This window comes from Gopherus flavomarginatus, chromosome 6 (assembly GCF_025201925.1).
Source record: "Gopherus flavomarginatus isolate rGopFla2 chromosome 6, rGopFla2.mat.asm, whole genome shotgun sequence".
Lineage (NCBI taxonomy): Eukaryota > Metazoa > Chordata > Testudines > Testudinidae > Gopherus > Gopherus flavomarginatus.
Genome location: NC_066622.1, coordinates 11,208,042 through 11,352,220, shown reverse-complemented (window position 1 = coordinate 11,352,220; position 144,179 = coordinate 11,208,042). Strand labels below are relative to the sequence as shown.

The following is a 144,179-nucleotide window of genomic DNA, read 5'->3' as shown; positions in this document are numbered from 1 at the left end:
ACATCCAGTCCCTCAGGGACCATTGCCAGCTGGCACAGGTTAGCATTGCCTAAGCTGCTGTAATCAGGACCAGGGCTGGTGCACAGCCACGCTGAGACTCGGGGATTCATGTAGTCTTTCCCCTCCTCCCTCAGCTGCACCAATCAGAAATTTGGCTGAGCAGAGAACCTGGCCCACTGCTTGTTTTCTCTTGCTTTACTTATTCTGCTGCTGGCAGGAAGTTTGCTCAGCTCCAGCCTCTTCTCTCTGATGGAGGGACTGGGATTGCTGTACCTGCTGTAAATTTTGTCTGCTTGATGTCAGGCTGCTGCTACCGCACGCTCGCTTTGCCTGCCCCTATCTCTGCCTTCCAGACAGCGGTGCAGGGTGCTCTCTAGAGCAGGTTTGCTTTAGGCTCCTTGGAGGCCTGATCCTTCACCTCTGCACCAGCAATAGACTACTCCACTCTGTACTTGCTGTTCTGTAAGGGACCAGGGGAAGGAATGCTCTCTTTTTCCAGCGGCACTTGATAACAAGCCCAAGGAGAGGCAGGAGGCAGGGGAGGAGCAGGAAAGGCTGGAGCACTCATGATGAGGGGCTTCTAGCTTCCCCAAACCAGCCAGAGCACTGCACCACTCACCAGAAAATAAGCTGAGCACCCCAGGAGTGCAGGAGAAAAGCTTGGGGCTGGCATGTTGCTGCCTGCAGCAACAGACATGGCAGCTGCTTCAGTGGCTGGCTACTTTAAGGGCCACCGCCAGGGCAGGGAGGGAAGGTGGGCATTCTTCCAGGAGCAGCCTGCCTGAGGCTTTACCCACAGCAGCAGAATCACTTTTGCAGTCTGGGATCTAAGGTGATGCAGCTTCTCTTCTTCTTTCCCCAACCCATCTTTTCACACCTTACAAATCAGCCCATTACCTAGGAGCATCCCCCAAATAGAAATAGAGAGAAATGTGCTATGAACAAGAAAAAAAAAAAAGGCATTTTGCAGCAGGTTCCTGGGTGCAGAGTGATTAGTAGCAATTACATTCCAGCTCCCTCGCATCCTTCAATTAAGCCTCTTGGTTCCACATGAAAAATCTGCTTGATTAAAAATTGCCCACACACCATTTACAGCATACTAGTTGGGCGTGCAGTGCTCTTTTCAATTCATTCAACTCCTCTCCCCCCTGAATGGGAGCAAGCACCCCTGTTAAATAAGGATAAGCTGTTGCCCAGTATTGAAATACACCTGTGGGCCATGAGCAACATTTACTCCTAGGCAGGGGACAAATGAGGGGCTAAAAATATCAGGGGACTTGTGACGAGATGTAAAGATGATTGGGCATGTAAGAGGTGCCTGTCTGTCACATGACTCGTGTGGGTGGGATATAAAAGGAAAGGAGAAGCTACCAGAGGGAAGGGGTCATGGCCTCTCTTCTCCCAGCTGGCTGAAGCACGGAAGGCCTTGGGTGGTTTGAGCTGATTTGTTCTGGTTCTGAGCTTTGTTCTTGGAAATGAAGCAAGCCCCAAGGAAAGGGATGTCAAGTGACTTATATCCTTCCCCAGTCGGTGAATCTGCACACTAGCGTGCAGTGTTCTTTCATGCTCCCAGCACGAACAGGCTCCAGCCACTTGAGATGCTAAAATGTCACTCTCAGTGGATTGACCAGCTTTTCCTTGTCTCTCTCCTTTCTTTCATGCTTTGATCAGCAGTGAAATAGCTTACCAGGGTGACACTTCAGTCAGCTTCAGGCATCTGAGTTAACACCTTTTGGACAGAAGCAAACACCTCTCAGAGGTGTCGTTTCAGGCTCTCTACAAACTCAGTGCTTGTCTGTATTAGAAAAATTGCCCCAGTTGAACTAAAATGATTTTAAAGTGGTCTAGTTAAACTGATGTAAGCCCCTAATAGAGAGAAAAACTAGTTTAATCTCTGCTCAAATCATTTTAGCTTGTGTCAGGAAAGGGCCTCTCATCTGGGTATGATTATCAGTTTAACGGCTGCAATTAGTTTCTTGTTGAATGATCTGATAGTTTTTCCATTGGCCAGAGCCAGTAGCTGATGTGTATTTGGTGTAGAGCATCATGGGATGAAATCTAGAATGGATGTATTAGGTCAGGGGTTCTCAAACTGAGGGTCGTGACCCCTCAGGGGGTTGCAAGGTTATTGCGTGGGGGGGTCACGAGCTGTCAGCCTCTGCCCCCAAGCCCCACTTCACCTCCAGCATTTATAATAGTGTTAAATGTTTTTTAAAAAGTGTTTTTAATTTATAAGGGGGGGTCGCACGCAGAAGTTTGCTGTGTGAAAGGGGTCACCAGGGAGAACCAGTGTATTAGGGTAACCCTCATCTTTTCTATGCATGTGTTCTACACTATATGTCTGAAGGGACTGGTAATGGGTAGGAGATGAAGTCACTGAGCCCCATTCGCTTGTGACTGAAAGCTCCCACGGGAGGCAGTTTCCAGGCCTGAGCTAATGATCAGCTGTTATACCCCCAAACCCACCCCAGATAGCACTGGAGATGGGCGAATAAGCAGATCAAACCAATATAGCAGCCTCTGTGGCACTGTGCACACATGGAGGCTATCTTGAGCCCCAGTGGGCCAGATAAATCCTTGGACTTCGGTGCACTTACCCAAGGGCTGAATCTGGCTCTCTAGCATTTGTAGCTTGGGCTATTAACTCAGGTCTCTGAACTAAACAGTTGTGCCCTTCCCAGCTTCCTGCCGGGTTCTGCTTGTAAGGGTTCGGCAGCCAACCAAACTGGAGCCAGGGTGGCAGGAATCTGAAACATCTCCCACCCCACTTGCCACCTCCCCCCATGCTGACTGTGCAGAGTTAGGCTCTTTGTCGGGCAGGCAGTGAAAAGACTGAAAGCAAGAGCTGTGTTCGGGAAGAATGTGCATTAAGCTCTGCACACGGGGGCCTGATATGTTGCAGTGGGGAATAATGGGAATGAATAATGCACTGAAGATGGAGCTACTGAAGCTGGGACAGGCTGAACAAAGTAGCAGAATGATGCTTAGTAAGGGGCCTCTATAGGGGTGGGGGAGTTCCTTAACTTACACCTGTGCTTTATCCACCCAGATGCCTTCCACAAGCCCTCAGCTTGTGGCAATAAGCCATGCTGGCCACCAGAACTGAAAAGGAACTGCCCAGCTGTTCTGCGGCTTTGTTTTAAGGAATCAGATGGCATGGTAAGTTCTACCGCTCGACCACCTGTAGCCACCTGCAATTCAATAGCTGAATTTGAGCACTCGGCAGTGAGTCTAGCCACAGAGAGAGTGACTCGTCACCAGCTCGGATTAATGATTGTGTGTTTAGTTAATTATTGTTGCTATATTTGTTAAGCACTGTTGATGGGCTTGGTGCTGGACGAGACTCAAAAGGAAGACAATCGCTGCTCAGGGTAACCAAGCAAGGCAGTGCCAGGCGACTATGCTTGTGTGCTGTGGGGAATGCCAACCCCAAGCATTTAACATCAGGAGTCAGCCTCCAAAATCATGACATAAAAAAAAAAAACCCAGCACATCTTTGAGGCTCATTTTATTTGCCTGCTGGGTTCTGACTCTTTAAGATACACTTGGGTCAGGAATTTAAGCTTTCCTCTTCCCCCATGGGTTCTAGAAACTTACTTCTTGTTTAAATGAAAGTTCGGAGTCTTACCTAATCACATGAATGCAGGAGCTGGGGCTTTTAACAAAGTCAAATGTTGTTTGATTTGCAATAAAATCCTGACAGCTGGTAACACAAGTATCCTGTGAGCTTATGACAATGCTAGCGAGAACCACCGTTTGTTTGGAAATTAAGAACATTGCCTCCCCAACTCAGTTTCCTTAGCACAGCTGTGTAAGATCCTGTGGTTACTCTGACGGCATCCAAATCACTATTGCCAGAAATTGTCAGCGGGGGCTCAGTGCTTACAATTGGGGACAGTTTCTCAAAAGAGCGCTGCTCCCGTTTGGGCACCAGAATAAGTGGTCACATTTTCAAGAGAGCCCTTGTGAAAATCTGGCCCCAGTTGTGAGTGCTGGGCATTTAGAAATCCATCCCTTCCTGCTTTCAAATACAGCAATGTGAGTTCCGCAGAAGTCAGTGGGAGTTTGTCGTACGTATGTAAGGGCAGAACTCAGGGCTAAACTAGCAAAATAGTTTATTCTAGCACAGTAGAAATGGTCAAAAAACCCTGTATGGGGACAGGCAAGTTTAGTGCCTCTTTGATATGCAGTGGAAGCATTCACTGAAAGAAACATTTGTCAAGAAATGCCTGTATTTCTGCACAGCAGCCTTCGCTGGGTTGATGTGATCCAGCCAGCTAATGTTTATATTAGTGTCTTTGCTAGAGGAACAGATAGCAGTGTTCCCAATGGACAAGAAGCACTTTACGCTCTCACCTAGACCCATCTTTATGTGGCTGGGGTATGGCATGCATCACTTCCCTATGGTAGGCCCCATTTCCTAATGTTTGCTGTGCTTAGGTGGGAGTGTGCTTGAATACTAACTACTCAAGGTCAATGGGAGTGTTTTCACTGACTTTGCCAGTCTTTGGATCAGGTTTGCTGTGAAGATCTACGCTGCAATCCGAGGTGTAACTGCAGTATGTGTAGACATACCTGAGCTACCTTTGATCTATCTAGCTCGAATAACAGTCGCAGTGAAGCAGCGGCAGGTTGGGCAGTACATGCTCATCCAGGACCCCCTGTGTGTAATAGACCCCACATACTAGCCCCTGCTGCTGTGACTTTGCTGCTGCTGCTGCTATTGGAGATAACTAGATCAGAGCTCGCTCACGTGTGTCTACATGTGCTGCAGTCACACTTCTGACACATCTCTGGGTACGTCTATGCTGCTGTGTAAGCCCATGCTTGAGCCTGGGCTCAAGCCTAGCCCTCCTCGTGTCTACACTGCAGTTGTGCTTGGAGGCGCCGACTTTCTAATCTGCCAGGGGGTGCTTGACCTCCATTCTGCTCCAGACCTCGCTTCCACTGCACTCCTTTCCCCAAGGCCCCACCCCAACCCTGCCTCTTCTCACCCCAGATGTCCTGATTTTATAGGGACAGTCCCAATATTTGGAGCTTTTTCTTATATAGGCTCCTATTACCTGCCACCCCTTGTTCCAATTTTTCACACTTGCTATCTGGGCAGCCTAGCCTTTTCCCACTCCGTTCCACCCCCATCTTGCCTCTTCCAGCCCCTGCTGCAGCCCCACCCCACCTCTTCCCAAACCGTTCTGCCCCCTCCTCTGAGCGCCCTGCCCTTGATCCTCCCCCTCCCCCCAGCGGTAGGCGGGAGCTGCTGGAGGGAAGGGGAGGCACTGACTGGCACCAGTGGGCAGGAGGCCCTGGGGGGAGAAAGAGGAGCTGATCGGGGGAGGCGCTGCCAGTGGGTGCTCAGCACCCACCATTTTTTTCCCGTGGGTGCTCCAGCCCCAGAACACTCCCAGAATGGGCAGGAGGCCCTGGGGGTGGGGAGAGAGGGAGGAGCTGATTAGGGGAGCACCCACCATTTTTTTCCTGTGGGTGCTCCAGCCCCAGAGCACTTCCAGAGTCGCCACACCTGGTTGTGCTAACCCAGAGTCCCAGGACCCTGCAGGGCTGGAGGATCATATCTTGAGTTAAGCCAAGGGTCCAAGCCCTATTGCTTTGCAGTGTAGATGCAGCCCCACTAGACTTGGGTCCCGGGAGTCAGCTGGGGTCAGCAGCTCAGGTCAGCATTAACCCATTCTCTTCTGATCACGGATCTGCAAGCACACTATCAGAGAGCCTCCTGGGTTTGCAATGGAGAGCAAACGGATCAAATCTTTTGCAAAGCAAGCTGCTTCCAACTTCCTGTAACGGTGGGCAGTAAAAGTTTCCCACAGTGCACCACAACCCTAGGGATACAGCAGCCACATTTGGCGGGGGTTAAGGGGGGGCACTAGGGATTCTGGGATGTGGCTACTTTGACTCGGGTGTGCGCACTGTAGTGTGGATGCCAGAGCCCTAATTTCGAGCATGGGTAAGAGAAGGGTTACAATACAATGTAGATGCTCAAGACCAGGGTTCCCTAACATGGGTCAGCTAACTCGAGTCCCACTAACCCTGGGCTTACATTCCAGTGTAGCGTACTCCAACAGTTCAGAGACATCTTACTCAGTTGGTAAGAAGGGCCCTATTCTGCGCGCTTTATTCAGGCAAAACACCCACTGACCATGAGGGGTTAAGAGATGAGGCAAACCTTCCAATCTGGATGCATTTTGTACGCTGTTGGGCACCTCCCTGCCCCCATGCAACGTGCACCCACCTCTCCATTGTATTGGGTCGTAAGCACCAGTGACAGCCTGACCCAACTCCTGTTCACTCAGGTGAATGGAAAATCTCCTGCTGACGGGAAGCGTAATCCCGACACAGCCCTTCCGGGGTTTGTTTCATTGCCATGGTGCTTTACAGATTCTGGGCCAGGCACTGCAGAGGGGCACAGGGATGCAGTGGCTCATCAATTCTCCCACTGCAGAGGCAACAGAGGGCTGGTTGTGTGCTGCCCATCACCATTCCCAGTGTGACCTCGGCGTATGAAGGTCCTGAGGGCAGGACCAATTGTGGGAAGGGGAGTGGCTGAAGCACTCTGTGCTCTGGCAATTCCCAAATGTACTGCAGTCTGTAGGCAGCAGGGGGAAACTACGGTCTGCTAGAGCAGCCAGTGGGGCTGCTCTAATTTAAGTAGAGGCTGGAGTGACAAATCTAGGAGGGACAAAAGTGATTTCAAGATGCCTCTTCCCTCCCATTCCCTGGGTTGTGCCTTCAGAGAAGCACAGCACAGAACCTGTTCCCAACCGTAATGTGAGGCAGGTATACAAGGATTAGTGAACTTGTCCAGAAGGACAAACTGAGCCACCCAGGGTTAGTCTAAGGTCAGAACAGTGTCAGAGCTGGAATTAATCCCCTGCAGCTTCTGGGTCCTAGTCATGTGCTCAGCCCACTAGGCCATGCTCTTTTTCCTCTTTGCGTTTTTTTTCTTGGTTGGACTTCGTTTAGCCAGAGGCTTGATTTTACTGAGAGGCTTCCACAGTGCTATGTAATTTATGGCTCTGCAGCCCTTTTTATGGGGAGGACTGTTTGAATGACTTTTCTTTAGAGATCTTTTAAAATCCTGTACCCACGCTATTCCTTCTCAGCAAAGGATGGTTTGACCGGGTTTCCTGATACACTAACTGGGAATGTTCACATCGAAATCCTTAGCTGAACTATGTTGTAGAATTCAGGCTCAAGAAGTGCAGGTCTGCCATGGATAATGGATTCTTTTAAGAATAATTTTTCACACCTAAATAATGTTTTCCATCATGTTACATCCATTAGCTATAGCTTGGCAGTTGCATCCATCAGAATATGCTATTTCAGAGAAATAAATGAGTGTATTTTTCTCTTTAAGAACCAAGGCAAAATATCTAGCCAGTGAACAGCTGAGCAGGCTTATATAGATAGACGCTGTATAAAATATTACCCTAATATTTAGTTAAATTGGACAATGAACATACAGTACCTATTAGACAGTTGCTTTCTTTGAAATAACCCTGTAGCCTAAGACCTAACTGTATTCCAAGTTGCTCCACATTAAATTCACTTCTAAAAAATACAGGTAACTTTTGAACAGTGTTAAAGGATTTTGTGACTCTTCCAAAACCACCCTTGTTAGTGTGACGTTCCCCTCTGGTCGGGGGGCAGGTTATATGGGCTTGTGGTGCCCGAGCACCAGGAATATTCAAGGCCGAGGGCTGTGCTCCACCAATATTTGGAGCTGGGTTTCTCCCCTGGCCCTGCCTGGAGCGGGCCCTGCCCCCTCCTCTGCCTTGGAGCTTCTCTGCCTGAAAAAAAGCAGCCGGTGCCTCTCTCCCTTGCTTGTGCTGCCGGCTGCCTGCCGCTGCTTCTGCCTAAGGCCACAGAGAGCAGCGGCCAGCAGACTGTTGGAGCATCTCAGGAGGGGGAGGTGGAGAGAGGAGTGGGGAGGAGGCGCACACATGCTTGGGAGCCCTCTCTCCTGTCCCCCGGCACCCAGCTGGAGGAGACGCCAAGGGGACTTCCAGCCAGGAAATAGATATCTGGAGTGGACCTCACTCACCTGAGCAGCTGCTAGGGCTTTGAGGAGGTGAGCCACCCCCTCCCCCCCGCAGCCCCCACTCCTGCCCAGTGCTGGGCAAGGGGCAGCCCCATCCCCAGTGAGGCTAGGGTGAGGGGCAGCAGGCTGCAGCAGAGGAGGTCACATGTGATGGCAACCACCACCGCCCGGTACCCATCACAGGGGAGACGAGTGGGCTTTCTGGACCTGAGAGAGGCCCTAGGAGCATGTGCAGTGACCATGGTGCAGAGTGAGTGTTCTGCTGCGAGGGGAGGAGAAGAGGAGGGGAAGGAGGAGGGGTCCCTCCTCTGAAGCTTGCTGTTGCCGGGGCGGGAGGGCTGGTCCTCTCTAGCCCTAGCCCTGGGGCAGCCTGTCTGCATCCCAAGTTCCTTATCCCCAGCCCTGCCCCACCCCAGAGCCTGCACCCCCAGGCACCCCAACACTGAGCACCCTCCTGCTCTCATCCCCAGCCCCATCCCAGAGCCCTCACCTGAGGGGAAAAACATGCAACTTAAATTTGGTGGTCAGTTTGGAGTGTCATTGTGTTTAGCATAAAACTTGATTATTTTACACTCTTTAAAGTATAGAACTAGTCATATACAGGTGTTACGAAGTGGAAATGTTCTTAATGTTTTCTCTGAATACTGTGTGGATACCTCAGTTTCCCCAATGCATTTCTCAAAGATCTAGATGGTGGGATAAGGGGTGTAATTACTGTAGAGCCCTAGAGGGCCAGTGTGATGCCGTCTGCACAGAGAATGGCCGAAACCCTGTCTCCGGGCAACTGATGGCCTGCAAGGTGCCAACTGAAGGTGTTGGAGAACAAAGAGATCAGGTGGCCTCCTAATGCCTGGAAAAGAGACAAAGGCCAGAGGAGGGAGTGTCAGTGCCTGTGCGGACTTCCGGGAAGTGCATGGTGTGGAAGGGGATGCTGGGATGCTTTGGAACTACTCCATACAAAGCCAGTCAGGACTCTGGGGGAGCCTCCTGTCTCTGAGCATACTGTCTCCAGGGCAAGAAGCGTACACCTTCCTGGGTCTGACCTTGGAGCATTCAGCATACCCTTCCACACCGTGCGCTTCCCACAGCGAGTCTGCCCAGGCAGGCTCTGGAGCAACCAGAGGTCCCTGCACCCCATCTCTGCAGTCAGACGTGACTCTCAGCCAGCCGGTAAAACAGAAGGTTTATTAGAAGACAGGATCACAGTCTAAAACAGAGCTTGTAGGTACAGAAAACAGGACCCCTCACTCATGGCCATCTTGCGGGGTGGGGAGCCCAGACCCAAGTTCTGGGCCTCACCCCATTTCCTCAGCCAGCTCCAAACTGACACTCTCTCCTCTGGCCTTTGTGTCTCTTCTGGACAAGGAGGCCACCTGATCTCTTTGTCTCCAACACCTTCAGTTGGCACCTTGCAGGAGAAACTGAGGCACCCACACGGTATTCAGAGAAAATATTAAGAACATTCCCACTTTGTCACAACAGGTGCAACAAAATATAATACCATATATTGAAGGAGGCAAGTGCTGCTTCTGACTTTCCACTTTTAATTGACCCTTGTAATCTTGTGGTGGCGACACATTCCAGCTTCATTTTATATTACGTAAGAACATAAGAATGGCCGTACCGGGTCAGACCAAAGGTCCATCTAGCCCAGTATCTGTCTACCGACAGTGGCCAATACCAGGTGCCCCAGAGGGAGTGAAGCTAACAGGCAATGATCAAGTGATCTCTCTCCTGCCATCCATCTCCATCCTCTGATGAACAGAGGCTAGGGACACCATTCTTTACCCTTCCTGGCTAATAGCCATTTATGGACTTAGCCACCATGAATTTGTCCAGTTCCCTTTTAAACATTGTTATAGTCCCGGCCTTCACAACCTCCTCAGGCAAGGAGTTCCACAAGTTGACTGTGCGCTGTGTGAAGAAGAACTTCCTTTTATTTGTTTTAAACGTGCTACCTATTAATTTCATTTGGTGACCCCTAGTTCTTGTATTATGGGAATAAGTAAATAATTTTTCCTTATCCACTTTCTCCACATCACTCATGATTTTATATACCTCTATCATATCCCCCCTTAGTCTCCTCTTTTCCAAGCTGAAAAGGCCTAGCCTCTTTAATCTTTCCTCATATGGGACCCCCTCCAAACCCCTAATCATTTTAGTTGCCCTTTTTTGAACCTTTTCTAGTGCTAGAATATCTTTTTTGAGGTGAGGAGACCACATCTGTACATAGTATTCGAGATGTGGGCGTACCGTGGATTTATATAAGGGCAATAATATATTCTCAGTCTTATTCTCTATCCCCTTTTTAATGATTCCTAACATCCTGTTTGCTTTTTTGACTGTCTCTGCACACTGCATGGACATCTTCAGAGAACTATCCACGATGACGCCAAGATCTTTTTCCTGACTCGTAGCTAAATTAGCCCCCATCATATTGTGTGTATAGTTGGGGTTATTTTTTCCAATGTGCATTACTTTACATTTATCCACATTACATTTCATTTGCCATTTTGTTGCCCAACCACTTAGTTTTGTGAGATCTTTTTGAAGTTCTTCACAATCTGCTTTGGTCTTAACTATCTTGAGTAGTTTAGTATCATCTGCAGACTTTGCCACCTCACTGTTTACCCCTTTCTCCAGATCATTTATGAATAAATTGAAAAGGATTGGTCCTAGGACTGATCCTTGGGGAACACCACTAGTTACCCCTTTTTATTCTGAGAACTTACCATTAATTCCTACCCTTTGTTCCCTGTCTTTTAACCAGTTCTCAATCCATGAAAGGACCTTCCCTTTTATCCCATGACAGCTTAATTTACGTAAGAGCCTTTGGTGAAGGATCTTGTCAAAGGCTTCCTGGAAATCTAACTACACTATGTCCACTGGATCCCCCTTGTCCACATGTTTGTTGACCCTTACCTGTCCTGGTCAGGTGGTCGATAATAGATCCCTAATGTTATATTTTTATTAGAGCATGAAATTTCTATCCATAGCGATTCTATGGAACATGTGAATTCGCTTAAGATTTTTATTTCATTTGAATCTACATTTTCTTTCACATATAGTGCCACTCCTCCCCCTGCACGATCTGTTCTGTCCTTCCAATATATTTTGTACCCCGGAATGATTGTATCCCATTGATTGCTCTCAGTCCACCAGGTTTCTGTGATGCCTATTATATCAATATCCTCCTTTATCACAAGGCACTCTAGTTCACCCATCTTATTATTTAGACTTCTAGCATTTGTGTACAAGCACTTCAAAAACTTGTCCCTGTTTATTTGTCTGCCCTTTTCTGATGTGTCAGATTCTTTTTTATGTGACTGTTTATCATCTGATCTAGCCCTTACATTATCCTCTTCCCTCCTCTGTTCCTGACTATAACCTGGAGATTCCCTATCATCAGACTCCCCTAAGAGAAGTCTGTGCCCGATCCACATGCTCCTCTGCAGCAGTCGGCTTTCCCCCATCTCCTAGTTTAAAAACTGCTCTACAACCTTTTTAATGTTTAGTGCCAGCAGTCTGGTTCCACTTTGGTTTAGGTGGAGCCCATCTCTCCTGTATAGGCTCCCCCCATCCCAAAAGTTTCCCCAGTTCCTGAAGAACATAAACCCCTCCTCCCTACACCATCGTCTCATCCACGCATTGAGACTCTGAAGCTCTGCCTGCCTACCTGGCCCTGTGCGTGGAACTGGAGCATTTCTGAGAATTCCACCATAGAGGTCCTGGATTTCAGTGTCTTCCCTAGCAACCTAAATTTGGCTTCCAGGACATCTCTCCTACCCTTCTCTATGTCATTGGTACATACATGTACCACGACCACCGGCTCCTCCCCAGCACTACACGTAAGTCTGTCTAGCTGCCTCTAGAGATCCGCAACCTTTGCACCAGGCAGGCAAGTCACCATACGGTTCTCCCGGTCATCACAAACCCAGCTATCTATGTTTCTAATGATCAAATCTCCCATTACTAACACCTGCCTTTACCTAGCAACTGGATTTCCCTCCCCCAGAGAGGTAACCTAAGTGTGAGAGGCAACCCCAGCACCATCTGGAAGGAGGGTCCCAACTATGGGAAGGTTTCCCTCTGCTCCCATTGACTGGGCCTTTCTTCCTCCTCAACAGCACAGAGGCTGTCTGAGCGGAGGTGGGACAATTCTACAGTGTCCCGGAAAGCCTCATCGACATACCTCTCTGCCTCTCTTAGCTCCTCCAGTTCTGCCACCTTGGCCTCCAAAGTCCGTCCATGGTCTCTGAGGGCCAGGAGCTCCTTGCACTGACTGCACACATACACCACCCGCCCACAAGGCAGGTAATCATACATTAACTCAGTGCAATAAACTGGATAGCCCCCACTCTGCTGCTGGGCTTCTGCCTGCATTGTCTCCTAGTTAATGAAAGGGTGATTTAAAGAAAGGGGTTTTGGAATATGGTCTGGATTATAGGTTTTAAGGGGACTACAGGGGAGCAGGTAGGACCGACAAGGGATCCCCCCCACTTCCAAACTCCCTTGCCGCAAGCTCCCTGGTCACTTGTGCGCGGCTTTATAAAGCCCTGGCCTGAGTTAATGCCCCGCCCACTGATTAAGGCTCAGCCAATTACCAGAGGCTTCAACCTTTCAAACCTTCCTTTGAAGCTCACGGCCTCCAATTGCCAGCCACAGCACACGGTCCTTCAAACAACCAACCAAACAAACAGACTGACAAACACAAGCTCAGCACACAGCACACAGCAAGTAACCCCCAAACGCAAACACACACACACTACAGACAGTCACTTACCCCACAGATGCTGTATTTGCTCCTCCTTCACCTGGAGAACTCCCTTGCAAAACTCCCTGTTAGCAGCCCCTGTTCGCAAGCTTACAGGATAGGAGCGGGGGGGCACCACCATTCTGGGCACCACCAAAAATTATACAAACCTGCCGCCTATGCCTCTTGTGTTATCTGGACCAGTGACCTGCTCGGCCTCTCCAATCCTTGACTCTGGGAGCCAGCCTTACCCTGCTCTGCTGTGAGAACCCTCACTCCTGGGCTGGTCACGCACAGCCTCTGGCATGTCAGCTGCTCCCAGCTACTTGCAAGTGAATGACACAAGCCAATACCTCCGGTCCCAGACACAAACCTAGGAACCTCCGTCTTGCAGTGTCCAGTTATACCTGCTGGATGCTGCAAGCTCATTGAGTTCGTCAATTTAAGAAAGAAACTGATATGTACCAGGCTTGTTCTCCCAAGAAGAGTCTCTGACACACTGCGAACCAAACGCACTGCTTCAGGTAGAATAAACAAACACATTTATTAACTGTAAATGTAGATTTAAAGTGATTATAAATTAAAGCATAACAAGTCAGAGTGGTTCCCAAAATCAAATAAAATGTAAGCACGCAGTCTAATCTCTCAACCCTATTAGACCGGGCAGCAACTAGATTAAGCAGTTTGTCTCACCCCACTGGACATTGCAGTCCTTAATATACAGGTTTGGTCCTTAAACGTGGGCAATCTCCTATGCTGGAGTCTTGTGCCTGTAGAACACAAGTCCAGGCATGTCTGGGGGGCATTGCTGAGTCTCTCCAAGCAAGGAAGGCTGAGCAATTCCGCTGGTGGGGCCTCATGCCGGTGAGTCATTGCATTGTAGCTCCCTTGCTGGACAATGGCTGTTAATGGGCTGTTTGACACCCCACTCGGGCATTGTTACTTTTCTTGCTGTTGCCTCTGGGGAGCTAATATCTGGCTGAGTCCCCAGCTTACAGCATACTGTAGTGACAACCATACAACACAATTCTCATAACTTCATATGCATTAATGATACACATATGTGGATAGAGAAATGACTTTCAGCAGATTATAACCTTTCCCTGCATACATATAAAGCATGGCTTGTAAGGTAGGATCACGATGATATGAAAATGAAGAATATGGGGGTTACAATAGATGGTCACAGTTAGGTGTATAGCGTCTCTCCACAGTAAACGCTCCTCTCAGTGATCTCTGTATGGATGGTGTCTGCTTTGCACTTGCAGTTGTTTCTTTAGCTTTTTTACAGCATTTTAATTAATTATCCTAAATTCTTATTTTTTCATTATGTTTTAACTGTTTTCACCTTGCAGCTACAGGACTGGGAATCCTGATAGTGTAATTCAGACAGAAAAGTGACCAAAATCCACCGTCCAATATGCATGCACAATTCTTATGGTTTTCAATAGGGGGTGAATAGACAATCCAGCAGTGTTCCTCCAGCATCATTTCTGCATTGCACTGGGAGAAGACTGTTGTGATCTGGAGGAATTAGCAAAGGTTGGTTGAGCTGTTGTGATCCCAGCTCTCTGGAGCAAGTCACCTGAAACCTGTCTCAATCTCTCCATCTGTTAAAATGGTGATCATGCAACTTAACCTACACCTCATAGGAGTGTTGTGAAGATTAGCAAGTAGTTTTCACAGCGTTTTGAGCATGTAAAGCAATATTGAGGTTGTCTACACTTAAAATGCTATACTGGTAACTGTAGCACTTCTATGTAGGCACCATATACACCAATGGGAGGGAGTTTCCCATTGGTGTAAGTAATCCATCTCCCCAAGAGGCGGTAGCTAGGTCGACAGAAGAATTCTTCCATCTTAGTGCTGTCTGCACAGGGATTTAGGGCATTTTAACTATGCCATTTAGGGGTGTGGATTTTTCACCCTCCTGAACTATGTAGTTATGCCAATCTAATCTTCTAGTGTAGACTAGACCTACATGGTATTCTTACTGATCTAGTGCCCACTGAAGTCATTGGGAGTTGGATTGGCCCTTTACATACCAAGATGAGCCATGCCTTAATACTACCTAGACTGAAGGGATAGAGGAGAGTCCTTTAGATTTACAGTGTTATGTGTGAGAGCAGAATGGGGCCCAGTTTGTGTTTTAAGAGCACAGGTGGCTCTAGGTATTTTGCCGCCCCAAGCACGGCAGACGGGCTGCCTTCGGCGGCTTGACTGCGGGAGGTCCTCGGTCCCGTGGATTCGGCGGCAGCCTGCAGGAGGTCCGCCGAAGCCACAGGACCAGCGGACCCTCCGCAGGCATGCTGCCGAAGGCAACCTGCCTGCCGCCCCCCGTGGCTTGCCGCCCCAGGCACGCGCTTGGCGTGCTGGTGCCTGGAGCCGCCCCTGTTTAAGAGGTAGGCATACTCAGGTTTGTCTTTAGGCCTGATGAATGTGAACCCATTCCACACGAGAGAACAGGATGCTGATCATGTTGCTTAATGTCCTGTTGGAAGGCACTCAAGTGTTAGGGTGATGAGCATGATACAGGAACCTACTGTGATAGACCCAGGCCAGTTGGGAACAGCAGAGTAGTAGAAGGGAGATATACTGGCCACTGGATAAGCAGTTTTCTGTTCTCTGAGTGACCAGAGCAGGGGCTGCTCCAGGCTAATGAGAACACCTGACTCCATTTAATCTGCTAAGAGTCAAGTGAGGCTGTTAAGCACCTGACTCTAATTAAGGCACCTCTGATGCTATAAAAGGGCTCACTCCAGTCAGGCCAAGGGGGAGCCAGAGGAGAGGAAGTGTGTGTGAGAGGAACTGGGAGCAAGAGGTGCACAAGAAGCTGAGAGTGAGTAGGCAAACTGCTGGAGGACTGAGAAGTACAAGTGTTATCAGACATCAGGAGGAAGGTCCGGTGGTGAGGATAAAGAAGGTGTTGGGAGGAGGCCATCAGGAAGTAACCCAGGGAGTTGTAGCAGTCATGCAGCTGTACCAGGAGGCACTCTAGACAGCTGCAGTCCGCAGGGCCCTGGGCTGGAACCTGGAGTAGAGGATGGGCCTGGGTTCCTCCCAAACCTCCCAACTCCTGATCAAACACAGGAGGAATTGACCTGGACTGTGGCTTCTACCAGAGGGGAAGGTCTCTGGGCTGTTTCTCAACCCACAGGGCGAATCTGTGAAGTGAGCAAATCTGCCAATAAGCGCAGGACCCACCAAGGCAGAGGAGGAACTTTGTCACACTACATAGATTAGAACCTAGCTATAGCATTTCCTATTTCCCATAAAATGCCTAAACCATCACCATTTTTGCAACATAACTAAACAGCTTGTCCAGTGGTTGGTACTAAGTGAACAACGAGGAATGAAGTCTCTTTCATCCTTTGTTTGGCAAATGCTGTTGAAAAGGATTCCCTTACCCAGTTTGTTATTCTCCACTGCTCCGCAATAAAACACAAAGAAAAAAACCCAAGCCATAACATTTGGAATTCCAAGAGGAACATAATTTTCTATTGCTCGAGGACTGATGTTCAGGTGAGGCTATTGGGAAATGGATGTATTGGAGGGCAAGAAAAACGAGGGTTGATAAAGACTTGCAAGCAGCAGAGAATTCTGTGCCTGTTAAAGACTTTCAGTGAACTAATTGCAGGATATTGAAAACGTCTGATTTTCAACCAGAAGAACAATCAAAGGGAAGATCCAGGACTTCAGCTATGTAGTGAGACCCCATGCTGTAATAACACAAGTGCTAATCTCAGGAGCTTTAAGGAGCACAAGAGGAAACAATGTATGTGGGGCAGAGAGAGTAGAAGCTGTTTAAAGAGACAGTAAGGCCCTGTCGACCCTGGTGGCAACATGCATGGTATGCATAGCTACACACCGCAGTGAAAAGCAGGCTGCATCCACACACTGCAGTGTGTAGCTGTACATGGCAGTGAAAGGCTTTGACAGGAAGAAGGCATTGCGGTATGGCCAGAACCTTTCCCCGCTGCCTGCCCCTGCCAGAGCCTTTCCCCACAGTGGGAGCCTTTCACTGAGGCAGGGAAAGGTTCCGGCAGTGGAGGACCACACTGCTAAAAACAGCTGTGTAGATGCGGGAGGCGCTTCTTGTAGAGAGCCATGTGGGGTACCTACCCGAGGGCCTCAGGCAGGTTTTTACTCACCTAAGCTGTGCCTCTCCATCTACATTGCTATTCATACTGTGTTAGGGGAGTGCGCAGCATCATATGCTACATGCTGCTAGAAGTGTAGACATAGCCTGAGAGAGAGAAACAACTAAACACTCTTCACATTTCACATCTAGGGCATTTCATGTACATTAACACAGGATCACAGAACTAGGAGATGGAAAAGACCATCGAGGGCCAGACCCTGCTCCGAATGGCAAATTCCCATTGACTTCGATGGCAGCAGGATCGTGCCCTTAGATTTTATGCATCCTTATGGGGATAGACTGTTTTATGGATTATAGTTACCAAAACTTTTAATGAGAAAAATTAGTACAATGAGCTAATGAACAGATTGAATCCAGGATATTCTCTCTTTGCAATCTTTTCCTTGACATCACCAGTGATTATCTGCAATGAACACATTACAGCTCAGCGCAGCATTCTCAATCAACCGGCAAGTGAAAGCCAGAACATTATAAATTCACCATCATAAACTTTACTGCAAGGTTTAAACAGAAATATTGTCAGAATAGGTACCTAGCATCTGAACATCTTTATGCATCTCGCAGGAACTTCTTGGGTGAAGCTGGGAAAATAAATTAATAAGGATCTATACCATATGCATCCGCAGAGAATGACAGTACATCTAACACTTCTTTTCACCAGAAGAGACATCTTACAATTACCTTATGTGACCCTGTCAGTTTCCTGCACTGGAGAGCTACAACGAGGTTATTAAGCAAATATGATTAATGAATAAAAGAACCTCTGGCATGCTGGAAATGAGGTTTAGAGGCCTGCAAGGTGGTGGGAGAATTCTCCAGCATGCGCTTTGGGAAACGTGTCAGGTTTTTGCAGTAATATGATTTACGTGCTGCATAATGGGCCAAATTCATCCCAGGTGTCCCTTCGTTTATGTCACTGGAAGGACACCTGGGATGAGTTTGGCCCATTATGGTGTACGTATTTATTCCATAGTCTTGAAAATGCTTATCATTGCAGTACTGTCCAGCAGCTGAGCTGGGATGGAGGTGGGTATGCCATACCCTCACTCCCACTGGTGCTGTTGGGAAAAGGAGTGCGGGATTGAATAAAGGACTAGAAAGCTGGGTGGGATTTCTAGGTTCTTATACTGCACTTATCACTGTAGTATCTGAGCACTGCCACAGTATTTGTGAACATGCAGTATTATATTTTATCTTGCCATGTGGCTTTTATCTTTATGGAAGCTCTGCAGACCAGTCTCGTACAAGGCCACGGGCCTCATCCATACCCTTGTTGGCCATGCCATTGCTACTATCCTCTGCTGTGGATAACAAAAAGCTGCCTACTCACAGGACAGGAAGAGTGGGAAGAATTAGAAGCACCTCTTTGTTGTTTTCCTTGTGTAGGAAGCCAGATTTAGAGCAGCTGGGGATAGATAAGTTAGATCTTGTATGGAATATGTATATGCCTTGTGCTCTGTAAACTCGCAGTGCTTCTCTCCCTTCTTAGTCATAGCTACAGGGGACAAAATCTTCAGAATCACAGTGGAAAGAGTAAGAGGACGAAGGAGGAGGAACCGGGTAAAGGACCTACAGCAGGAACTTGAATTGATTGGTTTCTGTTTCTTTGTGTACTTATTCTATATCCTTGACATGGCAACAGCTGCCGCCTCCTCTTACTTCCCCTCCACTAGCCTACAGTTGGTTGGTTGGTACGGAGGGATTTCCTGTGTCTGCTGGAGGATGAATAGGGCATTAAATGAGGGTATCTGTGTGTGTCTGATGGGCACTCCCATATATGCTTGAAAGAGAGAACATTTTAAGAGGTCCACTTTTGCTTAACACAACTACCAGGAGTGCCACATTTCTGTAAAAGGACTTCTGCCTTGGAACATGAGTTGGAAGGACTCTGTGGAACATCAAAAGGTAATGACTGAGTTCTTACACCGAGAGGAACCTCTTCCAGCAGAACTTGTACAATGAAAGCACTAAATTAGACATGTTCTTTTCTGCCAGGTAGACTTGACTGTGATAGATGCTAGAATGAGAAAGCTAAACATCTCCTTATGAGCCACAAAAAGGACTTTACTTGCATCAGACTCTATCATGAACTCTCTCTACCTACTATTGATGACCTAGAAAAAGCTATCTTCTGTGTAGAGTGACCAGATAGTAACTGTGGGAAAAAATGGAATGGAGGTAGGGGGTAATAGTTGCCTATATAAGAAAGTCCCCAAAAATGGGACTGTCCCTTTAAAAACAGGACATCTGGTCACCCTATCTTCTTTGAGGATGTTGTGCAGGATGGGTTTGTGAACAAAGATAGTTGATAGTCACCTCTCTTTACACTGGATGGCGAAGATATTCATGGACCTCCTATCAAATGGAGATGTAAATTTGCAAATTTAAGAGCAAACACTCAGACACTTTCTGGACCATCCCAATTAAGTCTCCAGGAATTTCTGCAGATGCCAGTTTGAGACCTTTTCTTATAGACCATCTTTATGTAGGAGGTAAAGGTACCAAGTAGGATTCAGTAAATATGGGCTCTCTTAGCAAGAAAAGAAAGGTGAGAGAGTTCTTTACATACTCTAAAGAAAACACAAGAATTTAATCTTTACTTTAGAAGCTTTAGAAACAACTTTCTACCTCCACAATATTACATGGTGTGAAAAAGCTATAGCTTAAGGCCTAGAATGGTGGATATAGCTCTGTTACACACTGCTGAGTGACATAAACTTTGCCAAAATAAGTTGTTGTGCAGTAGTGGCCTTAGTCTATCAATTCTTCTTTGATACTAGTATATATAGCTACTCGTAGCTGCCGTACTTTCTTTGACACATCAGAGAGAGAGATGGAATATTCAGATAAGGCCTAAATATTTACACTGCTCATAAATTTGGGTTCACTCTTAGAAGTGAGCTAGTCCGTGAAATTACTTTCTCTATATGTTGCCAGTTTTTGTTTTCTGCTATTGTCCATCACCTTCCTTTGCAGTTTTGAGTAGTATCTTAATTATCTGCTGATCATTAGGAATCCAACTATCTAGAGTAACTGGATGGAAATCATTAATCTCAACCAGGCCTTTATAAAATCATGTCGCCACACTAATTCTCTACACTTATCAAACCCCGCTATGGTGTGAAAAATTGATATTTCTACTCTGGCGTTTCAACATCTGGCCTGTGCTCCATTCTGTGTTTTACCGTCCATCAGGGTTCAAACTGAGATGCTGAGCTAGGAAATGCTGCTTGGTTCTGAGCCCTCAAAATGAAATAGCTGCCACCCGGACCCTTGAGCACCAAGCATAACAGGTGGATTAGCTGCTCTCTATTAGCTGATTAACCTTGAACAACTTGAAGTAAGTGGCCTGAATCCTGAGATTCTTACTCAGCTTTTATACAGGCAAACCCCTTGAACCAAGTGAAAACAGAATCAGGACCTCTGGTTTCTGCATCAGTGTATACAATTTTCCTGTTAGCTGTGATCTCATTCTGTCTCACAGATGTAGGCTAATCAGGGTTGGGCTTGGTTAGTACTTAGACTGCAGATGTCTAAGGAAAGCAGAGATGCTGCAAGAAATGTTTCCACAGGTAATGTGCTCTCTTCTAATTCACTAATGCCTCAGTACTGGGCTTGTGGGCAACATTTCTGGAGAAATCATCTAATGCCTGCATCTCAGGCAAGAGGGAAGGGTAGGGAAGGGTTTCAGACCAAGCAGGATGAGCAAGCATCTCAAAGAGGCAATTAAGAGAAAGCAGAAAGCCTACAAGAAATGGAAGATGGGAAGGATCAGCAAGGAAAGCTACCTCTTGGAGGTGAGCAAGTGTAGAGAGAACGTGAGAACTGCTAAAAGCCAAGCAGAGTTGGACCTTGCAAAAGGAATTAAAACCAATAGTAAAAGATTCACATAAATAAGAAGAAAATAAGGAACAAAGAAGAAGTGGGACCACTAAGCACTGAGGATGGGGTGGAGATTAAAGGTTATCTAGGCATGGCCCAAAACCTAAACAAATACTTGGCCTCAGTTTTTAATGAGGCTAACAAAGAGTTTAGGGGTAATGACAGGGTGGCTAATAGGAATGAGGATATGGAGGCAGAAATTACCATCTCCAAAGTGGAAATCAAACTCAAACAGCTTAATGGGACTAAACTGGGGGTGGGGGGAGCAGAGAAACAGATAATCTCCACCCAAGAATATTAAAAGAACTGGTGCATGAAATTGCAAGCCCAATAGCAAGGATTTTTAATGAATCTGTAAACTCAGGGGTCATACCCTGTGACTGGAGATAGGCTAATATAGTACCTATTTTTAAGAAAGGGAAAAAATATGGTCTGGGAAATGACAGGTCTGTTACTGTGACCTCAATTGTACGTAAGGTCTTGGAACAAATGTTGAAAGAGAAAGTAGTTAAGGAGATAGAGGTGAATGGTCATTGGGATAAACTACATCATGGTTTATAAAAAGGTAGATTGTGCCAGACCAACCTGATCTCCTTTGAGAAGATCACTGATTTTTCAGACAAAAAAAATGCAGATCTGATCTACCTGGATTTCAGTAAAGCATTTGATACAGTTCCACATGTGAAATCATTAGTCAAACTGAAGAAATTGGGGATTAATATGAGAACTGAAAATGGATTAAGGAACTGGTTGAAGGGGAGACTACAAGGGGTCAAACAGAAAGCTGAACTGTCAGGCTGGAGGGAGGTTACTAGTGGACTTCCTGAGGGATCGGTCTTGGGACCAATCTTACTTGATGTTTTTGTTACTGACCTTGGCACAAAAAGTGGGAGCATGTGAATAACATTTGCGGATGATACAAAGTTAGGAGGTATTACCACTATAGAAGAGGGCCAGAATATCATAGAAGAAAATCTGGAGGTCCTTGTAAACTAGAGTAATAAAAATGAGATGAAAGTGCAAGGTCATGCGTTTAGGGACTAAAAACAAAAAATTTTGCTATAAGCTGGGGACTTATCAGTTGGAAGTGACAGAGGAGGAGAGAGACCTGGGTGTATTGGTTGATCACAGGATGACTGAGTCGCCAATGTGATGCAGCCATGAAAAAGGCTAATGCAGTCCTAGGATGCATCAGGCGAGCTATTTCCAGTAGAGACAGGGAAGCATTAGTATCATTATACAAGATACTGGGAGACTTCATCTGGAATACTGTGTGCAATTCTGGTCTCCCTTGTTTAAAAAAGATGAATTCAAACTGGAACAGGTGCTTGTTTAGCCTAACCAAAGGAAGGCTGAGGGGAGATATGATTGTTTTCTATAAATACATCAGAGGGATAAATACAGGGAGGGAGAGGAGTTATTTTAGTTAAGTGCCAATGTGGAGACAAGAACAAATGGCTATAAACTGCCCATCAACAAATGTAGGCTTGAAAACTAGGCAAAGGTTTCTAACCATCAGTGGAGTGAAGGTCTGGGGCAGCCTTCCAAGGGAGCAGTGGTGGCAAAACACCTAACTGGCTTCAAGGCTGAGCTTTCTAAGTTTATGGAGGGGATGTTATGATGAGACTGCCTACAATGGCACGTAGCTGCTCTGAGTCTGCTAGCAGCAAATATCTCCAATGGCCAGTGATGGGACAGTAGAGGAGGGAGGGCTCTGTTCTGTCTCTCTCTCTTGTGTGTCCTGCTCCTTGCACATTGTGTGTCTCACCCAGAGATAAAAACAGCTCCACCAATCCAAGCCCTAGCCACTGCCTTTCAAACCCCTTGAGCCACGTGGTTCAGCTTCTACTCAAACTTTTTCATGTGCATGTGTTTTGGGTGCTGCTATTATTGTATTGTTTCAGCCACTTCTTTACATTTATCCTGAATGAAAGGCAGTGGTTCTGCCCAACCCATCATGTGCATAATCAGCCCATGCTTGTGCACTTCAGCCTCCCACTGAAGACAGAGGGAGCTGAGGTGGCACAAGGAACTCAGTGTGGGATGCTGGGGAGTAGAATTCTGAATGCAGGCGATGTGCAGTGTTACTTACTACAAGTGTTTGCATGTGTCAGCACAGGAAATATCGCCATGCAGTCTGTCCAGGCTAACCCTCTGTTGTATTTTTATTGAGCCTGAATTCTGGATGTTTATTGGCACAAGGTGATTTAATGGAGATAAATTTGAGGTGGGAATTCCTTTTTAATTAAATTTTTAATAATTTAACAAGCATCTTGGAGGACGACCACCAAGGTAAATATATATGGAGACCCAGGGACTTGTTGAACTATTAAAGAAATCAATATAAATCAGGAAGTAACCTTGACCGGGTATCTTTCTTATCACCTCTGAGATGCTACCTGCCTTTGTCTAACAACAATCTCAGTTAATTAGGTAATTAATCTAATTACTAATTAGGTGGAATTGCTATTGCTAATTAGGCCAGTTCTTTCTCTTTTGGCTAACCCTCCACCTTATCCTGTGATTGAAACCAGACAGTGACAGAATTCATCGCTCTTTGCTGCTTTAACCAAAACCACCTGGAAACACATTTCCACTCAGGCTTTCTTTGAATGAAAGCAGGGCGGCCAGTTGGAAAGTAGAAAGGGAGGCTCTCAGCACCAGATTAATTGTTAGCTCTGAATGCTGCAACCTGTTAGTTTTTAATTCATCCTCTTGGCATGAGATTAATTTCAGCTCTGAATGCAGCAATCTGTTATGTCTGAATTGATCCTAAGGAAACATTTTACTCATAGCCTAGAGAAAAAATCCACTAACTTTTTTGTCTGGACAAGTTTAACTAAATCATGACTTCAGCCCCTGAAGTAGATTGCTCTTCTAAAGAGGAACGTATTATTGCCTGATTGTGACTATCCAGTCAGCTGTGTGGAAGAGCTGTGTGTAGCTGCACCGCCGCAGAAGCAGACCAGAGACTGGACCATGACTCAGAGTCAGACTTCCTCTCCTGTTCCCCCAGCTAGTTTACCCCTTTCTGTTGAGTGTTTTTCCTCCTTCCTGTGCCCCTGGCTGGGGATTAAGAGCTACAGCAGCAGGGCTTTTAGTCCTCCCACTTTCCACCCATCTCCACGCCTGCCATTTCCAATTGCTTGTGGCAGGGAGTACCAGGCCAGGGGCTCCTGCTTTCCCCATCTCAGTTGGAGTCACTCCCAGTCTGAGCAGGGCTGGTGGGGGGCAGTAAGTGCTGTGATGTTCTAGTGTTTTCAAAATTAGCCTCTCTGTAATTTGTGTCTGAAAATGAGGATGGGATTTGTGAACCCAATGTGCACGTTTAAGGAAAACTTCTATCCACCAAAGAAAATTAATAGAAATAAAGTCTAAAGTAAAGATTTTTTTCAGGAACTCTTTATCTCTCGGGGTCTTGGAAAAGATGCTTCACTCTGTCCATTAATTGTCTTTCTTTTCTGCCTCGTGATTGCTGCGGGACTCCATGACTCTTAGGTTATCCTCCGCCCATGCATGTTGGCCACCTCTGACTCTGTTGCCATGGTCGTGCTATGATCCCAGGGCCTGCAGAATCACTGTGGATGGCTCAGCAGAGACAGTTATCCCTTCAGGATATGAGGCAGGCAGCTACCCTGTCCTGGATAGACAGATTTTAAAAGGTGCCTATTTGAGACTCTAGGATGCCTTTGACATGAGTTTCAAACCCAAACAAACTAGCAGCTGTCCCCACAACAGACAATAAAATTTGCCCACCAAGGAATTCCCCACCTCCCACACAAATCTGAGTCCCCATCAAACCCCACTCTCTTCAAAGGCCCAGATAAATAGAGAAGTGCTTCCCCAAAATGCCTTGAAGGCCAACAAAGCTGGGCTATTTCAGATCAAAGCCGTGAACTGATTCCAAAGCTGAGGGCCCCTCATGGGGAATGCTTTGCCACCAGCCATCTCTTTTAACTCACAGGCCATCTGGTTCCAGTGCCTTCACTGATCACTGTTGTGGTACACAGTAATTGTTATTGTGCTAGAGGAAGTTAGATATTACACCCCAGAAATCAGCATTACATGCCACAGAATCAACAGAGCTGGCCGCAGGAACAGGTTTTAAAACACTTTGGAGCCTGGTTGTGGTTCACAGAAGGCAAAATCCCTGCTCCTGCCAGGGTCCACCTGCAGGATCAGGACCACAGTCAGCAGCTGAATCTTATGGTGTTTTTTGTATATTATCTTTTCTCTTCTCTTTTTATTTTTTTTTTAACCAAAGGGTTGTAAAACAACCCCCTAAGCTTACTTGATGATTTTCCTCTGTAAAAAATACTTTTGTTTTGTTTTTGGGGAGGGAGAGTGGAGAGGGGTCTGCTGGGAGCAAATTCTCACAGCATTTTCATTTCGAACCTCCACACTGAGGTGTTTATTACTCCGTCATGAAAATTCACATTGAGCTGAAACCTGGCAAATGTTCTTTGGCTTGGAGCTAAGAGTTCACTACTAAAACTGTTTAAATGAAGTTAATTTTAAAACACACACATGTCCCTTGGAATGGGACTCAGAAACAGTGGGCCAGAGCCTCAGCTAGCATAAATAGCAAATGGTGTAGATCAAACATTATGGAACTCCACCCACTCAGACCAGCTGAGGCAGGGCTGGCTCCAGGCCCCAGCACGCCAAGCGCGTGCTTGGGGCGGCATGCCGCGGGGGGCGCTCTGCCGGTTGCCGGGAGGGCGGCAGGCGGCTCCGGTGGACCTCCAGCAGGCATGCCTGCAGAGGGTCCGGTGATGCCTGCAGAGGGTCTGCTGGTCCTGCGGCTTTGGTGGAGCATCCGTGGGCAAGCCTGCGGGAGGTCCACTGGAGCCGTGGCACCAGCAGACCCTCTGCAGCCACGTCTGCGGGAGATCCACCGGAGCCGCGGGACCGGCGAGCAGCAGAGCGCCCCCCGTGGCGTGCCGCTGTGCTTGGGGCAGTGAAATGGCTAGAGTCGGCACTGAGCTGAGGATCCGCATGCTGGGAAAGGGGGTCAGAGGGAAAAAATGACTCCCTGAAAACATTAAGTCCTATCCAGCTTAATTCACTTCAAATGCTACTGATATTAATGATGGCAGGTGTACAGAGCCCATCCAGCTGTCCTTTCCCAAGGCTGGGCTTTTATTATATCCCAGAGCAAGATGGGTATACAGCACCTGTAACAAAGATTTGAAATCTCTGCATCATCCCATGCAACAGGCTTGTTCTTCAGCTTTGGTGTAATGTTGCTGCAGCTACTGAACTAAATGCAGCTACTCCCGGTCTCAGGCGGGTCCACAGTATTTCTTATAGGTGATACAATCCAAATTTACTCTGAATTACCTTTCAAGCTGATTTGATTATTATTATTATTATTATTTTGCTGGTACTAAGGCCAAACTTTTCAAACTTGGGGACCTAAAGGTAGGCAACTCAGTCCAAATAAAAGGGGCCTGATTTTCACAGTTGTGCATGTCCACAACCCTGAAAATCAAGGTTATGTAGCTGCTTCCAGTTGGACCTTAGGTTCCTCGCTTTAAGCTTCCAATGTGAAAACCGTTAACCTAAGTTTTTATACAGGATGAATGGCTTTTTTGTATGTGTGTGTCTTAAAGCATCTGGCCTGGCATAATTAATAGTTATAGTGTCCTGCACAGCCAGGCAAAATACTTGGCTTTGAATATTGGTCTTGGTCTCTTGGTGCCTGCATTAGTATAGGCTGAAAGTGCTACAAAGTCAGTGTACTCAGCCCCTGGGGGAGGAAAATACCTTAGAGCTTGTCGACCTCAGGGTTCTCTGTGTGTGGGCGTGAGGGGGAGAGAGAAGAGGAGTACATGACACTCAGACCTGGTCTATACTTAAAACTTACACCAGCATAGCTATGTTGGTTACGGGTGTGAAAAATCCAACCCCCCTGCTCGCATAGCTGTGCCAACAAAACCCCCAGGATAAACATAGCAGTGACAACAGAAGAGGGCTTCTTTTGGCATAGGTGTTGCTATTTGGGGAAGTGGTATTCCTGTACTGGCAGAGCTTCTTCTGTCAGCATATGCTCAATCTACACCAGGGGGCTATGCTAATAGCAGTGCAAGCATAGGCTCTGTAGTGTAGACGTAGCCTCAGGAAAATTAATCCAAATTAACTAAAAGTGTAAATTTAAAGTCTGATACTTAAGCCACATTAAACTCTTATTCTGAATTAAAGTGGCTTCAATTTGATTTAACTGAATTCAGCTAAATCAATATAAGGCTACTTTGGAACTGAAGGCCAGGTCTACACTAGGAAATTGGATCAGTATGATTGCATTGATCAGGGGTGTGAAAAATCCACACCCATCAGCAATGCAGTTAAACCAACCTAACACCCGGTGTAGATAGTGCTGGTGCCATCTAGTAGCACTGAGACCACTTAGGGTATGGCTACACTTGAAACTTCAAAGAGCTGCCGCGTGCGAGTGTGGTCGCAGAGCCAGTGCTGGGAGAGAGCTCTCCCAGTGCTGCACGTACTCCACATCCTGATGGGGTTTAGCTTGCAGCGCTGGGAGCCGCGCTCCCAGCGCTGGGGCACTGTTTACACTGGCGCTTTACAGCGCTGTATCTTGCAGCGCTCGGGGGGGGGGGGAGTTCACACCCCTGAGCTAGAAAGTTGCAGCGCTGTAAAGTGCCAGTGTAGCCAAGGCCTTAGAGAGAGAGTTAATGAGTCTGCTCTAACAGCAAGCTGGCTTTTAGCTCATGTAGTAGATCAGTGGCTCTCAAACTTTTTCACATAGCAAGCCTCTGAGTGTGACCCTCCCCCTTATAAATTAAAAACACTTTTTTATATATTTAACACTGTAAATGCTGGAGGCAAAGCGGGGTTTGGGGTGAAGGCTGATAGCTTGCGATCCCCCGTGTAATAACCTCGCAACCTACTGAGGGGTCCCGACCTCCAGTTTGAGAACTCCTACAGTACAGGCTCATGCACTAAGTTCCAGAGGTCCCAGGTTCAATCTTGCCTGCCAATGACTGGGGTCTGTCAGCGTTACACTGAGACACCTGCCACCTCTCGGGGAGGTGGAGTACCAACACTGATGGCGCGAAGGTTGTGTCTTCATAGAAGTGCTACAGCAGAGCAGCTGCAGCATTTTAAGTGTAGACAAGCCCAAAATAAACTACGTTGCATTGAGGCCATTTAATTCTGAATAAGAGCATCCACACAGGGGTTTAATGAATGCACTAAACTTAATTTGGATTACTTTTCCTGAGTGTCCCCATGTAGACAAGCCCTATTGTTTCGGATGCAGCAGTGAAGTGCCTCCTTTCATCTGGGGCAGCAGAAACCTTATCTGCAAAGATTATGTGCTCAAATCCTAGTGCCAGGAGAAACTTCACTTTGGACTTTCAGAGCCCTGCCTGGGGCACTCCTATTAAAGTCAATAGGAGTTCCATGCATGCGGTTCCATTGCTCTTGTTTCCAGGGCAGCAGGAACTGAATGTACTGCAGGGGACGGGCATTAGACCTGGTCTACACTTAGGGTTCACACCCCTGGGCAGCATAGTTACCCATCCTACCCCCAGTGTAGATGGGGTTAGGTCAGCAGAAGAATACTTCCCTCAACCTAGCTATCACCACTCAAGGGGTGGATGACCTATATCCATGGAAAAACCCCTTCTGTCAACGCAGGAATTGTTCATGCTGTTGTGCTACAGTGGCACAGCTGCAGTAACGCCTCAGCCTTTGGTTAGAGAGAGATGTCTTATGTTACACAGCGGTAGCTCCTTGGGCCAATGATTAAGGCTTAACTTTCTTCAGCCTGAAAGATTGCGCCATTGAAATGGGACTTAACAGGGTTGCCAACTCAACAACAGACATATTAAGGACAGCTGTAGTGCCAACTCCAAGCATTAAAAAATTGTGAGTTTGGCTTAAATTATTAGATTTTCTTTTTAAATCTGAGGTTCTTTTTATTTGCTATTTGGTTATTGAGCTTGGGTTCACGTTTTCAAGCTCCGCAGCCATGAGGGCTAGCAACTTATTTTATTTTATTTTTAAAATTAGGGTTGCCAGTTTTGATTGGACATATTCCCGGAGGTTTCATCACATGACAGAATCGTTAATTAAAGATTCATCTTTAATTCCTGGAGACTCCAGGACAATCCTGGACAGTTGGCAACCATAGCTCAGATTCTCACCTAGTAATAAGATTCCAAGAGCTGAGGTTTTAAGAACACCAAATACCCTGAGACTCATGATAAAATAACGAGCATTGGCAATGCCAGGGCAGGTTGTAAGACTTCGAGTGCAAGGTGTTAAATGTAAATGAACAGTGGTAGGATCCAGCCAGTTCCTATTTATCCCCACCCCTCTTGAATGACACTGCCCTCCCTGCCTTAACTTTAAAATTTAAAGCCCTCTAAAATTTGCAAAAATACATACAAGACTCAAAACAACTCTTTGCAGTTTGGTTTTAGGCTCATGCACAAGCATTGCTCTGGCTATGACCTGATCTGATGCTACTTTTTCAGGGGATTGTTTCATATGCCTATTAGTCACAGGACACTAATGTTGACTGGGTCTGGCAACGCGCAGTTTGATTCCAAGAAAGCCAGACCCCTACCTCCACCACAGAGCTTTTCTAGAACTGCACACAAATGGAATCTTTTGGTAAGAATCTGAAACCCATGGATAAGGCTTTTTCACTTCCACTTCTGGTCATAGCTAGAAATCTTGTGAGCACGTCAGTCCTTACGAGCTCAAGCTTGCACACACAGGAAGTTTTGATAGTTCAGATAAGCATCCGTCATTTTGGTTGCTTTTCCGAACTTAACCTGAACCCCAGCGCTTGATGACACAGACCTTTGCAAAGACAGATTCCCCGTTTAGTTTGATCTCCATTTTCAAGGGGGTTTCTGGCTCTCCGTTAGAAAGCTGAGAGCAAATCCTGCTGGCTTCAGTGCCACTGCTGCTAAGAGTAGAACAAGCAGGATTCGACCTCTGATAAGAAGGCCACATCATTGGTATTGTCTGATTGTGCTATAAAAGGGTATTTGCTGTTCATGCACCACAAGTCTGTAGCCAAGGCTGTAGATTCTAGATTTGCATTTATTAGCTCAGACAACCCTGCAAATAATTACTCCATCCTGAAAACATCCTTACTGACCCCATTGAAATCCTGACTACAGGATTGGCTCCGTGTCACTAGCACATCAACCTGTTAGCAGCATTTTGTACTGTGAACCTGGAGGTTTCGTGGGAATACTTCAGAACCCTTACATGAGACTTAGCTAGTGTGCATTCAGTTCTGTCTGCACTAGTGCTGTCAATTTGTTTCCACCAAACATATTTTGCTCAGCTGGTTGAATTGCAATGTTGGGTCCCTGAGGGCTCCATCATGCTCCCCTGCTTTTCAATGTTTTAATATGATATTTATTGTTTTCCAGCATTTTGCTGCTAGGTATCATTGCTATGCAGATGTTAGATCTATTTATCATTTTCCATTTATCCTGTTGCGGTAATCTCTTCAGTGCCTTAGAGTCTTTCTATATTGCAAACTTGTATATTCAACAAATTGTTTAGAGCTGGTAGACAAAGGTGCTTTTTTGTGAGTTGCCAGTGTCTGGTGAGAGGGGGGAGATTCTGAGCTGTTGGGTTTTTCTATGGATAACAATCAATAAGACCCATTAGAAAGACAACTACATACATCACTAAACTTTGACCTATGCTCCCCAGAGCGGTCCCAAGATGCCTATTCATTCGCTAGTGACATCTAGATTATACTGTTGCAAAAAACCTCTTTGGTAGGGAAGGGATTAGAGATTTAAATTGCACGGACATCAGCCTCTGCAGAATACAGCAAGCGGGATGCTTTACCAGTGTCCCTTGTTTTAGCTGGCTCTCTCTTCAGTTCTACTCAGGTGAGATTCATATTTGACTCTGCCACACAAAGTATTTCAAGCATCTTTTTACCTATTGAGATTTTTTTTCTACTCCATTCTCTGTCTGTCAGTGGCTTGTAGATTCATGGCACTGACTGGCTTGCATGTTACACCTCATCTTTCAGATCCCTTTTACACCGTGTTGTGCTTGCTGTAGGGTGTTTCTGATGGAAAGTTTTTGGCTCATGAATTTAAGTTATTGATAGCTGATTTGATCATTTGCTGATTTGATGCTAATTAGCTATTTTATTTATTGTTCCTAAAGAATCATGAAAGATAATCTAGAAATAGATTATTAAAAACTATTTTGTTTTTCTGGAAGACTTCAAATTAAGAAACAGAATTTAAAAAGAAGCCAAAAAACTTTGGGGCATTTCAATATGCAAACTGTTTTTGTATCTAGGTACACATCACCATGAGCAGCAAAGAGTCCCGTGGCACCTTATAGACTAACAGACGTATTGGGAGCATGAGCTTTCGTGCATCCGACGAAGTGGGTATTCACCCACGAAGCTCATGCTCCAATACGTCTGTTAGTCTATAAGGTGCCACAGGACTCTTTGCTGCTTTTACAGATCCAGACTAACACGGCTACCCTTCTGATACTTATCACCATGAAGTCTCTCTTCCCTGCCCCCTAATCCCTGTGCCTTGACACATAAATTGCAAATATCTATCAGGAGGAGCATCCCCTGAATCCCATTCACTAGGACTAAGTCTGAGAAATGTATTCAGTGAGGGAAAAGAAGGCTAGAGTTATAAAATAACATATATTGTTCCCCCTTTCTGATTAGAGTGGCTAGTCAAAGTTCAGGGCCCGGGGATGTTCCATTTGGGAGCAGAAATTGATGGAGTCTGGTATTTTGTTTGATGCAATCTTGTTTATTTACAAAGAATGTACAAAGTCCTGCTTCTCTGAATACAGGAGGAAGCAAGAACAAAAGGCTGAGTTTCTTAACTTATAGCCCCAAGTCTTTTTAGCCAACAGACCCAAAGATCTGTCTAGCTTTTTCTAGGGTCACACTGTGTTCAGTGGCTACTGCTTGGCTTTTTGCCTCTGCTTCCCTCTGTTCTGTCTATTCTCGATTTCTGTGTGTTCTCCCCAGGGCTGGCTTTAGGCCCATTCCACCAATTCCCCTGAATCGGGCCCCGCGCCTAAGAGGGACCCGCGCCCAGTGAGAATCTCTTCCCTGGATAGAGGCGCCTTTTTAATTTTTACTTACCTGGCGGTGCTCTGGGTCTTTGGCAGCACTTCTGAGGTGGGTCCTTTGCTTGTTCTGGGTCTTCGGCGGCACTTCGGCTGCGGGTCCTTCAGTGCCGCCAAAGATCTGGAGCGAGTGAAGGACCCGCCGCCGAAGTGCCGCACCGCCGAATATTCGGAGCACCACCCGGTGAAGCCCCATGTGGTTTTTTTACGTGTTTTTTTTTTTTTGGTCTTCCATGCCGGGGCCCCGTCAAAACTGTTCGAATTGGGCCCCGCACTTCCTAAAGCCAGCCCTGGTTCTACCTACACACACATAGGCACGGGAATTTTGGGAGCAGGGGGTGCTGCAGCACCCTGGGCTCCCAGATGCCACCCGTGCACCCAGGGCTCTGCTGCCACCTAGTGCCTGGGGCTTTACTCCCAGCCTCAGCTCTGGGGGAGGGGGGTACGGACAGGGGCAAGGAGGCTGGCTTTCAGCACCCCCACTACTAAAAGTGTTTCAGCACCACAGTAGACATATACACACACATTGCTCAGCAACATCGCCCACTCACTACACATTCTGGGCTGGTTCACAATCTGCTTTTGTCTTAGGTGAGGGGCTTCTGATTAACTCATCCTGACAGTTACATTAACTGAATTATGTGTTCACACCCAATCTCGGTGAGGTTTTTGATCAGTGCAGTCACCACTACCTCTCAGCATAACAAAATTTGGCCAGGTCTTCTACACTACAAATTTACATCGGTATAACTATATTGCTTGGGGTGTGAAAAATCCATGCGACTGCCTCTCATGGAGGTGGATTAACTATGCTGAAGGGAGACGCGCTGTCATTGGTGTAGTAATATTAAAGCGCTACAGTGATGCGGGGCAACTGAAGCACTGTATGTGTGGAAAAGCCCTGGACAAAAGAGGGGGCAGAGAGAGCAATTCAAAACTCCAGCCCTTCCTACAAGTTAGAGAGACTCAGGAGCACTTTTGTCATTCATGATGAATTTCTCAGTCTGTTCTTCTTTCTTTGCCACTCACTCTCTTCTTTTATATTGTAACTGTCTCCATTTTTTATTTCTTTAACTCCTCTTCCCTCCTCTGACAACTCCCTCCTCACAAATTGCCATCGTTTCTATGAATGCTTCCTCAACTATTTCCTGCTTCTCTCCTCAAGAGTTCTTGTGATTGTCACTACAGTTTCTTCAGGCCCCCTGCCCCAGCCCTGAGCCCCATCCCACACCTCAAACCCCTCATCACCAGCCCCACGCCAGAACCCACACCCCCAGCTGGAGCCCTCACCCTCCCGCATGCCAACCCTCAACCCATGGCCCCAGCCCTGAGCCCGTACCCTGTCCTGCACCTCAAAACCCTGCCCCAGCACAGTGAAAATGAGTGAGTGAGTGAGGGTGGGGGAGAACGAGCGATGGAGGGAGGGAGGGATGGAGTGAGTGGGGGTACAGTCTCAGAGAAGGGGCGAGGCCTCAGGGAAGGGACAGGGCAAGGGTGTTCAGTTTTCTGCAGTCAGAAAGTTGGCAACCCTATCAGATCCTCAAAGGTGTTTAGGCATCAATCTCAATGGGAGTCAGGCTTTGTCTACACTACACAGCTTTTAGTGACATGGCTGCGTCACCACAGCCATGCCGCTAAAACTTGTGCAGTGTAGCCACTGTATGTTGGCTCTCCTACCGACAAAAAATTTCCACCCCCAATGCGCGGCTTTTTGGTTGTTGGCAGGAGAGCACTCCTGCTGACAACATGCTGTTCGCACTGGCACTTGTCGGGGAAAAACCTTTGTCTTTCGGGGGAGGGGGAAGGGTTTGACACCTCTGAAAGACAAAAGTTTTGACGTTCAGTTGCCTGTGTAGACATAGCCTTGGACTCATGAATACCTTTGAGGATCTGGGCTCACGTGCCTAACTCATTGAAATCAACACCTGACAGTCAGTGTGGTTTAGTGCTATTTTTTAAGAGTATGTGACCATAAAAGAAGGTGAGGTCAGTTAGACAAATTTAACACATACTTTCTGTTCTGGTATTTTCTCTTGTGGTGGAGGCTCTGAGGCTTCTGAGCATGTCTTCCTCATGGCCCCGGCCAAGGGAGTGATCACACGGCTACAGTATATGATGTTGGTCTGTGTGAGGTCCACAGGCTGTTACCAAACCATCCTCTTTTTTTCTAGAGGCGTGGCTGGGATCATTTAGTGCACTGGATGAGGTATTCCACATATTGTGATAGACATGTGTAGGACCCAGCGATCTTGAAAGTAAACCCCCAAACTCACCAAGAAATCTGTTATGTACAACCAGGCACTCAGATACCACAGGATATGGTCCAAGGTTAAAGTCCAGAATATGCACCTTCACACACTCAAAACTGCCTTCCCCAAACAAGGATACTCTGCTAAGTTATGTAACGTGCCACCCAAATACCCCGAGAGAACCTGCTCGCCATCCTGAAAGAAATCTTTCCCTAGCCCCCTCTTCTGGCCTTCAAACAACCCCCAATCTCTCCAGGCTCATCATCAGAAGCCCGCTTCCCACAGACAAGGACACACCAATTCAAAGTGGCACCAGACGCTGCCAGAACAACAGATGCAAAACCTGCAGAAATATCTTCACTGCTACAATGATCAACACCCTCCACAACATAGCTTTGAAGATCCATGGGTCCTACACATGCCTATCACAACATGTGGTGTACCTTATCAAATGCAATAAATCCCCCAATAACAACTAGGTGGATGAAACCTGATAATCACTACTATCTCAAAGGAACTCTCACAGGAAAATATAAAAGACAAAAACACTGTATCACCTGTGGGTGAACACTTTTCACAACGTGATATCCAACCTATCAGTCCTTATCCTCAAAGGAAACCTGCACAACACTTTCAAAAGACAAGCCTGGGAGCTTAAATTCATAACTTTGCTAGACACTAAAAGTCCTAGTCTTAATAAAGACACTGGATTTATGGCTTATTACAACAGTTCGTAACCCACTGAGTCCCGCCCCACCCTTCCTTTTTGTCTTTTGACTACAGGGATGCTAATGGGCCACTTCACTTTGAATGGTCTCTTATGGGATAACTACTTATGCTAAACTATCTGTTCAACCTTGTATTTAGCTGTGACACTCTGATTACCTTTCCCAGATGTGAGGAAGAGCTCTGGGGAGCTCAACAGCTTGTCTTTCTCACCAACAGAAGCTTGTCCAAAAAAATATATTACCTCACCCACCTTGTCTCTGCTGTAGTATAGACATATCTTAATACAGACCCCCCCAAGTTCTGAGTTTGTTCCCAAATCCAGTGTAACAAATTCTTTACTAAAATAAACCCACCACCAATAAACTTTTTACAAGTGGTTAGGAATCCGGCTGTTGTGCACAACAAATCTATTCTCAGAAATTGCACATATCTGACGTAAAATTAAAAAAAATGCATATTTACCACATTGGTGGCTATTAAGCTTGAGTTAATATTTTTTATATTTGGCATCAAATCCTATACACAAATACTGACTTTGTCCCCTTATGATTCACACCAGTTTATTATTAAAACAGTTTATACTGACAGACTAGGTGCAGGAAAATGATCTCAGGATCTCTGCTCCCTGGGTTGGGGAAATCCACCCACATTGCAGAAGCAATTAACTGGGCGCTGAGTTGGAGGGTGCAAGTTGTTTGTGTGCTCACAGAGCATCCCTTGCCAGCTGCTCCATGGAGAAGCCTGGACAGTAGACTTGGACCATATCCCACTTTCTCAGCTGAAGCAAAGAAGCCAGAGCAGCTGTAGTTGCTTGCTACTGGGGATGAGAGTTCATTCAATCAGGAGTTAAGTGGCTGCAGGCAGAGGGATTGGGAAGGCAGAGTTAGATGCGTTGCTTAGATTTCTCTAGGGGGGATTCTTATATATTGGGGGGTTGGGAGGAGATGCCCTTGCTAGCATTCATCTCTCACATGGTCAACATGACCTTTGTGAACAAAAGTGCACAGAAAGTGGTTATAATTTGTTAAACCTATCTGCTCATTTGGCATTTCTAATGTGCTCATCACCTGGGTATCTAGGTTCTTCATCCAGTGATTGCCATAGAACAAAGATGGATCACTACTAACTGCAAACTGCTGGATCTTCCAAGATTAAGATGATAATTTATGATTTGCATATATTTATATATATTTTGCATGTAAGTATATCAATATTTTAGTAGCACTTTCTCCCCCCACACATGACCCAAGAAATGTCCTAATCCAGGGGTGGGCAAACTATGGCCCACGGGCTGGATCCGGCCCTCCAGCCATTTTAATCCAGCCCTCAAGCTGCGGGGAGTGGGGTCTAGGGCTTGCCCCACTCCAGTGCTCTAGCCGGGGAGCAGGGTTAGGGGGCTGTTCTACATGGCTCCCAGAAGCAGTGGCAAGGTCCCCCTCCAGTTCCTATGTGTAGGGCCAGCCAGGGGGCTCCACTCTGCATGCTGCCTGGACCCAAGTGCTGCCCCCACAGCTCCCATTAACTGGGAACTGCGGCCAATGGGAGCTGCAGGGGCGGCACCTGCAGACCGGGTAGTGCTCAGAACCGCCTGGCTGCAGCTCTGCATAGAAGCCGGAGGGGGGATATGGCTGCTGCTTCCAGGGGGCGCTTGAGGTAAGTGCCACCTGGAGCCTGTACCCCTGAGCCTATTCCTGTGCCCCAAACACCTGCCTCAGCCCTGATCCCCCTCCTGCCCTCTGAACCCCTCAATCCCAGCCTGGAGAACCCTCCTACACCCCAAACTTCTCATCCTCAGCTCCACCCCAGAGCCCGCACCCCCAGCTGGCTCCCTCACCCCCTCACTCTCTTGCCCCAGCCCAGAGCCCCCTCTCACACCCTAAACTCCTCATTTCTGGCCCCACCCTGGAGCCCCCACCCCCAACCAGAGCCCTCACCCCCTTCTGCACCCCAATCCCAATTTCGCGAGCATTCATGGCCTGCCATACCATTTCTATTCCCAGATGTGCCCCTTGGGCCAAAAAGTTTGCCCACCCCTGACCTAATCAGTGCTTTATTATTTACCAGGAATGCAAAGATCTGGCGTATCGTACAACTATTTAGTGGACACTGGTTTGGACATGAAGCCAGGCATGAGGGTGGACGGCCAGGAAAGCAGAAACAGTTAGGATCACTGGGAAGGGAGCAGTCAATGGAGTGGCTGTCTGAATATGAATGGCACACGTTTAACAATAACAACTGCAGTTGTGCCCAGAGGGCCCTGGATGTGTGCAATAGGGAAGTGGCAAGCTGGCTAGTTGGGGAAGAAGGGTATAAAGACAGATCGGGGGAGGGAGAACAAGCTACAGAGGAGTCTTTCAAAGAAATGATAGTAACATGGTGGAGGGCTGCAACTGTTTGATCTCAGAGCTGTTCCTAATGCTTGGCTTTAATTACACAACAGAGGGACAGGTTAGAAATTCAGAGTGGGTATGTCCCAAATTTTAGGGTCTGTCAGTGACTGCTGGGCAAAGCCGCTCTAGATCTAACTGGCATTGTTTGGTTTTGAAATAGGTGCCACAGATTTCACATGGGAGCTAAGCAACCTATCGCTTTAGCTCTTAACATCGGTAGTGCTGGAGTTCATAAAAAGAAGATGCTAAGTGACTTGTCCAAGGCCACACAGTGAGTCAATAACAGAACCTGGACTACAATACAGGTCTCCTCATGCTCAGTCCTGTGCTCTAGCCACTGTTGCATTTCAGTGAATTCGGAGGCAGGATCTAGTGCTGCACTAGTGCTGACTATAGTCGCAGTCTTACTCTCCGCACCTGGTTCCTGTCTCTCACTCTCTGTGTTAGAGGGTCTGTGTGGGTCTGCAGGAAATAGTGTCCTGTAAGATGTGGCAACATCAAGCTTCCTGCTGAAGAGTAACTATACTAGACAACCACTAGACTATGCTGCTTCTCAGTGAACGCTTGCAGCCTTTCCATCTAGTCTAGGAAGCTAGAATCTACTAATTGCCACTTGAAAAGAATTTAATAAACTGGGAATAATTACCTTCTGTTGTATATACATGATTAAATGAAGTCACACTATGGTTAGGTTGCCAAACTTTCAACGTGTAACTATGAAAACATTATTTGCTAAGAAAGGAAGGTTTCCAGGGCAATTTACATAACGGATGTTGTAGGTTTTAGAAAGAAAACAATTTTCACTAAGAAAAAAAAAAAACTTTTTCAGGAGATAAATTGCTTCCTATGATGTGCCATGGCTCCTTAGTACCGCTCAACAATAACTTATTCTTTGTTTGCAGAGACTGTCCTTTAGTATAGTACAGGCACTCTGAGTTAAATCTTTAGCAAAAAACTCAAGCCAACATGAGATTTTTCTGGTATTTCAGAATGTGACAGTCAAATTCTGCTCCAATCAACAATTGAATCAAAGTTCTGAAGCTTTTCAATTCAGTGTATTCATTTCTGATTATCCACTGATGTTCCTCAAAGTACTCAATCACACACACAAAACCTTTGGTATAATAGTGTTCTGGTTGCAGTCACCCTTGGCCCAGATTCACTGAAATCAATGGAAGTTAGGTGTCTAAGGGTACGTCCACACTACAGCTTAAAATCGATATTAGTAAAATCGATTTTATAAAACAGGGTTTATAAAATCGATTTTACGCGTCCACACTAGGGCACATTACTTCGGTGGTGTGCGTCCATGGTCCCAGGCTACCATCGATTTCCGGAGCGGTGCACTCTGGGTAGCTCAGTAAAAGAATGGGACCAATAATTTTGATTTCCGTCCACACTAACCCTAAATCGATTTAGTAATATCGATTTTAGGGTTACTCCTTTCGTTTAGCTGGAGTACAGAAATGGATTTTAAGACCCCTTAAAATCGATTTTAAGTGCCTTGTAGTGTGGACGGTTACAGCGTTAAATCGATTTAACGCTGTTTAAATCGATTTAACACTCTAGTGTGGACCTGGCCTTAGGGTTTGTCTACACTTGAAATGCTACAGCAGCACAGAGGCAGAGCTTCAGCTGCGCTGCATAGTACTTTAGTGTAGACAGTACAGAACCCTTCCAATCAGCGTAGGTAATCCACCTCCCTGAAAGGTGGTAGCTAGGTTGACAGAATTCTTCCATTGACCTAGCGCTGACAACACCGAGAGTTAGGTCAGCTTACTACGTCACTCAGTGAGGATTTTGCACAGCCCTGAACGCCGTAGATGGGTTGACCTAACTTTTTAGTGTAGGTCAGGGCTCTATATCTTTGAGGATCTGGACCATTGCGATTACTAGCACTACAGACCTATGGTGCTCAGGGGTGTGAAAAATCTACACCTGAGTGACATCCCCATGTAGAGAGCGCTATGTTGACAGGAGAGTTTCTCCTACCAACATAGCTACCGCGTCTGGGGAAAGTGGGTTAACTACGGCCAGGGCCAGCTCTAGGATTTTTGCCGCCCCAAGCAAAAAAAATTTTGGCCGCCCCTCCTTTTTTTTTCATGCCCCCCGGCCCCTCCCCAACTCCACCCCTTCTGAACCCCTTCCCCAAATCCCCAGTCCCACCTTCTCCCCAGGGCGTGCAGCATTTCCCTCCCCATTGCTTCCTGGGGGCCCCCATGACATCCCACCCTAGCTCACCTCTGCTCTGCCTGCTCCCCCCGGTGTGCCGCCGCTCAGTTTCTCCCCACTCCCTCTCGGGCAAGGGAGGGCGGAGAAGTGGAGCAGCGGCGCATTCAGGGGAGCAGGCGGAGCAGAGGTGAGCTTGGGGGGGCACAGGAAGTAATGGGGGATAGAGGAACCACTCCCCGCTCCAGCTCACCTCCGCTCCACCACTGCCGCCTTCCCCGAGCACCCACCGCTCGGCTTCTCCTCCCTCCCTCCCTCCCAGCCTTGCTGCATGAAACAGTCGTTTCGCGGGTGGCAAGCCTGGGAGGGAGGGGGGAGAAGCAGTGCAGCGGTGCATTCAGGGGAGCAGGCGAAGTGGAGGTGAGCTAAAGTGGTGGGGCACAGGAAATAACGGGGGTAGAGGAACTGTTCCCCACTCCAGCTCACCTCCACTCCACTGCCGCTGCCTCCCCCACCCGCCGCTTAGCTTCTTCTCTCTCCCAGACTTGCTGTGCAAAACAGCTGTTTCGCACACAGCAAGCCTGGGAGGGAAGGGGGAGAAGAGAAGTGGCAGCGGCACACTCAGGAGAGCAGGCAGAGGCGAGCTGGGCTGGCGAGTTGGGGCGGCGGGGGCACTTTTTCCCCATGCCCCGGAGTCGGCACCTATGATGGCCGGCGCCAGAATGCCACCCCTAGGAATGTGCCGCCCCAAGCATCTGCTTGTTTTGCTGGTGTCTGAAGCCGGCCCTGACTACAGCAATGGGAGAAGCTCTCCCATTGGCGTAATAGTGTCTTCATTAAGGTGCTACAGTGGCCGAGTTGAATTGGTGCAACTGCACTGCTGTAGTACTGTACGTGAAAACAACCTCTCCAAGTCCTTAGTGAATGTTGCAGTTACTGTTCCAACATAAATCCCTCACAAGAACATTAGCGCTATGATATAGAGCAAACAGCAAATATTAGGAAAACAGGAAATGCATCCAATGAAATGGGCAGTAGCCCAAGAAAGCTTATGCTCAAATAAATTTGTTAGTCTCTAAGGTGCCACAATTACTCCTGTTCTTTTAGGAAATAAGGTGATATTTCTCACATATATCCACATAACCTTAACTTTGTCCTGGTAGGGAATTGCGCATCCTGTTGTCCCAGTCCTTGGGGCTGGATGAAGAGGGAATTGGTGATCTGTATAAAGTACAAGAAAGCAATTTTCAGAAATCCCCTAGTGTATTGTTAGCCTCTTTAATTGTAATTGCACAGCTGGAAACACGGAGGAGTGGTAGCAGTCTGTCAATCAGTAGCAATTACCGTGCAGATCACTGCTACTACACAGGCTGTACAAATAGGAATCTTAATTGGAAGTTATGGTGGGTCCAGATAACATGGAACTTTCAGTGTTGCTAACTCCACTGATTTTATCACAAATCTCATATCTGGTGGTTTTCTTTAAAGCCATAGCTCCTGGAGTCATGTGGTTACATGCGAATCTTAACTTTCATTTTTTTTTAAAGTAATTTTCTAGCCCTAAGAGTTATGGAAAAAACTTGAAAACATAACGCCTAAAGTCTCAAAAGCCAAATAAAAAGAACCCAACATTTATTACTTTGTAAAATTATCATGATTTTTAGGGGCCTGACTCATGGTTTTTGAACCCCTGGGGTTGGTAATTCTGCTTTGTGTTCAGGATAGGTAGGATATTGTGGTGTTCTGAGTTTCTCTTGACAGCCCTGTGGGCAAAGGGTTTAGGTTGTGAAATTCTCATGTGTGGGAAGGGCTAGGCGTAGAACTGGGCTGCAACCTTTGACTACTGAGAGGCCTGCTGCTCCATAAAAATGCAATCCAAATCTGTTAAATTATACCCAGGGCTTGGCTCTGAATGGGCACGTGGGCAGGACTCTCACCACCTATGGATAAGCCTATGTCACTGAGGCTTTAAAGTGCAAAGCACAGCCACACTCTTGCCTTTTCCTGATACAAGCATATGCTACCTTAAGTCATTTACAAGAGTTTGTTTTCTAAATCATGAAACAACTCCCTTTTTTGGGTGCATTGTCACCAGCTAACTTCTCCAGCCCTGCCTTCCTTTGTCACTCCCAAGCCCTGCCTTCTTGCTGACTGATCTTTTTCCCTTTGTATTGCTGGGTATGGCTCAGTGCATGCCACTTAAACTCCCCTAGGTTAACACTACAGGCTGTATAGTGGCACAGGTATGGCACTGCCATTGTGTCGCTGTACCGTCATAGTGTAGCTGTGTCCTACATCAACAAAAGGGGATTTTCCATTGCTATTGTTAATCCACTTCTCGGAGTGGTGATAGATAGGGCGATGGAAGAATTCTTCTGTCAATCTACCTGGTTAGGTCAGCTTAACTATATTGCTCAGGGATGTGAATTTTTCATACCCCTGAATGACGCAGCTAGGTCAATTTAAATTTTAAAAGTAGACCTGGCCCTCTAGACCATGTTGCATCCTGTGGTCTTGTCTGCACTAGCAAATTTGGCAGCTGTAATTCTTCAGCAGTGGAGGCTGTTAATGTAGACATACATTTTTGCCAGTGCATCATCTAACCCTGGTAATGTGGTAAAAACGCCTGTGTACACTACACAGCTTCCACTATGCAGCTACGTCGGTGCAGAACTATGGTTGTGGCTAATACTACTATAGATGCACTCCTTTGCGTGTGCATTAGGGGCAGGGGAGAGGATGCACAGCTCATGCTGAATATACTACTCCCTATTCCCTCTTTGTTTTTAAAAAATGTCAAATGGTTCATGAATCTATCATGAACAAATGTGAATGTCACTTTTGAAAAGCTAAGAAATTACAAATATGCCATAAAGGCAATAGTCAAGTATCTGTGTGGGTCTATGATTCACTATAAAGAGCAATGGAGAGAAGAAAGAAAGTAGGTAAAGTCTGGACATCTTCAGAGGTGGCTCATGTACTCTGAGGAGGGGGAAGTGGAGACTTGGACCTCAAGTATGGATGCCTCTCCTAAGGAACTCACTACACTCTTTGCTTCTCTTTCCAGGCTAAATTCCACACTCCATTACATCAGGGCAAATTCCATTGAAGTCAATGAAGTTTCTTACATGTGTGAGGACAGAGATTGGCCCCCTCTCCTCCGAGCTGGCTATGATACCCTTTGCAGGGTCTGAGAGAATGCGTGGCAGGGAAATGGGGATATACTTGCTCGGCTTTCCTCTTAATGTTCCTTGCCTCTGAGATACTCAACTTTGCTCCCATGGGAGTAGACTCGCCTTCCCTTGCCCTGGGACTTATTGCATCATCCTTTAGGTGGGTACCTCCCCTTTCTCCTCCAGACTCACTGAACCCTCCTTTTGGTGGATGGGAGAGTGAGCAAATCTCCCACTGCTCTGGTGCACAAGTCCCCTTTTCACTGGGCTGACTGGGGCTGATGCTGGTCTTTCCTCAATGCCCTCTCCCAAGATCTCCCATCGCTAGTCCCTACAGGGAAGGAATGGGAGTAGATATCCTCTGTTTCTTGATCAGGACTCCCATCTGCCTCTTTCCCCTGGGCTAGCTCTTGGCTTTCCGTGTGGGCTAGATATGGACACAGTCCCCCTTGCTTTCTCCCCATACTCTCTCTCCACTTGGCTGGACTCTTGGCTTTGGGGATGGGGAGGGCTCTTAGGGGACACAGTGTTTCACTCTTCCCTGGGCTCACTGTGGTCCCCTCTGGTTGCATTGGATGGACGGGGGTTTGTGACCTTACTCTCTCTTAGGAAGCACCTCCCAGCCATGTGCTGTAAAATCTCTTTGGGTTCAGTGGGGGAGACCATCCCTTTCCTTCCCCTGGGCTGTTTTGTGCCCCTGATAGCGGAACTGGGTGTGGCACATTCACAGGTCTCTTCTTACAGGGGCTGAGATGGCTGTTGGGTGGTGTAGGCTGCTGCTGGCCTGTTTCCCCAGCCTAGGAAGGAGAGACTGCTGCACCTGCGACTTTCAGGGCCTTGCCCCAGGGCTTAGTTTTATTCTTTCAACATAAAACTTTCAGGCAAAACCATCACAACACAGCAGTTGTAACAAGACACACCCTTTCCTTCAATCTCCCCTGCTTCAGGGCCTACTGCAGAGCCCCTCACCTTCAAGAGCTGCCCCCAACTAACCTCTCTGTCCTTTACAGAGAACAGGACTGGCTGCCCCAGGCATCCTGGCTCCTTAAAGGGGCAGACCACTGTGTTATAGCTGGAAACAAGCTGCCTTGTTGTCTCCCACCATTCCTATGGGGTGGCTCTACCCTGCTTTGGGTGGGTACAGACCCCACTGCACTGTCTTTCAAGAGCACCCTCTTCCCTGGGCTCAGGCTGTGCCTTCCCTGTTGGTTGGTTTAGCTTGTTCTGCACCTGGTCTCAGGAGCTCCCTGTCTCCTCTTCCCTCTCTTGGGTTACCTGGGCTCACCTTTGGGGAGGTCGGGGCTGGCTGTGGGACACAGTTCCCTCTCTCCTGTGGGTGGTGGCTGACTGACTGGGGTGGGGAACACTTTTCCCTCTTCCCTGTGGCTGGCTGGTTGTGGGGGGAGCACATTCCCCTCTCTCCTATGGGTGGGCAGCTGGCTGGGCTGGGGGGTGGGGGTTGTTGGCTGGCTACATTCCCCTTTCCCCTTCAGGTGGGTGGGGGGCTGGATGTTGGGTGGGGGCACATTCCCCTCTCTGCTATGGGTGACTGGCTGGTTGTGGCTGGGGGGGACATTCCTCCATTCCCTGTGCATGGATGGCTGAGTGGTTGTCAGGGACACGTTTCCCTCTGCCTCGTGGGTAAGTGGCTGTTGTGGCTGGGGAAGCAGGTTCCCCTCTCCCCAGTGGGTGGCTGGTTGTGGGGGGGCATGTTCCCCTGGGGGGGCAGAGGAGGCAGGTTCCTCTCTCCCCAGTGCGTGGCTGGTTGTGGGGGTGCACATTTCTGGTGGGGGAGGCAGGTTCCTCTCTCCCTAAGGGGTGGCTGGTTGTGGGAGGGCACATTCCCCCGGGGGTGCTGGCTACATTCCCCTCGGGGGGCACGTTCCCCTGGGGGGGAAGGGAGGCTGGCTACATTGCCCTCGGGGGGCATGTTCCTCTGCGGGGGGCTGGCTACATTCCCCTCGGGGGCACATTCCCCTGTGCCTGGGGGGCACGTTCCCCTGGGGGGGAAGGGAGGCTGGCTACATTCCCCTCGGGGGGCATGTTCCCCTGGGGGGGGCTGGCTACGTTCCCCTCGGGGGCACATTGCCCTGTGGCTGGGGGGCACGTTCCCCTGGGGGGCACATTGCTTGTGGCTGGCGGGGGGCACGTTCCCCTGGGGGGGCTGGCTACGCTCCCCTCGGGGGCACATTGCCTGTGGCTGGGGGGGCCACGTTCCCCTCGGGGGCACATTGCCTGTGGCTGGGGGGGCACAGTGCCCTGTGGATGGGGGGGCACGTTCCCCTCGGGGGCACATTGCCTGTGGCTGGGGGGGCACGTTCCCCTCGGGGGCACAGTGCCCTGTGGCTGGGGGGGCCACGTTCCCCTCGGGGGCACATTGCCTGTGGCTGGGGGGGGCACAGTGCCCTGTGGATGGGGGGGCACGTTCCCCTCAGGGGCACATTGCCTGTGGCTGGGGGGGGAGGCACGTTCCCCTCGGGGGCACATTGCCTGTGGCTGGCGGGGGGCACGTTCCCCTCAGGGGCACAGTGCCCTGTGGCTGGGGGGGCCACGTTCCCCTCGGGGGCACATTGGCTGTGGCTGGAGGGGGAGGCACGTTCCCCTCGGGGGCACAGTGCCCTGTGGCTGGGGGGGGCACGTTCCCCTCGGGGGCACATTGCCTGTGGCTGGCGGGGGGCACGTTCCCCTCGGGGGCACATTGCCTGTGGCTGGCGGGGGGCACGTTCCCCTCGGGGGCACAGTGCCCTGTGGCTGGAGGGGGAGGCACGTTCCCCTCGGGGGCACAGTGCCCTGTGGCTGGGGGGGCCACGTTCCCCTCGGGGGCACATTGCCTGTGGCTGGGGGGGCACGTTCCCCTCGGGGGCACAGTGCCCTGTGGCTGGGGGGGCACGTTCCCCTCGGGGGCACAGTGCCCTGTGGCTGGGGGGGCCACGTTCCCCTCGGGGGCACATTGCCTGTGGCTGGGGGGGGCACGTTCCCCTCGGGGGCACATTGCCCTGTGGCTGGGGGGGCACGTTCCCCTCGGGGGCACATTGCCCTGTGGCTGGGGGGGCACGTTCCCCTGGGGGGCACATTGCCTGTGGCTGGCGGGGGGCACGTTCCCCTGGGGGGGCTGGCTACGTTCCCCTCGGGGGCACATTGCCTGTGGCTGGGGGGGGCACGTTCCCCTCGGGGGCACAGTGCCTGTGGCTGGGGGGCACGTTCCTCTCTCCCCTGCCGGTGGGTGGGTGGTTGGGGGGCACGTTCCCCTCCCCCCTGCAGGCTCCCGGCGGGGGCCCCGCCGCCTGCGGGTGGTTAGCTCGGGGCGCGTTCCCGTCCCCGCTCCCCTCCCCGGCGGAGCCCAAGGCCGGGCCGCCCGGATTGGCCGGGCCGGGCGGCGAGCTCCGCCCGCTGTCGCCGTGCTGTGGGTGGGAGGGAGGGAGACAGCCGGGCTGTGCTGCTAGTCTGGAGCGGAGCCTGGCAGCGGCTGGAGCGTCGGCGGCGGCTGAGGAGCAGCCGGAGCCCGCTGGACCGAGTCAGCCCCGACCCGTCTCCTCTCCCTTCGCGCGCAGGGCAGGGGGGCCCCGATCCATGACCATGGGCGACAAGAAGAGCCCGACCAGGTACAGAGCGAGCGGGCTCGCGGGGGTCCGGCCAGGGGAGGCCCCCGGCGGGGGGGTCGGCGGAGAGAGGCTCCTAAGATGGAGGGAGGGTGGCCGGCCGGGGTCGGGGAGGAGTGTGGGGCCTCCCCCAGCGGGCAGCTTCCCTCTTGTCTGGGTGCTGGGGGCTCCTAGGCCCTTGTGTGGCGGGGGGGGGGGGGGCTCCTAAGATGGAGGGAGCGGGGGGGGGGTTAGTGCCCCTCCAGCCAGGTACAGAAACTCCAGGCTCTCCGCGGTGTGCGAGGGGCTGTTCGCGAGCGGCGAGGCGCCTAAGATGGAGGGAGCGTGCGAGGGCAAGAGGAGGAGGGAGAAGGGCTTGTGTCTCCTTGCTGCTGGTGCCAGGGCTGAGCTGGTGTGAGAGCAGCTATGGCGGCTCCTCTCCCTCACACAACACCCTCTCCCCCGCTCCTCACTTCTCCCAGACAAAGGGAGATTTAACAAGGTGGAGGAGACACACAGACATGGGGGTGGGGGGAAGACGCCTCCCAGCTCTTCAAGTCTCACCACCCACCCCTCTCCGAAAAAGGAGGGTGAGGGGGAGACGGGCTCCTCTTGTCTCTCCCCTCCCCTGCCCAGGTCTCGCCCTCCCAGGTTCACTGGGTAACCGCTGTTGTTTGTGTGAAAATCGATTGTCTGGGTTTAAAGATTGAGGGGAAACACCCCCCCTCTCCCCTCAGTTTCTTTCTTTCCAGGGTGTGTGTAGGGTGGTGGTTAGGTAATGCAGGGTGTGTGTGTGGGGGGAGTTGGGTAAAGCTGGGTGTGTGGACGGGGGTGGGGGCGCAGGCTAGTGGAGGGCAAAGTGTGGGATTTCTGCTTCATAATAGTACCCCCTCTCGCCCCCAGTAGCAGATATTTGATGACTCTTTAGGCAAGGAAGAGAAACGGAGTCTGGCAATGCAAGTTGAGAATTACAGAATGCACTGGATTTCGCCGCTTGATAATATGGTTTCTAATGTGTGTTTTTTTCTTTTTCTCCTCCTCTCTTCCTCCTCCTCCTTTTTTCCTCCTCCCCATACACACATACGCACACGCACACTCTCTCCTCAAGGCCAAAAAGGCAAGCAAAACCTGCAGCAGACGAAGGCTTTTGGGATTGTAGTGTCTGCACCTTTAGGAACAGTGCTGAAGCCTTCAAATGCAGCATCTGCGATGTCAGGAAAGGCACCTCCACAAGGTATAGATATACATTAAAATATGTAGTTTTGCTTTTTATTTCTTTAATCTATGATTATTCTGTTTTGTTGATTTTTACCTGCTACCTTGAAGTGGATTCAGTATTTTATTTCCTTTAGAGGAAATAATCTCCCCTGTCCTGCGCTTAATACAGTGTGTTGTTTTAAATTCTGTTTCAATGCTTAAGTATACCGTGGACACAACTGTTTTGTAGTCATGGTACTGACCTGATGTTTTTTTCTATATGCTCGATTTGATGATGTAAAAAAGGCTCACTACTTTTTTAACCTTTCAGTTCTGATTTGGGTGTACATTTCTCTCTGACATTTGGAGAAACAATTTTTGTTTTGTTGGAAATATTGTTATGCATTTTGCGGGATAAGGGAAGTGAAGAGAAATAGTTGAAACTAAAGATGCCACAGAAACAACTTTTTTTTATTCCTCTTGTCTTGTTGATCTTTGAATTCCTATTGTCATTTGAAATAAGTTGGTTTTCTACAGAATTTAATGTGGAAATTTATGTGGATTTCTGAAATCTTTAACTGTTGGTTCTTTCTGAATGATGGAAGTTTTTTCAAGATGGTGAGACTGCCATACTCCTAGTTAAATGAGTACGCGTAATCACTCTCCATGCCCCCCCCTGCCCCCTTTTAGAAAGTTACTCTTGACAATGTGAGTTAGGACTAGACTCTTAAACATAGAACTGCTTTTTTGTTTGAAACTCTCCTTTCAAATGCCTTTGATTCGTTTTAATGTTTTTATATTTTGTACAAGTACATTCCTAAATTTGAGGAGTTCATATTTTTGTCCCTTTCTATTAAGGAAATATTATATTCTTATTTTTTTCAAAGTTTAAGACAATGTTTTAAGTTAAACTCTGCGTGCTGAGAGACATTTTCGTGAGCAGACTTTCTTGAAGACTTCTAGTGCTTTGAGTTGATTAACAAAGGAGGCTAAAAATGCATTGTTTGTTTGTTTGTACAGTACTTTGAACAGAAAAAAGTGCCTTATAAATGCGAAGCCTTTTTTTTTAAATTTAGACCATGCTTTAGGGTCATTGAGCCTGTGGGTGACATGACCACTATAGCTATGTATAGTATTGTAGTACTCCACTAGGTAACTATAATCAACATTCAATATAATTATGCTAGTGTGTGTATGCTTTACAGTAGGGTATTCTGAAAAGTGTTGAGCTAAATTGTCTTATCTGAAATTGGTATATCATTAATTTAGATACGATAATATGAAGAATATAAAGCCATTTGCATGTGGACCTGAATCTTGTTCTGTTAGGCTCCAGTCCAGCAATTTAACCTGCACAGGTGGATCTCTTGAATCTGGGCAAGGTGCTGTGGGCTTCTGTGGGTTATCTTAATGGATCCATCTGCAGGGTTAAGGCCTGACTTTACTCCTATGAGTAATTCTGTTGAAATCAGTGAGTGTAATCATGGTCATAAGGTTGAGCATGTGTATAAGTGCTTGCAGGATGGGGGTCTAAATGAGACTAGGAATGCAAGTGTAGGTAGTGCATGGACTCACTTGGTGTATCCCTATGAGATCTTTTCAATTTGAGCACAGTACTGATGTTGTTTTGGAGAAATGAAAATCCATATAAAACTTTTTTGAAAAGGATACATTTGAAAATGTTTGTTAAGCCAGAACAATTACTCTTCCAGTTAAGAATGAAAAATTTGTTTTGTAAGAGACAACTTTAGGTTAAGAAATGCTACATAAATTTGCAACTGTGATCATTGGGTCTAGAACATCATAGAGCATTTTTCCATTAGCACTTTTTCTGAACAGCTTATTTTAATTTAGAATATATTAAGCTTTTTGTGCATTTGAGCGCTTTAAATTTGTGTGCTGCTGTTTGATTTATGTTGTAGAATTTGAAAGTATGTATGGTACTGGATACTCCCTAAAAATCATAAAGTTTTGCTTCAGTGTCATTTAAGAATAGTCAACTGAAAGTAGTAGTCACTGTCTGTTGTGAGTGCACTTTTGTTTGTGTGCGTAAGTAGAAGACCTCAGAGGTCACAGTTCTTTATTGTGGTTTGGCTTTGAGTGTTACTGTATGTGACGTATAAGTCAATAGCTGGGAAACTCTTTAGAGTCTTTTTCATAAGTGACTAAGGAAATGTAGTGGTTTGTAGCTGATGATTTATTACTCAGAATACTTCTGTTTGAGTGATTTTATATAAATTTTGTCCAGATAAAGCTCTGGTTAACCTGAGATATTGGATCAGTAATTTAAGATATAATTTGACAAATTGATGTCATTTAGCCATACTTACAACTAATGAGTTTCGTTAAAGTTTGAAGTATTTTGCTTTGTATTTACAAGTTATTTGGCAGATTTGTAATATTTTTCAAAGACATGAAGAGAAGCAAATGTCTTTCATCTTTAACTCTGTGCAATTGAAATGTGCCCAGTTTCAACAGGTTTACATGGACTCAAAGTGCTGTTTTTGTGTTTGGTTTTTTTTAACCCCACAGTGAAGTCAATGATTTGCTGTAGAATTTGTTTTCTGATTTGTGAACTACTTTAGACTTCAGTTAACTCTCATTGTGTACGTTTTTACAGACTTGATATAATCCTTGTCTGCTGGGTGGGAGGGGTGACTGGCTTCAGTGAGAAGTTTCACTTATTTTCTGATTCAATGTCCCTTCCATAGGAGCCTAGAAGGAATTTTACATAGAGATAGTGACTTCCAAATTTGCTAATGAACAGGAAGAACCAAGGTAGACTATTAATTATTAATCTGTACCTGAACACAGTTTTTTTTCAGTGGACCCCATGTAAATATTTAAGTTATGAAATAATATTTTTAAAATGTGTAGGGCCACATTCAGCCCGGAAGAATTCATAAATTTTATGGTTGGTTTAAACACATGATGTAAATTCTAGGGTAGGGCAAGGTAGGCTATTTACTTTCACAACTTATCTTCTCACTTTTTAACTTCTAAAATTTTATCTCCCTCGACTTCAGTAAATTTATCTAGTATTGAGTGTTCTGAGGAATTTTCCGATAAACAGTAAAAGAAACAAAGGTGCGAATTACATACAATCCAACATTTATTTCAGTGAGGTGAAAACTTCAAAGCTGACTTGAGACTGAACAATAGTAACATCAAGCCAAGTAGGCTGAGGCTTTGTCTACAGTGGGGTTTTTGTACTGGCATAGCCACATCAATGTGTTCTTATCAGTTTAATATCTGAGAGATCCTTTATTTGAGGACTGTATATTAAATTTATTTTTGAAACGGGGCTGAAATAGGAGCTTGCTCTGTCCACCCCATGCATTGACCTGGTATTGCAGTGCCTCCAGGACTGGTTTAAAAAAAAAAAATGTGAGCTGCCAGTGTAGGTGTGGTGCACATGTGTAAAAGGTGACTTATGGTAACATGGCTTATCTTGGTTTCTAACCAGGGAAAGTTGCACTAGGGCAAGTCTACTTGCATCTACTAAGGGGTTTGTGCTGATACAGCTACATGATACCTAAAAAGAGATTAGGGCTTGAATTAAAACTTCTACTATTGGGGAGATTTGCTCAACACACACTACCCTTCCAGTATCCAATATTACTTCAAAATGTAGAAGGAATATTTGATCTGGACATTTTAGGGCCAGATTTTGCCCCCATTGATATTAATACAAGTTATTTGTTTGAGGGCAGAGTTTAGTCCATTGTTTCCAGCTAGTTCTCTTAAGGGTCCGGGCAGTCCTCTCCCTTTGTTTCTATTTTGGTGTGTGCACATGTTGCATTCTCCCCCAGTCCTCCCCTTCTCCTGATCACTTCCTCTCACAGCTGAGTGGTCATACCTGAGAATCCTGCCGCTGTTCGTAGTTTCACACTGCTACTGGTACTCCCTGAAAAGTGGTATTTAGCAACAATATTGATCATTCTCTGGGATTTTCCTGCTTAGATGACTGGGAAAATGTGGGAGGGTGATGGAGAAAACACAGAATGTCTGATAGTTTTCCTAGCTTAACCCTTTAGGATAGGCTCCTTCTTTACCTCTCTGCTCCCAGAGCAGGGCTTTTCCTTTCAAGTTACAGAGATTGGCATCTTCTCTGCACATGTGAAAAATGTGAGTGGAAATTTGCCATCTTATTCTTGAGAGTAGGTGACTTTTGAATAAAAGAGCAACAGTTTCCCCCATAAATACCCTGAAGAGGGTGTGTGTGTTATCACTAGTATTTGTAGACACAAGGTATGCGCTTGGAGATCTGATTAGATATCTTCTTTGTACTTGGGGTAATACATGTTTGATATTAGTATCTTGATCTTATTTCTCATTTCTCAAAACACAGATTTACAATGCTTCCCCTACATGCTTTTTTGGAAACAATTGGTTATGGATCATAATAAAAGCATTTGATACAAAATTAATAATCTGTAGTTTGGGACAAAAGTCTAAATTACCGGCCTCCCTCCTTTTCTCTCTTCCCCCCTCGACTATTTTTTCTCCCCTTTAGAATGCATATGGCTTCCAACCCTTTTTTTGAAGGACACAAATCTCCAGCCTATCTGATTTTAAAAAAACCATTTCCCTCGTTCTGTATCGAATACAAACAGACGCATCACTGTGTGGCTCTTTTTATTGTCAGTGCTGAGCTCATTGTAATAGTTGCTAGGTAGCCCAGTTCTGTTCTGGGAACGACGAGCTGAACTCTAATTGTGTCCCATCCTTTTGACTTAACTGCTGGACTGTCCTTTCCTGAAGATTTTTGTTTCACTCTATAGTCATGAGGTAGTTAGAAGCAAGCTGCTTTCATTTAGCTCTCAGTTAAGTGTCTTTCATGTGTATTAAAATTCATTTGATTTTTCAACATAAGTATATTTCTATACTCTTAATATGCTACAGCTGTACCCCTGTAAAAAGGTTCTTCCTATTTTTAACTCCCCAACAACACTGGAGTTGGCAAACCCAGTGTGATTGGGGAGCTAAAAATAGGAAGAACCTTCCACAGATCTGGCATTGTAAAGCAGAAAATATTGGATGTTCACAAACATGACCTGAACCACTCAGGTTTTTTCCCAGAGCTAAAAATCCAGCATCTCTGGGAAATAACTCTGAACAGGAAGTGTATCCTAGTTATTGACATACAAATGAGCACACCAGGAGACACCCTCACATCCCTTCTCTGGATCTCTTTAGCTCCCAGTCTTGGGCATCTGAAATGCTACAGGTGATTAATACAGCAGGTGCCATCTGACTGGCAGAGATGTTTTTCTACCTCCATTCCCTACTCCTCTCTTCCCATTTCTGAACACCTTATTCGAACAAAATAAATAGAGCTTTTGGGGTACAACTTCACTGGGAAAACGGTTTTTTTATTATGTTAGCTGATACGGTAAAATCCTATTTTGGACACAGCAGTCTGTTTCACATGTTAGCAGGATGACGTAAACACTAGGGGGAAGCTGAAGGTGTAAAAGACATAACATTATTCCTAGTGAAAACAAGACATTAGTGGCCCCCACGGGTTAGCCCCTGCCTCTGGCATTGAGCCTGCTACTCCAGCACAAGATATACATGCTGTGGATGGCCCCCCCTTCATCTTGGTTTGTCTCTTGTAAACAGGCCCTGCATCAGCTGGACACCAGCTCTCTCTGTGTTTCTATAGAGTCTTGTGCTGGAACTACATGAATGCAGAGGAATGCAAAGTCCCTTTCCGGGCATGCTTTCCTTAAACTGACTTGATTGTTTCACTTTCCTGTGGGTTGGTCAAAAAACTGGAAAGCTGAGAAGATTTGAGAGTGGCTTCTATGCAGTGCACCCTGAAAGATCTCTTATGTGGGCCTTTTAAATTACTGGAACCCAATCTCACGTGGACCTGAAATAGGCAGCAAGTGTACACTGTATAGGGTGACCAGACAGCAAATCTGAAAATTTGGGACAGGAGGTGCGGGGTAATAGGAGCCTATATAAGAAAAAGACCCAAAAATCAGAACTGTCCCTATAAAATCGGGACATCTGGTCACCGTAACACTATACCAAGTAGTTAGGAAACTACCAGATCCCGTCACCTCCTTAAAGCATTTCTTTTCTGCAGAATTAGCTTGGGCTTGTACTTGATACTCACGCTGATAGTCCTCCAGTGCCTTCCCACAATTCCACACTGTGTGCCCAGAAGGACAGGCAAGTTCTCCTACAATTCAGTAGGAAAGAGTCATAGAGCGGCTCAGCATATTGCAGCGCAAAGAATCATGGGATGTGCCATAGTGAGACACAGACAGCTGAGTACAGCATCAGTGTGGACCTGGTAATGGGTATAGGTTTTCAGTGTGTCTGCTCACACCCAGGTTAGGCTAACCAGAGTGCTTAGACCTTAGTGTCGAACATTTGAGTTAATTTCGTAGTGAAGACCTACCCTAATTGTTTTCATTTGGTAATTTGCTCCTCTGCATGAAACACATAAACTTGTCTCTACATCTATGTAGTCAGTCCTGTCACTTTCACAATGATTAAACACTCTTTTTAAAGAGAGGAACCCAATGACCTACTTTGTGGGCATTCAGCTAGTTCTGTAGGTCAGTAGGTTTCCATTCCACAATGTAGGTCACCTGGAAGATGTGCAGTGCTTCTGTAATGAGTAGCTTTTGACCTGGAACAAAATTTACCCAGGCTATGCATGCAACTTTTTTTTTTTTTTTTTTGGTAGCAGTACTAGGTATAGCTTAGTATCTGTCTTTATCCTGTTGTTCCTTTTCCTAAGGTACAGTAAAGAATTTGGGCTGGATGGAAGCATTTTTACAAGAGGACTTATGTGGATTTTTAAATTTTATTTTAAGTATGCATATTTTAGACAGACAGATAGGGACAACTTGTACTTACTGTTGCCTAGCTTCTATTTAGTTCTCAGCAAGATCACAGAAACATCTATTTAATATTCTTTACATAATACACTAAGCAAATCTTCAGTATTCCAGAGGAGGGAGAAAATTGTGAAATTTTTGGCTTATCTCATTCACCTAAGTTCACTCCATGGCTGTATGTGCTTACTACATCTGTCAGCCTTTTGTGCAAACAGAATATTTCTGTGAACAACACAACCAGTGCTCTACTCACACATCTTTAGTGCATCTATAAGCACAGCCAATCCTTTCAGTTTATTTCCTAAACACAGCATCACCCCTTCCATAAAACAGGTGCAAATTAGAAGCACGTTCTGGATATTGACATGCTAATAAGCTTGTCAACCATGTCAGTTTGCATTAGAATTCTTATATTCCCAGTGTTCAGCTAAGGACTGAGAAAGTGGGTCTATTTTTCCTTGTTTTCACTTTGGACTCAGCAGTGGTATCTTCAGAAAATTCTGATAAATTTTGCTCCAGTCAGAGGAATCAAAATTGACACAAACATGATGGAATTAGTTAAATATCTGGGTGCAACTCCCATTGTATTGTGGGGCATTTCCCTTTTGTCATGGGAGGTACCACCTGTGTTTCTGAGGCAGTGTGCACACTCCAATGCTCCTTTTGCCAACAAAACTCTCCTGCTTTGCAGACAAAATAAAACCACCTTGACAAGAGGCATAGAGCTTTTTCCAGCAAAGATATATCCCCAAGTGTCATCGCAGACACTGTGCTTGGTTATGTTGCTGTAAAATGGCCTCCAGGAGGGGTCCCACAGTGCCCATTCTGACCGCTCTGGTTAGCGGTTTGAACTCCCCTGGCCTGCAGCCAGGTACACAGGCATTTGCCCTCCCCCTTTAAAGGCCCATGAATTTTTGAAATTCCACATCCTGTTTGCTTGTATGGAGAGCTCACGTTCCATCTTCCCAGCTGAGCATGGCGGCTCCACGTAGCAAATGCTATTCCGCTTGAAGTACACCTGAGTCGTCGGATTTACAGGCATTATGGGGAGAGGAGGCTGTGCAATCCTAGCTTCACTTCAGCTATAGAAACTTTGACGTCTACAGGCAGGTTTCTCATGGCCTGTTGGATAAGAGCTATGAACAGGACATGCAGCAGTGCTGTGAAAAGATAAAGGAGCTGAGGCAGGTGTACCAGATGGCAAGGGAGGCCAATCGTTGCTCTCGTGCTGCGCGGAAGACCTCCCGCTTTTATAAGAAATTGGATGCCATCCTCTGTGGCAACTCCACTTCCACTGCAAAGAGCCCTATGGATACTTTGGTGAGGCTGGAGGTGGTGGACAGTGAAACTAACCCCGAGGACAAAGTCATGGATGAGGAGGTCAAGTTAGATGACCATGTGGAGCACATGGCAGGGTTGTCTGGTGGCACAGCAAATCAGGAGCTCTTTTCCACTCTGGAGGATCTAGCTAGTCCCAGCCGTCTGTCTCTGGCATGCAGGAGCGGAGAGCCCTGGTAAGTGATCTTTTTGAGTTGATGCTGCTCTGTTATCTGAGATAGAACTGTCCTTTATATTCTAGAAGTGGGTATACAAGACTAGTTGTGTTTGAGTGTGCTCCACATTCCTTTGCGCAACTAAGCAGTGCGACGGAACAGCAGTCTGTTAATGCACTCTGAGATTTCATGGGACTCCTCCAGAGAGCTCTCTAGGAAACTTTCCTGGAGGAATTCACCAAGCCTTTCCTGAAGGTTCCTTGGAAGAGCTGCTTTGTTCCTTCCCCTGCTGTAGGAAACTTCTTGCACCACTCGGCAATCACTTGTGCAGGGACCAAAGCAGCACACAGGCGAGCAGCATAGGGTCTGAAGCGGAAAGCATGCAGGAGATGCATCCTTGCTTACCCTCAGGAGTGAAAGATTGGCTTCAGTGACCCCTGCCTGTGGAAAATGGTGGCACAATTTACAGTATTGTTCCTAGCCACCTGCACTGATGTCTTTAAAAAACCCACCTAGACCTTTTGCCCTATAGTAAATGTCCAGCTCCCACACGAGCTGAACTCACCATATTCAGGGCATTCGCAGAGATGTGTGCTTGCAAACGGACAGTGAGAAAGTGATTTGTATGTAAAAAGATGTGTGATTTACTATAATGATTCAGTGCTGTGCGTGAAGGCAAAGCCTGAGCCCCATGACGGGGGTGGGGGTGGAGTGCCCAAAGCCCAAGGGCTTCAGCCCTAGGAGAGGGGCTGTTACCGAGCTCTGCCACCCGTAGCTGAAGGGCTTTGGCCCCAGGCCTCAGCAAGTCTAACACCAGCCCTGGTGACCCTATTAAAATGGGGTTGTGACCCACTTGGTTGTCCCAATCCACAGGTTAAAAACCACTTGTGTAGGGGGTTCCTGTGAAGGCCACACCAGCAGAATGCCTCTGCCAGATAAGGAAATGACCAAAGCGGTGCAAAGAGGACATGTTCCGAGAGCTGTTCCAGTCATCAGAGGCCGAAAAAAGAGAATGCAAGGAGGAAAGACAGGACAGAAAGGAGAGAGAAGCGCATTGTAAAGGGCCGGGAGTGGATGATAAAAGTGATGGAGGAGCAAACAGAGATGTTGAAGTCCCTGATCATGCTCCAGGGAGATCACGTGTGCTCCCTCCTCCTCCCCGCCCCAGCCGATACAGAACTGCTTTTCATGCCCTTCCAAACTCCTCCCACACATTCCTTGCAGCTTCCTGGACCATCTCAGGACTCCATTCACTCCACCCCTTCGGACAGCTTCCAAAATCATAGCTGGACTTACACATAGCTATGAGAGCCTACTCTGCCCCTCACTGGTATCTCCCTTCCCATCAAACCGTGTGTGTGTGTTGTTAATTGTTATTTAATAAAAACAAACTGAAATATAACCAATCTTTGTCTCCTACACATGGTGATTTCTGTTGGTAGTAATACATAGTATCAGTTTGATCATTTTCTGACTATAAATCTCTGTCAGGAATCCTCACAATTTTTATACAAGGTGGTAAGTTAACAAAGCATGGCAGAGTGCTGTATAGAATGACACGTTACTGGTGGTATTATAAAAATATTGTTTCAAAGCCTCCCTGATTCAAATTCAGCAGCCAGGCTATCCGCCTCCATGCTCCACACCAGGGGAAACTTTTCACCCTTAGCCTCTCAAATATTATGGAGTATGCAGCAGGCTGCTATGATGATGGGAATGTTTTCCTCATTTAGATCTAACCTGCCATAATGGCAGTGCGAGCATGCTTTTAATCTTCCACTATCATTCTGCACCTGCTCAGCCTATTATTGAAGCACTCCTTGCTGCTGTCCAGGTTTCCTGTGTAAAACTTCATGAGCCATAGGAGTAAGGGATACTCTGGGTCTCCCAGGATCACTATGGGCATTTCAACATCCTCCACTGGAATCTTCTGGTCTCGAGAGAGAGTCCCTGCTTGGAGCTTTCAGTAACGACCAGTGTTCCTGAAGATGTGTGCATCATGCATCTTTCTGGACCATCCTGCGTTGATATCAGTGAAATGACCCAGGTGATCCACCAGCGACTGCAGTACCATAAAGAAGTAGCCCTTTCTGTTGACATACTCCATCACAAGATGGTCTGGGGCCAAAATTGGGATATGTGTGCTATCTGTCTCCCCTCTGCAGTTAAGGAATCCCACTGCTGCAAAGCCATCCTCAATTTCACGCACATTGCCCGGAGTCACTGTCCCTCATAGCGAGATGCCCTATACACTTGCATTACCGCAGCCCTAACGGTCCATTTCCTGACTCCAAACTGATTTGCGGCAGACCGGTAGCAGTCTGGAGGCTCCAGGTTCCGCACAGTGATAATCACACGCTTCTTCACTGCTAGGGGATCTCGGTTTTTGGTGTCTTTGTACTGTAGTGCTGAGGCTAGGTCTGAACACAGTTCTAGGAAGGTGGCTTTCTGCATCCGGAAGTCCTGCAGCCACTGCTTGTCATTCCAGACCTGCATAACAATGCAATCCCACCACTCAGTGCTTGTTTCCTGAACCCAAAAGCAACGGTCCACTGTGATCAGTTGCTCCGTGAATGCCAAAAGTAATCTGGTGGTGGTTTTTCCATGGCACACAGCAGGTCTGATTCCTGTTCAGATTGGGAACTCATGATATACTGCATGACCAACCGCAATATTTTTGTAATTGTGACCACAACAGTAGAGCTGTGCGGATCCATCTTTTCAGACAGAGATGACATGTGCACAGTAAACAGGCCCTTGAAAAATGCCATGAAACATAGTTGGTAAACCATAGAATGCTGCGACAGAAAGAGCTACATCATGGGATGTTGAGCCTACACCCATGATGCACTACGAACCACTCTCCCATCCCACAACTCCCAGCTGCAGAAGGTGACAAGTAGCACAGTGGGATAGTTACCCATAGTGCAATGCTTTCAGTGTCTGTGTAGAGCACCAAGAGTGGATGTGCACCACCAACAGAAGAAGCGTAATGTGACCATGCACAAGTGGTGTAATTATACCATTTTTTGATTGTCAGTTTAACTTGCGTCAACAAAATGAAGTAGTGTAGACAAGTCCTGAAAGTAGAAGTGGTCCCGGTGTGTCCATGGTCAGCACTCTTTTCACAAATGATTGTTGCTAGGAATACCTGAGATAAGGATATATCTACAGTTAAAGCAAGGAACTTGTGGTACTCAGAAGATGACCTGGGTTTGATCCCTGATTCTGCTAGGGCTTGTCTTCACATAAAGCGTTATGGCTGTGCAGCTGCACCAGTGCTGTAGCACTTTGGTGAAGACGCTCCTACACCAGTGGGATGGCCTCTCCTGTCAGCATAGTTACCACCCTGCCCCGACATAGCGCTGATTTAATCTCCTGAGTAGATGATATAACTGTGTTGCTCAGGGGTGTGGATCTTTCACACCTCTGAGTGATGTTGTTATCCTGATATAGGTCTGTAATGTAGACCTGGCCCTAGTCTTCCTTCCTACCTTTGCCTCTGTACAATGGTGATAACTGTCTGTATTACAAGGGAGTTGAGGCTTAATATGTGTAATGCACTTTGAGATTCACAGCTTGGAATTGCAATAGAAGCACAGGAGTTTTTTTTATTTTTGAGCTGATCACATTTCTGACAGATATGAATTTAGATTACTATGTATCTGATCAAAGTTTATAATTTATGGTGTTTTGGTGAGAAGCCTCCACTTTTAGGTAAATGTAGCAATGTATTTTCTTTATCTCCTTTACTGCCATTCTTAATTTGAAATTATTGAAATCTCCAAGAATCCTTTTTACAACTTGTGTTCAAATATGTACACAAGTTTTAGCTGCTTTAAAGCCCATAGTATACTTTTAGACTATCTTTTTTTTTTTATTTTTGTTTTTTAAGCTTGCTCCACTTCTTGTAATGCACATAAGGTAGTTTGCATTCTGCTTAGGGACAGACAATGAATAAATGCTTAGACTTGTGGGTCTTTCACTAATCAGGACTATATTCCTCAGTATTTAAGAGTTATGATAGATTTCTTTGTAGCACGCAGAAGTGCTGAATGACATGAATTATCTTGCCTATGATAAAACTGTTGTCTTCAGATTTATACTGAGTAAACATGTGACTGAGTGGAATCCAAAATGCTGTTTATTTTCTGAACTAAGTTGGTGGATTCATTTGTCCGGGGTTGACCTATACTGGGAGATGTTACATAAAATATTCAAACATAACAGGCAGAGTAATTTAACCATTATTCATCCTAACAGATTTGGTTAGGAGATGTAGATGGACCCAGATTAATTTGTTTGAATTATTTTACAAAAGTTCTGCAGGTTTGGAAGTTGGGACCGTCAACTGCTCTAATCTGAAGGCAGACTAGAGGTCTAATCCTGCTCCTTGATAAACCCGTGACACAATTTGTAATGACTTTAGTGAGTGTAGGGAGGAGGCCCATGTGGATATAAAAATGTTCTAGATGTGGTTAATAGTAAAGTAATATAAATTCTCCTACTTTTATATTTCCCTCTCAGTCCTATCTTTAGTGGCCATCAAGGTAATGTAATACCCAGTGCATTCTGAGCCTACGTGAAAAGAGCAGTTTAAAAATGTCAGGGGATCAGCTAGTCTTTTCTTAATTATCCCCAATTTAGCATTTGCTAATTAGTTGAGATCAGATGTGAAGGGTGAATATAATTCTATCTAGATTAATTTATGTACAAAGTGTTTTACTCCCTGTTTGTAGCTTGTAAAATCCAGATGCATGTGAGGGCATATAACTTTATTTATTCTTAGTTGAACAGTGCATTCACTTATGCTCAAGCTCTTGAAGCTGTATTCTGAGATTCTGCTCAAATATTTGGATCTAATTACTTGAGCTGCTGTATTTGGCATTCTTATTCTGAAAATACATGCACTGTTTTTTTTTCTGAAGCAGCACTGAGTACCCTCTTCCTGAGATGTCAACAGAAGAGGCAATATATTGATGTATGATAGCCCTGTGATGGAGTCAATCAGCCAGTGTAGTCATTTGTCTCCTGGGGATACTAGGATGGAGCGTGGCATTTGCTGTTGTGGGAAGGGCTGTTCCTCTGTGATCTTAATATAGTGTAGAAACTTTGCTATCCCTTGGCTGCTATTATATATTTAAATATAGTAAGAGTGGATGTAGTGCTCAGTTTAATAACATTTATTGAGTTTTATTGAAATGTTCTTAAGTAGAGGCAAGACTAGGGTGACCAGATGAGCCGATTTTATAGGGATAGTCCTGACTTTTGGATCTTTTTCTTATATAGGCTCCTATTACCCCCCACCTGCTGTCCCGATTTTTCACATTTGGTGACTGGTCACCCTAGGCAAGACTGTGTCACAAACAAATATTTCTAACAATGCTTAAGTCCAAAAGTTGCAAACCTTCCTTTGTTTGTGACATGTGATTTCCAGTTTTTAAACTGCTTTTATACACTTAATTTAACAATACATTTGAGAATTCTAGTCATTGTTATATATCAGAGGTAGAATGTAGAAGGAGGAAGGCTATTTTTAAAAATACTTTCAATATTTTATTTCAAGTATTAGCAGTTTTAGAATTTTTGGTCCGGTATTGCTATAAATATAGAAAATAAAGCAGGAGTATTTGTCTCTTTAAAATACGTGACTACAGCTAATGGCTTGTCTATTTAATGTTTCAATGAAACATTATGCATTCTGCTTGTATGGTAAACTTATAGTATTAAAATTGTAAACATCTGTACTGAGGAACAGTTGAGTCCTCATAAAGCTTTATTATGTCACTAAGGTTGTTGACATGTAACGCTAGTAATCTAGTCCAGTAAAGAATTATTTTTAAACTGAGCATACTCAGGTTGGTGGAAACTGAAACAGAAAAGAAACGGAATACGGTCATATCTTTAAAAACTTCTCTCCCTTCCAACCTGCACCCACCCAAAAATGTATAATGTAAATTGCTTATTTAAAGCTTTTGACTTTTCAGGTTTTTTTCTTTATAACCCCAGTGTGGTTTATAAGCAACATTTTTCCAAAGCGGGAAGCTTTTACTGGCAAGTTAAATACAAATAGCTTAACATGAGGTGTTGGACGTAAGAAAGGACATCACAAATTAAGTGCACATTTTCCTGTTCAGACAAATAATATCAGTTTCAAGAATGTAGTGGGACACAGTTTATCTGATTGTTTATTTTTACAGACAGTTTAAATACTGGAACATTAGAAAAACAACGTAATGAACTTATTTTGGTGCCTTTTCTCTAAATGATTAAGATCAGGGCTTGAAAACCAGACTCTTATTGCCCGAATTAGGAATCAAAAAAAAGGGAACCATCCCAGCAAGATGTGGAGCAACACAGAGGTAAGAGGCCTAGTGTATCCCTTTGGCTGCTTTGAAGTCTGCATGGAGCAGAAGAGGATGGGGATGTTGGTTGGTTGAGATTGGATGTTTTCCCAAGAGTGCAGTTTCCAAGATGGGGTCTGTGGCTCACTTTTCACAGTAATTCTGACTTGCAGCTGCCAGATGAATACAAAGAAGAGATGCATCTTTTATTTTGAAACTTCCCGTTGCCTTGTGAGAGAGAGTCTCTATCCCCTCAGCCCAACCTTTGCAACTTTGGCTGCAAAAAAGTGTTCCTGGGCAAGCTTGCCACTCATTCACCTTTCTCTCCCTGTCAGCCCCACCTTCCTCCGCCCCACCAAAGAAAACCAAATTACCCACACTTTTCTATTGTTCTATGAACAACTTCAAATATCAGAGTGAAATTGACATGTCCTATCCCTTATTTTGAGTAGTTATGAAACTGATCTGATTATTGTTAGTTTCGCTTTGCTGGGGAAAAGCTTCCTGTTTGCCAGTGGCCAATACATTTTTCATGGAGTGACAAAACTTTCTTCAAAGAAAAAATAGGGGCATACAGCTGATGATTAAATCAGCCTTTTAGGTCAAAGAACTGCTGTTACAATGGAGCCTGACAGAACTCGTTTTCAATCGTGGGTTAGAGCTGGAGTAGTTTTCGTGGTGGACTCAGCTTATCACCCAAACTGTTTACTGTCAGATTCACATTTGCTGTAACAAAGCATACTAGAAAGCTTTTTAAGATGTGAGCCTGAGTTACTGACTCATGGAACTGTATTTAATTGTTTAAACTTTGTTGTTTTATTTTATTTTCAAATCTTGTTTATCAACCTCTTGCACCTTGTATCATTACAAGATATTAGAAACTAGCTATATATTTTGGGTATATTCTATTGGATATCATTCCTTGGGGATTAGTGTAAAGGTAAACCCAACTGCCTCAAATGAGGAGCAGACCAAGGGGAGGAGTTTGTTTCCAAAGTAGCTTGAGGTCTTGAGGCGGTCCTGCCTAAAAAGACAAGGGCTGAAAATCTTGCATGTGTGAGAAGGCCAACTGTCCAAAGATCTCTGATTTTTTGTGTGTGCTTCCCTCCCGCCCCTTTCTTCCTCCTCTGCTCTCCCTCCCCTGCAGCAGGAGAGTATAAACACATTGGAAAAGAAGATAAGAGAGTATTAGTCAGATTAGTTGCATAGTCTTAATGTTATGAGCTACAGCTTGGGAGGCTCAAGGGTGGGAGTGGTCAGAGCTAAGAGCATGAAAGTAGGAGTCAAGAATGGATATTTCTGGATCTTCTATTAATTTGCTTTGACATTAGTCGATTGCCTAACTTCTTCTGTGCTTCAATTTATCCATCTGCAAAACAAGTCACAAATGGGTGCTGTGTGGTTTGTTTAATGTTTGTAAAGTGCTTTGAGATCCTCAGTCTCCCCTACTCCCCATCCAAAATAAATGCAAGTAGGCTTAGACTTAGAAGCAACTTTTGGACCTTCCATTCCCCAACCTATACAAATACACCTTTAAAGTGACTGGGACACCACCTAGGCTGCAAGAGGACTGGGGATGATGTCTACTAAATTATTCTTGGTGTGGCATGGCTAATAGTTTAACGTTGTGAGTTGGATTTATCCATTAGAATTTAGCTGTTGTATGGACTGCAGTGAAATTTCTCCAGCATGTTACAGGAGTTTAAATTCAGACTCATTTGTACTTACTTTTAAATGGGCATATGATTGGTAGGTGGAGGCTGTATTTGTATGTCTTGGAGAGTGGAATACACTTGCTTAAAGATGGTACTACAGTGTGTTATACTGGGAACAGTTAAAGATCATTACTTACAAATACAAATCATAAAATCACATCTGGAAATAGATGGGGCAAGCCACATTTCATTCCTTTTAGAGCACCAAAAAACCTTAGACACATCAGCCCTGATTCAGTAAGCTATTTCATGCAAGCAGACCCCTGCACCTTTAAAGTGCCTCAGCATCAGTGGAGTTCTGGGTGTGTAAGGGCTTGTCTACATCACAAAGTTGCAGCGCTGGTGAGGGGGTTACAGCGCTGCAACTTAGGAGGTGTACACATCTGTAGGGCATCACCAGCGCTGCAACTCCCTGTTTGCAGCGCTGGCCGTACTCCCGTTTTGTCTCGGGTGTAGAGGATACAGCGCTGGTGATCCAGTGCTGGTAATCAAGTGTAGACACTTACCAGCGCTTTTCTTGACCTCCGTGGAATAAGCAGGTATCGCAGCATACCTGAGGAAGCCTCTCCGGTAATCAAGCTGGTCTCCTTCCCCGGTTTGCTCTCGCGTTCCCCGAACCCCCGAGCAAGCAGGTCTCCTTCTCTGCGGTTTGCAGGGGGGTTCGGGGAACGCGAGAGCAAACCGCGGGGAAGCAGGTCTCCTTCCCCGGTTTGCTCTCGCGTTCCCCGAACCCCCGTGCAAGCAGGTCTCCTTCCCCGGTTTGCTCTCGCGTTCCCCGAACCCCCGTGCAAGCAGGTCTCCTTCCCTGCGGTTTGCAGGGGGGTTCGGGGAACGTGAGAGCAAACGGCGGGGAAGCAGGTCTCCTTCCCCGGTTTGCTCTCGCGTTCCCCGAACCCCCGTGCAAGCAGGTCTCCTTCCCTGCGGTTTGCAGGGGGGTTCGGGGAACGCGAGAGCAAACCGCGGGGAAGCAGGTCTCCTTCCCTGCGGTTTGCTCTCGCGTTCCCCGAACCCCCGTGCAAGCAGGTCTCCTTCCCTGCGGTTTGCTCTCGCGTTCCCCGAACCCCCGTGCAAGCAGGTCTCCTTCCCTGCGGTTTGCAGGGGGGTTCGGGGAACGCGAGAGCAAACCGCGGGGAAGCAGGTCTCCTTCCCCGGTTTGCTCTCGCGTTCCCCGAACCCCCGTGCAAGCAGGTCTCCTTCCCCGGTTTGCTCTCGCGTTCCCCGAACCCCCGTGCAAGCAGGTCTCCTTCCCTGCGGTTTGCAGGGGGGTTCGGGGAACGCGAGAGCAAACCGCGGGGAAACAGGTCTCCTTTCCCGGTTTGCTCTCGCGTTCCCCGAACCCCCGTGCAAGCAGGTCTCCTTCCCTGCGGTTTGCTCTCGCGTTCCCCGAACCCCCCTTGAAGCCGCCCAACAGCGCTGCAGTGTGGCCACATCTAACACCACTTGCAGCGCTGGTTGCTGTAAGTGTGGCCACTCTGCAGCGCTGGCCCTATACAGCTGTACTAATACAGCTGTAACAACCAGCGCTGCAAAATTGTAGATGTAGACATACCCTAAGAGTCCATCCTTATGGTCCACTTGTCAAGACCAGAGTCTGAACTATAGCCTTAATCTTGAAGTTCTGTTAGGTAACTTTCTGCAGTTACTTGACATGCGCACTGGTAAGCAACAATACATTATCCAGACAGAGGCACAACCTGATTAGCACAAAGTAAAATTTCAAACAAAGCATGGCACTCTTCATATGTTTTTTGAAAGCTTTTTCTACATGGTTTCTTCAAATTAAAAAACTAGAGTACTTAAAAATGCCCCCAAGCAGATTTCTTATTGCTGTATGCTGTGACCAACATTTTTAGGTTTGGGTGTGTTAACTGAAGAACTGATATCTGTATTTAGACATTTCCATTGACTTCAGTTGGAGTTGCAGATTCTTGGCATATCTGAAAATCAGGCTAAGTATTTAAGTTCAAGAGTTTTGTTCTGAGGCTTATTTTGAATTCACAGCTAAAATATCTACAGTACTGTAAGAAACGTGTAAATGGGAGCCAGGCAGTTATGCTATCCTTTTAGCATTATTTTGTTGTGTAAATTGGTTTCTCCATATTCAAGAAATCAAATAAACTGATCCTTTTAATGTTAAAAAATAGAAATATTCAGTACTGGTTCAAAGCTTCATTACGTTCCACTGAATGGCTGTTGAATAATAGTGATGGTCAGTACACAGGTTAGACTCTTGAGTCCATATGTCATGGCAGTCTCAAGAGTAGCTATTAAATGTATGAGATCACACCCTATAATTTTAATACATCGGGGAACATACTAATTCCCAAAGGTCTTGAATTTTGGTACACTCCCACCATCTGTGCTTTAACAGTACCCTCTCACCAACTGTCAAGGTAAATCATAGAAAATTAACCATAACCAGGTATCTCTGGTAATTCTATACCAATAATTAAAGTTCTGTGACTTATCTTGTACATGCAGTGGGAAAAAAACACCTGGCTTTGCTTCCATTCATTGCTAAGCCATTGCCTACCAGTTTCTCTTGTGTTGTAAATGTGAAGTTTTCCCTTTGGTTTGTTGGTAACTTCTGATTCTTACCTAGAGGGTATTTCAAATATAATGGTCAGACAGGCATTTCACAGATATAGAAAAACTGCTTATTTTTCTTTTATAGCCATTTGGATAATCTGCTGTGGATCTTGTCCAAAGTCCACTGAAGTCAGTGGAAATCTTTCAGTTGTCATTGATGGATATTGGATCAGGCCCTTGTTGGGTTTCTGCCACAAAAAAATAAAATAAAATTGAGTTTAATGCCAGTTTGATCTCCTCATTTTAAAGAGATACCTCTGACTGTTAATTCTAGGCCTGTTCTCTTTGCTTTAAAATAATTCAGTCTGTGGAATAAAAGTTTATTTTAACAATGGGATTAAAAGATGTGAGAATTTTTAACTTCGTCTTAGTCTGGAGAAAGGAATACTACTGCTGTTTTCTACAGAGAGCTGAAATTGTTGTGAAATCGGACATATAGCACTTCTACCAGTCTTGATGGTATTTACTCTTCTTGTGTTTGCAAATCCTTAATAACGCAGACCATCTTGTACAAAATTATTTCTGTATCAGTCTTATAGATGGTGACATTTCGTAGTTACAGTGCAGGAAAGATCTATTTTTTTAAGGAACAAAAGAGTAAAAGTGTAATTTTCATTCATTTTTGCATAGCCATAATTCTCTGATGAAGGGCGTAGACTTTGAACATTATCTTTTCTCTTAATCACTTTTCTATGTAATATTCCATGTTTTTATTTCATTCAGTGTAGAACATGCTGCCCTCCTTTGACTGACTAAATACTTGTATGTCATCTTGGGTCATAAGTAATGCTGCGATTTAGTCACGGAGTTCACAGATGTGATGGAATCTGTGACTTCCAAAGACCTCCATGACTTCAGCCAGCACCGGGAGGGAGCTGCAGAGTACCCCCACCACCCCAGGCAGTGAGAGCCTCCTGCAGTTCCCGGCTACAGCAGGCAGACCACTCTGCACCTTCCTGCCAGCGGGCAGCATGAGGCACCCTGCAGTTTCCCACTGCTGCAGGTGACACAGGGCACCCCCGGAACTCCCTGCCGCTGTGGGCTGCATGGGGGATGCAGCAGGGGACCTCTACCTGCTCCCCATCTTCATGGTGGCAGGGGGGACCCTGCTGCTGGGAGCCACCATAGGAGGGGGACCCTATAACTCCAAGCCCCCATAGGTGGTGGGGGCCCCGGAGCTCCTAGCCCACGGCAGATGCCCAGGCTACCCATTTTGTAATGGATATTTTTAGTAAAAGTCAGGGACAGGTCAGGGGCTTCTGTGAATTTTTCATTATTGACCTGTCTGACTTCTTTCCAAAAATATCTGACAAAATCTTAGCCGTAATCATAGGCAAAAGCTCGCAGCCGCTGAGAATCGTGCCTGTGCAGTCATGAGAGTGGGACAGAATAGAGTAGAAGTCTGAGTTCCATGCTACTGCCCCTGCCTGGTCAACTAAGAAGTACTGTGTGCAGTAGCAGCAAAGCAATGATCTTCTTGTACAGAAAAAATTGTGGCTTGGAGCAAAGCCGAATATCTGTGTTCCCTTACCAAATGTGATCTCCTGGGGTTTGTTTTTGTTTTTAAATTCATATAGTTTGATCTATAAAACTTCTAATGGAAAACACTAATTTTCTTTATTTTCATCACATCACTATGTAGCAGGAAAGAGTATTCCTGAGGAGAGGAGACGGATAATTTTTAAAATTGCATTTAAAAAAAAATCATTTTTTAAGTGTCGAATTGGGCTGTCTTAGAATGTAACTTCCATCACGTTAAGTCCTTGGATGAGACTGAATTTACTTGTTGATTAGAAGAACATTTATTGTAGTCAACTGAATATTTGTCCTAGTAAAAATGTGCTGTTAAAGCAAGGATATATGCCTTGACTTCATTTATTCTTTGCTAATCAATAGAAATTCTATTGATATCTCATCTTTAACATATTTCAGTATTATTGTGCATGAAGCCCTGTAAATCACAAAGAAGAATTTCATAACTTTCCTACCATTTCATTAGATGTTTTCAGAGTGGATTTGATTTAAATCAATCCATTATTTGATTTTAAATCGATCATGATTTAAATCACTAGACAGGAAGACTCAATTTAATCATGGTTTTCTACATAAAAGTGCATTCTTGTTCGTTGTTATAACCTTAATACATATTCTTCACAACTCAGAGATAGATGTAGGTTTCATTTTTAGAAGGTACACAGTATATGTTTTTAAACAGATTTGTTTTGAAAACTTTTCAGATTAGTTTTACAGCTACGTTAGAAAATGAATGGTGGTTTGGTTATTTCATTTACCAAAGGTAATTGAAGCAGATATTTATGAAGTCACTGGGAGGTGAACTATCTCCAATTCAGCAGGTTAATCATTAATATTTGGAGGATTGTCTTGCCATGCTGTACTAGGAGAACATCACCAGACAGATATTTAAATTGTTTTATTTAACTAAAATAACAATGTTAAATATTGTGGATTTTTTTCTTCAACAGCAAACATATAATATTTTAACAAAACAAGCATATGTCCCTCACTTCTCACATTTATCTCCAGATTTCTTCTCCTTGTCCAGATCTATTCCACCCCATCAATCTTCTATTCACTGAACTTTTTGAAACTTTGCACTTTTAGAGAGAGGTAAGGGATTGACTCTGTGTACACAAATTTGCAGAGGGACAATAGAGTTGAGGTCTGTTATTTCTCACCTCTATATACTCATTTAAAAACATTTTTGCTGTTAACAAGCATGTTACCTCTGGAGAGACAAATCCACAGTTTGAGAACTGCAAAACTAAGCATCTCTGATGGTATCTTCTAGACTGAGCATGAGTCCCACTGGGTAGATAGAAAGATTAACCTAAATAATCTATACAGAAGCCTGTGGAACCCCATAAGATTGGGTCCCTAATCCATGAACTATTGGAACTCATTTACAAAACTTTTCTTAAACATTACATGAATATATTGTCGCATACTATAGAATTAGAATTTATAATCCCTATTCCATGATGAGATATGTTTGAGCTATAATGTGTCTTAATTAAACCTTTCTTTAGATAGGTTTTTTCCTCAAAAAGCATTTTACCAGAAAAATCTGATTTAAATTAAAAAAAAAAAATCCAATTTTATTTATTTATTTTAAATAATTGATTTTTTTATCCACCCTGGATGTTTTGCAAAACAAGCTCATGTTCAGTGGTTATTGGTAGATGTGAAAATATAAATAATGCATTAATTTTGGCTTTATTAAAAATACCATCTTTCATATTGGTATCCTCGTTTTAAAATTCACTTTTAACACTCTACTCCTAAACAAAGCATTTTAAATTTTACGTTTTTTTAATATGATGGGAAAAAATACATTTTCTGTGCTCAAACCATGCATCAAAAGCAGTCCCAAGAAAATCAAGTAGAATAATAGAGCACATAAAATCTAATACAACCATTGCAAAGTATCACTGCAATATTTAAATAATTATCCTACTGCATGACTTAGCAGAACCAATAAATAATGCATATACAATTGTGTTGGCGCTTGCAAGGGAAGACACATGCTAGCAGAGTGGATGAAAGAGAAAGGAAGATAGGGAGAAGGTACAGTGCGTATAGCCTGACACATCAGATCCTTTTCTTGGAAGCCACTGGCTCAATTCAGTGCTTATGTTAAGAAAGATGCATTTTTCTATTACTCCTATTGGCTGTGAGGTAGCTTCCTTCCTAAAGGTTATCATTGCCAAGTTAGCAAACCAATTGTCGTTTGTGTCACTACCATACTCTAAAAGTTGGCCTCGCTTCGTTTTCACCAAGACATTATTAAAACATAAATAAATTTAAAAAAATAAAACCTAGTCTGAGGTTTTGTTTGTAGCTGGCTTGTAGTTTAATTTCAGATTATATTTAGGATTTGTCCAGCCCTGCCTCTACTTTATTGTTGGAGAGCTCCTTCTGTCTGGGGCAGGGAGCTGACAAGAGACAGCACATGCTGAACTAGCTACTGTGCTAGGATGTTGGCAAGAGTGCTTCTCCCTAAGGAGCTCAGCTAGTTTTGGTGGGGATCCAGTTTTGGGGCTGGGTTGTGACGTGATTTGTGCAGGAGGGAGTGAGTTGATGATAGTTTGGGAAGCTGATGTCTAGGAGTCATAGGAGACTAGGCAACCAAGTGGAGTTATCTGCAGCAGCTCTGCCTCCTTCTCCTGAGTCATGAGAGATCAGAGAGCTGAAGTAGGGAGCAACCCTTCGTCCCCTGCATTGGCTGTGCTCTCAGGAGCAAATTCCTTCCTCTGCTTCTTGCCTCCAGATTGCAGGCTCCTCATAGCCTATAGGACATATAGCTGAGAGCGTCTGCTGCTGTGGAACTCCTCAGGCTCTCTGCTCCCCCTTTGGTTCTATATGGCCAGTTGCTTTTGCTCACAGCTGCTCCATCAATTTCTATACACTTCACCTGCATTCTTTGTCTGCCATACATGCTTATCTGCTGTTGTCTTAGCCTTTGAGAGCAAAGAGGAGAGTGATAGTCATACTTTGTCTATACTTTGTCTGGGCTTTGTCTATACTTCACATTTTTGTCGACAAAAGTCAGATTTCATTGTCAAAAGAGATGTGTATACACAACAGTGCTCCTCCCGCTGATTTAACTCTCCTGCTACACCAACATAATAAAACTATCTCAACCAGCGGCATAGAGCTTTTGCAACAAAGTTAGTGACGTAGTGTCAGTGTAGACACTGCTTACTTATGTCGCCCTAAGTGGCTCTAGGACATGTCCCATAATGCCAATCACGACTGCTCTGGTAAGCAGTTTCTACTCTGCTGCCCTGAAGCCCGGTACACAGGCATTCGCTCCTCCCCCTTTAAAGCTCTGGGAATTTTTGAAATTCTACTTCCTGTTTTCTCAGTGTAGACAGCTCACATTGCATCTTCCTAGCTGACCATGCCAGCTGTCCACAGCAAATGTCTGTTGATGGAGTCTGGCATTGCCGTATCTTTTTGGGTCTGTGCAGAGAGGGAGAAGGTGGTGATTCATGTAGTGGGACCCACGGTGCACTGCTCTCTGTCAGTACTAATGCACCAACTGTGGATGTGGTCTACTGACGCAAAGAGCGTTGTATGAAAATGCACAAGTGATGTAATTACAGCGGTTTATGATTGTGAATGAAACTTAACTCTGTAGTGTAGACATGGCCTCAGTACACTAGCACAGCACTTCACTCTCATCTTCTACTCTGAATTCCATCAGAAGAGAATTTTTTCAAGCACATTTGAATGGCAGAAGTAGGACTGCTATTTAATACTTTTAAAGATAGAAAAAACAAATACTTTTGGTCTGTGTACCTCTGTAAAGAGAGAGAGAGGGAGCAATCCATGCATTCTATATTAATGGAGGACTGGCAACGGTTTATGAATCTGTCACACTGTAAATGACTTTGAAACATAGTATGAACTAATTACTAGTATGGGATGTACCAAAACTTCAGCATCATGAATAAAGCACAGGAAAATAGAATACAGTTTGAAAAGCAGCTCACCTCTTAAAAGAGATTGTCTTAAAGCTGTGTGTAACTCTTGTGTTAAAACCCATTCTCGCAGTGCAAGTACACCCTGTCCCCCTTTGGGGTGGGGAAAAAGACGTTATAGCCCCGCAGCTGAGCCCATGTGACCACCCTTAGTTTCGTAGCAGTATAGCCTGGTGTCCAGAGTCAATATGACTGCCCTCTTTAGTGGGGCTGCCTGTCCTAATGGCCAGAGTCAGTACAGTTGCCTTCCCTCACAAGGCTATGTGGCTTAGTGGCCAGAGTCTGTACAGCTGCCCTCTTTAGCAGGGCTGTGTAGCCTGAGGCCAGAGGGGGTAGTGGCCGGGATAGAGGGACCTGGTCTCTCCCGATTCCACCAGGTCCCAGCCCAGAGCCCTGTCAGTGGCGAGTATATTTGCCACTGAATCAGTGGGGATCCAACTGAAACGTACTGATTTATTGTTCAGTTCTACAACTGGACCAATGGCTAATTCCCTTGTGCTGCTTCCTACCCTGTCTTCCAGGGACATGGTCCATAGGTCTATCCATGGCTTTTTACTGAGTTAACAGAGGCCTTTGGTGGTATTAATAGAGGCACTGTGGTAGCTCTTCAAGACACTCAGCTGCTCGGATAAGTTTGTACCATCCTGTGTTATTCCACCAGGATAAATCTGGAAGAATCTTTTACAATTGTCTTTTAAAATGCCTTTCCAGTTGAAACAGGTGTCAAGCAGGGATGGATATTCTCACCTTGCTTGTTAAATCTGCTTTTTGTTGATGCTATTGCTACAATTTCTAATTGCTGCCCCCACAAGCAGGATTCTGCATCCTCTCTGCAGAAAGTAAACCCTTCAGTTCATTACAATATGATCTCCTTTTTCCGGTTGCTACTTGTGTTGCCTGTTTTGTTTAGGAGTTTTGAAGAAATTGTACAGCACCTTTCTTTAATGGAGCATTAATAAAACTTGGTCAACATTTTATCTACCTTGTGAACAATTTGCTTCGTTCAGAGATGCTGAAAATTAGCAAAGAAATTTCTTCTGTTTGAAACGCTCTAATGTCTGGAAAGACCATAGACTTCATAGAGACACCAAGCTTTTGGTAGGTAGTGCTAACCATTCTGTATAATTCTCAGATCTGAACTCTTAATAGGCATCAAACCAAGAGGATGGATGCCATCCGTGTGTGTTCTCCAAGATTATTGTTGTATCACTGTTCTAAGCATATAAAGGTGGTGGTCAATCAAAATTATCAGATGCAGCTGTAGTTCGGAGGAAGTAATTGAATGAGATTAAACAGCTGCTTGAATGCCTCTGAATGAACATCATCTTCTGAAGAGCTGCCTTCTGTAGTCAACTGAAGGAAGGTTTGTGCTGGCATACAAGCCCAGTGTCTCTATTTCAAAGGTGGATATTAATATATTAATATTGCAGCTGATACTTGGTTTGATTAGATTTCAGAATTTTCCAAGAGGAAGATCATTAGAAAAGGAATCGCTACGTTTCAAAAGAACTAACTTGAGAAACTTACACACCTTTTTTTGGTGCTATGGCTTCAGGCAAACTAGTATAATCCACTGTTCAGTGTGTGTTGCATGTCCCTCTGTGTGTCCATAAATGGGGGCTTGTCCAGGATTCAAACTACTATGTGCCTTAGATGGTGAAGACGAAGCTTTTCTGTCTAGAGGAAATGTATAACCCTCTGATCAGTGCATGGTACATGTCCCCATTTGTGCTTGACACAGATGATACGAGTTATGTAACAGACCCTTATTTTTAGCTCATGGTTGAAGCTGCGAGTTGGTTACAGAAGTCCCGGATTCTGTGACTTTCTGGGACCTCTGTGACTTCTACAGCCGCACCGGGTAGCTGCTGGCCCTGGAGCTGCCTGAGCAGCAGCGGTCCCGAAGACAGCCCCGGAGCAGCAGCGCCTCAGGCAACCCCCCGACCCCTCCCTCTGGAGCAACAGCAAGCCCCTCCTTCCCCAGGGCAGCAGTGGTGCCGTTGGGCCCCAGGAGGAGTATTTATGGTAAAAGTCATGGATAGGTCATGGGCAGTAAACCAAAATTCACGGCCTGTGACCTTTCCATGACTTTTACTAAAAATACCTATGACTAAATCTTAGCCTTACTTATGGTTTTAGCTTTGTACGTCCCTAATGTTGGCCAGGATATCAGACATCACATTGGCATCCCTCTTCCATTACTTGGTGCTCTATGATCTTGATTGCAGAATTTTTTAAATTTCATACCTTTATTTATTTGATTCACCTTAACTTTTCTGAATATCCTGTGTAGACAGTCCCTTAAATTGGAAGCTCTTTTGGGCAAGAACTATATATTCTATTTGTTGGTAAAGCACTTAACACAGTGTAGCACTGATTATGGTTGGCATCCTTGGGTACTGCTACAGTGCAAGTAATTAATAGGTATTGTCTTTATTACTGAACCTGAAGTACAAACGGTAAACACAAAAATATGGGGTGTCCGTGGGGTGCCACCCAAATTTTACAAACTTCTGAAAACAATACCTATTGACGGCAGACTTTGAAAATCTTTGTTTATTTTAGCCTTTTTGATAGGATCTCAGTTATTTGAAATGATGCATAATCTTTGTTGTTGAAATTATCACTGTGTAGCTACTGTAGGTTTAACAACTTGTGTAATTGGTTTAATATAAAAATATTATTAAATAGATTTTTTTTTAAAAAAGTCAAGCAGCGACTGTCACTGACATTAAAGTTCTGCAAGGGAAAAAAGTTGAATGGGGAAGGGCTTTAATGAAGGTGGTTCTTGATTTGCAATGAGTGATACAGAACAGTGTGGTACCAATTCTTTGAATTGTTCATGAAAAGGGGTGTAAACTCTTCTATTTCCTACCCTGTGTCCTGCATTCTGAGAAACAAGTGAGAGGAAGGATGGTATTTAGAGTGGGAAACATAACATAATCCTACTAAATGCTCACTATATATTTTCTTATCTTCTATGAAGTGTGTGTGTGTGTGTGTGTGTATCTATCTATCTATCTATCTATCTATAGATAGATAGATAGATAGATACACACACACACACACACACACACACACACATATATATATATATATATATATATATATATATATATATATATATATATATATATATTTTCATTTCGATTACTTATAGCATTTTAAGAATTAAATTACTTTCTTAAACTAGCATGGATCCCATCTTTATTCTTTTCATAAAGATGCATAATCTCAACCTTTCGGTTTTTATGAGATTGATGGCAAAAATGGAATACTTACTAAAGAACATTTCAAGCATCAAAAAAGGACTCTCTGAGCCATTTGTTCCCTTTGTGCTTTCCTTCTTGTGTATCTTAGCAAGAACCTGACCATGCCTGTATACTCTCTAGTAAAAGAGAGAGCACTAAAAGTGATCAATAAAATTTGTTCTGGCTGTTGAATTCACAAGTAGCTTGTTGCCTGAATTCAGCAGTTGAGGTGGCAGCTGTTGATCATCAGCTTTGCTCTGTCAGTAGAGTCTGGAGAGCTTTTCGGGAGACGGTGATGGATAATCCACAGCAATACGTGGGGCCACTACTTAGAATAAAATTAAACTGCCGATACCTCTATAAAGTTAAACTGAAAATTGGATACACATCTAAATTCTGGTTGTTAGGAAACAGATGTATTCTGAAGATTTGTTGCATGTTGTGTGGTTAAGAGTAAAAGATTTTTTTGTTTCCAGAATAGAAAAGGATTAAAGTGAAGATATTTCTTGTCATAACTAGTACTGCCCAGGGGTGATTTATTTTCCCTTCTACATTTTGCTGCCACTTGAGAGCATTTTATACTTTGCCTCCCGTGTATGATAAGACACACGCCCTAATCTGTACCTCCCTGAGTAAGGAAAACAATTGGATTACTGTTTTAAATAATTGACTCACTTCATGAAGCAGACAGGCACGCCTGATGTTCATAGACTCTTCTGTTCTTCCATTGGTTTCCTGGAAGTACTTCACTCAAAATGACATGTACCCAAAGGACTGTTAGTTTGTGTACAGATTACTTAATATTACCAATATCTATCACAAGAGTTCAGAAAAGCCAGGGTTTTCCCTTTTCATTTCCCATGTAAGGAAATGTATTACTGTCCTTTTATGTGTTCACACCAGAGGTTAGAAATGATGTGGTATAAAACAAGAAATATTAACAAAAGCCTAGAATCACTTATCAGTACAAGTACATCCACTCAGAGTGGATCCAGACTTCAGCGGAACTAAAAGATGGAACATTCCTCCATCATTTTTTATTCCAACTTTAAAGCATGTGCTCCAGCATTGTTAACAGGGTTGTTGTAACCCAAGTATTTTTAATGCCCCCAGCATTGTTTATATGTGAGCATCAGGTCCTGAGTAACCAAATAGAACATGGGGATACAGGGGTCCATCCAGCTCTCATTATAGTCAAAGGAAAGACTAAAGTAGGAGTTAAATCAAGCACTTGGAGTCACATGTGACAGACTAACAATATTCTGAATGAACTTTATTGAATTAAGTTAAACCTTCTGAATTAGTTTTAACATCTTTGGAGTTCATTTTATTAAAATGCAAATATTTATGCACTATTGTGATATTATATGGAACTTCTTTATCAAGAAGCCAGGATTAATGCAATCTCTGGAAGGGATTGTAAGGATCTTCAAAGGACCTTTTGAAACAATGCGAATTTTTAAGATTAAGGGAGTTTCTCAAGGGGGAGAGATTATATCCTAATATAGTTCTTCCAGTTGTCGCCCTTTGAAGACCCCTCTCCCACCCATCAACAGGGAGGTTTGCATATAGTAGTTCAAACAGGATTCTCTAGAAATCAACAGAAGAAAAGACTTTGGGATAAATAGCCTGAGACTCAGGGCCTTCTTCCTGAATCCCCATAATCCCCCACCCCCACACACTTTTGATAGATCCTCTGGGCCACAGAGTGCCTCAATCCATAGGGAAGGATTGGAGGTTTTTGACCGAATGAGGCACCATAAGACTGGGTGCCCATTCTGAGCTGAAGCTGTGATGTATTTGTAACCACAAGGAAAACCCTAGGGTAGAGTGTTGAAAGACTGCTTTTGCCAGAAATGATGTTGACATGAGCTGACATGAACTCTGGTAAAGTTATTAAGCACATGTGCAGGTTCTTTTATTGTTTTCAATGTTTTCTCTATAGTGCTTTTTATCTTAAGAATAAAATAGGCTTGCTTAGAAAGAACTGTGTGATGATTTATATCTGTAGCAATCACTCAATCACTCTGTTATCAGTCTCTGAAGAGAAAGCAAGTTGGTCTGTTTAGGCAGACTTCTTGTCTTTGGTGGGACTAGCACAGAGAAGGCAGGAAACTGCTCAGCGTGGACTTATCCTGGTCAGAAGGGAATGAGATGTGCCTCTACCCAAGAGAGGCAACAGCTGGGGAGTTGAAAGCCAGACACTGGGTGTCCTTGCTGAACCACTGGGGGGAAATACTGGTACAATTGCCGTGAATGGGGGGAGGGATAGCTCAGTGGTTTGAGCATTGGCCTGGTAAACCCAGGCTTATAAATTCAATCCTTGAGGGGGCCATTTGGGGAACTGGGGTAAAAATGTGGGGATTAGTCCTGCTTTGAGCAGGGGGTTGGACTCGATGACCTCCAGAGGTCCCTTCCAACCCCAATATTCTATGATTCTATGATTCTATGAACTTGACACCACATTCTTTGTTCACTTTCTTAAAATCCACGATTAAAATTGGGGCCTGCCTAAGCAGTTGGATTGTGTCATAATTAGGACATGAGAGCTAAAAATCAGAGCTTAAAATTTTAGGATGGAGAACATACATAATTTAAAGGGGTTTTTGGAAAAGATTTGTGTGGAAACCATTTTAAACTGACTTAGAAATATCTTGTGAATATGCACATTCACAAATTTCTGAATGCCGCTTTGACAGCAAATGTCTCCATCTTCAGCATCTATTACTTTGATAGAAAAATCCCCAGTCTTTATCTAAAACATACGTACAGGTTAACTTCCATATGGTTTGTAAATCATTGCTGAACAATCTCTTCCCAGTGAGCAGAATTGGTTTTGTATCTATTTAGTCCATTGGAGTGTATGAATACAGGGTTAAAATAGTTTCATCACACTGAGGAATTTGGCACATTATTCCTTTAAGATCTGAAAAAACCCAGTGCCGTGATGATAGGAATAACTGTCTCACTGGAATGAGCTTAAAAGAGAATAAATGATCCAAAGTTTTCAAGTTTGTAGCAAAGTTTTCAACTATCATTAATACACGATAGTAGTAATCAACTGATAGTCCTTTGGGTATGTCTTATTTTGAGTGAAATACTTCTAGGGAATGAATGGAAGAATCTATGAATATTAGATGTTCTGGTCTGTCTTGTGAAGTACACCAATTATTTAAAACAGAAATCCAATTGTTTTCCTTACTCAGGAGGCATCAATTAGAGTGTATGTCTTCTCAAATCTGGGAGTAAAGCATAGGACAAACATGAATAAATTCTTAAAACCGGGAACCGAGTGTGTTGCTTGTTGTTTATGAAGTGGTGGATAACAGTGGCTTTGTGAAAGACTTAAGTGCTGATCATACAATGAACTCCATAAGGGCAGACTTCAGTTGTCCCGTGGAGTTAATAACAGTATTATTGAGGCATTTTGTAAAGGTGGTCTGTGTTTGTTCTTGCTATAAGTATACTGTTTTAACTTTCAGATATTTCATGAAAATGCATATCAGGTGTGTAACTTAAAGATAATTTCAAATAACTGTCTGACAACCTTTCCCCCCCACCCCCCAACCACTTACTCTGAGTAACACCCAAGATTTAGGCTACTTTATTGTGGATTTTGACAGCACTTGTCTATACAGTAACTCCTCACTTAATGTAGTTATGTTCCTGAAAAATGCGACTTTAAGTAAAACAATGTTAAGCTAATCCAATTTCCCCATAAGAATGAATGTAAATGGGGGGGATTAGGTTCCAGGGAATTTTTTTTTGACATACAGTACTATAGTTGGGAGGTGCCCCTGCCTTACCCCACACAGACACAGGCCACTGGTGCTGGAGACAATGAGGCGGATAAGGAGGCTGAAGGTGCTGTAGGCTAGGAGAAGCATGTTGCGCAGCAGCAGTGGCAGCTTCCCCTACTCAACCCTCGGCCTGCCCACTCCACCCCTTTCCCTATCCTCAACCCACCTCTTCTTCTTCCCCCTTTACTCCGCACGCCACGTCCTCGCTCCTCCCCCCTCCCTCCTGCCCACGGCAGTCAGCTGGCTTGCAGCGTTCAGGAGGCAGGCAGGAGGGGAAGCCTGCATGCCGAGTCCTCACTCCTCTCCCTCCCCCCCCCCAAACGCCGCAAGCCATCTGGAAGGTGCTGATCTGTGGGATCTGCAGGCGGGCGGGAAGCACTGTGGGGGTGTGTGGGGAGCTGATGCAGGGGGCTGCCAGCTGTGGACAAAGCAGGCAGCCAAACTACGTTATAGCGAAGCATTGCACAACTTTAAATGGAGCATGTTCTGTAATTGAGCAGGGACATGAGATCGAAACAACATTAAGTGAGAGGATGTTAAGTGAGGAGTTACTGTAGTCTGCTGCACTCTGTTGCTGCATGAAAGACTCACAAATTAGGGAGAGAGAAACATCCAAGAATGTGGAATTTATGATGATAAAAGCACAAAAATCATCATGGAGGACTCTGGTAGGTGTAACATGGAAAATTACTTTAACTAATTCTTTAAAATTGATTAGATTTCAAGTTACCTCTGTCCCTCCAATGCAGTGTTGCCTCAGTAATACTTTTTTTTAGAATCCCCATGTGTTAATTCTGGCTTAGGCCAGAGGGGAACTTGACTTTGAGCTGCAACTATTTCAGCTTGTAATGGAATTGAAGCTGCTCTGAAATAATTTGAGCATAGCATAATGACATGGTTATTGTGATGTCTATTGTGTGAATGTTAGTTTAGTAATAGGGGGTTGTCAGGAAAAACAAACAGGGAAGCAATGGCTCAAGATATGCCATCCTTCAGTAAACACTTACAGGTTGTTGAGAGAATGCCCAAATTGTTAGTTTTGAAGATTCTACCACCTAGATCCAGCCCATTTACAGAACTGGTTTTGACAAGCAGGGTCAACGTGTGAGAGCTTGAAAGTTTAAAGGAACTTTTGCTGGGTTAAAAGTAACTCACTCGAGAGTGGAGAAGTTGTTCTGTAGAACCAAACTGACACACAGGCACTAGCTGGGGATATCTGAAGAAGATAGGCTTGCCTACATCTTCAACTCAGAATGGTAGGACTTTAGGTAGGATAGGTGTGGGTTTGTGCCTACTTCTAAAATAAACAATAGTTTGGTTTTAAAAGTGGTCTAGTTACTGTCAGTGCTCACAGATTCCCAAAAGGAAAAATTGCAGGTGCTGAACTGAGTCGGATCTGCTGGGTAAGCATGGCTGAGACACAAGGTACTGTAGCTCAGGGCTCAATTTAAGAGTGGGAAACTGTGGAATTCTGCCCTAGGATAGGTGAAGCCACAAGGCCTGACACCTGAGGGGATGCACTTAAAGTTGTTCTACAATAATGATCATCTGTGCATGGAAAGGCTACAGCATTAGAATAGCAATGATGTTACATATTAGGAGTAATGCTCATTAGCCAAGCTACATCCGGACAAATTTGCAGTAACTGTTTTGGCTCTAGCTAGCTTTTTTTTGACCTTGCTCTCACTGTAAGCCATATCCTGCGAACACGCAATTGTTCAAATATGAATAGCCCCACTGAAGTCAGTGGACCTACTCATGAATCAAGTTAAGTATATGGGTAAGTGTGTACAGTATGTGTTGTGTGTGTTACTGAGCACACACAACACATCACTGAGGTGTACTTTTCAGTATCTGAAGAAATACAATTCATATCCAATATTTAGTTCATATGAGAGCGAATAAAGGATCTCTGGGAAAATGTTTGCCAGTGGTATAAGGTTTTGTAATACTTAGAAGTCTTTTCTTGCTTTAAGTTTTGAATTCAGATTCAACTTCCTAAGTAGTATTTAAAGTTTAAATTCTATAGGTACAAGACAAAATTCAAACGAAGTGCTGTGTGTGTGTGTCAGGGGAATGAAATTAAACAGAAGCTGTAAGTTTTTTTTTCTTTTTAGTTTGTATTAATAACACATTTTTAATTGAAATAATTTGCCTCTTCTCCTTAAAAACCATTTGAACCTGTGTACATGGCTAAAGGGGAGTAGCTGCCTGAGTTTTAGAGTGTCTTGTGTGAGGTGAGCCCAGTGGTAAGGAGTGATCAATCCACTGAGAGTAGTTCTTGTTTTTGGATAAAGCAGTCTGCCCTGTGCTTCAGCTAGCAGCATGGCTTTTTACTGCTACAGGGGAGGAAAAAGGCTGAATAAAAGGTGAAACTATGGAATAAACAAAAACAAAGTAAAACTTCGCTCCCCTGCGTAGACTGTGTTTAAAACTAAATAGGTGAAGCAGTTGTTTGAAAATGAGGTTTTTTTTATTAGGAATGATGTACAGAAAAAAGCATTTTAACTCTTGTATTTGTACCATAATATTGTTCATTTCCAGGCATTTTGCTTGTTTAGCTATATCACTTGCAGATTATTTTTCTCTCGAGGAAACTCATATGGAAAGTAAACTTTCCAATTGTACTTGAAATTTGGGCACTAATTACTAATTTACTTAAATGTGTGCCACTAGCATGAAAATCACATTTGTATGAAAAAATTGTACCTGCTATTGTTAAAAAGGGCATCCAGATCATTAAAACTAAGAAATTAGTGAGAAAATGTTTTTCTAGTTTTTTCAGTTTATTTACTTTATGAATTTGTATGTTTATCCTGAAACTAGGATGAGACATGTGAATTGCTAAACACTTCCCAATTTACCTGATGTTAGTATGAGCTGTTGGGAGGTGCTCAGTAGGTCACTGGATCAGATAAATATAATAATATATATAATATAAATATATAATAAATAATACAGCAAGAACTTGTTACTGTTTCCAGACCATCACAATTTCCAGGAAGTTAGTAGTTTAAAAAAAAAAAAAGTGATTGGCTATCCAGCAATTAATATAGGAAGCAACGTAAGTAAGTTAAAAGAACAGCAGTACTTGTGGCACCTTAGAGACTAACACATTTATTTGAGCATAAGCTTTTTTGGGCTACAGCCCACTTCATCAGATGCATAGAATCGAACATATAGTAAGGACACACACACACACACACACACACACGTTGCCCTACCAACTCTAAGAGGCTAATTAATTAAAGTGAGGCATTATCAGCAGGAGGAAAAAAAACTTTTATAGTAATAATCAAGATGGCCCATTTCAGACATTTTGACAAGAAGGTGTGAGGATACTTAACATGGGGAAATAGATTCAATGTGTGTAATGGCTCAGCCATTCCCAGTCTGTATTCAGGCCTAAATTGATGATATCTAGTTTGCATATTCAAGTTCAACAGTTTCTTGGAGTCTGTTTTTGAAGCTTTTCTGTTGCAAGAATGCCATCTTTAAGTCTGTAAAAGCAGCAGAGGGTCCTGTGTCACCTTATAGACTAACAGACGTATTGGAGCATGAGCTTTCTTGGGTGAATACCGTCTTAATTGGATGCATGTATGTCTGTTACTGAGTGACCAGAGAAGTTGAAGTGTTCTCCTACTAGTTTTTTAATGTTACGATTCCTGATGTCAGATTTGTGTCCATTTATTCTTTTGCATAGAGACTGTCCAGTTTGGCCAATGTCCATGGCAGAGGGGTATTGCTGGTGCATGATGACATATATCACACTGGTAGATGTGCAGGTGTATGAGCCCCTGATGGCTTGGCTGATGTGATTAGGTCCTATGATAATATCACTTGAATAGATACGTGGACAGAGTTGGCATTGGGCTTTGTTGCAAGGATAGGTTCCTGGGTTAGTGTTTTTATTCTGTGGTGTGGGGTTGCTGGTGAGTATTTGCTTCAGGTTGGGGGGCTGTCTGTAAGCAAGGACAGGTCTGTCTCCGAAGATCTGTGAGAGTGAGGAATCATCTTTCAGGATAGGTTGCAGATCTTTGATGATGTGCTGAAGAGATTTTAGTTGGGGGCTGAAGGTGATGGCTTATGGCGTTCTGTTATTTTCTTTGTTGGGCCTGTCTTGTAGTAGGTGACTTCTGGGTATTTTTCTGGCTCTGTCAATCTGTTTCTTCACTTCAGCAGGTGGGTATTGTAGTTGTAAGAACGCTTGATAGAGATCTTGTAGGTGTTTGTCTCTGTCTGACGGATTGGAGCAAATGCGGTTGTATCTTAGAGCTTGGCTGTAGACAGTGGATCATGTGGTGTGTCCTGGATGGAAGCTGGAGGCATGTAGGTAAGTATAGTGGTCAGTAGGATTCCGGTATAGGGTGGTATTTATGTGACCATCGCTTATTAGCACAGTAGTAAGTAAGTTAGACTCTCACTCACTTATTTTTGTTAAGTTGCAGACTCCAGTAATTGTCCCAACCTGAGGAAGTACGATCTAGTTGTTAGGGCACTAGCCAGGGACTCAGGAAACCTGAGTTTAATTCCTTGTTGCACAAAATCTTATGTGAAATTCAGGTAAGTCGTTTGGTCTCTTTGTTCCTCAGTTCCCCATCTGTAAAATGCACATAATAGTATTTTTCTGCCTCACAGGGATGTTGAGGATAAATGTGCTAATAGGCTGTGAGACACACTAATACCTTGGCAGTGGGAGGTCATAGAAGCACTTAAAATAGCCATAAAAACTCCAGAGTGGTCTCTCAGCACTTCTCAGCAAAGACTTAATATGGCTGTGCTGTGGTAAGGTGTATTACCTTTATAGTACAGTTGCTAATAAGAAAAAAAAATGAGAACTATACTATGCTTTTCAAAGTGTATTTTGTGGTGGAGTTTCAGATATATTGGGATTGGAAAAGGCACAGAGAAGGACAGCAAAAGTGAGTAGGGGGGTATGGAGCAGCTTCCATATGAAGAGAGAGTAAAAAGACTTGGATAGTTCAGTTTAGAAAGAGATGACAAAGAAGGGGTTATGATAGAGGTTCATAAAATCATGAAAGGTGGAGAAAGTGAATAGGAAAGTATTATTCATCCCTTCATATAACACAAGAATCAGGGGGTCACCCAATAAAATTAATACGCAGCAGGTTTAAAACAAACAAAAGGATGCACTTCTTCACAAAACACACAGTTAACATGTGGAATGCCTTGCCAGGCGATGTTGTGAAGGCCAAAACTATAACTGGGTTAAAAAAAGAATTCTTGGAGGATAGGTCTACGAATGGCTACTAGCTGAGATGGTCAGGGATGTAAACCTATGCGCTGGGTATCCCTAAACCTCTGACTGCCAGAACCTGGGACTGGATGGATGGGATGGAGCATTTGGAATTGCCCTGTTCTCTTCATTCCTTCTGAAGCGTCTGGCACTGGCAGCTGTCAGAAGACAGGATAATGTACTAAAGGGACTGTTCTTTTCAATTGTAAACTCTTAATGGCAGGGACCATGTCTATACTCAGAATTTTTGTGTCTGATTTCCGTCGTCTCCTTCATCCCCCAGTCAAATCATGAAGAACTTTTTAAAATAGCTACATCTTAATCCTGTTAGTGATAACTATTTCACTCAGAATTCATTTTTTAGATCATCCCATTGAATCTTTTCTGTAATTATACAGTTAAGATGAGTTACATACAAAGTAATTTTAAAACAGAATTCTTACTTCCAAATTTTGAGTCCTTTTCACGGTTGGAAAGGAAATAAACAAATGAAAGTTGAATGCAATATATTTGTGTTTACATGCTTTAAGTTACAGCAATATAAGGCTCAATGTTGTTCTTGATCTTATCAATCTGTTCATCTGTCCCATAAAACAAGGGGGAGAAAAAACCCAAATATTCATGCCCCAATCTTTTTGGACCAGTATTTGAAACTTTAATAATTGGAAGTTTTGGAAGCCTGAGGCTGTTACTAATCAGGTGTTTAGTTTTACTTCAATCTGAGACTCTCCAGATGACGCATTGTATTGGGCTGACAATTCCACATATGTTGTGGGTCAGGCACACTGCCAAGTTTTCCGCATTTAGCCAGCAGGGGAAAAAAGCATTAGGAATCCCAATAATCCACCCATCAGTCTCTGTATACTCCTTGGTCAGTGGAGACTGAACAAGTGATCTGTGGAGAGATTGCGGGTATTAAGTGGGATGGGTAATGAAAGGCTATACTGGCATTGATGTGAGACTCTTTAAATAGAAAATGACTTTAAATGATGGTGCCAGGATGGTTGGAGTGATTTACAGCTGGCACAAGTTCACAGTTTAACTGTTAGTTCTCAACAACACTATCCACTTCAGAATGTAGCACCAGAAATGTGCTTTTAGAATTAAAAAGAAAACAAACCTTCAATCTGAAATTTGCTGGCTTCCCCTCTTCTTTAGCGCATGCACCAGAATGAAGGAAATTAAAGATGCTATGCATATGGCACATGAATGTATTTAAAATATTTGGCATGTTAATAGTGGCAAAGTAGTGGTGATAAGTAAAATATGCAAATATTTAATCTTCTGGACAAATACAATAGAATTAATGTTATACTACTTAGGCTCACTTTAAGCAAGCAGTTTTTCCTAAAAATGATAATTTTGTGTCTTGGGCAAATACCTTGAATATAGAAAAAATGCTGATACTTAAATTAATTATTCCTGGCTTTCTGTTGTGTAGGATTGTTCTTTATCGTGCTAATTTTGTTTATAAAGTTAGTTGTTTTTCCTTATTGGACAGTTTGTTTGGTACATGTGGACAATTAGGATTAGGACTCTGTAAGTGAGGAATTGATTGTTAATGAAGTAAATCTCTTCTGATGTTCCCTAGTTAAAGGACAGGCCGAGAGGAAGAGGAGGGTTTTCAGCTGAGCATAGCAATGCACTCTTTAGCTCCCTGTAAACTTTCAGCAAACATTGTGCCCCATCCTCAAGCCCATTAAGAATAAAATTAGCAAGTAGGAATGCACAATGTTCTGTATTTCTAATAGCTGTTCTAGCAGCACCTATATTGATAGTACTTAAATGTGTTGGTGCAAATTTGAAAATACAGGATACATAGGTATGCTATACATTGTCTTCTGCTGATAAAGATAATTACAGGAATTCTTAATCTCACATTTCATTTTTGAAAGAAGCAAACTGACATCTTGAGTGGTAAATTTTCCTCTTAAAATAACCATTGACAAATCAAATTTCCCTACAGATTTTGTCAGGAGTATGTGACATAAATTGCCTTTGTACTATAAACTGAAACTTTGTTCATAAAATTACTGTTACTTGAAGGACTGAAGCTTTGTTTTCATATCAAATGAAATCTATCCTTGATCCTCTTTTAAATAGATTTTCACTTGCTCTAAGGTCAAAACGCCCTTCATTTGAGTAAAACTTGTAGCATCTGAAGTGATTGGCGAAAACGTGTCTTATTTACAGCTGGATTCTTACTGGGTTTTCAAATGGAATCCTAAGAGATGTAGGAAGTGTAATAGGAAAACATGGTTTGCTGTATCTATTTTTGAACAGATAGACGTTCCAGTTTTACTTGTTTATGATGAATTTATTGCCTAACAATGAATGGTAGGTTGAAGGCAGTGTTCCTTTGCTTATCTATATGTGTAAGGTGTCCCAATATTTTTTGAGTGTAAAGCTTCACTGTGATCTGCCAGTGCATCCCAGCTTGCCGTGTAATATTACAGCACAAATCAATTTCCATGCTCATTTCTCTGTCATTTTAAGCAAGACCTGCCGGTTACTTGAAGCAAGTGTATCTGTAGTTTCATAATGATTTAAATATCTACTTTGGAAGCAAAAATGTAAATATTTGAAATATCCATGCGTCTCCAAAGGGGGGTGGGTGGGTGTGTATATATCTATATTTTTGGTCTCTGTCTGAGTACATAATTCCAGTTCCAAATGAGGTGTGTGGTTGACCGGTCAGTTTGAAACTCTGACATTCTACTGTTATGTGTCACTTTAACCATGGATCTCCCAAGAGTGACTGGCCTGGATGGAACAGCCAGTTGATGTTCCTGCCATGGACCACCACTGACAGATTGAAAAGCTGTTTCAGACACAACTAACAGCATTAACTTCAGGACAATATTTAAGAATATGGGTATGGGGATAATTTAAAAAGTGGTCCTTTGGGTCAGGGTTGAGGCACATGGTTAGGGAAGTATGTGGGGAAGTTTGAGTTAATGTTATAGTTGACTTTATTGATCAAAAAGATTTCATTGTTTAGGGAAATAAATTCACCACATTTATTACATTTAAGGATGGGTTCAGATGATGAAAAGTGCATATCTGGAAAACATGTATGTTATCAAAAATGTCAAATTTTGGACCTAGTAACCTTGATAAAGTTATTTTGAAGGGATCATTGTAACTCCTTTAGAATCCCATCCAACATTTGTTATATTTATCCGGGCATGGTTGTCATGCTTTATTGCTTATCTGTTGGTTTTATAGACTATATCCTGTTAAATTGTCTTCATATCTTTTTTGGGGGGTAGGAGTAGTTCTCAGGGATCACAACAGTACTACTTAATACCTTAGAACACTGAAACTTGTATGTCATATATGTTTTGACATGAGTAGTCCAAGACCATACTTCTAAAACTTTTAAAAACACTGATTTTGTTTTGTGAAATGTTTAATAAGGAAACATTTATGATGGGGAGTTTAGGGAAGAATACATCTTGCCCAAAAGTTGCTATAACAAAACAATGTTTGCCATTCCCAACGTCCCTTCTCACTGTGCTCTGGCACAGTTACTCGCATTTATCCTTTTTTTCTCAGTAGTCTCTCCCTCCCCTGACTTTTTTCTTTTTTCCTGTGCTGTTTTTTCCTTTGGATGATAGTATTGCCATCTTTTCCCTCTATTTCTGTTCCTCTTCGTCCTTCCTATCCCTTCAACAGACAGCAACATGCTGTTTGTAGTGGGGACTTGGTACCATTCATTCATGGCTGGGCTGCATGTGCTCTAATGACTGAGATGAGCAGTGTGGGAGCAGAGAAAAGTTTGGCAGGCTGCTGCTGTCAAAGCCTGCGGCTTACATGTGAAATTCTTCAGCAGCCCACTGTAATAGGGACAGCTGTGGGATCATGGAGGGAAGCCAGGCAGCTTTCAAGAAGCCATCCACCGCTATACCCGAAGCCATGGGAGCACATTTGCAGTAGGAGATAAACATGAGAGCATGCAGCTTTTCCCATCCCTTTTTGGCATATGCTCCTCTCCCTGAACAAGTATGGGTCCCCTCTACCTCCAAAAGGGACACAATCTGTGACCTTCCGAGGCAAGGCTGGAGAAACACTGAGTTGAAGTATTTTAAATTAGCTTGAACCTTCTTGTTTGAAGTGGCAGAAATCCTTGAGACAAATGCTTCCAGATGGGACAACTGTCAAGATAAATTAAAGTGTGATATAACTGTGACAATATCCCTTTTTAAACTTGAGAATTCGGAGTATGAAACATATTAGAAGTTGTTTTAAAGTATTTGTGTACATTGTGTTAATTCAAATATTACTCTACTTCAGATATGGTTAATGTTGTAACGGCTCCCATCGGTACTTCAGTTCTGAGTTTGAGTTAAAACAATGACATATGGTGTTAGCCATTAGCAGTAGTTCTGCAAACTTCTGTGAAACCTGTGTGATAAAGCAAGCTTGATTTTGGACCTATTTGTAGTCCATATTGTGGAATGCACACTGCTATAATTAGCATGTTCTGATTCTTGATTCAGAAGGTTCACTTAGCTTAACAAACAGTCATAAATTTGAGGAACTGTTTAAAATAAATTAGTTACGTATTTGTATTGTAAATCTGAGCATTTGATTATGGTCATCGCCGTTGCTGGTAGCTCCTCATTCTATCGCAGCCTTGCTGAATTCCACTGGCAAGAGCAACTTTTACTCGCCTGTTTAAAAAAAAAAAAATTTTTTTTTCATTAGTTTTGCATAGTCATGGCAATAGCAGGCAAGTGAAATTTGTGTCCAGGCTAGTAAATTTTCATAGTGATTTTTGAAAGACATAAATTATGAGCCTGCAGTAAAGTGCTGTGTTTTTTGGGAGGCTGTTAAATAATTCTCACCATTTACTTAATTGGAAGGCTTAAACAAAAGTGAAAATAACCCAAGAAATCTCATCCTGATGTTTCCTCTGTTCTTATGCAAACTGCCAATCTGAAGTTTCAGTACTAGATTTATAGCCCAAACAGGAGCTTATTGATTACATTATTGAGTTGAAGACAGTGGCAGAGAGTTTCAGAACCATTTTTCGTGTTTTGTATTCTTGTATTTTTTTTTGAATATCACTCAAAGGGTTAGTTGAGCATGATGAGTGTGCAGGTGGGATATCAGTTAACTCCTGCAGAATGGTAAATGATTCTTGACATATGGCTTAACATTTACAAATCCACTCATGTAAAACATATTTATACAAGAACCAAATAATTCTTACTCTTTTATACTTAAACGTTTCTGTGGGATGTTCCTGTATGAGTCTGAGATTGCAGTTGTGCAGTTAGTTCCTTGCGTTGTGGGCAAAGTGCAGGCTCTTTTTAAATTACTACCTGTATTACAGAGAAATGTAAGTAATGCAATAGTTGTGACACAAAAGTTTCTTAAAATATCAGTTGTTTCTAAAAGAAGGTTGTGTGCTTAATAAAACGATAGTGGTTCAATATTTTAATTCTGATGATGCTTTACAGGTGGTTTCATTTTCTATTGTGTGTTTCATCTGAGAAATCTAAAATAGCCCATTTATTTCTATATTTCTTTATTGGTCAGTTCAGGCATCATTTTTGGGGTTTACATTGGAGCCACTTGTCTTATTCCTCATCTTTCCCAAAAGGCTTGGGTGTGGCATATATATGTTTGCACTTGTAAGACATGTCTGTGCTGTAAGAAAACTTTTCTCCCTTTAGATACAATATAGAAGTTCTAATCAACGGTATTTTCAGTTCCTTTAAATCCTCAAGGCTAATGCTTTGACATGGGACTAATAATTAGAATTAATACGGGAACACTTGTTACGTCAGAACTAATCAGAACTTTCCTTAATTGCATGACCCATTGGATGTTTGGAGGACATTGCAGTATGAAATTAATACAGTCTGTAAATTATCGCACGCTGCAGATTTGGGAGCCACATAAGGAAGGTGATTCTGTCCTTGTTACCTAGTTAGTTTCTGAATTCCTCTTTAACCCTGTTCATATCCTAACCGGGATAGAGCATTTCTGTTTGTTTAAAACAGCAAAAAAAAAAATAATAATAATGTAGGTGACACTTCTGGAAAACTGATATCCTGTTTGATTATAAACTATGATGTATCTTTTCTTTTAGTTTTCATGTAGTGTGTGAACCACAGTAGTTTGATATGAAGACTGCATTTTTAATGACGTGAAGAGTTTTTGTAATGACAACACCAAGGGTTTCAGATCCCTTCTGTATCTTTGGTTTTCTTTTAAGAGGTGAAAGACTTGTGCGTTCAGTCTTTCTTTATTGAGAAGAGGGTGGATATATTTGTGCTGTTTTCTGATGCCCTAATTTTAAAATTTTTTAAATAGTCTCTCTCCCCTCCTCCCCCTCTTACTCTCAAGATCTGTGTAATTTTTGTATAGTGTACCAATTTCTTCATACTGATTCTTACACTTTATGCTCAGCAGTGTCCTAGTGGAGTCTTCTAAGCTGTTGCATAGGGAAGAGTGCTTTATCCTGTATGTTTAACTAAAGATGAAATAGAAAGTGCTGATTTTTAGCTATTCTTTCTGTCCTGTAGTAGATGTACTTAATTAGCTGGAGGAAGTGTGAGTTAACTGTGAAATAATAAGACTGGGACTTTTCAGCTTGGAAAAGAGACGACTAAGCGGGGATATGATAAAGATCTGTGAAATCACGACGTGTGGAGAAAGTAAATACGGAAATATTATTTACTCCTCATAATTCAGGAACTAGGGGTCACCAAATTAAATTAATAGGCAGCAGGTTTAAAACAAAAGGAAGTATTTCTTCACAGAATGCACAGTCAACTTATGGAACTCTTTGCCAGAGGATGTTGTAAAAGCCAAGACTATAACAGAATTAAAAAAAGAACTAGATAAGTTCATGGAGGATTGGTCCATCAATGGCCATTAGCCAGGATGGGCAGGGTGCAAACCCATGCTCTGAAGTGCCCCCAGTCTTTGTTTGCCAGAAACTGGGAGTGGGTGATAGGGAATGGATCACCTGTTCTGTTGATTTCCTCTGAAGCACCTGGCATTGGCTACTGTCAGAAAATAGGGTATTGGGCTAGATGGACCATTGGTACGACCCAGTGTAGCCGTTCTGATGTTCTTATGTAATCTTGCACTGTATGTATATATCCTCATTCCGAAAGCATTCCGTACTTTACAAACTTTATATACAGGAGTTACTGAACTGGTCACAGAGAATTCTGTTGACGCATATAAGCAACTCCCTACACAACCGCAGAGGACAAGAAGTGAAGACTGTTGGATAGAATTGCAACTGCAGGGAGATGATAGGGTATAGGTAGGCAGAATACAGTTCAGTTAATCAAATTGGAATTTGGCCAGGACACTAGACATGGCAAAGAAGGTGGATGCTTCTCCCTGTAATTGTTGAACAGTCACTTGGGCTTTCCCCAGCACTTTTGTTAGCAACTAGAGATTACATTTGGAAGTAAAGCAGAACCTCAGAGTTACGAACACCTCGGGAATGGAGGTTGTTCAGAACTCTGAACAAAATGTTACAGTTCTTTCAAAAGATTACAAGTGAACATTGACTTTAATACAGCTTTGAAACTTATTATGCAGAACAAAAATGCTAACCGTAACCCACTACCCAACTCTCCCCCCCTCATTTCCACTGCTCTTCCCCACATCCCTTCCCTTGCCCCACTGCTGGCATTCAGCATTGTACAGGAAATAGGATGGTGGCCATGCAAGGTGCCCAGCGCACACAGAAGGGGAAGATGACCCGCACTAGGATCCAGGAGGCGGTGTCCAGCTGCAGAGGCAGTGAGCCGGAGCTGCCATCCTCCCTCACCCAACAGAAGAGGCTTTGTCCCACCGCCTCTGCTCCCCACCCGGGTGAGCTGGAATCATGCTAGGGGGGTGAGGGAGGTGCAGCGTGGGAACAAAAAGGACCCTTTCCCTGGCAGGCCGAGTAGAGCAAACCCTGGACAGCTCAGTGCTCAGAGAAATCAAGGATGGGGGCAGTGACTTATGATCCCGTGTGTCCTCCCCCCCACACACACCTTTCCTCTGCTTGGTCGGGCAGTGCCCCCTCCTGCCCCAAGCCTCCCCAACTTACGCCTATGTCAGTTCATAACTCTAGTGTTCATATCTCTGAGGTTCTTCTGTATTCTTTTTGTGATCTGCTGTGCCCATCTCTCTAATGCTACAGAATTGTCAGTCCTTCTGAGGGCTTAACCAGGAAAAAGTGCTGGGTGTTGCCTGTTTTAAAAAAACAGGCTAGGCAACCTATGGCATTCGTGCCAAAGGCGGCACACGAGCTGATTTTTAGTGGCACCTACACTGCCCGGGTCCTGGCCACTTGTCTGGGGGGCTCTGCATTTTAATTTAGTTTTAAATGAAGCTTCTCAAACATTTTAAAAACCTTATTTACTTTACATACAACAATAGTTTAGTTATATATTGTAGACTTATAGAAAGAGACCTTTTAAAAATGTTAAAATGTATTACTGGCACGCGAAACCTTAAATCAGAGTGAATAAATGAAGACTTGGCACACCACTTCTGAAAGGTCGCTGACCCCTGTTTTAAAACATGATGGCTAATATTTTAAAATCCTAATGTAGATGTGGGAAGTTGTAATTTCAGTGTGTTAGATAGTTGAAGTGATCTTGGTCTCCCCTATTTTTTAATCTATCGTGGTTTTATATTTTGAAAAGCAGAACTTCTCCCCCACCACCGTCCTTCCCCCCGCCCCATATGTATTGGCGTAGAACAGTGGTGGAGAATAACTATTGGTTAACTATTTTCTGAACACGTTGAGCTGCTATGTGAAATATTTCATGAATGAAAGAAAATTTGGCTGCTCTTAGCCTTAAACCATGCTACTGTGAAAACAAACTTTGTAATGCCTTTTGCTCTTGCCTTATGAGAATAATTGAAGCTCTCATTCCAATACAGGTAAGGCAGTGTGCAGTATTGTGAATTTTATTCACACTGATGAAAGGACTTCTGGAGAAAATTATGTATAAGAATGTATAGAAGGTAAGCATAGTGAAAACTCCATATGACTTTCCGTCATGATTTAGAAGGGCAGATTTGTCATGGAATTTATCAAAATCATGGTAAATTTAGTAAAAGTCACTATGGGGGAAAGTGACATGTAACATCTTGGGAGTGTCATTTAAAGTGGTGGAGCTATGCGGGAGGGGAGATGTTGAGTCCTGACCCAGGGGTGAGACACTCTGGGAGGGGCTAGAAAATAAGCCTGCCCTGCAGCGGCAGCTCCTGTCATGATGGAGGAGTGGCTGGTCCAAACCTGAGCAGCACTGTGACCCTCAGTGCCAGGTCGCAATACCTGGAACGGGAATCCAGGCGCAGGCCAGAAGCCAGCTCTGCAGGGTGAGTTTATTAAAATCACAGACACAAGAAAAAGGCACGGACAAACATATGTTATCCATGACATTTTTAATGCTGTGACAAACCTGCAGCCCTGTTCGTGACTGTTTGGGGGTGGGGAGGTGGAATTAAAAGCACAAACTCATTTTAACAAACAGTTTACAACTTGCCTTATCTGTTTTAACCTTTGTTGGTCTGTTGCCATTTCTTGCTCAAAATGGGAAAATGGACTCCTTTCATTTTGGAGATGTACTGTAGCAGGTTTGTTCCTTTTGAGGATAGATGATTCAGGTTTTGGAAAGTTTTTTTTCTTTTGGTTTGGAGACCATCTCAAATAAACAGACTGATTTGGTAAGGAACAGTCTCTCCAGAGGCAAGTCTAATATGTCTTGCTTGATTTAATTCTTCTCTTAATTTAGTATTTGCATCTGGAATACACTCTATTGGAATTGCCTGCTGTTCGCTGACGTGATTCATAGCCCCTGGATCCTGTTGGGATCCATCACTCCTCGTAGATTCTCAGGAAGTAGCGGCGGTGCATAATGCCTTTTTCCATCTCTGACTACCAAGAGGTTATGACCTTACTTCTTTAATGCAAAGCTCAGAATGGCATCTATGTCATTGTTACCTCCAGCCATGATTACTGTAACATCCTTCTGTTAGGGCTATCCTTAAAGACTCCCCCTTTTGCATTTAAAGGTTGGCAGTGAATGCTGTGGGACCCAACTATTTAAGGCCCTGATGCTAAAAAGACATATTCATGTGCTTAACTTAGGTGTGTGTAGTCGTATTGAGTTTAGCAGATCCTCCTGGTCTACACTGAAAACTTATATTGGCATAGCTATGTGTCTCAGGGGTGTGAAACATTCTCTCTCTCTCTCTCTTTCGCTCACACACCCACCCACCCCAATGGAAGGATTGTAGTTACTGCATCTTGGTGACGCTACTGCAATATTGCAGCTGTGCTGCTGTAGCATTTTAAGTGTAGGCATATACCCTAAGTGAGTGCCTCACACTAGTTATGCTATAAAGATAAAATCAACTGGGATGCTCTGACTGTTGGCCGTGGTGTCAAACTTTCCAGGACTGGCACTTGGGCCTTCTCAGTACAGGGCCTGAACTTTGGAACTCATTCCGATTGGCAGTCTACCAGAGCCTCAGTTTGGCAGCTTACTGAGGACGATGTAAGAAGTTGTTTGTTTGGTTTGGCTCGGCTCTTACTTAATTGTCCTGGTTTGCTTTTATATTTAGACTTGTGAAAGTGCCTGTGCTACCAATTATAAGAAGTTGTGTACATGGTTTTGATTTGGTATCACAGTTTTAGATGGGTGGTTTGTCATGGCAAAATATCTGAATATTCATGGCATTATCTGATAATTTTAATTTAAAGAAAAGTCATGTCACACAATCTTTTAATAAGCTGTTGTGATAGAAATTATAAGAAGTCCAAGTACTCGTTCTTTAATATTATAAAAACTATAATATTGTGTAAGAGAAAAAAGGTTGGATGGGTAATAGCTTTCCTAGACCTGAAGAACTCTGTATCACTCAAAAACTTGTTTTTCCCCAACAGGAGTTGGTCCAGTAAAATATATTACCTCACCCACTTTCTCTTCCTAATGCCCTGAGATCAATGCAGCCACACTGCAAACAACAATAATGTTCTGTGACATTTTTTAAAGGTATAAAAACATGAAATTTTACTATACTGAAAGGAGACCGCATAGAGACTGATTTGTTAATTAATAATGGAATCTTGCTAAGTACTAGGTTCACTAAGTAGGATGACAGACCATGACTTTTATTTAGGTCATTTCCTAAAACATGAAGACCATAAGCATTGGTCATGAAAACCATGCTGTTACAAATATAGAGCCGTAATCCTGATACTTCGATAATGTGGTTCTAAGTAAGGCTACATTTTAGTCATGGGTATTTTTAGTAAAAGTCACAGACAGATCACACTGCAGAAGTCACGGAGGTCATGGAAAGTCACTGAATGGGTGACCGCTGTGACGAACTTGCATCCTTAGTTATAAGCCTTAAATAAAACAAATGTGGATCCCTGGTGGAATGATGGTGTCCTGGATTCCTTAGGACACTCAGTACACTAATTATAAATAAATAGGCAGAACATGGCTAGCCCATTACCAGCAGATTCTTCCCTCCCTAATGCCTATGTTATATTGATTTAAGTAAAGAAAGGAAACCTTGCCCTTCATAATTGCTCTCCTACTGTCCTCATTTAAAAAATCTTAGGGGGGAAAAAGCAGAGTTTTTACCCTTAAAATGGAAGAGAGGCGGAGACTCTGTGAAGTCTAGTAGGGACTTAACTATTGCTGTTGATTTTAAAAGGAAGTTGCTCATACTAGGGTGATGGCTGCAATATAAAATTCTTTGATAGGAGTGAAGTTCAAAATATCCTCCTCCTTTCTAAATCAGCTGTGTCCTCGCAGCTGGGGATACCTGAAGATCCAATACTCCACTCACTCTTGAAAGTGGTCCCTCCGTGGCCTGGGAATTAAAAGCTGGTGTATTTTGAACAAGGGAAGGGAAGGACTGAGAAAGGTGGGTAAATGTGGAGAAGGAGGTTGGGTATCCAAGGACTTTTGGTGGGTAAGGGAGAAACAGATCAGGGAATGAATTGTAGAATCCAGAGTTGAGATTTCAAAACTGAATGATTCCTGTGGCACCAAGAGTCTACCGGGCTGTGAAGATACTCATGGGAGGAGCCTGGGAGACCCTAGTCTTTCTGACTGGTCTTTTCTGGAGGTGCTGCTAAGAGGAGAGTGGGCACACCATGGAATGAAGCCTTAGATAGGTCTCCTTCTGGCTCTTCCTCACTGACGTAGGACCTTGTCAAGGAGGAGGAGGTCAGGGTGTTGGTCTCACTGTCAAAGGCAGCCTGTGCCAGATCTGGGGAAGAGGGAGGGGCCGGGGACGCCTTAGAATATGCCCCTTCTGCCATTAAGTTTTTGATTTATTGTGCCCTGTAGTGAGGTGGCCTGGCTCCCAGCCGCCCCAGAGAGGGACGAGCGCTTACAGATGCCAAAGTGGGCGGAGCCACAGGAGCCTGTGCCCACCCCCCAGAGGTCAAGGCGCAGGGCAGGAAGTATAAAAGCCCAGCCCCAGGGCTCAGAAGCGGCCTGGCCGCCGGAAAGGCCAGACGCTGGTGCCTTAGCTCCCGCTGAGGAGACTCCTGCCACCTGCGACTGACCTGAGGACTGGCCAGACCTGTGGAGCCTGGACACCGACCAGGCGCTGGAAGAGCCCCGATGCCAGCCTGTACAAAGGGACCCCAAGGAGCTGCCCAATTTACCCCTGGCTCAGTATCCTGAGGAGCCCATGGTGTGGGACACTGCGGAAGACGCCGCCGAGATAGAGGTACCGATAGAGGGGAAGGTTGCAAGTAGCCTGAGGGCAGCCGACCCTGGTCTGGCTGCAGCACACCCAGAGCCAATGTCAGTGTGTTGCGGCCAGGATCCTCGCTGACACAGCAGCAGGCAGTCTGCTGCTATTAGGGCCCCGGGCTGGGACGCAGAGGAGTGGGCGGGCCTGCGTTCCCCCTGCCACCCCCACTCACGAGTGGCAGTCTCCCCCTCGCCCCGATGCTCCGGCCCAGGATCCTGGGCCTAATAGACCAAACTGTTTGTTCAGCCTCTGCCTGAGGGTCTGATTCCCTGAACTGTGGTTTGTTGCCCCGCCCTGACCGAGGGCCTGGGCTTAACAGATTGAACTGTGTGCTCAGCCCCTGCCTGAGGGTCTGAGCCCTGAGCTGTCATTTGTTGCCCCAGGTAGTGAGGCGGCCAGGCTCCTAGCCGCCCCAGAGAGGGGCGAACCCCTGCAGTGGAATTCTACACACCCAAATCTTTAAGAGGCTCTGGATGCATATTGAACCTTTCATTAAATATACAGTACCATCAAAATTAGCTGTCTGAATATGCAGTATTCATTGTGGATCTCTCCAGTCCACAGTATAAGGAAAAGAAATTAACATTTCTTTAGCAACTTCTTTGTAGGAGAAAGCTACTTCTGAAGAAAAACCTGCGTGCTAATGTAGCTTAAATTTGGATGTTTTAAGAGAAGGTTTTGATTGTAACAGTTCCAGATCCTAGGATTGAGATCAATTGAAAATCAGTTTTTTTGTTTTTCCTTTTTTAATAGTTTTTTTCCCCCTTAATTACTCTGCAGCCTGTTTGGGATTTAACTCCTATTTTAATATTTTTTGGTACCTAGTATAAATTATGCCTTAACTTCTTAGAAACATTGGTAGGTGGCCTCAAACTGTGCAAATGATTAAAAATTCTTCTGAACAGATTTTCATCCAGTCCTGCAGCATACAGTTTTCAGGAACCAAGCACTTAAGAGAGAACTATTATTTCCTTAAAGCTGAAGCTTTGACCTCCCTGCTGAAAAATTCCTACGGTCTTTAATTACATCACATACAGTATCTCTGCTGTATTCTAATGTTCTATCTCAAAATCAGAAAGAACTCTTAGATTTGGAAAGTGACTTCTTTTTATGTAATATTCCTTATGGAGCAGAGTTAGGATTTTTAGTGAGTGTGTTAATGTAACTTGCTTCTTGTACCTCCATAATGCTGGTAGGCTCGCTCTCATAATGGTGAATCTACAGTTGTCTCCCCCTGTAATGTGTATTTTGGTTGTAAACTATTTCTTCTGAGTTCTGCTAAGTTAAAAATTGTATTGAATAAGCTCCGCAGTTGATCCATTGATACATCTGGGTGTTTATATGTAACTATGAATGTGGTGATTTTATAATTTACTAAAAGGAACAGACGAGACAACATAAAAAAATTGAGGCCAGGGGATTTGATTTCACAAAATCAGGTGTTTCAATTTAGTTGGTAGCAAAGAGTTAAAAGTTCCATATATATTGGTATATTGAAATCTTTCAGTAGTTTATTGTGTATGTTTAAATTTACTGTATACACCCAATGGATAAGTAAAAATGGAAAAAAAATTATAACCAGTTCATAAGCTGACCTTATAATTCAGGGGTCAGCAAACTTTGGCTCCCAGGCCATCAGGATAAGCTGCTGGTGTGCCAAGATGGTTTGTTTACCTCGAGCGTCCGCAGGCACAGAGGTAAACTTGAGTAGACAAAGTGTCCCGGCGTGCCAGCTGCTTACCCTAATGGCCCGGGACAGCAACTGGTGGGGAAATTTGGTGGGGGGGGGGGGGGCGAGAAGCTGGGAGTCAGGGGAGTAACCCCTGTGACCACCTGCCACATGACCCCACCCGGAGTCCAGGACCCCCACACTCCCCATCCCATCTCTTCCCACCTTATCGGGGGAGGTCCAGGAGAGGATGTCTCTGACATGGCTGGAGCTGCTCCGTCAGGCTGGGCAGCGCAGCCACAGCCCGCTCTGGCAGACCAGACCAGACGACATGGCCGCAGCATGTTCCAGCGGGCTGGGCTGGGTGGCATGACCACAGCCTGCTCTGGAGGCAGGGGCTGAGTGGCACGGCTGCAGCCTCTCAGCCCCGGAGCTGCAGCTGCTTTGGAGGCTGGGGGGAGAGCAGCGTGGCCAGAAGTGGAGAGACTCTGGCCTCGTCTCTTCCCTTCTGGCTGTGCTGCCTCGCCTTGCTCCCTCTTTAGGGGGAGGGGCTGTGTCCCATCTCTCCCTCTCTGTACCTGTTCATAAGCTGACACCCTTCGCTGGTGCTTCCCTTTTTTACTAAAAAAATTGGGGTTATGAACAAGTATATATGGTACTTAAGTTTGTTGAGGTTTTTTTTTTTTTGAGGAGCAAAATTACATATCTTGGCTTTTTGTCAAATGGATAATGATTTTCCTCTTCCACATTTTGTTAAATTTAGAAAATGTTATCAGTGATACTTTATCTTATATGCAGTTTCCCTGAGATAACTTTCCTGTATTTCCTTACATATTGCATTTTAGATTAATATCAATTCACATGTTTTTCACTTCTAAAGAATAATTGCTCCAGACTGATAGTATAAAGAACAACTGACGCCCCATTTACACTGTGGTTATAATTTGTCAACTGGCTGCAAGATAGTGAGTGTCCCATGGTCTTGTTAGTTTCATTGAAAACTGAAGTATGGGTGGGACCACAACTGTTAAGTCCAGTTATGGAACATTGTTATGGTTCCCTTCGACACTGCAAAGTGGAACTGGGCTTGAGCCAGTTTCTATGTCTTGGTTATTACTGAAAGGCCTTGTCTACACTGGTGCTTTACAGCGCTGCAACTTTCTCGCTCAGGGGTGTGAAAAAAACACCTGAGCGTTGCAAGATACAGCGCTGTAGAGCGCCAGTGTAAACAGTGCCACAGCGCTGGGAGCGCAGCTCGCAGCACTGCAAGCTAAACCCCATCAGGATGTGGAGTACATGCAGCGCTGCGACCACACTCACACATCAAAGCGCTGCTGCGGCAACGCTTTGAAGTTTCAAGTGTAGCCATACCCTAATGTAGACAGGGCTTTGGATGTGGCTGTATATACTGATGCACAGTATGTTTCTTCACTTGAGAAGTCTGTACTGTTTCTGATTATATTTATCAGATGCTTGGGTTACTTAGATTAATTAACTATTTCTGGTTACTTGTCATCTAAGAGTAAAAGTCATTCATAGTAGTTTTTGTTTTACTTTTGGCTAATTGCATTTGAAACAATACTTCAAGAAAATCCAAAATCTTCAGAAGTAATGGTTTATGTGCTTTTATTTAATCACTCATGCTCTTTCTATTCCTGTTGGTGTGTTCTGTATTATCCTTTAGTGCTCTGTAGTCATCCAGTTGCCTTGTCCTTTTTGGTGTATTGCTTAACATATACACCTGGGACTAAAATCTCCCCTCAGATACATCTGAGCAGCTTCCACTGATGTCGTCAATGTTGTGCATGTTTATACAAGGAGAGTTTGTCCATTAGTCTACACTCTTTCTGATCTCTAAAAATGACAGTGGGTTCACAACAAGTGAGTTTCATAATATGCAACCACATAGCTGGCTTAACATCTTTTAAAACTTTTGCTGTTTTTAGATTTGAAAAAAACAACGTTTTGAGAAAATAGAACTTGGTATTTGAAGTAATGTTTTGAAGGGTTATTGTCTACTCTCTTCTTGCAGTGCATCAGAAGAGTGCTCCTTATTGTATTATGATCTTGGAACAGATTGTTTTATAAACAACTCTCTCAAACTGCTTTGGACTCTTTCTTTGTTAAATGTGTGGTTGAACACTTGAGAATTCTTAAAGTATTTGTGTACTTCTCTTCATGCTGCATTGCATATGAGACATATTTGTTTTCTTTGAAGAAATGGTGAGACCCCACTCAGAGGTTGGCATATTGCACGACTGTGTGAAATTATTCAACTCATCAGTACTTCATGTTACCTTGAGGTTTTTTACTTGGTAAAATACCACTTGATGCTACTTTCACTCCTGCAGTAACATAGTGTAAAGGTAAAAGCAATTATAATTAGATCCACACTCCTGGGAATGGCATGAGTCCCCTAAGACTTTCTGTGCTTCCATGGGTGTTACCAGGCGTTGAGTCTACCCTGGAGGAGTCAATTGTCTCAGTTTTCAGGAGGTGATTGGCTTATGCCTTTCAAATCCTAGAGCAGAGGTCGGCAACGTTTCAGAAGTAGTGTGCCGAGTCTTTGTTTATTTACTCTAATTTAAGGTTTTGCATGCCAGTAATACATTTTAACGTTTTTAGAAGGTCTCTTTCTATAAGTCTATAATATATAACTAAGCTATTGTTGTATGTAAAGTAAATAAGGGTTTTAAAATGTTTTAAGAAGCTTCATTTAAAATTAAATTAAAATGCAGAGGCCCCTGGACTGGTGGCCAGGACCCAGCCAGTGTGAGTGCCACTGAAAATGAGCTTGCATGCTGCCTTCGGCACACGTGCCATAGGTTGCCTACGCCCGTCCTAGAAAAAGGGTCAAGGACTCTTGCATAAGTACACAATTTGGGAGCACATAGAAAATATTCTGTACCATGTGGTAAAAGTGATTTTGCTAAATAATTCTACTTTATTTCCCAGTAAATAACTTGCACCAAGAGTATGGTGCTGGCTATTATTCCCACTTAATTTGGCATTAACAGTAGTTGTGAACAAAAGGGCAGAACTAATGGATTTTAATACCCTGGACCTGATTCCAAAGGACAGATGGTACTTTGACAGGGAAACATTTTGTTGGAGAAAGGGAAGGAAATGTGTGTGAGGTATCTACAGAGACTTATCATAGTCCCAAGGATGTGGATCAATTACCACTCTTGGAAATTAGAGACGTGTGCAATGAGACCCCTGCTGAGGGATCTTGTGGTACTGTGTCATTGAAATCAAACCAAACTCAAACTCCTCAATTCTCTATTTGGAGTTGGTGTGACCGCTGCTGGAATATCGTTTCCAGTTCCGATGCCTGCAGTTCAAGAAGGATGTTGGTAAATTGGAGATGGCTCAGAGAAGAGCCATGAGACTGATTTAAGGATTAGAAAACATTCCTTACAGTGATAGACTTAAACATGTCAGTCTGTCTAGTTTAACAAGGAAAATATTTAGGGATGACATAATTATGCTATATGTTCCTATGTGGGGAACAAATACTTAATGGGCTGTTCATTGTGTCAGAGAAAGGTATAAAGTATCCAATGGCTAGACAAATTCAGACTGGAAGTAAGGGGTAAATTTTTAACAGTGAGAGTCATCGGCAATCCCTCGAGGACGAGGAAGATCTTTTTTACAGGTTTTGTTTTTCATGGGTCCTTTGACTGAGGAGTCTGATCGTAAAGCCACAGGCTCATTGGCGGACATGACAGGTGATGTTGGAAGACAGGGTGGGATGCGATTGCTGCGTGACAGTTGTCTTTCCTTTCTTTTCTGGCGCTTTTCTGCAACCAGGGCAAGGCAATTTTCCTCAAAAGTGGATGTTCCCTCTCTCATGAGTCTTCGTCAGTTATCCCTATCCTGGGCTGCTGTCTCCTAGTGTGTGGTGTCAATGCCACATTTCTTGATGTTTATCTTGAGGGTGTCTTTAAAGCATTTATTTTGGCCTCCCCATTTACTTTCTCCTTTGAGTTGGGCATACAGCAGTTGTTTTGGTAAGCATATATCAGGCATGCACACACAATTTTTAACAGTGAGAGTAATTAACCATTGAAATAATTTACCATAGGTCATGATAGTTTCTCCATCACTAATTTTTAAATCAAGATTGGATGTTTTTCTAAAAGATATGCTCTAAGAATTACTTGGAAGAAATTGTATGTCCATACAGGAGGTCAGACTAGATAATGGTAAAGATCCTTTCTGGCCTTAGAATCTATATATGTATGAAACTCAACTATTGCAGTGATTGGGTATCACTTTTTGGTAATAAAAATTTCAATTTGTAAGACCTAGGTGCCAAAACTGCTTTGTGGAGAGGTGTATGTATTTCAGCCTGTCAGTTCATGCCTCAATATTGTCTTCCTACAAAGATTATTAATTGCATTTTATTCTGCAAACGTCTGCTTTTGTGACATGAACTACGTCTTCCCAGAGACTGCCAAACTAATTTTAACTGGACTATTTTACCGCTCTCCAGTGATAATTTTCAAAACGCAGATTGATTTGGTTTGGTTTTGTTACTTGTCTTAGAGGACAAAGGTAGGTATTATTTATCTAGTTTACTTGCTTCTGAAATCATCTTGTATGTTAGTCACATCAGGGTCAAATTTAATAGCTAAGGCCTTACCCAGGAAAACTGTCACTTAAATAAGTAGGCATTTGGCCAAGTAAGGAATGACTAATGTTGATAATTAATTGATCTTTTACTATTAGCGGTAAATATGCCCAATGGCTTGTGATGGGATGTTAGATGGGGTGGAATCTGAGTTACTACAGAGAATTCTTTCCTGGGTGTCTGGCTGGTGAGTCTTGCCCACATGCTCAGGGTTTAACTGATTTGCCATATTTGGGGTCAGGAAGGAATTTTCCCCCAGGGCAGATTGGCAGAGACCCCGAGTTTTTGGGGTTTTTTTTGCCTTCCTCTGTAGCATGAGGCACGGGTCACTTGCTGGAGGATTCTTTGCACCTTGAAGTCTTTAAACCGTGATTTGAGGACTTCAGTGGCTCAGACATAGGTTAGAGATTTGTTTCAGGAGTGAGTGGGTGAGATTCTGTGGCCTGCATTGTGCGTGAGGTTGGACTAGATGATCATAATGGTCCCTTCTGATCTTAGTCTATGAGACTAAGATCTCAGCCTTTGACCCAAAAAAATTAACTGTTTTAGATGCTTGAGTCAGAATTTGGTCTTTTACTACTAATATCTTGGTAGTATTAAAGAACTAGCAGGTGTTCTGAAATTTGCGTGTCATTTTAAGGTTTATATTTTTAATGCAGAAATCTGAGGTGTCTGCAGTGAGTTCCTAGTTACAGAGCCATGTGCAAGTGCGTTCTCATACAGAAGATGCCAAAAAAGCCTGATTGGGAAAGAAGTATCAGTCTTGACTAACTGGGCACCAGCTGAATCTCTTCGTATTCCAGAAATAATCATGGCATCAAGGTGATCCAAAGGAGAGAGGTGCAGACAGTCAAAACATACTTGTAGCGTACCTCTTAGTGATCATTCGTAAAGATGAAAGTGAACGTGAGGCTTCACCTTACAAAGTAGCGTCCTCATGCATCAGGCTTACTGTTTGTACCACTCTGTGCTATTGCATTTTGTTACCTTCCTGCTCTGGCAGTTTAAACTCTCATTATTGAGTTACTTTCAGTCTTAAGGATCTGTTCAGTTGAGGAGTGAAAGTGTAACAGCCTCCTTTTTTACAGGTAGGAACATATTTCCTATCTGTCTTTAGTTCAGTTTCCTTTGCTAGCCTAGTATATTAGTTACCATCTCATTCCCATTGCTCTAAATAATTCCAGAGATTAAAAACTTGCTCTATTTACTACTCCTTTTCCTCTGGGCCTGAGTCTGCTAATCATTGTTCCTCCCTGGGGTGTAATTTCTTGACTAAGACTTTTGCCTAGCATAAGACCTGGATTTATGCGGCTTGCTACCTCTCTGGATTTCTGGCCATTATATTTGCCTTGCTCCAAGTCCACATGAATCAAGGATCTAAGTGTGGCTTGCTAGGCTGAGGAGAATGTCCCTGCCATATTAACTCTCTCCATAGCTGTAAGTATTGTCATATAATACTTAGTAGTTTCTTTGCCTTCACTTCCAATCACTCATCTCACTAGCATCAGACACCTATAAAACATACTTGACAAGCAAAGCTGGCTGCTGACATGTAGCAAATACCAGTTCACAGGAATTCAGACTCTGGCCAGATCCATTGGAATGAAGTTGTGACCCAGGGATCCAGATTCTTTGGAACAATATTGACTGGCAGGCTGTTGTGTGAATATCCTTTGGATTTTACTCAGCTGTTTGAACACTAGTAAAACTTGGCCCTCACTTTTTTTTGTTTTTGGTCTGGTCTGTTACATCTCTGCCACACATTAAATATGGTGGTAACTACAATGTCCTACCTGTTTTTGCAACTTAATCAGAGCCCTCCTAAAGCACCCAAGCAAGAAGATACACATTTTAAGTAACATCTACTAATCTGTTGCAGAAGATTTTCCCCTCAGCAGTGGTGAGCTTAGTAGTAGTGTGGACCAGGCCCTAGAGTGCAGACAGCCCTGTGTTTTTTCATTTTGGCACCCAAACAGGATCTTGGTATGTGAAGTGGATTAAAGTTCAATTTCCTTTCTGTCTCGGCAGGATTTGGGCACAGAGCAGTTAATCTTCATTTTCGAGGTAATTTTTTTTTTCTTGCAACAAGTGTATGTTGGAGACAAGTTTCTGCACAGGTCACAATGCTCTCATGCTAACTTGTTTAAAAAATGGGATATTTTTATTTAAAGTGGTAGTCTGTTTTTCGCCGACTCTCCAGTCATAAAATGGCAGATAGGAGCAAAATTGTGGCCAGAAATAGTCAAGTGCAATGTGGTGTTAAACTAGCACAGAGAGATCCTGCTATAATTTTAGTGACTCAGAACTCTGGAACAGATGCCTGAGCAGGTTAATTCATTCTATTCCAAATGGAAACGAGGCTTCAAATCACCATCTTTTAATTTTAAAATATGAGCAGAATTGTATCCTCCTGAATATACTAATTTTTGTCTTACCTTCTACCTTTCTGGAAAGCAAAGTAAGCTATTTTATAGCCACAGCCAGTGAAGGAGAGGAGAAGGGATAGCTCAGTGGTTTGAGCATTGACCCGCTAAACCAAGGGTTGTGAGTTCAGTCCTTCAAGGGGCACTTAAGAATCTCATGTAAAATCAGTAGTTGGTCCTGCTAGTGAAGACAGGGGTCTAGGCCTGATGACCTTTCAAGGTCCCTTCCAGTTCTATGAGATAGGTATATCTCCATATATTATTATAAGGACTCATGAGATTGTTATAGGGACATCTTGTAACAAGTCCTGCTCCACTCTAAAATTGGAAAAACCTAAGCTATAAAATAGAGAAATATAGAAAAAAGATTCCCATATCTCAGGAAAAGAATAGGATATTTCAAAAAATAATTGAGATGAAGGATGCTGTATGTGGACACATAACCAAAGGGATACCACACATTTTTATGTTGAGAGAGATTATTAACTATTTTTAAAATTTGAGTTCTCTGTGGAAAAGATCTGTTTGAGATAGAGTATGGCCCAGAGGTCAGGCAAGCAACTTACATATCAGGACACAGCAAAAGCATTACTTCTGCATCATCCCCTGTGGTTAACAATGTATTGTGGTAGGTGCATGCGTGCTTGGCTTTTCTCCATGCAAAGGTCTTCTATCCAGTATAGTTTGATAATCATAGTTTTGTAAACTATATCCTAAAATTGTGTTTTTCCTTGGATTTTCAGGGACATGGGGTCCCCATAACTCACCCAGGCATTGTTTACTTTTCTCCTTAGTTTGATACATATCTTAAGTAGATGACTAAATGTTTACTGAGGCCTTGTCTACGTGAACATTTAGTTCAGAGTGAGGTATGAATCTATCCCACACTAGCTTCCCACACACTAACTGTCCATGTGGATCCTGCTGATGTGCACTGAAAGTTGATTAGTGCACTTTATTCTGTGCCCCTTTGAAATTCAAGTAGATTAAAGTGCACTAATGAACTTTTAGTGCGTATCAGTAAGGTCTGCACAGACAGCGCGTGGTTGGCTACTGCGGGTTAGATTCACACTCAGGCTTGCCATTAACTACATAAATGTTCATGTAGACAAGCCCCTACTTTGGTTTAAAGGGACACTATCATTCTGGATTTTTTTTTTTAATTATTGAAATAGACTGTTTTTCGACCTAGCATCTCTTTTAAAATAGCATGTCCTGAATTAAAAAAAAAAATATATTTGCCATCAAACATGCTAAGATCCATCCCTTTTCTCCCCCCCACTCTCCCAATTCCCCTTTATTTGTGCACTCTCCTGCCTGCTACCTGTTTGTGGCTGTGCTACTAGTAAATAATCTTTTGCATGGAGTAGGGAAAAGCATGTACATGAGCTTGCTGGAACTTTGCATAAGAGTTATGTCACTTTCCATCCCTGAGGCAGTAAAACTGACTATACATACAATGCTGTCAAGTGCACAGAGTAAACAAAGCATGCGAAATTGTGAAAAATCCTCTTTATTTTCTGTGATCTTTCTTCTGGAGGTTACCTTTGACTGTTTCCAGAGGTAGATGTGATTTTCAAGTTTTAGTGTCCCTTTAAAGAAGTTATATTTTTAACTATACAGTGCTGCACTCTTAACTCCTCAGCAGAGAATATGGGTGGAGGGTTTATAAATAAAATATACTGATATGCAAGCTCCCCAATCATTGAAGTTGGAGCAAAGCTCCACACTTTGCTAACATTATGAAGAGCGGATTGAAGTGCTACTAAATAGAAAACCTTATATGAGATTCTTAAGAGTGTGAATTTCTTAATGTGATGATTAGACAAAATGCATAAGCACAAATGATGTGTTTCTGATTTAACTAGTTGTGTAAGCAGCAAATAACTAGAACTTCCAGTCGCTGCTGGAAAGGCAGCTTCAGCAGTGAGGTCAGCCATGCAGGGGGACAGCCTGTGCTCTCCAAGGATTTGTTAACTCCTACTTTATTGTGTGATCCATTCTGGAGAAAGGATGTGAAGATGAAGCAATGTGTGAACATCCATTTTTTCGGTGCAATAGTACAAGCTGATGACATGGAAAATTGTAAAAGTTGCAAAATTTATTTAAAGTTTAAAAGATCAATAGGTTGCATTTCACAATCTCTGCTATTTAAGTAAGACTTCTGTGAGAATGGATTCATTAATCAGGTAAAATCTTCCTTCTACATGCATAACCAAACTGTTCCGTTTATCATGTTTATATCCACTAGTTGTTATGCAGTCACAGCTGTAGAATCCTTATTTAAAATGCAAGGATGCAAAACTGTCCCCAGTATTCCATTAAAAAAATCAGTAGATAGTCTCTTATCATTAAATGCCCCCCCCCCCCCGAATATTATTGATAAGTAGGCTGCTGATGTAACGGTATTTAGAATGGTTCATAACTTGGGCCTTGTGCATACTACAGGTCATATGAGCAACAATTGTACCAAAAAAGCTTTCTAGGATACATTTTTCAGTTTTACTGTTTAGTGAGACCCTCTGTATGTATACTCTTGAAGTGTAAGCAAACCACATTATAAACTGAATTGGGCTGTAACTGTTTTGAAGATTCTAAATGCAACATGGGTGTTTCATAACCTGGTTGCAAACATTATTTCAATTTGTTGTGCAGACTGGACTATAATGGTATGTTGTGATAAAGCTAAAGCCTTGTACAAACAGGATCATGTTTGTAGTACAGACATGGTCTTAATGGAAGCAGCTTTGGACCCACAAAACAATTGCCGGCAAAATCCCTTCTGTTGATATCAAGAGAAATTTTTCGTTACATAGGCCTTCACATAATGGTGGTAGAAACTTCTGGGGACACTTCCATTGTTTTCATGGGGCTACTGTAGATTTAAATATTACATTTTTATCAGCAAATAGTATTGTTCACTTTCATTTAAAAAAACATGAAACCGCTAAGGAGGTTTTAAACAAGCTCTTTCATCTAAATTTTGGTGTTTAACAGAAATGCCACAGGCAGTTCTTAGTGTGGTACTTCTTTCTGTTAAAATACGTTTATACAGCAGACTTCTTAGTCTGGAAAAGCAACTACCATCTATTTACAGTAGGTATGTTTAGCAGCCTTGTTTTTACTACTTGGTAATATCTAACAGGCCCACAGAACTGTCATTCTGAAGAGCTGGCTAATCAGTGGTTCCAAATTTGGTGATCTCCAATGGTGATTTTACATATTGGTAACTTGCAGAGAGAGGTTAATTTTGATCTTGTCACAGAGCCCTAACTTTTACAGTTTAAATTATTGGGCTTAAAAACTTCACCAGTAGTCTTAGAAAGGCAAAAATACTGACACATGACCAAAAAAAAAGGTGAAAAATTGCTCTTATAATACGTGTGTGTGTGTGTGTGTGTATAACTAAGAAAGCAGCGCCCAAACGAGTGAAATATAGGATAGTGTTAAGTAGAGGAGTTTTCACACTATTTCAGACACTCTGCCTCTTACTAGTCGTCCTATGTGACTGCGTGAAACCAGAGGCCTTGCATGCACTAACTAGGCAAATCTGTTTTTCAGAACCAGTGTAGATGCAGGAGTCCTGTTAATGGTGTGCTGGGCATAGGCGCTGACTCCATGGGTGCTCTGGGGCTGGAGCTGTGTCCTCGCTTCTCCCCCTAGCTCCTAGCGCTTGCGCCATGAAACAGCTCTTTTGCGCGGCAAGCACTGGGAGGGAGGGTGGAGGAAGGGGAATGTGGCACGCTCAGGGAAGAGGCAGGGCTGGAGCAGGGATTTGGGGAAGGGGTCCGATAGGGAGGGAGTGGAGTTGAGGCTGGGACTTTGGGGAAGGGGTTGGAATGGGGGCGGGGCCAGAGGCGGGAGGGAGGTGCGAGCACCCACTGGTGCTGGGTAAAGTTGGCGCCTATGGTGTTGGGCACATTTTTAATACTGTGTAATCTAACCATAGCATCATAGGGTTTTGTATTATTATTTTTTAACAGCCTGTGATGAGTCTACACTACACAACTGGTAGCACTGATGCAATTGCATTGCTGCTGAAAAATGACTGCAGATTTTTTTAGTGTAAACGTAACTAGGACCTAATCCAAAGACTGCGAAGTTGTGAGGGTGTCTTTCCATTCAATTAGTTTGATTTAAATGAGCTTTGGATCAGGCCCCTAAAGAGGTTTGGTCACAGATTCTAGCCTAAAATAAAGGGACATTAATAGTTCTTCTTCGAGTGATTGCTCACATCCATTCCAGTTAGGTGTGCGCGCCGTGCGTGCACGTTCGTCGGAAACTTTTTACCCTAGCAACTCCAGTGGGCCGGCAGGTCGCCCCCTGGAGTGGCGCCGCCATGGCGCTCGATATATACCCTTGCCGGCCCACCCGATCCTCAGTTCCTTCTTACTGCCGTGTCGGTCGTTGGAACTGTGGAGCGCGGCATAGCTGTCCTCCACGTCCCTAGCTCTCCTTGTTAACTCTCGTTATTGTTATAGTTGTTAGTTAGATCGTAAAGTGTAGTTAGTAAGTAATTAGGTGTAAATAGTGTTGTAGATAGTTGTTCGCTGGGGGCTGTAGCCCTTCCCGGCACCGGGCTCATGCCTGGTTCGCCGGGCTTTAAGCAGTGTGCGGCCTGTAAGAAGCCTATGCCTACCAGCGACCCCCACGACGCGTGCCTGAAGTGCCTGGGGGAATCGCACAGATCGGACAAGTGCCGCATCTGCAAGGCTTTTAAGCCCAGGACAAAAAAGGAGAGAGACCAAAGACTCAGGACTCTCCTCATGGAGGCGGCACTTGCCCCGGCGGCTTCGCAGGCCGTGATCTCGGCGCCGGCACCGGATCGCACTGGCACCGGGAAGACTCCCTGGCACCGACCTTCCCCGGCACCGGGTGCAGAGCCGAGACCGTCAGCGTCTGCTACTCCAGCCAGGCAGACCCGACTGGAGCGCCCGGCCTCGACATCGGCCGCGGCGCCGCCGGCACCGTCGACTCCGGGCCCGGCGGGTCCGTTGAGTCCGGTGCCGCCAAGCTCCCCCATAAGATCTGGGGTTGAGCTATTGGTCCCATCCACGCCGGAGACATTCGCCTCGGCACAGGACCTTATTGCCTTAACGGAGCCTACCCAGCTGCCACCTCCGGTACCTCCGGTGCGGGTCGCATCTAGAGGCAAGCCCATGATGTCGGCACCGTCTCGGGACTCGCACTCGCGATCCAGGTCCCGACGCCACGGCAGATCAAGATCACACCGCCGCTCGCAGTCCCGGCATCGCTCCCCTCGGCGGTACCGGTCGCACTCGCGGCACCGATCGACCTCCAGACGGTCGCGGTCGGACTCCAGCTGTCGATACCGGCACCGTGACTCCAGGAGCCAGTCCCGCCGTCATTCGCCGCACCGGTCGACCTCCCGGCACCGAGCTGGTGGCAGGTCCCGGTCCCGGTCGACCTCCCGGCACCGCGTCGGTGGCAGGTCCCGGTCCCGATCCCGGCACCGAAGCGGCGGCCGGTACCGGTCCAGATCCCGGCACCGAGACAGAACCCGGTCCCGGTCCCGATCCCGGCACCGCTATGACTCCCGGTACCGATCCCCGGCACCGAGAAGATCTTCGGTGCCGACCCGCGCAGACCCTTACCAGCCAGGGTCGGCCCCGCCGTGGCCTTCTAGGCAGCCGTCGGTGTTTTCGCAGACAGACAGCGGGTATGCGCTGGGCACCGACCGGCAGGCGGCGCTCTTCCAAGACCCGCCGCAACAGGACCAAGGCCCGCAGCAGTGGGGGTTTTGGACCCCATGGGCATACCATCAAGCCCAGGGCCCCCAACAGCTTCCTGCTAGGCCTGCGACGGCAGAGCACAGGGTGCCGGAAGCCTCGTTGTCTCGCCCCCCTCCCTCCCCGGTTGGAGAGGAAGGGTCCAAGCAGCAAGACTCCGCTCTGGCTCCTGAGACAGAGGCGAGGGCCGAGGGGGACCCCCCATTGGACACTTTCTTGCCGGGGGTCTCCTCATCCTCCTCCCCTGATGAAGCGGTGGCTGGCACCTCCTCCAGTAGCCCCCCCCCCCCCCCGCTGGATCTCAGGGCGCACCAAGACCTCCTTAGGCGAGTAGCTCAGAATCTGAGCCTACAAGCCGAGGAGGTCTCTGAGATCGAGGATCCGATTGTCACCATCCTCTCGTCGGATGCTCCCACCAGGGTCGCCCTACCCTTCATTAGGACGATCCAGGCCAACGCCAATACAATCTGGCAGTCACCGGCCTCCATCCCCCCTATGGCGAGGGGCGTCGAGAGGAAGTACATGGCCCCCTCCAAAGGCTACGAGTACCTCCATGTCCACCCGACACCGTGTTCCCTGGTGGTGCAGTCGGTGAATGACAGGGAGCGTCATGGACAGGAAGCTCCAGCCCCCAAATCCAGGGAGGCCAGGCGTATGGACCTCCTTGGATGCAAAGTCTACTCGGCTGGGGCCCTGCAGCTCAGGGTTTCGAACCAACAAGCCCTGCTCAGTAGGTACGCGTTTAACTCGTGGGTGGCAGCGGACAAATTTAAAGAGCTGCTGCCGCAAGACGCCTGCCAGGAATTTGCGGCCATCCTAGACGAGGGCAAGAAGGTTGCACGAACATCGTTGCAAGCTTCTTTGGACACTGCAGACTCGGCTGCCCGCACCCTCGCCTCGGGGGTAACGATGCGCCGTATCTCCTGGCTGCAGGTCTCTGGCCTTCCACCGGAGCTCCAACATACCATCCAGGACCTCCCGTTCGAAGGCCAGGGCCTGTTTTCGGAAAAGACAGACCCCAGACTTAAGAGTCTCAAGGACAATCGGGTCATTATGCGCTCCCTAGGGATGCACACGCCGGGAACGCAGCGCAGACCCTTCCGGCCACAGCAGCAACAGCAGCGCAGGCCATACCCCCAGTTCCGCCAACGGCAGGACCTCAATAGGCGCCGTGGCAGGAATGGAAGGCGTAGGCCTTCGGGGAACCAAGGGGGGCAGAATCAAAGCTCCTCTAAGCCCCCGCCTGGACCCAAGCCTTCATTTTGAAGGTGCGCCCGAGGGCGCAGTAACAGTTTCCCCCACGGATCCTTCCCCCCCGTTTTCCAACCGCCTTTCGTTTTTCCTTCCGGCGTGGACCCAAATAACATCGGACCGCTGGGTCTTGCGTACGGTGCAGACGGGATACCGCCTGCAGTTTACATCGTTTCCTCCTTCCCGCCCCCCTTCCTCGTCCCTCTTCAGGGACCCCTCTCACGAGCAATTCCTTCGACAGGAGGTACAGACGCTCCTCAACAAAGGAGCTACAGAGGCGGTTCCGGAAAACGAGAAAGGCAAGGGGTTTTATTCCCGCTACTTTCTGATGCCCAAGGCCAAGGGAGGCCTCAGGCCTATCCTCGACCTGCGAGAGCTCAACAAATACCTGGTGAAGTTGAAGTTCCGCATGGTATCCCTGGGGACCATTATCCCATCCCTGGATCCGGGAGACTGGTACGCCGCCCTCGACATGCAGGACGCTTATTTTCACATTGCCATTTGGCCACACCACAGACGTTTCCTTCGTTTCGTAGTGGGCCCCCTTCACTACCAATTTGCAGTCCTCCCATTTGGCCTTTCTACGGCCCCGAGGGTCTTTACAAAATGCATGGCAGTCGTTGTGGCACATCTTCGGCGCAGTCGTATCCACGTGTTCTCTTACCTAGACGATTGGTTAATTCGGGGCACGTCGGAACTGCAAGTTTGCAGCCACGTCCGCATGATCACCGGCCTGTTTGCTACCTTGGGCCTCATGATCAACATGGACAAGTCCACCCTGATCCCCACGCAGAGGGTGGAGTTCATCGGGGCCGTCCTGGACGCCACCGTCGCCAGGGCTCTTCTGCCGTTGCCGAGGTTCCAGGCATTGTCGGCGATCGTTCAGCGATTGCGGGCAGCCCCCTTGACATCAGTACGGACATGTCTAACCCTGTTAGGCCACATGGCAGCATGCACGTTTGTGACCGGTTATGCTCGGCTCCGCATGAGGCCCCTCCAGTTGTGGCTCATCGAACATTACCGGCCGGCAAGGCAGCCGCTAGACATGCTGATCACAATCCCCCAGGGGGTGTTAGATTCTCTCGACTGGTGGCTAGACCAGTCCGTAGTGTGTGCGGGGCTCCCTTTCCACCCACCTCAGCCCTCGGTGTCCCTGACAACGGATGCCTCAGATCTTGGCTGGGGGGCCCACCTGGGAACCCTGAGAACGCAGGGCCTGTGGTCCCCACAGGAGGTGAGGTTGCACATCAACATGCGGGAGTTGAGAGCGGTCCGCCTTGCTTGTCAAACGTTCTGTCACCAGCTTCAAGGTCGTTGTGTCGCGGTGTTTACCGACAACACGACGACCATGTACTATATCAACAAGCAGGGCGGCACCAGATCCTCTCCCCTATGTCACGAGGCGATGCAACTCTGGGACTTTTGTGTAGCCCACTCCATTCACCTCACGGCTTCCTTCCTCCCCGGAGTACGGAACACGCTGGCGGATCGCCTGAGCAGATCCTTCCTATCGCACGAGTGGTCCCTTTGCCCGGACGTCGCCCTCTCCATCTTCCAGAGGTGGGGTTATCCCCGTGTGGACCTCTTCGCGTCCGGGGGGAACAAGAAGTGCCAGGCGTTCTGCTCCTTTCAGGGCAGGGAGCCCGGGTCTATAGCAGATGCCTTCCTTATTCCGTGGACGACCCACTTGTTCTACGCGTTTCCCCCTTTCCCTCTGGTCCACAGGGTCCTTCTGAAGGTGCGCAGGGACAGGGCTCGCGTGATCATGGTAGCCCCGGCGTGGCCCAGGCAACATTGGTACCCCATGCTGCTGGACTTGGCCATAGCCGACCCAGTCCCCCTGCCCCTTCACCCGGACCTGATTACCCAGGAGCACGGGACTCTCTGTCACCCGGACCTGCAGTCGCTGCACCTAGCGGCGTGGTTCCTGCGTGGCTGACCGGTTCTGAACTGCGCTGCTCCACACCGGTACGGGAGGTGCTTTTGGGCAGCAGGAAGCCTTCCACGAGAGCGACATACTCGGCCAAGTGGAAGCGTTTCTCCTGTTGGTGCGTGGAGAAAGGTCTCCGCCCTATGGAAGTTTCGGTGGCCAATATCTTAGACTATGTTTGGTCCCTCAAACAACAGGGTCTAGCGATATCATCGTTGCGGGTCCACCTGGCGGCTATCTCCACCTTTCACCCGGGTGGGGATGGCCGCTCCGTTTTTTCTCACCCGACGGTGTCTAGATTCCTTAAGGGGCTGGAACGTTTATACCCTAACGTCCGACTCCCTGCTCCAACCTGGGCTCTTAACCTGGTGTTGTCTCGGCTCATGGGGCCCCCCTTTGAGCCGTTAGCTACTTGCTCCCTACTTTATCTCTCTTGGAAGACTGCCTTTTTAGTAGCTATCACCTCAGCTAGGCGGGTGTCGGAACTCCGGGCTCTTGTGGTAGACCCCCCGTATACAGTCTTCCACAAAGATAAGGTGCAGCTGAGGCCACACCCTGCCTTTCTCCCCAAGGTAGTCTCGACCTTCCACATCAACCAAGAGATATTCCTCCCGGTTTTTTTCCCGAAACCTCACTCTTCAGGCAGGGAGCAGCAGCTCCACTCGCTTGATGTCCGTAGGGCTCTCGCGTTCTATGTGGAGAGGACCAAACCGTTCCGCAAATCCCCCCAACTTTTCGTGGCAGTAGCGGACCGCATGAAGGGGCTTCCTATCTCCTCGCAGAGGTTATCCTCATGGGTTACTTCCTGTATCAGGACCTGCTATGAGCTGGCCCATGTTCCTACGGGCCGTGTGACTGCGCATTGTACCAGGGCGCAGGCGTCGTCGCTGGCTTTCCTCGCCCGTGTGCCCATCCAGGAAATCTGTCGGGCAGCGACCTGGTCATCGGTCCACACCTTTGCTTCCCACTACGCCCTGGTCCAGCAGTCTAGAGAGGATGCGGCCTTCGGATCTGCAGTGCTCCATGCCGCGACTTCTCGCTCCGACCCCACCGCCTAGGTATGGCTTGGGATTCACCTAACTGGAATGGATGTGAGCAATCACTCAAAGAAGAAAAGACGGTTACTCACCTTTGTAACTGTTATTCTTCGAGATGTGTTGCTCACATCCATTCCACACCCGCCCTCCTTCCCCACTGTCGGAGTAGCCAGCAAGAAGGAACTGAGGAGCGGGTGGGCCGGCAAGGGTATATATCGAGCGCCATGGCAGCGCCACTCCAGGGGGCGACCTGCCGGCCCACTGGAGTTGCTAGGGTAAAAAGTTTCCGACGAACGTGCACGCGCGGCGCGCACACCTAACTGGAATGGATGTGAGCAACACATCTCGAAGAACAACAGTTACAAAGGTGAGTAACCGTCTTTTTTAAATGGTGTGTAATTTATATGGGTTTTTATATTAAAAAAAAAGTTTTCTTGCCTTTTAATAATGACATCCTAGATTAATAAAACTGGAAGAATCTTTAAAACGTATCTTTTACCCACTTGTGATGTTTCATCTCCATTTCATTCAGGTTGGACAGCAAAAATAGACTAGTCAATTTCACTTTTAGTTTCTAGTAAGTTTCAATATCCAGTTCTGCTCCAGCATAGTATTTGCGAAATGTTTGAATCCCAAAAAGTTGTTCAGCAAATATATTAATTGATTTTTTTCTTGCAAAACTAGGGATTGTTTAGATTTGCATTCATTTATTTATTTTAACTTTGGGACTAATGTTAACTGACCCTTTCTAAATTTTTCATTTAGTGCTGAGGTGTAATTTATGGAGTCCTTTTGTAAAGACATACAAGAGTGATTACAGAAATGGACTGACCTATGTAAAACTTTGTATGTGTAACAAAGAATGCATTGATTATGTTTGTCTCTGGTTCCCTGCAGAACATTTTGTACTATCTTTGGATCTTGTATGAAATGAGAACTTTGTGTGCCAGGAAAATCTGGCTGATTTCATTCTTGAGAGGAGTTTATTTTGTAGTCTGTAGTATTTTTGTTTTTGATTGAATCTAGCAGAACTAGAGATCCGTGCTGAATGAGTTTAAGCTGTATCTAAATCTGCTTTAAAAAAAAAGTAATTGAAAATGTGCAAATATGTGTGTACATTACAACTTTAATTTTATATAGTGTTTATAAAAGCACAGTCTCAGTATATCCAGAGTTAAACATTAGGACCAAGAGAGAGAAATGAAGAGGTATAAACAAGGTAGCAAACAGATGGGTTGTGTGAAGGAGGTTGTTAGGGATGGCTAGAGCTTCAGAGGTGAATGCTCTCTCTACAATCCAAGGAGTTTGCAGAGAGTGAACAAAGGGTGGTGCTAGGTGAGGGAAGTAGAGAGGCAGTGAAGTCCACAGAGTAGATCTGGTAAAATTTTGAAAAGCCCTTGAGTGATTTGGGAGCCTGAGTTCCACTGATTTTTAGTGAGACCAAGGATCCTCAATCCATTTGGACACTTTGAAAAGTTGTGTCCTAGGAAGCATTCATAGAGATGTTTTATTAACCAGAACAATTTTTAACTTGAACCTGAAATAAAAATAGGGAGCCAATGGAGTTGTTTGACGATAGGGAGGATGTGTTAGTGCTGCTTTGAACACATGTGAAGGAAGTCAGCAGTTTGCACATGCTGGGCTTTGGAGGGGCCAGAGAGAAGGAAAATATACAGCTGTCAAGGTGAGAGGAGATGAAGGCAGGAATGAGGATTGTAGAAGGGATGAATGTATGAATTACTACTGAGAGCACTCAGCGCTGAATTGTTAACTGTCTGGTGGGTTAGATTTCTGTTTGAAAGATTTGAAATAAAAATCTGTCTAAAAAGACAGAGTAATTTGTTTACCTCTTCTCTTCCCATTTCCCCTCCTTAATGTAACCTTTTCTCTCTTTCTGCCTGCACACTGCCTGCCCCCTTAATCACATTATCTCCCTCAAAAACTCAAACCTACTAGCCTTTAGTCACAGCAGAAACTAGCCATTTCACCTCACGTTGTCTTTTTTGGCCCTCACCTGGACAGCAATAGACTGTTTTAGAATTCTTGATCTCAGTTACAGCAAGTCAGCTAACTAGGGTCTTTGACTGAGGACCTCATATTCCAGAAAGAGCATCCTTCAATGTTTGTTTGTGTTATTTTTTTTTGTCTAAAGAAATATATACGTTGTAAAGATTACTGAATACTATTTGGAGTTTGTAAACAATTGTGTTGAGAGTGAATGCTAGCTGGAGATTGGCACAGACAGACATGACACTTAATGGTACAGTGAATGTCCCATTTGTTTTGTTGTTTGCAGTGAATTACAATCTGAGCCTTTGGTGGGACACAGTAAGTCTTAGTTGCTCCTTATCAGTAAACCTTCTGTTGCTCTTTATCTGTTGTTCAGGCCAAGTCCACTGCTTCAGAGAACTAGAACTTATTCTGAAAAAGTAAATGGGAATGGCACCTTACTAACTTTATTTTTCTGTATTTAACATATTACCAATCTGTCTCTTTAAGAAAATGAGAGAGCACTTTAAGTCTCGGATGTTTGAAAGCTGTCTGTCCATGTAACTGTGAAAGGTTTAAGAGTGTAAATTTGTGAAGCACGTGGAAAAAGAATATTATATTTGTTAGAAATATATTGAGAAGGGTTCCTGGACTGTGGATTAGTATCAATAAAATTCTAGTTTATAGGGCTGTCAGATTTTTAGTCTGAAAGTTTCATACTTGCAGGTAGCTGGTAATATCTGATACTAAGTAAGGAAATATCCTCTGTACCTGAAAGTCAAATATCCTTCCATAAATGATTAAACGGATCTTAATGGTGCTTCTGCTATATTTGAAATGACATGTCCTTTATTAAATCATTGATTGTGGGTCTTATTTTTTTCTCTTTATAGAAAACCTAGAATAAATTCTCAGCTGGTTGCTCAACAAGTTGCCCAGCAATATGCCACACCTCCGCCTCCTAAAAAGGAGAAGAAAGAGAAAGTGGAAAAACAAGACAAAGAAAAGCCTGACAAAGAAAAAGAAATTAGTCCAAGTGTTACGAAGAAGAACACCAATAAAAAGACTAAGTAAGTTTCAGGGGGACACTAGTAAGGTTTACAGTTAGTTATTCATTATGTAAGCTTTATTAATGATTGTCTTGTCAAGCAATAGTGCACTTTAATCAGCCAGAAAACCTATTATAATTTTTTCCCCTACTTTTACAGACCAAAGTCAGATATTGTAAAAGATCCTCCTAGTGAAGCAAACAGTATACAGTCTGGGAATACTACAACAAAGACCAGCGACTTAAATCACACTTCAAGGTAAGTTTAATATAGAATCAATTGATGTTCATTTAGTTAGTTCTTGACATCTGAGAATTGAACTGAAGGGTCCATATTAGTGGGTTTTTTAATTGGGTTGACAGCCCTAGAGACAGAAGACTCTGATTTATCCACAGAATTGGTATGGCATGAACTTCAGTAGTATAAGCTTCCTCTGTACCTGTGCATCTGAATGATTACCTGGAAAAGAGTAGCTTCAAATAGTGGAAGCCGTTGACTCACTAGACACTCAGTCCTTGGCCTTCTGATAGAACTGTCATGTGTCAGTTGTGATGGTTTGTTGCTTTTAGGCAGTTAAACTGCTGTGTAGAAAATAGATATTAATCTCCTCAAAGGAGGGCACCTCTCAATTTCTTCTTACTTTTTCTCTGTTTATACCCAATAACTGGGTCAAGAGTGGATATATTGTATTTACCTGTGCCGATGTCTCCAATTCAAGCACTATTTTGATTGTGTTCTTAGGGGACCACATGAAAGGTCTAATTAAACAATTCAGGTATTTACAAACTTTATTTTTGTCCAAGGATAAAACAGTTGATTCAAGTTGATATTTCAGGTGGGCTTTTGCCTATGTGTTAGAGTTAAGTCCTATCCTCAGCTGTGCTGACATTGCAGGTTCCTTTTGAAATAAAAGCTATTTCTCCTTCTCCAATGCAGCAGGCCCAAATTCTGGTCTTCTTTACACCCTGAAGTCATGGAGGCAACAAGCAGAATTAGACACCACAGTTTGACTACCTGTGTGAAAGTACCAAGGGGAGGAGAGTGCCTTTAAATTCCCTTTTGAGCGTCAACCAGATTTGTTAAGCCCTCCCAGACCCTGAAGAATGATCAGGGGGGTTAGTCCCAAACATCAGGGTGGATGGAAAGCCACGGCTGTTACCACCTATCACACTCCTGCAGTTCTCCCCTATTTTTTTGTCAGCATGTTCCAATGGAGTCATGCTGACAGGGTATCTCCCAGCTGCAGCTGTTCAGGAATCCCCTGAAGTGATTTGGTAGCATGGAGTTATTCTGGACAGAAGTTAATGTGGCTTGGGGCCATGTTAAGCAGACCACTGAGAGGAAGAAGTCTGCTCAGTGCACCTGTCACTGTTCCAGCTCCTGCCAAGTGACAGCAGAGAGGAGTACTCAATAGCAGAGAAGGGCACTAGCAGACAGATCTGCACCAAGAGCCCAGTGACAAGATTCGGGCCAGGCTTTTTAGCTGTTTCTGAGTACGAGAGAAAACAAATGAGTCTGTAAAGTTACAGGAAGAACTGGGTTTCCTAAAGGAAATGGGGACTTGGGGGAGAAAAATAAACAAACCTACTACACTTCCTGGAATATTTACTGTAGATACAAAGGATCTATCAGTATAGAATAGCCTTCGCCTACTGAGTCTCAAAGCTGACAAAATTGCCCAGATATGCTGAGCTAGTTGGCCTTTAGCACCCCCACAAGCCAGGTGACGTTAATCTTTTCATCTAAGTCTGTGGTTACATGGATGTGTAAATGAGTATATACATACTTCTGTGTATGGGTGGCTTCACATTAGAACTTACTGAAAGCACCTACGGTTTTGAAGAATCTAGTGACTAAGTGGAGGGGCAGTATTAAAGAAAATAGTTATTCAGTGTCAGGTTGTTATCCCAACATAGTTATAATTTAATATTTAAATGTGATTATTGTTTTTCCTGTTAAATTTGATGCAATTTTCTTTCTAGGTTACCTACAAAACACTGTTTTTAGAATGAGAAATTTACAGCACACTTTACTGAAGGTTTAAATTCACAAGAATATCGTTATTTTCCTTTTGAAACTATTTATCATTATTTCCCCCCACTTTAGATAATCCTGATGTAGAACCTACATCTGTTTCAGTGATTTTATAGGATAATCTTGGAAGGGGTAGCACTGGGATGATCATCTACAAATTCCTGACACCAGTGGAGATGCATCAAAAGTATAAAATCAGGTCCACTTCCTCTCTTCTCACTGTTCTAAGTTAGTCTAATATGACCCAAATGTACAGGAAAGGGTTATTTTCTGCTCAGTTGGAAAACGGGGGCCTGGTCTTGAAGAAAAATCTATCTGTCTCCTATTTCCCTGAAAAAGGCAATTTCTAGCACTAGCGAGCTAGTTCTATTTGATGTCTGGAGAATGACCCCTCTGATTTCCCTAGTGGGGGAAGTTCTGCTGCATCAGTCTGACCCATGGTTGGAAGGGAAAAGAGTTGACTGTAAATCACAGGTAGTCTGCTTCAGACATGGCATCCGCCAACAGCTAAAGGACTGCACATGGCCAGCAACAGCACACACCAGCAGAAGTTTGCCCTTAAATAAACTCATTGCATTGTATTTGTATCAGAATTTTGGACCAAATCCTGCAAACACATGAATGTCAGCCTCTGTGCAGAGCACAATCCTTTATTAGCTGGGTTAATAATTGCGTGATAGGGCATAAACAAATTACTGAAAGAATCCTGAGCTGTAAAAACCAATGTGTTCACTTTGTTTTGTCTCTTGACGGAGAAAAGCTAACACTGAGAAATGTCCTGGGTTTTACTTACAACAGTCTTCTGAAGGGAGCATTTTAAGGAATTTTATACTTGGATTGATTGGGCCTCTGATTTGTATAAACTCAGAATAGTTGAGAAGGGGAAGCCAAGTTGTCCCAGTGCCTGAGTTATATGCAGCTACAGTGTTCCCCACATGGGAATGAAGGTCCATATTCGAATGCTTTCATGTGGTTTTGTATTGCAAAGTCACAGCCTTGTCTCAGAACATCAGGGCATGTGATGTGACAAGATGGAGAATTCAGATAACAATTCTTTTATCTATGGCATGGGTGGGTGGAGGGGGGAAGATTCTGAAAATCTGTCTCCCAGCCCCATATGCCTGTCATCTTTGGTCTTTCTGGCTGAGTGGGGTTAAAGTTAATTCCCTACATCCAAGTAATCTCTGCTGTGCTTTGCAAGTCATCCCTTCCGTCTGGGGACTGCTGCTGCAGCCCTCACAGCCTGTGCTGTTGCAGGGAGCAAAAGGTCACACCTGGGTCACTTGCATGATACTACACAGTATTAAGCACAGGGCTGGTACCAGAGCTCACTTCCAAACTAATCTGATCTGTCACATAGTAGAAAGTTTTTTCTGAAATATGGTTCCTAATCATTTTTTTCCCTTTTTTTTTTCTATCTTGTTCTTTAGGCCCAGACTGAAAAATGTGGACAGAAGTACTGCGCAGCAGCTGGCAGTCACAGTGGGGAACGTCACAGTAATTATCACAGACTTTAAAGAAAAGACTCGCTCCTCTTCCACATCTTCATCTACAGTGACCTCCAGTGCAGGATCAGAACAGCAGAATCAGAGCAGCTCCGGCTCTGAGAGCACAGACAAAGGCTCGTCCCGTTCCTCCACGCCAAAGGGCGACATGTCAGCAGTTAACGATGAATCTTTCTGAAAATTGCACATGGAGTTGTGGAAAACTATGAATCAGGGTATGAAATTCAAACACTCCACCTGCCCATGGGGCTTCAATCCTGGAGAGCCTCATCTGTGCTTGAACACACCCTTTCTTGGACATCACCCCCATACTGATGCAACCAGGATAATTTCTGCTTGTCATGGGCATCTGGCCACCAAGGAATTTCGCACCCTGACAGTTACTCTTGACACTTTTATGTATTCCATTGTTTTATATAATTTTCCTAACAATCATTTATAATTGGATGTGCTCCTGAATCTACTTTTTTATAATATCTGCTGTGCACAATTTTCCATGAACATTACAACTTTTTGTTTTTTTGGAGTGTGTGGGGGGAGGGGAACGGGACTTTATTTATTGCATTCACAAACTCCATCCTCCTTTAGCATATCCTTTAAGTTCAGTTCTTCCTTCTTCCAGTTATACTGTGTACTATCAGTTTTGATATAAATTATATATAAATAAATATATAAATAAATATATATAAAGGGTTATTTGAAACCAATACATGGAAACGCTGGTGCTTGAAACACTGTGAAGTGAAACAAAAATATTGAACAGTTAAAGATCTGGGACAGTCTCCCTTTGTGAAAGTGCTGATACTGAAATGGAACCAGGCTTAGATGAAAAGTGTGTTCCGGAAGGTTTAAACCTAGATGAGACCTGATTTCTCCCTCCTCCCATCCCCCGCCAACTTTTAGCTAAACAGTTCTGGACAAATAGTTTTTATTATACATTGTGATCTGTAATGGGAAGACTCCTCCAGATAGCCTGCATTCCCAATAGAATAACTCAGAATGACAAATCACAAGGCTGTGTCCAATTGGAGTGTGCTTATTCAAAAGTAACTCAGCTGGTTTCAGAATGCCATGCATTAATGTATATTTTGTTTACTTGTTGACATGGCTGTTTCTTTCATAGCCAATCATACAAACATTTGGTATTCTGTAATTTTGATTAATTCCATCCATTTTCCAGACTGGCATCAATGACTGAGGTGACATTAAATCTCTGTGGAGTGGCTGTTTGCTTTAGAATTCAAGGCAGAAGGGAGCCCTAAGACTGGAAGCTTTTTTGAGCTGGTGAACCAAACCACTGCATGTTCACATCTGATGTGGCTTGATTCTTTCTTGGTCAACTCTTTTCATTTCTGTCTCTTTCCATTCTGTTCTGGGGATTATTTTTGTGTTTAATTGAGTTGGGTTTGTTACTCCAAGAGCAATTTCTGAACAGCATATCATCCAACGATGACATATATAGGCTTGTTAACGTTTGGACACTTCTAGATATTCTGCTGTGGGAGCTACAGTTGAGAAAAAACTTTCATGCTGGTAAGTGAGCAACAAGTGCTGCTCATGTTGATGGTCCGTGTCTCTTTCATTCTTGCTCTATATCTTTTCAGACTATAAACTTCTTTCCGGGTCTATTAGCATTGCTTTACAGTTTGCCTTCTGTGCATTATCCTGCTAAAATAATAATCTGAAGAGGTGAAACAATTTTTTTTTTTAAGATTCAAGCTCTGTTTGTCTTTTTATCCTTAATGATGTGGCCCAGAGTGCTTTGCAGTAATTTCAGGCACAGAGTCTGTAGCTTTATTTAACATCCACAAGATAGCTTTTGTGTGTTACACTTGGAAAGAGGGCCACTTCTCCGTAACTTGCTGCCAGCTTCTTCCATTGAGAATTAGTTGCCTGGTCAAAATAATTTGTGTCTGTGGAGGCAACTGAATAAAATTCTATTTTGAAATCAGCTTGGTTTTGAGTAGCAGACATGTAGGTTCCTTTCAAACTTAGTCTGTGCTTAACTAATCCGTTACCAGCTCTGCTTGCATTTGTAGGGTGCAAAGCAGTGTCTTAACAGCTGCAGTTTTATTCTGAACATGTTAACATGGGCACTCTCTTTTAATTCTGTTTTATATCTGGGATATAAGCTATATTTACCTTTTTTAAACCACATTTTTAAAGTATTTATTGAAAAACCAAAGGAAATCAGATGCTATCTTTGAGCATCAATATGTTATACATAGTTTTAATACTATAAATTTCTCAATCCACATTTTAACATTAGTGGAACATTGCAAAGACATTCCTTTTCAAGTTTTAATGTTCCTTTAAGGGTCTCAGGGAGGGTAAACCGGTCAGCCATATTTATTTATTTTACTGAAATGTATTGGAATAATTTTTTTAAAGAGAGATTTTTCTGAAGATGCCCCTGAACTTATATATTTTGCACTGCTTTATAAATGAACCATAATCAATTAGCTTGAATGCATTTGACCTAAGCCAGCAAAGTGTTTAAGCAGGAGTCTAGTCCCACTGACTTCAGTGGGGCTACACTTATGCTTAAAGTTACGCATGTGCTTGTGGGCTTTGTTGGCTGTTGTACTTGGTGCAAAAAAGCACTGTATGTACCAGAAAATTACTTCATGTTAAATGAATAGACCCATAGGTCATTTGAAAAAGCTTTAACACACAGTAACGAGCTACTCAGAGGCTACTGATTAAGTCAGTGAAATCTTCTTTGGTGGTGGTTTATTTCGGGTGTGCCTCCTTGATAAATTAGCTTATTGTAAGGATGGAGTGGAAAATTGCTTTGGTACAAAAGAACTGAAACTCTGCATTTGAACCTAACCGGGCCACATTTTTAACTGTTGTGTTGTGGATTTGAAGGATAGTGTTTACTTTTACACTTTAATTTCTGAAATTGATAACACCCTTAAGGCATGTATCTGGAAATGGACTTCCCTTCGCTTTCTGCATTTTCAGTTTACCCTGCTATCATTAGGGAGCATGTTTTAAAAATAAAATAAGACACTAGTGTAAAGGAAAGACCAGAAATGCTTGGTATTCAGTGGCACAGAAAGCAGATAAGAAAAGCACAGTGTTATGTTTGCAAGTTTCAACTTTTACACACAAACACAGCTTGCCTGACTTGCTCAGTTTGACATAGTCATGCAAAAGAAAAAGTAAAATAATTTTAACACAGACTATTTTAATCAAAACACTTTGGTCATTTCAAATTGGACAGATTTAAAATTTGGCAGTAGCTTCTGTGAGTTTATTTCCACTGAGATATTTTCACCTGCCTTATTAAGATCATTCTCAGTCTACTTTTTTAAGCTACAATAAACTTAAATTATTGAAAATTTATTAATTGCTGACTATATAATAACCTTTGCTTGTATGTAACCGAAACATGGTTTTAAGAGCCAACATTTAGAGTATGACAATGGAGCTGAACAGTTTTTAATGCGCAAGCAGTTCTGTTCTTGTGTATGACTTGTAACCTTAATTTACTGTGTAAAGATGGTTACATTATTTCCTTAGCTTTGTTTGTTGGAGACAAATATAGAATGCTTGTTTAAGTATGTCAAAACATAATCTTATCTTGTGGATTTTTATGTTAATGTATTATACGAGCTATATTTTTCATTTGCCCAGAAAGACAGCTTGTATAACGCCTTTGAAAGTTTCTCCGCTCTGTAAAGTCTTTAGAGCTGACAGTCCTGTTAGGTTTGTTTTGATCTTCATGCTAAAGTGTCAATGGTGGTTTTGTGAACTGGTCAGAAATTCACAGGTCTTAAATGTTTTCGGGAAATTTATATTGGACACTGCTCTTTGTCTAGCAAATAAAAGATGTTAATATATTCCTGTTACTGGCATGTGCACGACTGTTATTAGAAGCCACTTTATCATTTTCCTGCTTTAAATAGAAATGTCTATTTATGAATTCTGCTTGTAGTTTTTTTCACAAATAAAATAGTAAAATTTAATTGAATCTGAAAGCTCTCTTTTTTGGGAGATGCCAGTATTCAGACAAGGTGAAAAGCTTGTATTATTGTAGCTGCTTTTCTGCAGAATGTACAGAATAATTATATATGGGAAACAGTTCCTGTACTCCAATCCTGCAAACACTTAATGCACGTGGTGAACTTCACGCATGTGAGTAATACCATATTGTTCACTGGAGCTAATCGCATGAGTAAAGTTGCAAATGTGTTTGCAGAATTTGGGTTATATTGCTTTGCAAATAACAGAAATAGACAATTTCTCCCCCTCCCACTTATGCAGCTATGGTGAAGCTTAGTGCAAAGAATTTTAGTGAGAGCTCCTGGATTATCTCGAGCTACCAAACTCTTAAGAGTAAAATTTTATAAGACTTTAATTGGAAATCTAGATATATTTTTGCATTGTAAAATACTGCTATTTTACAAGTAATATTTGCTTGCACTGTCTAGGAAACAAGATGGTATGAAATACTGAACTCCTACCGGTTCTGGGGTCTTTTTAAGTGATTGAGTAATTCAATAGAACAGTACAAGTTAAATGCTAAATTGGAAGGCTTAGGACCCAAACAGTACACACGATATAGGGGAAAAGAGGAGTATTATTCTTTCCAATCTAACCAACCATAAAATTCTTGCACTGAAACACATGGAGAGCTATCAAGCTAAAAGCAGTTGGGATTCTTTTGTGTCTTATAACTAATGTAACTAGAAGTTGCTTTAAAAAAAATCCTCACTATAGATCAGGAGTCGGCAACATCTGGCATGCGGCTTACCCTGGCGTACTGGACCAGTTTGTTTACCTGCCGTGTCGGCAGTTTCGGCCGATCGCGGCTCCCACTGGCTGCAGTTCGCCGCTCCAGGCCAATGGGGGCGGTGGGAAGCCGTGGCCAGCACATCCCTCGGCCCGTGCGGCTTTCCACCACCCCCATTGGCCTGGGACGGCAAACCGCAGCCAGTGGGAGCCGCAATCGGCCAAACCTGCCAACGCAGCAGGTAAACAAACTGGCCAGGTCAGCCAGGGCGCTTACTCTGGCAAGCCGCGTGCCAGAGGTTGCCAAACCCTGCTATAGATGCAAACTGTTTAAATATTTATCTCACTTGCAAATGTTTCAAAAAAATAAGTAGCAACAGGAAGGTAGTTTTAGAGAGCCCGGAAGCATTGCTTGGTGCATCACAGAAAAAAGTAAAGAAACCGGCCTTGCCTCAAAAAAAATGAAAGTGTAAGGCCCTGACTCTTCAGGCAACTGGATGAGCAGACCTCAGAGTCAGCATAATCATTTGCAGGATTGTGGCCTCAGCTTTGATGAGAGTGATAGAAAGGAGAAAGTGAGGACTGCAGTAATAGGATCACTTTTATTAAGAAACATACACAGCATGAAAGATCCATTAAATTAGTGTTTTAACCAGCTACTTGTAGGGAACAAGGCAAAAGCCAGATGTATTTGCATGCGGGAATCTAGTTCATAGCAGCTGTTCAACTTCTGCCCTAAAATGTCAAATTTTAAAGTGTATATTGGTCATGGTTATAAAATAGTATCCTGCTATTTCATTATACAAAATAAAGGTGATGAAACTCATCAGCTTGTATGTCAGCTACTTTGAAAGCTTTTCTTTACTGGCTTTGTAGAGAATAGGGATAGATGCACCAAAGAGGCGCCAGCTGTAATAAGTAGAAGTCTTTTAGAGTATGGTGTCACTTTCAACATCCATTGCAGAACCATGAACTCACTGGGTTAGTTTGGGCACAAAGGCTGAACAGCCAAGAGCCATGTTTTGAAACTGTGCCCTAAAATTCCATAATTTCATATTAAGAAGAGAATATTTTTTTTGTTAGTAAGGGCTAGATTACAACCAGTTTGAAAGACCCATGCAATCAATCCTTTGAAAGACACAAGGCCATGTGAATTTCAGTCCAGGGCTATGGAGCCCAATTATCAGCTACACCAACAGTCTTTATCTGACATAAAAATTAGTAGGAATCCTGATCTAGCTTTATATCAACACAGCGAATAAGAGTTCTGAGGGTGGCATCTGCTGTAAAAACTTGCCGTACTAATTAAATAGGAACAAAAAAGTCATAAAGAAGCTAACAGGATAATTAACACAGGAAGATACCCCTGAAGACTGGGTAAGAGTATTAGAAACCCACAGCAGGATTACTCTATTTAACTACTAGGCAGACACCCTCATAGTGATTAATTACATGTAACTACCATCAGTTTTATTGCAGTGAACTCACAATTGGAGTTTCTAGAGCTCGAGCTGAAAATTGTCTACAAAAGAGATGACAGATGTGACGAATGGCAGTTTCTGCCCCAGCTGTAGCAAGGTGTTGGATTACAGACCACTGAGTGCCGTGTCAAATCAGGAAAACACCAGAAGACAGGATTTGTGTTAGATCCAGAGAGTAGGCAAACCCTTCAGAATCCCATGGAGACACTGTTACATCAGAGAAGAAATGGCGGCTGCTTTTGTCATTAGGATTGTAGCTGCTTCCCATCCGTCCTTGCAAGGCTGACAAAACTCCAGTTTCTTTAATACCCATGTGCAAAGCAAGCAGAGACAGCAGCCTCTTTGGAACCACTGTGAAGATCTCTTTGGTTGAGGTATGTGAACTCAAACAGCGCCGTGCAGTCTAATTAGCAAATATTTCTGTTCCACTGAATGCAAGAACAGCTTGCAGCAGGATGATGTGCTGCTCTTTTAATTCTGCTTTGAATGTGCAATTCTCTTCTCAATGGCTTTGGGCTTGTTTCCATGCCAATAAGCTCAGCACTGTCCACGCTCAGTCTCTTTATAGAAACGTGTGCCTATCACTGGCTGGCAGTGCTTGCTCCGTGCTAAATATTAGTCTGGAGTGATCCCTTGGGTAACTCCATTGCTTTAACTCCATCCATCATCCTTAGCCTCCTTCAGTGCAATGTTAAGATTTTCGAAAGTGACTAGTGAGGCTGGGTGCCTCTGTTTTTGTGTGCCCTATCTGAAAACATCTTGAAAGGGCTTGATCTTGCAGAGGATGGGTGCTCACACTTTCTTGAAAATCAGGCCCTTTTCTGGGAGTCCCAAGTTGTACTCTTTGGAAGGAGTCACTTCTTGGGCATTGCTTAATGGTGACCAGCTAAAGTTCTAAATAAGTAGTCTGACCTTGGTATATTTGGTCTCGGAATGAGGTTTTGTGCGGCAGCCATGTGCTCAGGAACCTGATGACATGGCTGTCTCACCTAGGAGCTCTGGAGTGGTCTCTAACTTGGTTATACCTGGTTAGAGTTCTTCTGTGATACGGCACTGAGCCCAGCAAGAGTTATCCAACTCTTGAGGCTGGTGGAAGGATTGTGTGGAAAGAGCCTGGATTTCCACTGAAGCAGCAAGGAAAGGAGGATTTGCAGCTCAGGTTGCACAAATAATCCCTGGCAACTTCTTGTGGAAAAGAGAGATGATCAGGACGCATCTGAGGAAAGATACTGTGATCTATGGGATTTCAAATCTGTTCATGCTGCTGTGCATAGCTGTTATAAAGCCTAGGAAAATATTTATTTACATTTTCCTTGTTTTTCTTGTGTATTGGTGGTTTCCTTCTATAATAGTTATATAATTGCTAATCCTATTTTTGCGTCTATAATTGTTAAACCAAATAATACAGATCTATTACTTTCACTAACCTTGGGATGTTTGCTTTACATTTATAAGAAATGACTCCCCAGGGGTGGATTGAATCTAACATCAATCCGTCCTTTGAAACCTGCTATCCTGTTACCATTATATCTAATATAGAGACATCAGCGAGACAAAGTTTGCCCTACGTAGTATACTCACAAAAGGAAAGGGGGGTGTGTGTGCGCAATCAGCAACAACAAACTTGAGAAATTCCAAAATGATTTTTTTTAAAAATAAATGCTTAGTTTCTAAGTACCAACAATGCTGCCACAGCCAAATACATGATGGCAAGAAAATGAGCAGTAAAGAGCAATAGCTATGAAGCTTTATTTCTTTGCTTTGCTCTTTGGCTTTAACTGGAAAATATGGTAGCTGCAGTCTTGCCAACTCATGATGTTATCACAAGTCTCATAATATTTACTCCTTTGTTTAAGGTCCCAGCTCGTGGTGCTGACTCTCAAGTTTCCTTTTGTTGAAAAAGAAAAGTTTCTAGTCCTCTTGCTTGCAAAGGGTTTAAATGTAACCTAAGTACCCCCTAAAGGATCTGAAACCAAGAAGTCAAAATCCCTGAATTCATTATATTAAAGAAAAAAAATCAATCTATTTAGGGGCCTGATTCATGAGTGTTCTTTTTTTTTAAACCATTTGGTGTTGGCAATAGTGCACCTGACGTGTCTGAACGGGTGTTCCAGCATGCTTGTTTGCTGTTTGCTCACAAGTGTTTTCATTTTCCAAATCAACAATTACACTTGAGTCATGCTGTGAAAATCCAGGTCCTGGATTCCCTGGAGCTGCTGCTCCCCATTTCCTCCTGCCAGCAGGTGAGTCAGAAATGTTTGAAGCATGTAACCTGACAGTTCACTTAAATGCTCTGAAATATCCTGTGTAATACACATTTGAAAATTGCACATCAAAAGCTTTTAGGACGTATTCATTGGTTATCGCTACTAGAGCTGGCCCAAAATCTAAAGGCCCTGAAAGGCTGTTGGAGGCTGTAGGTGAGTGCTGGAGAAAGCTAGCAGGGAAACAAAGAGTGAATTTTAGAATGGCCCGGGGAGTGGAGCATGTATGCAATCAAACAGAGCTCCAGCATGCTGCAGCGGGACAGCATGTTGCACACAGCAAAAGAGGAGGGACTGATAATGCATCAAAACAGTTGTTTGCCTGGTGCCACACTGTGCCTTTCATCTGCTGTTTATGGGGCTTTCTGCTGTATGGCTTGCTTCAGATTGTCTGCCTGAAGAATGCGGCATTCAGACATGTGGTTTGTATTACCCTGCACGTCGTGTGCAACTCTGTTTTTAAATGTAAAACCCAGAGCAGTACAGAATTGGTAGAGCCATTGATTTATTTGAATTACTCCTTTCCCCTGCAAGTTAAAAATCTTATGATTTAAAATTGAAACAGGCTCAGGGCTGCAGAGACATCCTCAGCGACAGGGTAAATACATAAAGCTGCAGAAAGATGTGATCTCCAAATTTCTCTAATGTCTGCTCACCCACCTCTGCTGGCTCATCTTAGCACTAGTAAGAATTGGCAATGAATCAGTAGGCATAAGAATCTCAACTATTCTGCATAAAGCTTAGCCTGTTATCATTGAATTGGAGCAGAAAGATTCAGCCCACTTGCTCCTTAAGTCAGTTCTCAGAGAGGCTCCCAATGTAGTTTATATAAAATAATAAAACAACTTTAGCTACCTATTAGATTAAACTGATTTCTCTAGCATAGAGGTGTCTAGAAACATAAAGAGAGTATCAGAGTAGCAGGCGTTTCTAGCAGGAGAGATCTTGACCTTCTGTAAGTGCCAGTAGATATGGACTCTGGTAGTGATATGTAACCTTTCCAGGTTGAGGAAGGACAAATATCTGCTCTCATATCTGCAATAGTTAGACTCATGGCTGCTGACTGACCTTCTCTGGGAAGTTCAATGTAGAGATCGCAGGACAGAGTTTTCAGTTTTGAAGAAATGGTATTTTTCTATTGACCGCATCCAGGGCTAATTCACAGCCACACCAATTATAAATCCTAGCATCCGCCACCGTTTTTTTAGCTGGAGAAATGTGGAGGCCAGCCGTTCAAAAGCAGAAACAATTTTTTTCCCCATTTATCGTTTTACTCTGCTTTAGTCTAGACAAGTTGAATAATGTAACATGGAGTTCTGCTGCTTTTCTGTACACCTTAGCTGCTCAGATGCCATTGTAACACTCCACTACCACCTTGTTTACTGTAAATAAATGAGACGGCTACTGCTGCTGTTTCATTCCTCAAAACAAACAGCTTTATATAACCGAGCACACCAGCCTTGCCCTGCAGCTGTAAGCTGGAGTGTGATCATACAGACAGCCCCTCTGCTCACTTTGCACCGCCGGGGCCTGGCTCCACTGTGATCAGAGGCTAGGAGGAAAATGGGCATATGCTCTGGACAACCACACCAAGAATGGCCCGCAGCCTGGCTGAGTGCTCTAGCAGTGCTGGCTATCAGATGTCATTCTCATTGCTTGCTGGATCACTTTGTCCTTCAGCAGCACAGTCTTGTTGGTGTTAAATTGGAGGCAGACAGCAGCTGATTTCCAGGGCTGCTTTAGTGTCTGCTAAGCCAGTTACATGGGTGGGATTTTCAAGTGTTTGACAGAGTTGGCATGTCCATCTCCCTTAGGCATTTTTGAAAATTCCACCCATTATCTGCTAAGCAACCACAATGTGCTTCTGGGCTGAGCGCCAGTTGGAGGAGGATCAGAGACCGTCTGGGGAAAGATGCCCTACAGGCAGAGGGATGCAGATCAGAGCCTGCCATCTTCCTGGGAGCCATACTGGACCATGCCAATGTCCCTGACTGCACGATCCTTGATCCTTGAGGGACACCCAGCAGTGTGTCAGGAAGCTGGGGGAGGTTGGATGTGCTCACAGCTGGGCATGAGGGAAAGGGGGGGGCATGCCTGAAGCTGAGGGATATTTGTTAAAAAAGCCCAAAGCTATTTGCTGCAATCTTTTTTCAATCAAGCTGGCTTCAGGGGAGGTAGTAGTTCCACCACAGTGTATCTGGTCTCTGAAGAATTCTGCATAGCTTGCAAACTTATCAGGGTTGGAAGGGACCTGAAGAGATCCATCTAGTCCAACCCCCTGCTCAAAGCAGGACCAATCCCCAAATGGTCCCTTCCAGGGATTGAACTCACAACCCTGGGTTTAGCAGGCCAATGCTCAAACCACTGAGCTATCCCTGCCCTTATTACCTCACCCATTCCATGTCTCTCATATCCTGGGACCATCTAGGGCAGGGGTTGACAACCTTTCAGAAGTGGTGTGCCGACTCTTCTTTTATTCACTCTAATTTAAAGTTTCGCATGCCAGTAATACATTCTAATGTTTTTTAGGGGGTCTCTCTCTATAAGTCTATATTTTATATAACTAAACTAGTGTTGTATTGTAAAATAAACAAGGTTTTCAAAATGTTTAAGAAGCTTCCTTTAAAATTAAATTAAAAAGTTTATCTTACGCCGCCAGCCCGCTGCTGGTCTGGGGTTCAGTTCACCTAGGCCGGCAGTGGGCTGAGCGGGGCCTGTGGCCAGGACCCCAGCTGGCAAGGTTCCGGCAGCCAGAACCCCAGACCAGCAGCTGGGACTCCAGACTGACAGTGGGCTGAGCAGCTGAGCCCACTGCTGCTCAGGGGTTTCATCCGCCGGCTCATGCCAGCTGGGATCCTGGCTGTCGGACCTGCTCAGCCCGCTGCCGATCTGGGGTCCCGGCCCTGCCCACATACAGTGGGTAACTACCTTCCGCCTGGTTCTGGCCCATTCTCTTCCTCTCTCTGCACTGAGCTGAGGGATGGGAGTGCACTGAGCACAGGGCTGGGGGTGAAGGCTCTGGCCAGGAGCTAGAATGAGGGAGGGGGTTCAGGAGGTTTGGGGGTGGGGGCACTTACCTGGGTAGCTCCCATTTGGTGTGAGGGGCGCAGGTGGGAATGTGCGGGGTTATGGTGCAGGAGCTCCCATTTGTTGCTCAGGATGGGGTTGGGGATGTGGGGGGTGCAAGATTCAGGATGTGCGGAGTGCATGGGAGGGCTGGGTATGTGAGGGAGGTGCAGGTGTCAGGGCAGCCTCCCTGCTCTTTGTCCCCTGACTGTCCCCCTAGGACCCTACTCCCTACCTCTCCACTGACTGCTGCCAAACCTTATCCACACCCCCGCCCCCAGCCAGACCCCCGGGACTCCCATGCCTATCCAACCATTCCCAACCCCCTGACAGGACCCCAGAACTCCCAACCCGTACAACCCCCACGGATCCCTGCCTGCCCCAACCGCTCTCCACACCCTACCTCCTGACAGGCCCCCCCGCCAGAACTCCTGACTCATCCAACCCCCCCAGCTGTTTGTCCCCTGACCACCCCCTCCAGAGACTCCCCCACCCTAACTGCCCCCCCCAGGACTCTCCTTGCTCTCTGTCCCCTGACTGCCCTGACCTCTATCCACGCCCTGTCCCCTGACAGACGCCAGGACTCCCATGCCCCATCCAACCCCCCCTCCTTCCTGACTGCCCCCTCCAGAGACCCCCTGCCCCTAACCACCCCCTATCCAACCCATCCTGCTTCCTGTCCCCTGACTGCCCCCACCCCTTATCCAACCCCCCTGGCCCCACACCTCTTACCATGAGGCTCTTAGCAGCATGTTCTGCTCCGCGCAGAGCCAGACATGCTGCCCCGCGAGAGCGGGCAGCCCCGATCCTCAGAGCGCTGCACATGTGGCAGCATGGCTCCAGGGAGGGGGGAGCAAGTCTGCCTCCCTGCAGAGCCAAACACTGCCCCGCGGGAGCATGCAGCCCTGGCCCCCAGAGCACTGTGCGCGTGGCGGCATAGCTCCAGAGGTGGGGCCGGCAGCTTGTTGCGCTCGGCCGGGGGCTCTGTCCCCGGAGCACGGACCCTGCTGCTTGCCGCGCTGGGAGAGTGGGGCAATTTTCCCACCCCTGCATTAGGGCGTACCTGGCACACCCTGTGCGCACGCCTATGCTTCTGCCCCCTGCTCCCGCGGAGGAAGCAGAGATTGGAGAAGAGCAGGCTGGGCCGGGCTAGATTTTTAATGGCACGCTGCTGCCTGCTGGGACTCCAGCAGGCAGCAGCGTGCCATTAAAAATCAGCTCATGTGCCATCCTTGGCATGGGTGCCATAGGTTGCCAACCCCTGATCTAGGGTGACCAGATGTCCCGATTTTATAGGGACAGTCCTGATTTTGTGGGCGTTTTCTTATATAGGTGCCTATTACCCCTGACCCCCGTCCTGATTTTTTACACTTGCTGTCTGGTCACTCTAGGACCATCATAGCTTCTACAACACTGCAAAAAGCAGTTTGTATCCTTAATCCAGACGCTCCTGCCCTTGATTTCCACCAAAGAGAATGTGCAAGGCCTTAGAAATCTTCCGTGCAAAGGGCTTGGCTGGACAGGCAATTGTAGGTGCTTGGGCACTGATGGGCAGAATATAGCAGATAGAGGAAAAAACCCTCAGTGAGCCAAACTGTGTCCTCATGTGTTTGCTGCAGGGTTTGTTCTCCCTACCAGGAAACGGTCGGGCTGGTCGTGTAGTTAGCTGTTCCCATCGCTCCCCAGTTATTCAATAGAAACGTTGTTGGTGTGAACTTAGCAACGTAAAAGCGGGGCTGGAGCTAAAACCATGGCCTGGATGCAGGGATAAGTGCTGCGCTGTGCTGGCAAACCCACAGGGGTTTAATTGTTACTGCAGTGCTGAGCTTGATGGGTGTGTGACAGGCTGTGACAAGGAGCTAATTGGGAGTCACTGTTATACAACAGCAAGGAGAAAAGTGACTGATGGGAAACCTGCACGACTGCAAATGATCATGAAATGTGATGACATTTTATGGGGGGAAGGGGGAAGCTGAGACAAGTCAGAGGCAATGGGTGCAAGGGAAGGCTGCTCTGGGAAGGTGCTAGGTTTGGGTGTTGTGCAATGAGTGACTGGCAGCTTTGACTCAGAACAGAGGAGTCTGTTGCCTGCAGCCACCTTCACTCGGCTTCCAGGGAAGCACTGAAGTTTCCCACTTGGAGGCTGCAGTGTGAAAGCAGCCAGAGTCCCATGAATCCACAGGGCAAGCCTGACTGTCACTGGCAGGGGTGACGCAGGCAGGCAATTCAGCCATAGCTCGGTTTGCTTTAGAGCCCTGGGTGGGACTCCTCTTTAACCCTGCTCCTTCTATTATGGCAGCGCGTCCTCTGCGACCTGCGGGATCCCAGTCCAACTGCAGGGCTGCAGGCAAGTCCTGCGCAGGGCTCTGGTTTGCTTCCAGCTTGTCTGGGGGAAGCACGTGGGAGTGTGTGTGTGTGTGTGTGTGTGTGTGTGTGTGAGCGCATGTGCTGCTTGGCTAACAAGAGCAACTTGAGCAGACCTGTCCCTGTGCTGTATTTACCCTGCCAAGAAAATCAGAGAACAGCAACACGAAAACAATCTGAACAGGAGTGAACTGAGAAGGGAGCATGTCCTTCAATGTTCTCCTCCTTTATGCCAGCCCATAAACCAGCCCCTGGGCCTACCAGACAAAAATGAAAGTGCTGCATTTTTTTTTAATTTTTTTTTTTTTTTTTTTTTTTTTTTAGACCTTCCAACTGGCAATTGTTCTCTTTAGCGGGGCATGTACACACATGCCCTCTTTGTGATCAGCCACTCTGCAGAGAAAATAGGCCATTCTTTTAAAAAGATTTTGTGCCTAGCCCCTCAGTTGCCATAATCACCTGGAAAATGAACGGCACCCTGTGAGGTGGTGAAGTAGGTAGTATTTACTAATCCCATTTTACAGATCGGGAACTGAGGCACCGAGGACTTGTCTTCACTGCAAAAGTTAACTAGTGTCACTCCACTTGACCACATTGCGACGAACCGCTCCAGCTGTGCAGAGTGATTGGGTTAGCAGCTGATGGGTAGTGCTAGCTGGAGCTGAATCAGTAGTGCTCACGTATCAACACCTCCTCTCCTGCAAAGGGACAAGTAGCTGGAGTTTAAAGCACCACTGAATAGAGACTTTGTGTGTGAACGGGAGTCAGGGGCAACTAAGGATCCACAGGGCTAGAACCTGCAGTTGTGGGGTCCTGGAGGACCTACACCTCCACGTTGCCACTGGGGAGCAAGGCAAAGGAGCATCCGAGAATTAGTGGTGGGTTAGGCACTGCAGAAAGTACCACTTGGAGAGGCCGGAGTGACAGAACCCTGCAGCCACCTGATCGGTCCACATCAACTTTTCAAACCAAGAAATTGTCTGAGCAACACCACAGCACAGCTGGCTACTGTTACAGATTTCGTCTTTTGCCCCATTTTGCTCCTGACTCCTGCCTTCAAACCTGACCCAGCTTGATGCCTGTCTGCTGATGTGGCTTGGTAACTACTCTTAACTCCTCCCTTGGACTCCTTGTCCGGCTGCCTGCACCTCAACCATTATAGCATCATTCGAGTTACAGTTTGAGCTTACGCTACAGTGAAGACAAGACCTTACTGACATGATCAGGGTCTCACAGGGAAGTGAGCCCAGCTCTCAAGTCCTAGGTTGGTTCCCCAACCACTGGGCCAGCCTGTCTTTACAACTCAACTATGAAACCTAAAATGATAAGGTAAATGTCACCATTGTTAATGATTCACAGCTGACTGCTTTAGCAGAGACATTTAGCTGCTGTACTTTGGGCCTGAGTTGTTAGCCAGTGTGCAGGGCCTTGATTGGTTGGTTGTTAGGAGGAGGAACTGATGATCCGAGCAAGGTATTTCTCTTTATTTACCAAGCATGTACACACAGTCCTGTGTTCCCTGGACACAAAAGGAACAAACAGTACCAGGCAGTTTTCTTGCTCACAATTTCCAAGCCTGCCTTTCCTGCCAGTCCTGTGCCCAACAAGCATCATCCCCCTGCTTCCTCCCAGGGTCATGCTCATGACTACTTCTCTTGCTGTCTGCTAGATAGTGCTGGCTTTCTACCTCTTGTGTGCGCACACACACGCATGCACACATACACACACTCCCTAAAATCCCAGCTGTCCAGAATTTCCAAACCCAGCTCCCAAAACTTCCAGCTTCCAACTACCCTGTAGTTTTGTGTTGTCAGTACAGAGCGGTGGCACACTGAAAAAGCTGGAGCAGGGCAAAAGAAACTGAATTCAATCTCACTACATTGCTGTCTGTCGCAAACGAAGCAAATACCATACGTTCTATTGAAACTACAGGACGACAAAAGTGCCAGTGGGGCCAGCGCTATGTTGCTCACCTGCGGACATAGCTATGGCTGCTTGTTGGGGATAGTTTAATTATGCCAGCAGGAGAGCTCGCTCCTGCCAGCATAAAGCTACTAAACTGGAGACTTCTACGCAGCTGCAGCGGTACAGCTGTAAGGTCCATGGTGTAGCCCCCACCTTAGATACTACTAGCACCTTGAGCAGGTAGACATAGGTCACAGGTCTGATTTCCGTAGCAGCTCTCACCTGGCTTTGGCACAGCCTGCTTTTAATGAGCAATGGCAAGTTAGCTAGGATCACTGGGTTTATCACATATTATTCAACTGATGTTCTGACTTCCTGCTAGACCAGTGGCCCCCAAACCGTGAGGAACCCCTGCTCAGGAGGGTGTGGAGCAATGTCTTGGGGGGACGTGATAGGACCCAGGCCAACCCCCATGGTGGGTGGGGAGGGAGGAAGCACCATCTAGCCCCACCCTGCCCCCCAGCTCTGCTCTGGTCCCAGCTGCAGCTCCATTCCTGGCCTCTGGGGGTGTGGACACATTCCATTACTGGTAAGGGGGCACAAGAGGAAATGTTTGGGCACTCACTGAACTAGACAGCTGGAAGAAGAGGGGAGTTGTGACCCCTCTTTAGTTTCTGAGCTGAAGAAGACACAGTTAAAGCTAGAAAGAGAGTGAGAGTGAGAGTGTGTGTGTGTGTGTGTGTGTGTGTGTTCCACAGATTGTGGCTGTGGAGCTTGTAGATTAAGGATCCTGGAGGGGGCAGAAGAGCTGGTTTCACAGAATCATAGACTATCAGGGTTGGAAGGGACCTCAGAAGGTCATCTAGTCCAACTCCCTGCTCAAAGCAGGATCAATTCCCAACTAAATCATCCCAGCCAGGACTTTGTCAAGCCTGACCTTAAAAACCTCTAAGGAAGAAGATTCCACCACCTCCCTAAGTAACCCATTCCAGTGCTTCACCACCCTACTAGTGAAAAAGTTTTTCCTAATATCCCTAAATCTCCCCCACTGCAATGAGACCATTACTCCTTGTTCTGTCATCAGGTACCATTAAAAACAGTCTAGATCCATCCTCTTTGGAACCGCTTTCAGGTAGTTGAAAGCAGCTATCAAATTCCCCCTCATTCTTCTCATCTGCAGGCTAAAAAATCCCAGTTCCCTCAGCCAAATGGATCTTGGCCATACTCAGGCACTTTCTCCCTGGTACATGTGAATCAGCAGGAATGGCTCGTATCTTGTGTGTCACTTCGACACCACTTCCATTGTATTTATGTCCAGTAAAGTTAATAGATGAAAGCTGCTGCATCCAGCTGGAACAACTAATTGTGCTCATCCTATTAGAGCTCCCATATCAAGGCTTCAGGGAAGCCCACACTATTGTGCAGTCACACCATGCACGAATGCCCTGGTGCTACCCACATGAGCAGCAAGAGCCAGTGTGCGACACTAGTGCACTGACCAGAGGAGCAAAATGCTTTCAAACCCAGGATGCATGAGAGTCTAATTGCCATGCTCCCCACACCACTTCTTATGTACAAACTCGCAGTAAGTGACTCAGATCAGTGCAAGAGACACCACTCAGTATTTTCAAACCCCTCCTAACTGACTGCCTGAACCAAGCTTGGCAGCTACACGTACATGGAACAAGGGATACTGGGCTATTAACTAGATTATTTTTTTTAAATCATCGGTGTTCCTTTAGCTTCAGGCCTTCTCATTAGCGGTGGGTTTAATCCAGCAAAAGGTGTGTTACCCTCTTGTTCAAATCCAAATATGAGTCCATATGGCAAAAGTCCTCTAGAACTGAATAGAACATAACCATTCTACTGGGTCATCCTATACAATTCAGACTAAGAATATGAATTAGAAATAAAAATTATACGATGGCTAAATCTCCCCCTCCCCCCAACCAACAGAAAGGACTTAATCCTCTGAAGTTCTGTAAGGGCCATATTCTGCTGTCTTTGTCATTATTAAATCATACTTTATTTCACTGAAATCAATGGGGCTACTCAGAGAACTCAATGAGAGTAAAGATCTCAGACTCTGGCCCAGCATGATTAGGGTAACTTTAGAAGAACCCTCTTACATTTCCAAAGAAGGCTATTGTTTTTATTCCTATTAACCTCTCTACGATATTTCCATGCGGGAAGCAGCATTCCACAGAAAGCTATTGTTTTTATTCCTGTTAAACGCTGTAGGCTATTTCCATGTGGGAAGCAGCCCAGTGAATAGCAGAGCTTAACATTGTTCAATACAATTAGTACTATAAAGATGAAGGGGAAAGAAGTGTATGAAACTCAAACTCAAGCAAATAGCCCGATGCTGCAGCTACTTTTAGATACTTACGTGGCACCTGCCAGCATAGCATCCAAGCACCTCTCAGTCTGTAATGTATTTCTCCTCACAACACTCCCACAACGCCAGGAAGTACTTTCATCCCCATTTTACAGATGGGGAACTGAGGCACAGAGAGGGGAATTGGGTAAAATCCTGGCTTGACATCAATGGGGCCAGGATTTCACTCTGTTATTTGCCAGAGGTCCTATAGGCAGTCTCTGGCATAGCCTGCAATTGAATCCAGGTCAGCCGAGTCCCTGGTTAGCCCCTAACCACTGGGCCATCCTCTTTCTACTTTCTAGTAGTGTTGCTAACAAACAGTTGCCTAAAACCCAAGGTCCCTGAACAAAACAAAGATTCCAGAATGCTGGAGAAAGGAGTTAGCTCAATATGATTCCCTTGGAAATTTCCTTCTTGCACCCTAATAATTGTGCTTCTTGGGAGCCTATAAAAAATCTCCCTGTATCCTTTTTACACTGCGCTCATTTAAAAAGCTCCTGAAAATAATACGATTAAGGAGCATTAATAGTCTGTCTTAAACCCACAAGCAAGGAAGCAAACAGCAGGGGATAGTCTAATTACTGCTGTGTTGACCCTGGCTCCCTGCTGCAGCTTGTTCGCATGTCATACTGATGGATGCTGCTGATCCAGCCCAGCCAGTAATGAGCCAACATCTCTGGGCTTTCCCATCCACAGTGAAACAGCCAAGCCCAGGTGTTCAGGTCCAGTGTTGTCATGACACTGACAGCAAGGATTGATCTTGGGGCTGCTCCACCAGGTACCATCAGGGCAATCGCACATTTTACACAGTTGGGGCCTAATGCCTGTAAGCCCCTGGGATTCTGTGCACTAAATAAGTAAAACCAGGGTTTCTCAAACTGGGGTCGCCGCTTGTGTAGGGAAAGCCCCTGGTGGGCCAGGCCTGTTTGTTTACCTGCCCCATCCACAGGTCCGGCCGATTGCAGATCCCACTGGCTACGGTTCGCTGCTTTGGGCCAACGAGAGCTGCTGGAAGCAGCAGCCAGTACGTCCCTCAGACCACACCGCTTCCAGCAGCTCGCATTGGCCTGGAGCAGTGATCCACGGCCAGTGGGAGCCGCGATGGGCCAGACCTGCGGACGGGCAGGTAAACAAACCGGCCCTGCCCGCCAGAGGCTTTCCCTACAGAAGCGGCATCCCTGTTTGAGAAACTGAGTAAAACAGTGTTGCTGGTGTTATAAATGGGGGTGAAGCCCCAATATTATGTGACCTGTGGCGGGGACTAGAGACCTGACGAAAGCAGGGAGGTAGGCCCTGCTGTGCTAGATGTGGTACGCTGCACCGCCCCCGCCAAAGAGCAGGACTACAGGCGGGCACCCAAGGTAGCAGCATGAGTGTAATAAACAGCGGCCGTGTCCCTGGAGAGCACCGGGTAAGCGTCAGAGCAGAGAAACCTCCAAGAGGGCAGAGACTTTCACCTTCCTCCGACACACAGAGGAAATACACACACAGGCAAATGTAACAAGGAAACCAAACCAAGCTGGCCCTTGAAACGAACTGGGATGTATTCTGGGGGCAGGGCAGGGGTAATGCTTGACTTGTGCCTCCCACTCAGTCCTAGGGCTGGCCAGGGGTATTTCAGGCACAGAGGTGCCTCATTCAGGCAGGCACCTCGCAGGGCTGGAGCCCTTCCCTTCAGCAGGCACCTGGTATCCCTGAGTCACAGGTTTCCCCTTCCTGCCTACCCTGCCACTGGGGAAAACTCACCAAGCCCTGAGCAGCCCTTCCACCACCCCCGGGAGAGCCCACCTGAGTGTAGGGCCAGGCCCCAGTGGAGTGAGAGCTGTTGGGGCTGACTGGGCTGAGGCAGCAGTAAATGTGGATGGTCCAATCACACGTTGTCTGAAGAGCCAGAGGACAAAGGACAGTGACAGTAACGTACAACACATATGGGATAGCGGATGGTGAGTCTCTTCTCTGGCATCATCCCTTTCTGGCACGGTGGGATCTTAAGTTAGAGCTCTAAAGTTGCAGGGGACAGAAGGAAACTAAGGCCCTTGACCTACAATCGGATCTGTACAGGAAACTCTACTGCCCAATGGCACTCAGCCCTGGGTGCAGGCCTCCGTGCACATGGATTAGACTGCAGGATCAGGGCCCTAACGCAAGGCTTGCTTGCCCTAGTGTGCACTACACGTGTTGACGTCCTGCAATGCTTGCTATTGACTCATCCAGCTTAGCGCTGGGCAGGGCAAAAGCACCCTGCTTTGTTACAGCAGGAGAGCGAGTGAATTATTATGCCAGGCTGCTGCCTGGGCAATAGGGACTCCATCAATCAATCAAATTCCAAACAAATGAATAAATATGCAGCAGGCGGGCTGGAGTGTGTCTGATTCCTATCAGCGGCAGTAATTTAAACCAGATGCTTACAGTTTCTTTGCTTCCACAGTCCCCATTACCTGAGCGGCTAAAGTCATGTGAGAGAGAGCAAGAAAAGTGCAGCGAGCTTTTACTATTGTTGCCAAAGAAACCCTTCCACATGTTTAGCAGCCCCCATTCAGTTTGTGGCTGCCTCCCAAGGGGCAAAGCGTGGGGCTAATGCTGGGGAAGAAGGCATGCAAAGGAAACCAGTGTGATTAAACAATACTGTGAGGCTGGATCTATGAAAGCGGGGCCATGCTCTGGACGATCTCTGTTAGGCGGGGTTGAGTGCACGCATGGAGATGAGTCTGGGGAGGTCTCTAGCCAGCAGCTTGGCCAAAGGGACAGGACCTTTCTAAGAACGTAAAAACCAGAAGTGGAACTTGTGGCATGCTCTTAGAGCCTCACGGTCTATGCAGGGCTGCGCCTCAGCTGGGAAATATTTCAGAAGGTTTATCCAGGCGGGAAGAGATGGCACTGAGCATACATCTGAAAGAGCCCTTCAACCCCTAGCACTTGAAACACTTTGGTCTCCTCCTTTCAGCCCACACTGTCACTTTGGAAAGAAATTTCTGCAGTGTTTGATTGTCAGTCTGCTTCTGCCTCCCACAGGCACCCAGCTCCGGAGCGCTACCCTCCTTCAGCTGATTTGTTCCTAAAGGAGACAACAGGCACACAATTACAATACTATGTCCTGCCCTCGGCTATGCCCGGCGCTGCCCTATCCCAATCATCTGCAGTTAAGAACAATAGGAAAAAGATTCATTTTGTGCCTTCGGCCCTCACAGCGGATAGAATTTGGCTGCATGAAAGAGAATATTTGACATGTCAATGTCCCCAAGAGAAATAGTTGGGGTGGGGTTTGGTGTACGTTTGCTTTTCATCACTAAAGAGGGACTGGCTGGTGCCAGAAGCTGGTGATGGGTTATGAAGATGTTCCCTTGCTCAGATAGGATTGGGAGGGTGGGTCGGACTGTAAACAAGGACAACATGAAATAAGCTATTAGTTAAGTCCAGTTCTTAGTAGATCGGTGTCCTGGTTACACCCCACGCCCCCACCCCCCAGTTGGTGCCCATCTAGGCAGTCTCAGCGAAGCATTCCAAGATTGGTGCCGAGGGAATTTCTTTTCACTGGGGATAAGAATTCCTGAGCACTTTTAGTCTGAAGATTACAGAGGTGGAATTGGGGCTATGGCTTCAATTTATAAAGACAACTGCCAAATTTTCTATCTGTGAGTCTATTTGGATTTCACTGGAATGCAGGATTAAATC

At 44.8% G+C, this 144,179-nt stretch overlaps 1 protein-coding gene, 1 long non-coding RNA gene and 1 pseudogene across 4 annotated transcripts; all 3 read left to right on the top strand.

The window, feature by feature from the left end:
• The first annotated feature begins 46,113 nt into the window (after nucleotides 1–46,113).
• Nucleotides 46,114–126,281, top strand: RYBP (RING1 and YY1 binding protein). The gene is made up of 5 exons (XM_050957541.1): nucleotides 46,114–46,283; nucleotides 47,368–47,493; nucleotides 118,613–118,789; nucleotides 118,928–119,026; nucleotides 122,233–126,281. The coding sequence occupies exons 1-5, from the start codon at nucleotides 46,252–46,254 to the stop codon at nucleotides 122,483–122,485; spliced, it is 687 nt and encodes a 228-aa protein (XP_050813498.1). The 5' UTR covers nucleotides 46,114–46,251; the 3' UTR covers nucleotides 122,486–126,281.
• LOC127054612 (uncharacterized) lies at nucleotides 50,660–50,837 on the top strand (annotated as a pseudogene).
• LOC127053245 (uncharacterized) lies at nucleotides 64,561–65,315 on the top strand. 3 transcript variants are annotated; one of them, XR_007774976.1, is made up of 3 exons: nucleotides 64,561–64,613; nucleotides 64,840–64,943; nucleotides 65,220–65,315. It is a non-coding gene; the product is annotated as an uncharacterized LOC127053245 (long non-coding RNA). The 3 variants fall into 3 exon arrangements; XR_007774975.1 differs by having other exon boundaries at nucleotides 64,611–64,663; XR_007774974.1 differs by lacking the exon at nucleotides 64,561–64,613 and adding an exon at nucleotides 64,724–64,776.
• Nucleotides 126,282–144,179: the final 17,898 nt, after the last annotated feature.

Excerpts from the sequence above, each read along its gene's own strand:
- RYBP (XM_050957541.1), top strand. The coding sequence starts at position 46,252 with ATGACCATGGGCGACAAGAAGAGCCCGACCAG. Across the intron at positions 47,494-118,612 it reads AGGAAAGGCACCTCCACAAG|AAAACCTAGAATAAATTCTC; the intron begins GTATAGATATAC and ends TTCTCTTTATAG. Across the intron at positions 119,027-122,232 it reads GACTTAAATCACACTTCAAG|GCCCAGACTGAAAAATGTGG; the intron begins GTAAGTTTAATA and ends CTTGTTCTTTAG.